Genomic DNA, 144179 nt, shown 5'->3' on the forward strand with positions numbered 1-144179 from the left:
TAAAAAGACTCAGAGCAGAAAAGGAGGACCAAGGAAAGATGGAGACACGAGGAGAAAGAGACAATGAGAGATGGGCTGAGATGGTGAGGTTTGAAAATATGTCGAGAGCAAGCATGGAGCCGGAGAGCAAATGTAATGTTTTTGTTTGCCTTTAAAGCCTTCAGCATTTAGGGAACTGCATTGGTTTGCATTCTAGCCGACAGTTAGTTGAGAAGATCGATACCACTTTAAGGTCTGTTCGGTAAACATGAAGCTGGACTGGAAAGAGCTCGGTTCTGTCAGAAGATAACAAAGTCACCAGCCCACCAGCTCCAAAAAAGAATACAGATCAACATATTAGATGTGGTTTGTTTAATCGTACAAAAAAGGTAGGAGAACCAAGGTGGAGCTAGTGATCAAGATTCCCCAGCATGACCAGTAAGGATGAGGATATTTCTCCTGAAGCACTGGTCTCCATTCAGGAAGCTCCCCCACCTCGGTGCTCATTCCTTGGAGTTTATCCTCACACTATCTCAGCCTCTACCCTTTTTTTCCATGCCTGCAATGAGCTAGTCCCACTGGTGTCTTGTAGCATAACACACTTGTAGCGTAGCATTTCAAAACATTTCCCTGCCAATGAAAAAAACGGTTTCGACATTTCCGTTCATTGCCCATGGACCAATCCCATGACAGACAAGATTGACTGATTGAATGAAAGATTGCAAACTCTAATTGCTGCTGAAGTGTGTGAGAGTCCCAAGAGGTTGGCCAGTGTGATGGCTTAAGGGAATACTGAAGTCCCACAGCTATGTGAGCTGAGGGTAAAATTGAATTTCTGATATGATGAGAAGACTCCTTCCTGGTAGAGGTTGGTACATCCCGCCCATCAGTGTGGGAAGAGGAACTATTTTACCGTGGTGTCTATCTATCTATCTATCTATCTATCTATCTATCTATCTATCTATCTATCTATCTATCTATCTATCTAAAGTCATGAATCGAAAATGTAAGTGTACAAAAGTATTAGCATCAAGTGCTAACTTTGCAGAATAGCCGATTTCAGATATTGTCTATCACAATATTGCATTATGATTATTGATATATAACATCGCTCTGAAATTGCAGAATTTTAATTTATGTCAAATTATGTCAAGGGGTAAGAAGTATGATATTTACCTCTGAAGTGTGGTGTAGTGAAATAGGAGTATAGCAGAAAATGGAAATACTCAAGTAGAGCACAGGTACCTCAGATTTGTACTTAGGTACAGTACTTCAGTAAGTGTACTGCTGTCCACGGAGAAGAGCTTTCAGTCCTCTCTGCTGCTGACAGCTCTAATAACAGCCTGTGGACCTGTGGGCAAAGCAGACAGGAGCTACATGGCCAGGAGAGTGTGGCTCACACCGTATTTGTTGCACTTGGCCGAAATAAATGTAGTGTGAATTAGTGTAAAATCCATATCATTATTGTATCAACACAAAATTTGCCTCAGGTTCCCAAGGGATCAATGCTAGTTTGATAAAGATAGGATTGGAGACAGATGTGTAATTGGGTGTTATTATCTGGAGACTAAGATTAACAGTCTGTTAAAATCATGCAAATTTTCTCTGCCCTACCAGCTATATTTCAGATTAAGGAGAGTCACAATGTCAGTTTTCTTTTTCTGAAGATAATTATCTCACATCATTGGCTGCAAAAATAATAATAATAATAATAATAATAATAATAACTGTAGCTGTATTCCAGCCGTGATGTTTTCCAATTTGGGGAATACAAGGGCAGCCGGCTAAAGACAGAAAATAAGATGTTAACATCAAGGGAGTAAGCAGCTTATTTCTCACTGGATTATTCTATTTTCCACTCCCTCTGGGCTGAGGTCCAAATCCGAGAGTCCTGAAGGGAAATCAGGGAAGCAGCTGCTCTTCTAATGAATCCAAATAACTGTGGTGTGGCTGACTGCTAAAAAAGTTCTCTCAAATGGGATGTTTTTTTTGTTTTTTTTTTTTACTTATCTTTATATCTTCGGCCCTACTTAGCAGACTCTTTGGTGCAGGCCCTGCACTGGTAGTAATACAGTTTATAATTCATTGTGCACGCAGGATTTACGAGAGAAAACATCAGGTAGCTTTTCATTAATTGATTCAGAATTTTCCTCAGCTATGGTATTTGTTCTTTCTAGGTCACAGGTAGAATTTTTATTTTCAACAACACACTGAAATATTCTTCTTCTTCAGGTGGTGAGTCTAGTCTTTATTCATACTGATGGTGTTTAGTAGAATGAACAGTTTGATTATTTTTTTTGTACCACTGCTGCTCGTAGCAACTTCCATTCAGGTTGGTTTGGGAGGAAAACCACCAAATTACAGCTGCTAACGAACATATAGAACCTTTATTTCACCAGGTAATCATATATAACGGCTTCCTATCACAAACCATTCACAGTTCATATGGCACACATATTGAATACTTGCTGAGTCATTGTAATTACTATCATTCGATTGTTACATGCATTGATTCATGCATTGATTTATGTGCAAAACTGCATACAAATGTTAACATAAGAGCTAGTTTGAATGTTTTTTTTTCTATTGGCATTGAAGGTTATCTAGAAAAACAGGCACCTACCATTACTTTGTTGTGTTGTTTCTAATTCTCTGAGGATTTATGCTTTTAATAAGATGTTTTTCCGATGCACCGAATGCAGCTGTGGTTAATAGTCCTGAAGGTTGGTTTCTGCTTCCAGTCCCAAACAGAATGCCGTGCCATGCTCTATGAACATCGTCTTCAAAATAATTATGCTTTTGTGGCTTTACTGTTCTTGCGGGACCAGGCAGCTAATGTCACACTTGTGATTATATAACAGGGGATAAAAACACTTTACCAAAACTTTGACAGCAGTAAGATGAATGGAGGAATGGAAGACTGTCTTTATGAGATTTCTAGCTCTGACGGGCACCTCTTTATTTAAGCAAACTGTGAGAAAGAATGGAGCCAGGATTGAAACAGATTGATACTTCCTCTAAGTCAACAAGTGCAAAACAAAAAAACTGAGAAATTGCACAAAGTGTTGCAAAAGAAGAAGTGCCTTAAGCTCTGCCATAGATAGGGCATGAGCCAACAGAGCCTGAATGAGTAGGCCTTCTGATAAAGACTCGAGAGGAATGCTAAGGTACAATTTCATGTTCATGCATCTGAAGAAAGTTAACAAAGGACACTTTATCAACAGCAAGTAGACACAGAAATCATGGGGAGACATGACAGCTGGCTCAGAGCAGAGGCGAGCGCACAGGGCTCAGAGCTTACGCCAAATTAATTCATACGTGTTCCTCCTGGACATGGCAGCCGTCACGGTCATTTAGAAGAGATTTATCTCCATTCCTCTCATGGGCAGTGCTGCGACATTTCCATTTGTCACATGACAGCAAATCACCAGGGCCAGTGTGCAGGCTGTGATGTTTCTATTTTCTAGTGCCTCTGTGGATATGAGGAGAAGAACAACACCTGAAACACTGTGTCATAAAAATGCTTATTTATACTGAGACACAGAGAGAGAAAGACAGAGAAATAGAAACTGAGCTAAAGACAGAGAGCAAAAAGAGATTCAGATAAAGGTGATTATGCAGTAAGGGATTGATTGGGAAGAAACCAGCATTAACAGTGCAGCATTAAGAGCTGACCGTGATAATAAAGTGATTAGATATGGGAGGAACAGAATAGAGCGAGATGAGTGACACACAATTAAAGGAAGGTTGCAGGCGGTGTGTATGTAGCAGCGGGATGCTGATAGGCAAGGAAAACTGATTGCATTTAAAATGAGAAATCAACTACAGGAGTGGTCAAAAGGGACCAGTTAGTGATATGAGGCTGAGACTGGAAGTCTCTTGTCCCACAGTGTGGCACTAAACACATCATGCCCACTAACACCCCTAATACAACCCCTGCATTGGATGCAGAAATGTGCATCCGAGACACTGTGAGGATGATAATGATTATAGCTTGTTTGTTTAATCCACACAATAACTGAGGAATAAAAAGGACAATTTGCTGTTTCACAGGAGGATTACGCAGCAGCCAGCCTGGCTGTAAGCTTATATTCAATGGACAGATCATGAGGGAGTGGCATTGATCTTCTTCTCATTTAACTCTCCTCTATAGTAACTCTCTAAGCATACTGACGAAAAGGTGAAACTATTATTTAACCGCCAGCCCTTTTTAAACGCAGGTATTACTTTGCTTTGTGATATGCATGAATGGGGATGTGTGTTTCAGACTCAGCCATAGCATTCATGCAGTTCAGAATGGAAATGTCTGGTCATGCTAACTAACCAATCCACATTATTTTGTTATCCAGGCGTCATTGGCATAACATTTTCAAATTCTTGATGCATATTGTGTTATTTTCTTGCAACGTGACTGAAAAACCTGTTGATCTGTCAACACTCTGTTTTACTCCTTGCTCTAAACTTTGATATCAGCATGCTAATGTTAGCTTTGTGAGTTTTCAAATAGTAAACATTACACCTGAAATTACTGATGCATACATCTCTACATAGTAAACACTTGCAACTGAGCTAAGTTTGAACTCAAGAACAGCTGGTCCAGATCCATCCAGACCAGCTGGCTCCTGGTCCAGAAGGCTATTTGTTCGGCTTTGAGGAACCAACCGGTGCCAGTTCAGTCTTGGCGAGGCTCAGGCCTCATCAGCTTTTGGCACATTTCTAAAGACACTAGGGCTTAACTGCAGCCACAACCAAACTTTTATAATGTGAAGCAACTGTGATTTATTCAAGACATTCAAGTTGATTTGGCCTAGAAACACAGTCATAAAAGAATATGAAACTGGGAGACAAATAGTCAGAGGATGGGAGACAGGTAAAAACAAGAGCAGCAAATAAGAAAATAAGAGTTAGACTGAAGCAGTTAGAGAAACGGACAGGTGTGCGGATACTGATAAAGATGGAGTTTGCAGGCGTGCGTGGTGAGAGAAAGAAAAAGGAAAACACACTCAATCACAGGCAGACGTGAAGAGAAATGAATATGCAGACAGGTAGGCAGAGGCGGTCAGGTAGACGCTGACTAACACTGACTGTCTGCCACTCTGCCACTGCTGTACTGACCATAATTATTCATTAGCCCCTAAATCACAGATCAAATATTTACATCCTCCCCCTCAGGTGCTTCACAGATGTCTTCATTTGTCTCTTTCACTGTCAGGGACAGTGTGTGTGTGTGTGTGTGTGTGTGTGGGTACATATGATTCTCTGCGTGGATGTAAGTCAGATTACATTATATTAATTTCACAGCATTCTTCACTGTTCTTATTAACAGTAAAAAGACTGTTTATTCAAGGAGCCAGACCTCAGAGCAAATTAGGAATAAAAGATCTTTGTGACTGCAGTGGCTTGATGCACTAAATAACCTGGGGTAGCAACATATCAGCTTGTTAACGATCCATTTACATCTGTAGTCAATACTGGGGAATGCAGGCTGGGAAAGCAAAAGGCTGCAGCAGGTTGAGTAACTGCACTAGAATGTCATAAAGCATTATTAGGCTCTATCCCCTCAAGGCTTTCTCACATATACTGGAACTCCTACCAGTGGGCTCTCTGAGGTCAGGCTATATAATTAGAGTTGAAGCTCTGCTGTAGTAGCTAATAGAGATTAATTACAACGTCATGGCTGCTGGAACAAAAAGATTGACCGTTTAGCACAAAAACTGCTTTGGTCTCTGGGCTGTGGTTGACAGCTGTGTGTGGATAAGTCAGCCATCATCATCATCATCATCACCAAAACCGATACCAGGATTCTTCTTCTGGTTATTATTTGCAGTAATCACCAGCATCAATATCGAGAACCTTAACACATTTTCAAAGGGCAAAATGTGGACAGCAGCATTGTAAGCCGCGGTGGAAAGGGCAAGAATATCATCTTCAATAAGGTTTTATGAGAGACAGATAGAGAAAAGTGGCCTTTTTGTCTTATACTGGATCTAGGTATTTTATGGGAGTGAGGGTGAAGATAGCAGACAGAGCTGAGGGGAAGCTAATTCAGATGATGACATTAATGCAAGGGAACGGAGTTCGAGGTGAAGGGGGAGAGTGCATAAGGGAATGAGACAGAGCTTCGAAGCCCAGAGGGAGGTGTGATGGTAAATTGGAGGAGAGGGATAGATAGAGATTAAGGGCCAAAAGAATAGTGTGGGAGGAGGAGAACGAGACGAGAAAAAAAAAAAAGTGATCTGGGGGATCAAACTGGATGTTAATGTGTGTGCATATGGAGGTGGGGGGCAGTGAGAAAAAGAAGGGAGACGTGCAGCGCAAGTGAGAGCTTGAGTGGCATAAACAGAGAGGAAGAGAGAGGGAGGGGGTGCACAGAGGCTCTGTGGGGAGATGAATACAGCTGTGCAGAGAGACACAGGGAGATGCACAAACAGTAAAACAACCAACAGTAGCCCACACACCAGGACCACATCACAGAAGCAACCCTGCTTTTATTGGTGTATGGAAGAAACACTGGGATATAATCACATAACCGAGGAAGGAGCGCACCCTCAGCCACTCACAACATCTGGCCCAGAGAGAGGAGGAAGAGTGGAGGAGGAAACAAAGGAAAGAGTGGAAAGAGAAGAGGAGTGACCTGAGGTGGAGAAAGAAGCAGGAGGCTGAAACAGGTAGGAGAGGGAGATAAGGATGATGAGACAAACCCGAGGATGAGGAAACTGTGTGTGTGTGTGTAAAAATGTAAATCTAGAGAGAAATCTTTCTAGTATAAAATGATGAAATGCAGTTTAGAAGTGAATATTTGTGTGGATGTGCATGCTCAGACAATTCAAGAAGGAAGGGAGCATGCATAAACCAACACAACTGAGACCTCAGATGAAGCAACAAAACTGTAAACAAGTATGAATGAAAACAGGAAAATATGTCGGCATGAATTAATCTAATCATCAGCGAGCCTAAAAACAAGCACAGCAAAGGAAATCAGCTGTGTTCGTGTGCATCATCATTTAGAATGGCAGCGCTGTGTAAATAATACATAGCATTTTTAATGGAAATGCTTCGCTGAGGTTCTGACATGTCAATGTAATGTTTGCTTTGGGAATAGCTGGAAACACAAACACAGGCGTGATGCAGTCAGATAGTTTGGGTGAAAATGAACAGGCGAGGAGGGCTGAAGTCTATTACTGACAGTGAGATTTATCTGCAAGGGGACAAGGGAGGGAAGTGACGGTGAGCATCGACCAGACAACAGGGAATTCTTGATGAGTTGGAGACGTGGTTATCAGAGAGGATTTGTGAATAAACCATGAGGAAGTGGTCCCATAAATCAGCAGGCGACAAGCTAAACAGCACACAAGGCAGAACAACAAGCGTGTAAATACCAAGGTGCACTCTCGACTTAACTAGTCACTGTCTTTATCTCGTTCAGTGTTCTTAAGTGTGTGTCCATGTGTGTGTGTGTGTGTGTGTGAGAGAGAGAGAGAGAGAGAGAGAGAGGTTAATGGAGCGGCTGCTAATATATTCATGGAACAGCCAGGTGGAGATCAATACTTGTTCTCACTGCATCTCACAAGTTTGAGAGCAGGGAGAAAGCAGTTTTCTAACACCAAAGGGTGAGAGTGACTGCTGTGCTGCTTGTTTCCCCTGAGGTTTGTGATCACGCTCAGTTGGGCGCTGCCACCCATGGCCAAACGGTGCTATCCTGTAAGATGTGAGTGTGCGGGACAATGGCTTGTGGTTTATTTGTTCATGTTTTGGTTTGCTACATCTCCCCCAAGTGCAGCTGCTGACCCCTGCCTGCTGATCCACAATGTCCGCCCTGCTGCACGCGCTGCTGATCCTCTGCCTGAGCTTCACACAGGGGTGAGAGCTGCCCGAGGTTGAAAACACTTGTACAGATTTTTTAAGAATGCATGCTCGTATTGAAACTTATATTGATTGAAAAGGAACTTTTACAGCCCATTTGTCTCATTTCGTCTTCATCTCTCCTCTGTCAGTGGTTGTATGTATTCTAGCCATCACTTTGGAGAGTGGAACGACTCTCAGCTTCTGCCAACAATCCAGAAGCTGATGAAAGGATACAACCGCTACCTCAGGCCGAACTTCAACGGTACGAATGAGCTCGATAATGATCCTTTTGGACCAGAAGAGGCTGCTCTAAATGTGTGCTTGTAATTGAAAGTGGACTTAGATCCAAACCTTTCTGTGTCTCTGTCTGTGATAGAGGGACCTGTTGAAATTGGGATGAGTCTTGATATCGCCAGCATCGACGCCATCTCCGAAATCAACATGGTATACCACTCTTCCCACTATTCTTTTGTCCCAGTATTCGAATGATTGGAGAAATGAATGGATGCACGAGAGCTTTACGTCTTCTTTCCATCAACTTTCTAGGACTACACTGCAACCATCTTCCTCCGTCAGCGGTGGCGCGATTCCAGGCTGGTGTTCCCGGGCAATGAGAGCATCAGCGTGGACGGGCGCCTCGTGTCACTGCTCTGGATCCCTGACACCTTCATCCCGGACTCCAAGCGCTCCTTCCTGCATGACGTCACGGTGGAAAACCGCCTCATACGCATCTTCAGCAACGGAACTGTTCTTTACGCCCTCCGGTACATTGACAGATTTAGTGTAGATTGATTTGACATTTACTGACATTTGATATTTGCTTGAGGAAATTGACAGGGGAGAACAGGAAATGAAAGGGAAGCGTAGGAAGATTAAGAGAGAAAGGAGATGAAGAGAAAAGATTTCCAGATTTTTTTTTTTTTTTCATGATTGTCATGGTAATCAACCGTGAATTGGCCCTGGGTTGTATCACATAAAGAAAAAGGAACACTTATGTATCATCAATCAGTCATGTAACTTGAGGGAATGCCATATTTCTCATGCCCTTCAAATGGTTCAAATTGTGTTAGCGAGGATTGGCAGAGTCCCCTGCAGCCACAGTAAAAAAAAATGTGTCGTCAGACTGTTACAGACCTTTATTATGACAAGACGGGTTTATTTAGGACAGAAAGGGCAGCATTGAAGGGTGAAGGGTACTCAGGGTTTTCCTCCTTCGTCTTGAGACATTTTGATTCATTACTGTCTCTGAGTCTGGTTTTATGAAGCTGATTTAAATAGTAACATTAAACAATAGATCCCACGTTCACTGGTACGATATCCAGAAAGAAGACACTATGATGTCCTTAGTGGTATTGTTGGACCTAATACATCATTCCAATGCTCAGACACTGTCACTGAATTCCAGCTACTTCTACATAATTAATGCTTCAGATACAGAAATGACTGATGTTGACACTTCAGACATGAGTCTTTGTTCTTGTAATTGTTGCTCAGGGAAGCTACAGTAATTATTAACTGCCCTGTCCTACATCACAACAGTAACAATGTTTTTCCTGATGAACTTGTTATAAACACACAACAGCATCACGGCGACGATTGCCTGCAACATGGACCTGACCAAGTACCCCATGGACAGACAGGTGTGCACCCTGCAGCTGGAGAGCTGTGAGTACCTGTGACCTCCGTCAGCCATCCGTCAAATGTGTAGATGGACATAAATCACCATCATCTCATCTTCACCATCATCATTGTCATCATCCGTGTAGTGAGTATTAAACTGAAGGGGCAATGTTATCTTAAGCAGGTCAGATTAATCAAACCTTCATTATCACACCTTTGTGTCTGTGTGTGTGTGTGTGTGTGGTCAGGGGGCTACAACCTGCAGGATGTGGTGTTCTACTGGACCAGAGGGAATGACTCAGTGAGGGGTCTTAACACACTGCGGCTGGCTCAGTACAGTGTAGAGAGCTACTACACTACAGTGTCAGAGGCTGTGTATGAGACAGGTAGGACACTTCACTTCCCAGAATGCCCCTCACAAGTGGAGTTAAAGAACATCTTTAAAATCATTTTCTTTTAAAGAGGCCTTGACCTTCTGTGTCTCTTCACAGGACAATACCCCAAGCTGGTGTTACACTTTGCGCTGCGCAGGAATGTGCTGTTCTTCATCCTGGAGACGTACGTTCCCTCCATTCTGCTGGTGGTTCTCTCCTGGGTCTCTTTCTGGATCAGCCAGTCCTCTGTCCCAGCCAGGACCTGCATTGGTCAGTGCCAGATCTCTTCCAAGTATTGTGATATTGGTACATTTGAGCGCATGCATTTGAACTGCCATCATAAAAAATCCTCATAATATATTGATTCAGTGTATGACCTTATAGCCTCTTACATATTATCTCACCAACTTTATATGGTCAGACAGATATGCCACCTATTCCATATTTTTAGTGTCTACATTGAAAAAAAAATCTACTATAGCTTAACTACTACCATAATTTTAATACTATGTAAATACATTCATGGTGGTTTAAAGTGGACAATAGGAAGACCCTTACCTTAGTCATTCAATAACACCTGAAGTCTACTAATTATAAACTGATGTGGTCAGTTCAACACATTTCTACATTTGAACTGATTACCAACACATAGATGAGAGATTCGACCACTATCTTCCATTACAAAAACATCAACGCCGTGACATATCTTCCAGGCGTGACAACAGTCCTGACAATGACGACACTGATGATGGGCGCTCGCACTTCCCTGCCCAATGCCAACTGCTTCATCAAGGCCATCGACGTGTACCTGGGAATCTGCTTCACCTTCATCTTTGGCGCCCTGCTGGAGTACGCCTGTGCTCATTTCTGCACCATGCAGCACCAGACCATAGAGGATCTCCACAGGGTGAGGAAGCTGTCCACATTTACACATGAAAAACTTTATTCAATAATAAAAACACTGTTTTCTGTCTGTCTACCAGGATCTTCTGAGGGAGCTCAATGAATCGAGTGGAAACGGCTCCATCCCCGTCGTCACCAGCACCCAGCCAAACCAGTCCACGGAGGTCGGCTCCACCGCAGAGGAGCCCACAAAGCAGCCGGTGACCTGTGACTCTAGGAACAATGGTGGATCAAAAGAGAAGATGGCAGGACAGGGCTGCGGTCGTAAGGCAGTATCCGTCTTCACTGTGGAAAATCCACACAATATTGATCGCCACGCTCGCACTCTTTTCCCCACGGCGTTCCTCTTTGTCAATATCCTCTACTGGCTTTACTATCTCTTCCTCTGAGCACTGCCTCCAAGCTGCTGCATTGTTAATTTCACCACCCTGAAGCTGCTCTACCTCCTCATTTGGGACCCAATACCAGTTGCCACTGCCTGGATCTGAGCTGATGCTGATAAGCATTTTGTATAACATATAGAACACCTTTTTGTCCCACAGACAGGCCTACAATGTGACGGAAAGCATTTCTTCATTGTGTCAAACTCTGTATCATGTGTGAATGGATTGTTATCAACATGTAAAAGTGACACCGCAATGCTTGTATCTATCTATTTACTGACAACTCCATTGACAAAAATGAGGATGAGTCAACTAGCTATTAACAATAGGCTGCCTGAACTGCATCATGCTATACTGCGCTGCATTGAATTCATTGAATTTGCCTTCATTAACTGATATAGATGTGTTTTGTTTTGGTTTTTTTTTTCTTGTTTTGGCATTCATACCTTGTTTGTATGAAACAATACTGACCTCACAGCATTTCATGTGGAAATAAAAGAATAAATCGGTGACTGGGAACATGGTGGTGTATTTTAATGAAGAAGTTCAGTGTCTGTATGATAACAGATGGCTAGAGATCAAATTTTGAGAATAAGACACACATATATTATTCCCTCATCCATGTGGGAGAACAGTAAAGTGCAAATGTCAACCACGGGTTCAGCAGAAACGTTGTTAAAAGTGGAGACTTTCCCATCACTGAATAGCACCACTTCGTTAGTCCCTCAATTATCTCGAGCAGAAGTGTTTAACTCTTTTTGAATGTGTGCCAAAAAGGGTTGAGGGGGGTGTTGCATTTGTCGTGCTGTTGAGCACAGCTTCAACCTGAGAGGGGAAGCTAATAAGTGCAGTCAGATAATACACTCCTACCTCTGACAGGCAAGTGTTCTGATGAGAAAAGAAACCCAGAACGGTATAAAAGTATAAAACATACAAAACAGTAGTCATGGCTCACTCTGTACGGCCAGAAAATACGACATTATATAGCAGACGAGTCACGGCTTAAACCGCCTCCATCCTCACATTTCCCACACGGCCACATTTCACCGTATGCAACACAAAGCTGCACACTATGCACTCACTTTGCTTTTCAATACACTTTTCTTGCATCTTTCTTTGACAAACCCTGCTTTCTCTCTCTTCTCTTTGCCACATTGGAATCACCAAAGACAATGAAAATACTTGAGCACAGACCGTGAGCAGTCTTTGACTCCCTCACATTTGGAAAAGTCCTTTTCAGATGACAGAGGAGGAAATATTCAGTGAGATGTACCTCCACCTGGTGGCTAATTTCTTTCATTACACTTTTTTTTCTCTGTGATCCAAAATGAAACATGTCTGTGCTTTGGGGTGCAGATGGAAGATGATCCTCGGTGGGATTGAACGTCACAAGAGTCAGATCCTGAAATCCAAGTCCTCAAGTCTTTTCCATAATTCTACGCTTAGGTTCCTTTCTTCGACTCCCATTCCTACAGCAGCAGAAAGCACAGTAACATTAAAATAAGGTCATTGTGATTATCAGAGCAAGGCAATTAAGCCTTAAAGAAATTAAATTTTCATAATGAGAGCAATAAGTTAAGACTATCCTTTGTAAAAAAAATGCTTAATTTAGATTTTATACATTCATTTTCATACACAATTAAACAGAAATGCAAATTTAAGAGGCTGGTACAATCATTATTGTAGATAGACTGTGAATCTTATTGTGAAAGCAGGAGCCAGTGAACAGGTTCTTAATTGTAACTCTTGTAAGTGCCTGCACCAACACACACAGACCGTCTATCTAGTAATGTGTGAACTGTGAAACCCCATTAGATGATGACACGTGCTGCTGTGGTTCCATTAACCCCCTGTGAGTCCTGACACAGAAATCTGTCCATGACGACAGGCTGAGGGACTGATCAGACAGTGGCTGAGAGCGGAGGACACAGCCTGAGTTACCTTTGCCTTCTGCATGACAGTTCCTGTCGAAGCATAAACAGATGGAGGTCTACGGCGCATTTCTAAGGCACAGTTTACTGGTAATGAGTCACTGTAGATGTTCTGTGTCTTCTTGCTGGAGGCCTATCCAGAGAGGAAATGCAAAAAAGTAAATAAAAAATGTGCATGCAGGCAGGTATGAACATGTATTTCAGCAACGAATGTACCTTAAGGGGGGGTTTGGCCTCAACAGGCACACCCAGCACTCCACTGGCCAGGCTCTTCTTCAGGTTTTCCTGGACCTGAGTCAGCCGGAGCTCCAGGTCCACCCTCTCTGCCTCTTTAGCTCGACAGGCGTCGTCCAGCTGAGACACACGCTTGTTCAGAGAGGACTTCCTCCTGTCTGCTCCACAGAAACACAGGGAGACAGACAGACAGACAGACAGACAGACAGACAGAAGTAATGTACTCAATGTAAGTACAGTTTTGCAGTACTTTTACTTGAGTGTTTCCATCCTACATTTCAGGGACAGTAATTGTACTTTCTGCTACTTTCTACACATACTTCTCCAATTAATAGTTTTCATAAAAAAGCTGTGATGTATGATGGATTGTTCTAGATTAAACTACCCCAACAATACAGTACTGTAACAGTGGCAGGAGTCATTCTATTGACTAATGGGTTCTTTTACTTGTGGATTAATTCTGTTGTCGATACTTCTGTCTTTAAATCTGATGTGCAGTTTTTACTTAAAAAGAATATCACTAAGTTGTAGCTATGCTGTAGCAATGGCTGAGAAGAGTTTGTGTATCACATGCTCCATGTTATGCTTCATATCTCCTTACCAGAGGCCGTCTTCAGCTCTTCCCTCAGCTCTGTCTTCTCCTGTCTGAGGGTCACAAGTGCATTTCGTATCCCATCCCTCTCTCTTTCCAGCTCCTCTTTCTCTTTTAGGTAACGCTTGGCATCCTCTTCAGCTCGTGTTTTCCCATACCTTCCATACTGGTTGGCGTCTGGGTGGAGATGTCATAGGAGAACAAAGGTGAAGGGTCGAATGTGCAGGGGTTATGGGAAGAAGACAAAACATCTCATGGTGATGTCTCTGCCTGTCTTTGTTAATGTCCTCCTCTTCACCTGATCAGTGTGACGCCACCTCTACTAACTTACACAAAAATGTAGTACGCAAATTTGACCTTGTTCATGATTCAAACAAAGAATTTTGGGAGATACCAATGATACGATGAATTAATAAAAGATAAACACATGCACACTCCTGCAGAGGGAGAGGTCAGGAGGCAAGGCAGCGAATCTAATGTGGGTGTCCAATAAATCTCAGGTTACTTTCTGCAAGCTCTCAGCTCTAGAGAGCACTGGCTCTTTGATGTGTCAGAACGTCACTGTGAAGGCCTGTGACCCAGCACTGAGGAGCACCGAGACATCCGACCACACCAATATCACTTTCCTAAACACAGGACGCTCATCTCTGCAGAGACCAACCGACACAACGCAGCAAATGGGAGAGGCCAGTGAAGAGGGATGAGATTATGGATGGAAAGTGAGAAGATGATTGAGAGGAGAGGGGAAAATGGGATACAGCAATGTTACTTTGGAAGACCAACTAAACGCACTTACTTGAGCCTGTTCGTTTGAGGGAGACTAATGGCTTGGTTCTGTCAGAGTCGCTGCTGGAGAAACTTGAGCGCCGCTTCCCCTGATTCCCAGACTGCTGCCTGTGGTTCTCCCTTGGCTGGGTGGAGTAGAGAGGGGGTGGGGGACATGACAGATGTGGGAGGATGCAAAACAGACAGGCAGATGAAAAAAAGGCAAAGTTTGTATATTAGGCTTAGCAATAAACAAATCTTCTGATTTATTGGTTTGAGACCTCTGAAAGCGTGTGTGTTTGTGGCTGTAAGGTGGTGAGAAGTATATGTTTAAGTGCATGTCAGTGGGGTTTAGAAAGGGGTTTACTGGCTGTAAAACTGCAATGACCTCTTGCCTTCCTGTCACCAGTTTGACGACTTTTTCTTTTTTCTTTTCGTCTTTTTTTCCATGCCCACACACTGCTTTTTCCCTGGCCTACAAAAAGCCGTCATTGATAGGCGTGTAACAGAGTACTGTCTGTCTGTGCGGGTGACTGAAATGGGGCATCATATTCAGACAGTGACAGTCCCCAACAGCTGCACACACACAGACATGCAGCTTCCAATCTTGTCACATCAAAGTAAAGCATTACATATAAGGTTTGAGTGAGCTTGAAAATGTGTCTGAGTGCATGTGACCCACCTGCTCGCTCTCATTAGGGACCTCATCATATGTTCTGGAGTCTGTGGAGGTACTGCTGGAGGATGTGGCCCACCTAGGGTCAGGGAATAAAGGGAAATGAAATCTGCGTGAGGTCTAAACATCACTGCTTTGGTCAATGGCCTAGCGTTGACCTCGTCCAAATATTCCAGCTCTCCCCTCTGGGTCTCACTCACAGGAAGGAATGCCGTGCAGCGTCGCGAATGTTAGCAATGGTATCCACGTCAACGTAGTCGTAATGCAGTGACTCTGGATCTGTCGCAGAGCCTGTCTCTGCCAAGAGGACACCGAGCCACCTTCCAAGTTCCTCAGAGCTGCTTGCCTTTAAAGAGACAGGACAAATCACAACTGAACTCCTGTTAATGTTACTCTTGCAGCTTTAAAATAAAGAATAAATGTACAGTTACCTCCAAAGCAGCAACCTCTGTGCTGTTCCGCAGGATTCGGAAGGCAAAGGGATGTTTGGGTCCCAGCCCTGGGACTACCTCGCAGCCGTGTAGAGGAAGTGAAGGCAGGGAGGTCCGAGGGTCTCCTTTGTCGTGGTAGAAGCGCAGGGAGCCTCTGCACACACAACACCACTGCTCCCGCCACACCTGATTCACCAGCAATGACAGGTAACCTACATGGTGAGAAGGGAAAGAAAAATGAAGCGTGTGCAAGCTTAGAGGCAGACAGAGCGACAGTGAAGCAGGGTCTGACCTTGTCGAGGGTCGCTGTAGGATATCTGCGGATCTCCTGCCCGAGGGGGCTTCTTCTTGGAGAAGCTGATGATGCGTGTGATTTTACGGCCCGCAGCGAAAGCCCCCCGTTTCACCTTGCCTACATGGAAGAAGAATCAAACAGTTGCTTTCTGTTCATGTGTGGAAACTAAAGGCCCACTTAGCTCAGAAAGCTCAGCTGTCCTCATGAAAACTGAACTCTGGTGTGACCTCATGCAGCATTTGATGTTTGTGACTTGTAAAAAGTCTTCACGTCAACGTCCAAGTTGTAATTATGAAAGTCTGGAAAGTCAGATGTTTAAGATGCTGCGATATATCCAACTTGGCACTTAATTATACAGAAGTGTTTGAGAACCAAACAAATCAACACATCAACATTTCAAAGTAATTAAATCCACATATTCCATAAACATTAAGTCTCTCCCACCTCCACAGTCCAACCCACAGAACGTGAATGCAGCAGTACGGAAAATAAGTCATGCAATGAAAACTGAGCCAAGACCGTGAGACAAATGCAATCGAAACAAAGCTAGTAAGTGAACCCCGAGTTAAAATTTCTCACCGTTCTCTCCAGTCGACACACCCACGCTGTCGGAATCTGATGTGTTCCTCTCAGCAGATAACCTCTGAGGAAGAAGCACAGGTTTAGACCGAAGCGCCCAAATTCCTACTGAGCTAGACTAGACTAATGAAGGGCTTAATAACTATACTTGAGACAGTTACTGACAAGCATCTGCCTCTTTTCATTCTCTCATGGTCTGTCTCATAAACATGAACACATAGCACAAACAGACTTGTCCTCTGTTTTTTCCACCTATCAGCTCGATGGAGGCTCCTCTCTCCTCATTCTGTGCCTTCATTCATGAGATGCCTGTTGCGGTTTTATGTTCTGACAGGTTGGTAAACTTTAAAGAGGATGTGCCTGTTCCAACACTGACTCACTACCACCCCTATCATTGCTGCCTTAACACCTTACATATCTCCTCTTTGTTCTGCAAGCCAACTACAGGTAACACCTTGTTCTGTATTGAGCCAAGCAATTGTTCAGGAAAATTGATGGTGACAACACAATTGCTGCTTGCCACCGACTTTTCCTCACCTCAGCTGTGAATATAAATGATGTCTTCGGGGTAAACTCCACAGGGACGTGCTGGGACACTTACCTTGTCAAGGTCAGTTTTTCTTGGAATGACAGGAGACGCAGTTTCCTCAGGTCCGGCGCTCTGACCGCTCACCTCTCTAACGACCTGTGGGGATATTTTACGTGTGTCACTCTGGACTGTACGCTTCCCTTTGAGGTTTGTTTTTCCACACTGTCAAACCCGCTTCCTGTGACTGTCGACGAGATTGGTGGCTGCGTTGCCAGTCTGGATTCTCGCATGCATACATAACATTTTGAAGTGTAGCTTACCCTGAGCCATCTGTGGGCCTGCTCCTTGCTTTGTACGGCCAGCACCAGTGCATCTCCGTTGGGCAAGGTGAACCGGAGTTCATGGTGCTTCCTCTTGGTGTCTTTGGGTGCATAGACCACAGTGCACTGGGGCAGCAGCAGGTCCACATAGGGGCACGTGTCCTTGGAACTCTTATAGCACTGCAGAAAAGAGGACACATAGGGTACTGTAAGTTGAGGAAGAGAAGAAGAGGCTGTGTCTGCATCCTGAATGCACGCCGTCCTGAAGGCGGCTCACCTGTAGTCTGTTCTCCCGTATGACAGTGAGCTGCTTCGCCCATTGGCCGAAACGTTTCTTGCGCAGCAGGAAGGCACAGATGCGACAGTCCCTGGCAGGTGGCATGGAGCTCTCATCTGAGGGCCACTGATGAGTGAGCCGGACGCCAGGGCTTCTGTCTTCCTCATCCTCTTCGTAGGACTCGTAGGAACTGCTCAGAGCATCAGAGTCATTGTCTAAGCAAGCAACGACAGAGAAGGTAAAGTGGATTTTATTTTATGTTAAAAAAGGCAGTTTTGGGATGTCATCTTGAAACTTTTAGAGGGTAACTCAACTCACAGGAGTTTTTGCGGTGTGTGTTTATGCAGGTAGTGGGGTAGTTGTTTTCAGCATCTTCATACCCATCCTCAATAGAGTTGGGAGGGCTAGGCCTGACTGAAAACGGAAGACATGAAAAAAACCCTAATTAGTAATTATGTTCCAACATCAAACTTGCACTTTGTAATTATGTTTGTAAAAGTGCTATATGAGTTCAGCACAGGTGGGGAAGATGCTGACCTCGTGCAATGATGTACTCTGGCATCTTGCCAGGACTGAGGGGCACTGCCTCCTCATAGTACTCCTCAGGAGGAGGCGTGGTGGGCAGAGGCGGAGGGGAGTCAGCTGAGTGTGGGGCTGGTGAGTCTGCACAGCTCTGCGAAGGGAGGCACACAAAAACAACTCTCAAATTTCCTCCGAAACCATGAAAGAATTTGATTCACAGGCTAAGACCTACATCATCAAAGAGATAGAGTATAACCCTCAAAATGATATCCATAAATTAGACACATGGGCTCTGGGCGGGTCCCTAAATCTTAACTCTTTCAACAGCTTGCAGAGTGATGAGCATGTGTGCATGGGAAACCCCCACAACTTGGAATACAATCTCTGTTTTTCTTAGCTTTTTCTCCACAGGTCATTGAGAGGTGTAACAGTCATTTGCAAAGTAGCATTTGGATAGTGAGTGCTGAAAAAAATGGACAGCATACAACATCTTACAACAACATACTTCCCTCATTCGACGTCCTAAGTTGAGAATTTATATTGGCCACTTGCCTGTTTTAAAGCGTCAGCTTGTGTGTTCTTGTCTTCTTTCAGCTCATCTGTAACATCCTTTAGGTCACCCAGCTCGCAATCTATAAAACAACACACAACATACATTTAACCTCACAGTATGTATTTAACAGCACCATTTTGGAACTGAAACTCACCAAATGTCTCAAAGAGGGACTCTACAAAGCTGGTGCCATTTCTGAACACTGCGGAGTTCATGTAGATGAAGTCTGTTCCTGAAACCGAAGGACAGGAAAGAGCAAACATACATATTTACTGTTTGTTAAAAAACAGACAAAGGTCATTTCATCTGTCCTTCCTCCTCTCACTAACCTGATGGCTGTATCTGCTGCAGGAGATTCCACACGGAGGTCTTCTTCTCCTGTGTGGAGGAGCTGAGGTTCTCCTGGTCCAGCATCTGCAGCAGTACACCAACCTCACTCACCAACACCTCCATTGCTGCACAGACAAGGGGCAAAGGTCAGGGGGGCATGGGTTCAGTATATCAGCAGAGAGGGCAAAGGTCAGACTGACAAGTCTAAACAAACCTCAGGGTGTACGTCAGAAAGCCTCTTTCTGCCCTGCTCTCCCCGTGTCTTTCTTTCATGTTCTGTCAATAACAATCCTCCACCCCATCACACAGTCTCGCTCCTCTCCTCCTGTCTGTTAGCAGCCAGATTAAACAATGACAAGGCTGGACCAACAGGAAACGTGTTTGCTAATTGCTCATTAACCCAGAAGAGAAGTGGAACTGAGGCTCCCAAAATAACAACTCTGACACAACCCTGCACAAGGAGCAAAGAAACCCAGTGATGTCTTTCTGCAGCAGCTGTGAAATGTTGCTGGCTCACAGACTGATGGGCACCCGCCCAAATCTCAATCAACTGTCACTCTCAATGATGGCAAATTATCTGCGCCGCAAAGACTTCTGACAAGATTAACTGAAGGACCACTCTACAGAGCGCGGGGAGCAAGCCAAATATAACAGCCAGCAGGGACCTGATCTTTATCTAACAGTTGGGAGATTTAAGTCATGTACTCACAAAAGCACGAGCTGGCTCAGACAGGCAGACCTGCTGCAGTGCACACTCTTCACAAGGCTCTCAAGGTCCTGTAACACTGTGAGCACTCAGCTTATAGGAATCTATGCCTCACATCACATGTTGATCTGAGAGCTGGGACTGGGCCACTCCCTGTTTTCAGAAGAGAACTTAAACCGTCTCACTCCCCCAGTTGCTGGACATCCTGAGAGCAGGTCTGTAACCTGTTTGGATTCCTCCTTCATGTCATTTTAGCATCTTTTGTATTCTCTCCCTCTGCATTGTTGTATCCTAATACGCATTCCTGTACCTCTATAATCCTAAAATCCTCACTGAAACCTGACAACTGGCTGAATCACTGCTGGCACACTTGTCTGCGCCCCCCCCCCCCCCCCCCCAACCTCTCCTTCCCTCCATCTCTTTCTCTCACTCACTCCCCCATTTTCACAGTCCAACCACATTAGACCTGCTGAACCGTGCATCTTGCTGGGGTCAGCCACAGGACAGCTGCTGAGCCAGAAAAGTCTTTGTTTGGTGGGCGGTCATATGGCAACAAGACCTGTTGCACGAAACAAATGCGAGATACACGCAAACACAGACACACATGCACACAAAAACGCACACACGCACAAACAATGTAAAACACACAAGAATACTTCTGTGTTGTGTATTTAGTGAGCTGCGTCAAAAGTGAACTTTGGTGTACCTGTCTAGAAAAGGCACACAAGCCAGCCTAGCGTGTGTGTGTGTCAGTTTGAGGAGCAACTAAACAAGTCTTGGCAGAATGTTGGACTCGTAGATGCATTATTCTGACACAGCAATCACCACTGACAAGCAGAAAGTCTTGATGAGCTGGAAGCTATATCTGGTGTTTGTCAGCGGTGCGCGTTCTACATTTCAGACCGCTCCCACTCCTTAAAGACAGGCATACTTTCCTGAGGTGGGTCTTCCTATGGGCTTCACAATGCCTTGCCAAGGCTACAGTTAACAGCAACAAGAGCTACCCTAGGTGTGTGTTTGCCTGTGTCGGTTTAACCACTTTGTCGTCTTTACTATTTCCTTCTATTGTAATAAAAGCCTGCTCACACCGAGAAATTGGCATGAGGAATTAATTCGTGGAGGGACCTGGAATGTTTCCTCATTAAGATTGGATTCACTCAAGGGAAATAAGGACCGGGAAGGGGAAGAAACTCATGAGAGTGGGATGTCTTGGCCTGTTGAGTGTTGTCTCTCTGCCAGAGGTTCCAGCTGTTTAGATTCTGGCTCTAATGCGCCACTGGGCTTCCCCTAACCGAGTGGAAGACAGAAACTTATCCACAGCATGACTCATTCACGGCAGAGAGGAACTGAAAGTCACAACAGTCAGCATTAAATCGAATATAATGCAAGAAATCAAGGCACTGCTTTCAAGGAGTCGGCATGAAGTAGGTCAAAACCTTCATAAAACGATTTCACCATTTCACTTGGACCAGAGCTGATGATCCAATCTGCCGATTACAGTGTTACTCAGCATGTGCCAAAATGAGCAAAGAGGAATTACTGTGTAGTATCTGGCATGTGAGGCAAATAAGACCACCCTTAAGCCCCCAGTCATGCCTTTATAATCAACACCACTGTACACACACATCTAAAACAGCACATGATCCCTTAAATCTGTGCTGTAACCGTTAATCTGTGTGAGAGTGTGATGTGTGTCTTTGATGTCAGACTCTGAGCCAAGCACCTGAGGGAACCTACACACAAGCTTGCAAAAGATAATAATGCTACATAAAAACAGGCTGGATATGGTTTGATTAAAGCCAGACCAGGGTGAAACTGGAATATGCACAAGGACAGACCATAACTTAAATCTATACACTGATTACTTTTCAATCCTAGAGAGAAACTGTCATGAAGGATTATTACAACTTTAGACTGCACAAAAGGTAGGTGCAGGCAGTGCACCATGCCTGCAGGAATGTGAAGAGTCATTCAGCGCTCAAACATTTACCTCCTCACACCAATTTGACAATTGCTCTTAAACACTAAACACATTCCTCACTTTGTTAATAGTGCAAGACTCTGCAGAGTGCATTTGTGTGGGTGGGTGTGCATGTGAGGCAAAACAAGGAGTCTGTTAAACAGTGCAGACTCAGACCTTTTAAGAGAGCCTTGCATTAGCAGACTTTCTGTCTAAGCTCTTTGATGGAGTGAGAGAGAAGGGGGGTGGGGGGTGGAGGGTGGAGGGGGTGAATAATGTCAGCAAGTTGAGCACCTGTGCTAACACGTCCAACAAACCCTGATATGAAGAATAATGTGACCTCATTCGAGTGCACAGGTTTATTTCTTTACTCCCTCTTTTTAGTACCAGAGGCTTTGTTCATACTGAACTTACTTATCTTGCCACACATGACACACAAATAACTTCACAGTATGTCGAAAGCAACAAAATTCAGCCATTCGGCGGCAACTAAGTTTCACAATGTTGTTGCAGGCAGACATTCCAGCCAATCACACGAAATTTCATCCCACAGAGAGTCTCTAGTGGCTTAACTATTGAGTCTGGGTGGCAAACTATTGCTTTCTCAACAGTTCAACGTTACTGCCTTTCTTGGTATTTCAGCAAAATGGTTCTTAAGGGATGAAGTCAACCTCACCTGATGTCTCACATTCAGTGTTTACAACACCTTGACGCCTTCATATTGTCCCCTTTATTTACATATCTTAACAAATCCTTGCACCTTCTTTAGCTTTAGATACCTGCTGTGCAAATTAAGACTTCCCTTTACAGTAACACTTACCCTCGACAGCAGTGGATGAGAGTCCCACCATTTTCGAAGACGAACAAGAGGACAAACCGGTTCATTCATACACAAACAGGTACTGAAGGAGGTCTTCTGCAGTCAAAAGCCTCCCTGTGTGCTCTGCCTTGTGAAGTCTTTGTAGTGGAGGTGAGCTAAAGTCTGCCCACTGCTGCATTCACACTTCCTTTACCTCTCCCTTCCTCCCTCTGATCTGTTATCTCCCTATCCCTCCCACCATGCTCCCCTCCTCTCTTTTCTTTTTGGGGGGTGGGGTGTAGGGAGATGTTGGTAGTGGTGCTGTGTGTGTGTGTGTGTGTACAACCCTTTCGGATCCCCCTCTGCTGTAATCCTAGGGATCGTATGGCACCTGGGAAAGGCTTGCTGTGTAAACATACACACACACACACACACACACACACACACACACACACGTCGGCTTACAGCTAACTCACATTCTTTATTCTTGCACATTCTTTCCCTCAACACATCACTAACCATTAACTAGTTGCACATAAAAGCTGCCATGCACAAGATGCCAGTGAACCCATTGACATATGAGATACAGTAAAGCATTGTATTCATGAAAGCATCTTCAGTGTGGTTACTTACTGATAAAGACACCAGTAAAATGCTTCCAGTGAACCTGATACTGCAAGTGGTACTCTCTACATTGTAAATGCATTTATCTGAAAAACCAAAATGAAAGATAGCGGAGAGATTGAGTAAAGGCTGTGGTGGGGAGGCAGAGGCAAGTTGAGACTCTTCAGAGTTACACGTGGATGACTTGTTGCCTTGAGGCAGACTCATGCGTCCCAACACGATGCGACATGCTGCCTTCAATCACACGGGCACTAACGCTGCACAAACAAACCCAAAAGCACACACAGACAAACACACGGCTACATGCACAACAATGCAGAAACTCACACAGACAAAACACAGTGCTGCTAAGTGCAGGTTTTAACTGGATATCAGTAGTAGAATGAAACCTTGTTAGCTGGCTGTAGAGCTGCACAAGACTGCATATTACCAATCACTAGGAAGGTACTGTACAGATTTCATGTGGAGCATGTGAAATACAAGATCACCTGCTGTTTTGAATTGTGGTTTGACCCCTTTGACCATTTACCACCTACGTTTGGACATCATCTGAGTCTAGTGTCAATATGATGAATATTTTGGTACCAAAATGATCGTTTTCTGAGTTACATTATCGTGGAAAAACAAGAAGTCAACGTTCTGATAAACGATTAATTCTGACAGAACACAAGCAGACATATAAGAACTCTGCCTAATAAATAGTCTACCTGGCAAAATCTTGGATTAAACAAAAGAAAAAACGAACAAAAAGGTAAAATTCGTAGAAACACCATAGCTATACGGTAATGACAAAAAAATAAAGAGATAAAGGTGATCTTGGGGAAGAACACTGTAGAATCACCACTAGACAATGAGTGACAGACAAACAGGTCATAATGTGCATATACACAGAAGATTTTAAAATACACACTCCCAAGGCTGTCGGTGAAGACAAATGGAAAATGAATGGCCTAATAATGTGGACAGGAAGCCTTTTTACCATCTGTTGATACAGGAAAAGTGAGCTTCCTTGAGGCATTTCTCGTGTTTCAAAACTTTTCCCAAAATCTTGCTGTGACAAATGCCACAGACACGCCTTGCTAGACTTTGTTATGGCCTGACAAACCACTCCTCACTGGTGCTAAATGTGACCTCTGACCTCTTCGGTGAACTCACACAGGACCGTGGATGCCAGAGGAGGGACAGGAGAGCACATCATGTAAAAACCACATCACTTTTTTGTACAACAGCTCTCATGTGTTGGAGTCAAACTGACACATTCAGGTAATGGATGCGATACAGATTAACAGTGAGAGCCAATCAAATCAACAAAACAAAACAAAACAGAGTTACAACCACAAGGGTTACAACTCCTGCTAGACAAAGCTGCTGTGAGAAACACAAACGACTGTACCATCTGTGACTCCACAAGAGATCAGTATCTAATGAAAACTGCTGGGTTTTTCTTGGAAGTATCCCCTTCCTTATTGTCTTTGGACATGTTGGATATACAGCCATTCCCCAACCTGATCTGACATGAAAGAGCACTGCAGGTTGAAGACTTTGAGGTGTCCAGAAACACAGTGTGGGAGTCCGTCTTCGTCTCATCGCAAAGCGCAGCTGAACAATATGACCCAGCAGCTTTTTTTTTTCTTTTTGTGAAGAAAAGCATAATCTTATCTCATGTTAAGTGAGTCACAGTGAAGAGACAGCAGGGTTTGAGTGTTATCTTCATGCCGTGTGAGGGTTATCGACATACCACCATCCAACTCAGTCATCAAAGCTAAGGCATGCATGTTTAAAGAAAATAGCTGAATCATAAAACAGACAAAATCGATGTCACATCTGTAGTTAAAAAAAAAAACAAAAAAAAAAACACCAACATATCACACCTGTTTGTGGGATATATATCACTGAGGTGTGTGTAGCCAGCACATGCAAACAAAGGTGAGGTAAACCCGACGGCCAGATGTGCTTGAGATTTTTAATTGCATTAAGAGCTGTGCCAACAAAGCCTTCTCTCACCAGCCTGTGCCCTATCATGATGAAATCTCCTCCCACTCTACTCCTCAGATTCCAGGCATTTCCCAAGTCTGACGGTTCTCCTCTCCCCAGCACTAAACATGTCTGGGCATTCACAAACTGATACCTCCGGAGCCCACAGTACGTAAACAGAGACAGTACTGGTTCATTGGGAAGATGATACAAATCAGTATGATGACTGTAACTGTGACCTAACAGTCTTTTTGTTACTGTTTGCCCTGTGTATTTGTCATTTAAGGTATAATTTGAGGTGGGTGAACACAGCTTGACTCAGAGATCCAATTTTAATTAAGATGCAGGAATGTTGCAGATTTATAAAGATTGCTAAAATTAATATTTTAATAATAACAGTGGATCAAAGTACTGTACATAAAAGGGCTCACTCATATTATGACCCTGTGGTTCCCATCAGCTCTACGGAGCATTTTAATGTCTTTCAAATTATTGAATGCTTCTGAAACCACAATCTTGTCCCTTGCCTACATATTCTCCATTCATACAGATATCTGTTTATAGACATCACTCTAACCACTGTGATCAGTGTTGTTTCCAGATCCAGCAAGCAGACATTTTCTGCAAAAACCCACTATATGTTAACTCTTCAGTACCCAACAACCAACAGACAAAGTCAGCAAGTATAGCTGGTGAACATTGTGGAGCATTTAGCGGCTAAAGATCCAGAGAGTTCCATCAGGAGTTGGTGGAGAGCAAGAAGAGAGCTCAGAGGACAGTGAACACTGGACTCAATTATGTGGCCAGAAACACAACTCCAACTGTTTATTTCATTTAAAGATCATCTGATAAACTAACTACTGAAGAAGACCCTTAGAGACCGATTTTGAGCTTATTCCACATACTGCCAACAAACCACTTTTCCTGTCCCACATTAGTTAATGGACTGACCAACTGTATGGGGATGCCCCATATGCCCCCTATAGAGATCGACTTCCTCCTCCTACTGATGACATCACTTATCACTGCCAGCCTTCTGTTTCCTCTTCCTGTCACCTGACTCATTCCCACTTTTACCGTACTGTCTCTGGTGACCCCATTCTCAATGCACTGTCTAGATCCTATGCTAGATAGAATTGAATGTGTCTGCTTTTACAACTATATTTCAAAGGGATGACAATATAATGGAGCTCTTAAATTTGCCTTTATTACAAACCTCTTTTTAGCTGCTGCAGATAGTCCCCTTGAGAGTCAGCATTCCTTTCTCATGGCTTTGACATGAACATTGATTATGTGGATGGACATTTTAAACAAACACATATCAGAAATAACACAACGTAAGTGTACTGTATGTCATACATGGCACCCTATAAAACATGCTGGAGTTGACCAGCAGGTGAGGGGAGCATGTGGAAAAATTTATTTGGTTTGGAGGAGTCGTAAAGGTACACAAATTAAGGGAGAAGAGGGGAAAAAACATGTTCTCCCCACTGTTTTTATTATACGCAGGAAGATGCTTCAGGTTATCATAAAATACAGCAAGACTCCCACACTCCATGACACTCACAAGCGTACTCACAAGTACAGTAAATACGCAAAAGATGGACAGAGCGCAGGGAAACAGATTCTTTGAATGTCTTTCTTGAAAGAGGAGGTATTATTCTGTCCTACTTGAAATAATTCCTTTTTACACTGACTTACAGACTGACACTTGAGCTGGATTCGTCCTTGAAAACACTATTTCATAATGTCAAATCAGGCAAAACAAAGTATTTGGAGGACACACTCAACAGCACAATTACTTTCCAGCCTTACATCTTAGTTTAAATCTCCCTAAAGTAGCACACGGATTAGGTGTAATTCCCCCCATCTCTGTCAATAATTCTAGACATTATTTAAGTGGGGTGTGTATGTATCCTGCAGTCAACGTCTAGAACTAATTTCTAGTTTGAACGTGCATCCCCACTCCTTCTAATTAGGCCACTCTAATGAGCCTGTCACAAAGAGAAATCTACTCCAAGTCATCAGGCCTCTTGAGGGGCCGGGACATTTCCATGGCGATAAGAGTGGGAGAATTATGGGTTTGTGCACTCCCGCTCACCTGTTTAAGCATTAACTGGCTTTTTGAAGGGCAGCAATGGAGCACTGAAGCTTTTGATGTTCACACACACGCCTCCACTAACGCGCACACACAGAGCTACCCATGGCTTCACTGCAGTTGAGTAATCTGGGAAGCGGTGGTGAAAGCAGGGAGCTGCTCTCTTTGCAGTGAGAGCGAGCCAAGGGCCACTGTTACAGGTCAGGTTAGTAAAGCAACGCTGCTCATTTTCCCATCTGACGTTCACTATGGCTGTTCGCTGTGTTCTGCTATAGTTTTAGGAAGATTAAACCTGGGATCAGATTACATGTCATCAACCCAGTAATGACAAAATGTGACAGATGTAGGGCATCATGAACAAACATGTGTGCCAGAGCAGTGATTTCAGTGTGGGCGGTGTGACATTGACAGACAAAACGAAGAAGCAGTCTTTCATGGGTCAGAATGCACGGACCATTGTTTTTCTTCATTTCACAGCGTTCCCTTCTCTCTTGCCCCAAAGAGCTGTTCATTTCAAATTAATCTCTCCTGTAATCCTTTACTTACTTACCTTATGATGTTAAATCTATTGCATCTGCCAATACACATCAATAGCTGATCATTAAATGCGCTTGTTTAGCTCTGTGATAAACTCTCAAGGGGATTTCCCCTGTCTTTCCCCAGTGCATTATGGGATTGATTTTCCTAGTGACCCTGAACAGAAAGAAGCAGGTTTAGAAAATGGAGAGATGGGTGGAAGCTGTCTGGTCATGGAACTGTCGCACTTGCCAGGTGGCGACTGTTATATCAGAGTACTTCTGTATGAAGTCAGGTCAAAGGTCAAAGGTCACAGAGCTGACCATGATGTAGGGGATGTCTGTCTGCTAAACCTCTTCCCCCTCTTTCTCATTTTTCATCTTCTGCCCCCTGATTTATTCAGGTCTGAGATGGCACAGAGGGCTTGACTCAGCCTGCTGTGAGACAAAGGCCCTACAGTGCAGTCAGTATTATTCAGATCCCGTATCTGCCCAGAGTCCTATGAGATCACCACAATGCTATGTCTCCCTCACAGAAAAGTATTCACATACTGAGAAAGATGCTATTCTGCAAGGGAAGCCACTGCTTTACTGATGTTGCACAGACAAGGGTAATATACACAGAACACACATGCATGCCTGCAAACACACGGATGCACACGCGCACACACACACACACACACACAAAGGGGAGAAGGAGCTGCTTTGTCTCCATTTGGGATTTTTCGTGTAATTGGTTGGGATTTTGACCGGAGCAATTGCCCACCAGAAAACTTGAACACACTCTGTGTCTTCTTGCTGTTGACTGATTCTAACCATTATGTTGCCCATTAGCTCTTCAAGTGGATGATCTGTGGTGCCTTTTGCAGTCTCTCTGTGTTAAGAAGTTTAACGTTAAATACATACTGTAGTTTATCATTCATTAAACATAACGTGTGCATTTTATATCTGACTAAACAGCCTTTACAATCATTTCTAAATCACCGTTGAATGATCACTGTTAATGTAGCTGCTTTATGCCTGGATCAGATCACACAAATCTAGCTCGATTTTGAGATGATTTTGTTGAGGCCGACCAATGACCAGCATCATGGCTGATCGTGAGCGACAGTCAGGGTCTGTACTTGTGTCATGTGACATGCTAAACGACCTGTCCTGCAGTGTCTGGGATGCCCCACAACACCCTGACAAAAAGACTGTCAGACTTTTTTTGTCTTGACATGCTTTGTGTGACATCTCCCATGACATGTTCCGGAGCACTGACCAATCAGGTGCTCTCTCCACGGCGCAGTCGGGTAACCATGGCGAAGAGGAGGAGGAGGAGGAATGCTGAGGTTGCTGCTGTCAGGTGGGACAATGAAAGAGAAAAAGTTTGTTGAGCTATGGAAGCAATACCCCTGCATGACCAAGTCAAAGAAGACAAATGTTGGTGAGAAATAGCAGAAGCGCTTCATCAGCCCGGCGAGGAGCTGCTATGCTGTCATAACATTATCCCCGGTCCTAATTGCGCTAATATGTTTATCATTACTAACTCCAGATCTGACATTAAAGTTGCCTGTTTGATGCGGCCAACAACAGAATGTTAATGTTATAGCGCATCGACGGCCATTTTTTCTTTCTTTTCTTTTGTCGGTATATAGACGGCCAGCAACTGTCAGTTTGATTGACAGTTGCTTTACCCGCCTCCCTGATGACACCTGAACTTCTGCATGATCGTGAGATAAGACGTGCTGTGATTAGTCGGGGTCATACGTGTAGTCTTGCCAGTCACCTGACCAAGACACGGCAAGAGTTTCTAACACTGTGATCACTAGGTCTGACACGGTGACATCGTCACACACAAAAAAAATGTGTAGTCTGATCCAGGCATTGGCATACGTAATTTTTTGGCATTTACAATTTTTTGTTTCTGGATTAACAGGTGAATGATATCTTGATGCAATTTCTAAATTTCCAGAATCAGTCATCACATACACAGTCAGTTTTCAAAGCCACCAGTATTGACAAAGGGATAAAGAAGCCTAAAATAATGATGCGTCAGTTTGATGAGTAAAAAAGGGCAGCAAGTCTGCAGTTTCACAAGTCTTAAATATCATTACACCATAGGGCAAATAAGAAACAGCTATGAACAAGTTGCATTTTTTCCATTATAAAAACAAATGTTGGGCCATTAACAAAAATCACTAAATTACAACCTAAAAATGATTCAGTCAACAGTTTCAAAATGTTGCATTACTTGATTGCCCCGGGCTCATCAGTGACAGAAAAGCCATCTTGTCTGATGAGGTGTCTTTCACCATTTTTTTCAAGATGCATCAGTATTTGGTCAAAAAAGCTGTCCAACACTGTCTGTTGCCAACGGTTAAGCACGTAGGCAGACCTGTAATCATATGGCTAAACATTTCAGGGCGTTGTTATGTTGGGTGATGCCCTTCATCAGAGGAATATGAACCACATCTTTCCCATATATGTAATCTGTTTTTTCAGTTAAACGCTGTATAAAATGATTACATTTTAAAATAACATCTTGTTAACATGTACCGATTCTGATGTTCCGATGGGATAAAATGATGGCACTCAGTATAGTTTTCCAGGAATTTGAACTCTTCTGTGTGTGTACCAGAACCACATTTGTCAAACTATCTGTACACTGTGAACTGCTAACCTGGATTCATCCCTAAGGCTCCAAAAAAATTTGAATTTCTATACCTGTATATTAGCATGAATCGTATCCCAATGCTTAATAATGGCTGCTGACATGACAGCATATTAACATATAGTAAAACTGACAGCAGGTTAGGTAAGTCCTACTCTAGCTAAGACTGCCACACCTCTCTAATAAATCTGAAATGTCCATGTGAGTTTATTACTTGTACCTGTATGCATGCACACCCCAGGCAGAGTCACTTTTCACCCTCTGCAACAGGAGAAAACACCATATTTCTAAGTGTCACACACACTCTATAGTTCCCTGCTGTAAAGTTGTGCAGCAGATCTCCATGGAAACCATTTATAGACAGCTGTGCAGAGAATGACCATTGTGTGACCATACACACAATGCACATGTGCACGCCCACACATGTGCATACACACAAATGCCCAGCATGTATCTCAGCCATATGAATCATCATGATCTCCTCATCTCACAAGGGTTAAAGAGGGGAATTCCACTTCTTATAGGGTTGGTCCAAAATCATCCATCATTTATGGGCCATACACGGGTAAGTGTCAGCATGTCTGCACACTAAATTTATGTCTAAAAATTCTTCATAAAGACTGACAGGGCAAACAAAACGAAAGACCTCATGAACCTTTCATGCATAAATAAAAATTATATGGGTAGGAGATTCCTTCTCCATATATGTTTTGTTATTATAGCTGGTGTTCCAATTGGTTAGAATAACATAACATTTAGCAAGCACTGCAGAGAGAATAGACAGGAGTGCTCCACGGGAAACACTTTACAACAGAGTCTTTTGAGACCAAGGAATCCACAGAGAGCTGTTTAACAGACCAATCACAGTCCGATTAAAAGTTGGTATTTGAATGTTTACATGAAGGTGAAGGATGAAATTTGGTGCCCAAACAATCTGTAACAACTGTAAAAGCAGCACTGACACTGCACTGAACTGCAGGATTTTATTTGTTATTGTGAAGGCTGCTGTTTCCTTGGCCCCATCAGATTCTGTTGGAAAGGTGCACCCACCTGACCGTTGGCATTAAAAATCTGGACCATGGCAGGTTACATTTTAGTTACATTTGCTAAAACTAGGACAGGTTGGAAAACACTGGAATAGTCCTGTAAGAGTGATAGAAACTTTGGAGTAAAGTTCGATCCACAAACACTGCTTTTGCCATGTGAAAATGTAGATTACAGCATATATAATGAGAGATATGACATGAATACACGCACAGACCGCTGGCCAGATGACGACAACAGACTGCATTTCAATTGTGCTCTTCTGCCCTGCTAACCCTGCTAACTGACATGTTTTAATTCAGCTTTAAACAAGTCAAATCATTGTCTGCTCTCAAAGACATTCACTCCACAAGCCCGAAGATGTAATGTAGATTTGTATCATGAAAAAAAAAATAGTTACTCAGAGCATCACTGGTTACTTTTGTACGTGAGTAACAAACTTGACGGAATAAATCAGGCACACACATGCTCAAGGGAAGGCACACTCATGCCAACAAACACACAGCTTCTCTTTTCATTCATTTCTCAGTGGAATGTGGATATGCAGAGCACTCTCATCTCATTAGAGGAAAGACATGGATGGAGTAGTGACTGCGCTTACATCAGCAGTATGTTACATTTACTTATTATTGTCGAAACTACAGCAGATCATTGTTTTGGTCATAAGTTCTGCCTTATGCTCAAAAATATCCTGACAATAGCCACAATTCATCATATCTGTTGGGCAAAATCATAGACAATCCCACCACTGCAATGCATCTCTGTGGAAAGAGCCTCACCCCTCTCACACCCACCTGATGCTCCGCTTCTCACAGTGCAAACAAGCCCTTTATTACACTGCTGCTCCAGCTGGCTTGGATTGTGCATAATAAGAAGCTCCCACCATTCAAGCTCATACCTGCCTCTCATCGACCTTACCAAGCTTGATATCTGAAAACACATGACTGTAAGCAGCAAAAACTTTGACCCTCAAAAAGGGAACAAAAATAGTGTTTGAGACCGGTTTAAAGCTGCACTCATCAATATTTGTAAATGACCATGGATCAAGTGACCCATGACCTGTAATGTGAAAGGCTTGACACCTAATAATACTGATATGTTCACTCTCACTTCTCACATCAACCTCATTTCCAGCAGCGGCAGACAGCTGCTTTCAGCAAAAAATACACCCACTGTACGCTACCTCCCCAGCAACAAACGCCTGTCAGACTAAGTGCAGCATTTAGCCACTCAAGACCAGGTTTCTCCTTCAGTGGATAGCAAAACAGAGGTGCAAGGAGTGTGACATTCATCACGTGGAAACGAGCAGGGCCCCAAATAAATGTTTAAGATGCTAACTGTATGCCAGGTGTGTGAAGAAGCTATGTGTATGGCATATCAATTAATGAGAAGTACTGTTTTAATAATCAATTAATCATTTCAAGTAATATCAAGTTAAAACATGTGTAGCTCCTTAAATATGAGAATTTACAGCTTTCCTCCACCAGCCACCAATCGAATGCCAGTAAACTATGAAAGTGGTTGGTAGATTTCACATTTTTAAAAAGTTTCTTTCCCACAAACTGAACCCCTTTTGGGTTTTTGAAATTGTCTGGAGTAGAAGGGGCCACTTAAGAATCTGGTAGTCCATGAGGGGCATTTGTCCTTATTTTCTGACATGTAAACAACATATTGATAGACTATCAATTGATACATTATCATTACTTCTACCCATTTATAAGACAACTCAGGGAAAAGTAATATTGCAGGAGCCTCTCAGGAGATTCAAAGACCATATAAACAGTAGGGGCTCCCCAGGGATCACCAGTCAACACTGTGCTTTCTCCTGTGGTGTTTACACAAACACAAAGCTTAGACAGAAAGTCAGCCAGGCAAAATTCCTGTGTGTTTGTATGTGTGTGTGTGTGTGTGTGTGTGTGTGTGTTGAGAGAGATGGGAGTGACAGGCGAGGATTTCTCCCAATCTGAACAAGACCTAAAGACAGCTCCTCCTTCAGATACTCTGTGTACACACCAAACACACTGGTGACATCCACACAATCCACATACACTGACGTGATGAGGAAGGACGGAAAAGAAATAACTTGTAAATGGGAAAGGAAGAAGTGACATATTTGACTAAAAAAGGCATCTTTCTTGTTGGCATACGGGCTGTTAAAATGTGCTGGAAAAAAGTTTGTCCCATTTGCTTTCACCTCATATCAGCTGAGAAAAAATGTCCATTAATTGGATGTTACAATCACTATCACATGTTTACCTGCCTGGTGGTTGGCAACAAGTCAATGAAAAACACACACTCTGTCTATACACAGATTCAAAAGCCTGGTACAGCAACATTACCTGAAGCTCAAACACATCACATAGAAACTGAAATCATAACTTCAAGCTCAGAAATGCTGAGCTGGGTCACACCTTGTCCCGGTAAGGCTGTTACTTCTAAACTACTGCCAAGGCCCACGAGGGGGGCAAGTGTATTTATTTTCTGTTACATTGTGGAAAAATGTTGGACAGTGCAGGGGGCCAACTGTACCCCTCCCAGAGAAAACACATGGGGCGGAAACACATTTTGTATTTGTAGCTATTTCAACACAAACGGACCGTCTCTGCTGGTGGTTTCCAGTATCAAACAATGATCAGCAGACCTCCAAATATCTCCTCTCCACATCCACATATTTGACTTGACTGAGGATGACTGAGATTCACTTTCTGCAACAACAATCAAACTTTAGACGAGCACTTGGTTTTCTGCCTCTCCAAGCAGCTGGGGGGGGGCACAGCAATCATTGATATTCTGAGTGCTGCACTGCCATTGTGTCTTCTGAAATGTACAACAGGAGGGAGAATTACAAGGGGGGATTCCTGAATAACATAAGAGCAGATTAAGTGCAACTGTGGCAGAAAAATCTAACTTTCGTTTATGAACGCCCGGCGCAGGTGAGGGTGATGAAGTCCCAGGTGCGACTGTTTTGACAGCCGCGAAAAATCACCAATCAACACATGAACCAACCATGCATATGTGATTCCACCTTAGCAAACTGCACAAAGACACACACACAGCACTCACAGCACCAGTTAAACTCTTTTACGGCAGTGTATCAGGTTGAGAAGTACTTACATTTGCTGCCTTTAGAGTCCATTCCGCCGGTGATGCTGTCAGTTTACTGCAGGCCCATGAGGGAGTGTGTAAAGGTGTGAGGAGTCACTGCTGACAGACACGGTCGCTTCATTACAGATCCGCTGGTCGGAAACTTGAGACGAGCTGCGTCTCTGCTGGGTCCTAGTGTCAGTTGCTGCAATGAACTAACTTCACAGCTCAGAGTTACATTGGCGCAATGACTCCTAAAGGCAGCTGAATAGTTTGACATGTGAACGCTTATTCGCTTTCTTGCCGAGTTCATGTCTGAACGGTATCCGGAAAACATGTAGCTTAGCTAAGTTAGCTAGCAGCTATCTCTTTTCAGAATTAATACAGGAAACGAGGGGTGAACTGCAAGCCTGGCTCCGTCTAGAGGCAGTGAATTCTGCATCCACACCTGCATTGAAGCTCACAAATTAACACTTTAGATCTAAGTATATTGTTTTACAGAAACGTATAAAACCAAATTTGCTGTCTTACGGATATTATAAGCCTCAGACTCGAACATGTCTTGGGCGGAAGTGAAGTGTTCAATGTTTCCCCGGCAACTTCTACAGGCCAAGAAATGGCGGCGATGTTTTATTTAGTTTTTAATACTAACAAGGTAGAAAGTGTCGATAAATTTATCATCACAGTTCCTGGTTAAGTGGATTTTATTACAATAAGTCAAACCCAGGCTAGTGGTTTACCCTTCTTTCCAGTCTTTTTGCCAAGTCTTTAGGCTAACTTAAACTAGCCTTAGTTAACGCTCGCTAACGTGAACTTGCTCATATCGCGACAAGAGCGTGAATGGCAATTTATAGTCATTACCAAAATGCAGATGGTTCCTAACTACAATGAAAAAAAGAGGAGACTGAATTTGTTTCAAGTTTAATTTTTAGTGACAAAATCAAAAATAACAGTATTCAAAGGAAGTAAAGTCTTCAACAACCCTGGATCTTTGTCAGTGTGTTAAATACCTTGCAGAGTTTCATTGTGAGTGAATATAATCTCTGTAGCTACAAAATTATTGGATTATCATTCTAAAAGAATATAAATAATAGTGAATGTAAATGTATGGATGACTTTTGTCCTCATTCTAAAACATTTAGTCATCATTCTATTGCAATGAGCTGGAAAACATGGAGCAGGAGGACTGAATTGGTGTTTATCTATTTAATCTACTGGATTGCACATTCTTTTAGATTACCATACAGCTGCACAGTGAACTGTGTCTATTGGTGACCTTTAACTATTTAACCAGAACATTACATGGAAGTGATCTGCTAATCTGTATATTTGCATTCTCACTTTGGTTTTCATTTGCACACAAATCAATGCAGGTTGCACATACGATTGAAAAAACTTGTGTCCACCACAGATTGTTTCTTGTTTCATTCTATATCAATTAGTGTAAACCAGAGGGGAACAGCATTTCATGTGAAAGAGCAAAAACAGGGACACAGGTAAACAAAATGCATCCTTATAAACCAACTCAAAGTGATGCTGTTTGCTCACTCACTCATTCTTCTCATCTAATCATTCACCCTGATAAAGTGTCATAAATGATATACTGTATCTACATTCTACTCATTTAGATTGCTGGTGCTGCACACTCATAACTAAGAGAGCATAACAAATAAGGCAAAGCCAAAATTCTCCTCTTTATGTTTTAGTACTACGGCTCTGGTCACAGACATCCCCACATGTGGCCTTAACAGGGGCAAAGTCTTCCTCCTCCTCCATCCTTCAGGCTTCAGAAAGGTACAGCACTACTGCGCTGTATTCTCTATTGCTTACACACCACTCCAGCACACAGCCACAGTTGCACTGGCAACCATGCAACAATTTATCAGTCCATCTGTGCATAATGTCTCTGTGGCCTTCCCTCACTATCTCAGTCCACGCTTATGTGACCAGAATTTGGTTCGTCATATGAGGAGATCTAGAACAGGTTCTCAGCCATGGCAGTGAAACTGAGTAGAAGTCTTCCTATCTCTTCCTTCCCCCCATCAACAGTCAGTGAAGTCTCTCACTCAAGTTATGGCAGTATAAATGGACGTCCGCATGTTATTTAAAACAGTCGGGCCTGTTTCTTGAGCTCATTTCTCTTCCACAGAGCCAGTCGGTCAAAATCCTCCATGGTCATGCCAAACACCTGGGCAAATTCCTCTGGGGACAGGTGACGCTGAGAACACAAGGATAAAGAGACAACACACACTTATCACATCATACCTTTAAACAATTTACAGAAGACATAACTGAACAATTCAAAGAATCATTTTCTTTTTAAATACAATTAGAGAACATTTTACAGTGTTTGCTTGGTGGCTTGTCAGAAGTGTCTTAGGTGGGTGGGGTTCTGCTGTGGGTATAGCCACAGCACCAGGAACTTCTTCCCAGCACAGTTTGCCTTATGGCCCATTCAATAATTTACCTCCAACCTGGCTCTGTCTACATCTTTGGGGAGCCTGTTGCGACCTCTGGTGGTGACAATGAGCGCTTCATAGGGGTAAATCTGCAGAAAGCAAGAGGCAGCCATGCTTTATCAAAGCCCTGACACTTAAAGGAACACTGGGATTATTCAACATACAGGCAAACTCACATAGAATGAATTATTCAGGTGATTATTTTAAAACCTTACCGTGTATTCTGCTGGGAGGATAGAGAAAGAGAATTAATGTCAGTACGTTAGAAAAAGCACTGGACTAATTGCTTCATATAAATAGGGTTAACAGTAGGTGTTCTAAATAGATTTTAAATTACCTCTGCTTCCCCAGTTAACCTCGCTGCCACTGTCATACTGGTACTGGTAGCAATCTGCACTCTGAGGCTGCAAGTGTAGAGACGGACAGCAATTTACAAATCTTAATACATAGGTAATAAAACCTGGGCAGTAACAGCCCTAACAAAACTCAAATCTAGTGCCTTGAGGTCAAAGTCAACTTCATATAACACATGCCATTTTAAAGATGTGGGCCCCATCAAAATTAAGCCCCAAGCCTGTACAATAAATACAGCTAATCATGCTGTGTTGTCTCTTGTGCTCTGTTTTCTCACCCTCTGGATGCCATTGCGTCCATATCCTGGTAGCGAAGCAGACTTACAAACGAAATCTAAAATATAGGAAGCAGAAGTACAATATTAACGCTGGCAAGCCGAATTACTTTGGTTATTTTTTGCAGTTTGGCACAATCAAATCATGTAATCATTGGTCAATTCCAGAAGATGGCGCTCATGGCTAATCAAAAGAATTCCTATAGTTCCAGATGTGTGCACACTGCTGGAGATTTCTTGATGTAAGGTCATTGAATCCATCACAAGCACATCATTTATGACAATATACCAACCTCCTTTCAAAAAACACAAATAAAAACAGCTACAATTTAAATAAGACAGACACTCAAAATGAGGTGGTTTGCATTGAGTCGAAATAATTTCATAATATTTATCAAATATAAATGATAAACTCACCACTATCAACACTGTACTGAGATCTGGGAGCTGCGAAATAAAGAGATCATACAGTTACATTATTGCAAAAGACACAAATGCTGCAGCATTTTCATCTGCCTTGCTCTAAATTTGGATTAAATTCCTAAAAGAAATATTCAGGCATAATTGCTGCAGAGATCCGACAGCCACCTGTCTAGTTAGAGATGTAACAAAGAGCAGAAAAGGAGCTTGTTGGGTACCCATGAAGCCCTGGGAGGAACACAAAACATCAAAGGGGCAATAAGGCAGAAAGAGGCCAAGCAGGACTGGTTCAGGGAAGGGGGGGAGAAATCCAAAATATAAATACAACATACAACTACACACTGCACGCTCCACCATCTAACTGCACAACACAGCTTGGTTGGTTACAAGCCTTTGTTGCCTTTCAACCACAGTCAACAGATTCCTGTTCAGTTGTGTCCCCTCCCATCAGAGAAGCAGCTTTAATGAGAGATCTTACTGCTCATAAATAAACCAGGATATGGGACACCAGCTGTGAGAGTGAGAGAGTGAGATACTTACACAGATAGATGGATGGAGTGATGGAGAGTTAACAGAGTAGAATACAGAGAGCGACATCAAGAGAGAGAGGAGGAGAAAAAGGCTGCAATAAGCACGCAAACTGAAGAGGGAGATGGTGAAAGAGATGGAGCCAGGAAGTGAAAGGAAGAGGAAACCATTGGTGTCTGAACACCAGGTGCTAAAATAAAAGTCCCAGTGTCCTGCATGACCAGTTAAGTTTGGTCCTTACAAATAGAAACACTCTGGTAGCTTCAGGTCCAGCTTTATCACATCTGGCACATCTGCACACGTGGCTGAACACTCTTCTTTTGGTGGCTTGAGTCAGAATCAGTGTGATCACATACGCAGACAAGAATGACAGGCCACATCTGCTGCTGCTGCTGGCCTACCACAGGTCCGGCAGCAGCTGTTCAGCTATCTCACCATCTTTCCATCTCAATAAACCACCTTGCCTGCAGCAGCAATGACCCTCCCTGACCTGCATCCGCAAGCTCACTGCCCTCACCCCAAACTCCCCCATATATGGTCGCACTGGAAGGGACAAAGACACGGCTGCACAGGAATACAGTCAGAGGTGCAGGCATTCATGAACTTGCAGAAACAGAGAGAAGAAGAGACAAAGAGGGAGATGCGTAGGGGGCAGGGTGGATCCTTACACCCGTTGACAGTGTTGTTGTACGCTGTGGTGCCGTAGCCTGTAGTGTTGAGTGTTTCCTTGCTCCCACTACGAGAATTCCTCGCGCTGCCCCAGGGGTCGTTGTCATAGGAACCAGATCTGGCTTTCATCTCCTCCTTTAGGATCATCCTCCCGATGCCACTCCCAATCTGAGAGAGAGGGGGAGAAAAAGGAAGGGAAAACTGCTAATTTAATGTACAGCGAATCCAAGATGGAGCAAGAAGCAAATAAAGAAAAGGAAGATCGGTTTGACACCATACCATGAGAAATGCATTATTTATGGATGTTTCTGAGGAGGTGGCTTTCTTCGACCGGATGTTGAAAAGAGAAAGAAAATAATGAAGCTCTTACTCTTTGAAGACTGTGACTCCAACTCTCTTCATCTCCTCCTGTGGAGAAGCGTCTTCTCGGCATCCGATAGGCTGAGAGAAAACAGATAAAAGAGATTCCCTTATATGTATATAGAGCTCAGAGTGGAGTGCAGTAACAGAGAGGGTGAGTGAATAAATATGACAACGCAGAGCTACAAAAAGAACTGTGCTGTGTTTGGTCCACAGTAAAATGATGAAATACAGCTTACTATGCAGCTTGCCATTCTAAACTCAGTGCAATGACACTGCTTCCTACCCTTGGGGGAACTGGTGTATGGGTAGTAGTCAGACTCTGACTGGGTGTATGGCTCAGGAGAGAAGGTGGACAGTCTGGAGGATCTGAGGATGTCCTCGCTGGTCCTGCTTTTGGTGGCTGCATCCACATGATTGTCTGTGAAGAAATGGATGCAGTTAGGACAGAAAAGAAAAACAGACGAAACCAAAGTAACCGGTAATTCTGTTAGAGAAATAGTTTGGGGGAATTTTGGGATATATGCCTGTTCACTTAGATGAGAAGTTTGAAGCTGTGACCAGAAGTTGGTCAGCTTGGCTTAACATAAAGCCTGTTGCTGTCCAAAGGATTAAAAAAATGCCCACCAGCACCTCTAAAGCTCATTCATACATATCTGATTTGTTCCATACAAAAGCATAAAAACAGCAAGTTGAGGTTTAACAGGGGGTTATGTGGCAGACCATCTCTTGCTGTGACTTCCTGGAGTCTCCTCTTGCTACCTGGCAACCTCACGGTGACAACAAGACTCCTGGAAGTAACTGTGCCAATTTTTTTTGATTCCTCAGAAAACCAGATATAACGTGTTAATCCGTGAGCTTCAGAGGGATTGGCTGGCAAATTTGTTTCCTTTGTACGGAGCACTATTTCCCCTTGCCTCAAGTAGTCGATAAGCTAACCGTCTCCTGGCTCCAGCTTCATATTGAATAGGCAGATATGAGAGAGGTGACGATCTCCTCATCTAGCTCTCAGCAAGAAAGCAAATAAGTGTACTTCCCAAAATGACAGTATGAGACAGTGCACTGTGGTGTGCTATAGAGGAGAAAGTGTTAATGAACATCACAAAGATGTACAGCGACAGAGTACATTTACGCTTCATATCCACAGTCATCCTATCCACCATTCCTGTCAGAGGAGATCGATATCTCAGCCAAGAGCACGAGAATAACCAGTATCATCATGAGTTCAGTTACTGCTCAGCCTGAGGCACACAGTCGTTTCATGAGTGGTGTGAGGCGACGATACTGATGCCACTCTGCACTAAAGCACAGTCAATGGAAGTCAATGGGGGTGACATGCAGTGTAATGTCAGATAGATCGCTCCTCACTCTGTTAGCCATTAGCCATGCCAGCCCTAATCCATGATCAATTGAATTCCTATATACATGATGCATGACACCAATGGCAGACATTCTGGTCTTTGGGACACACACTTTCAGCTCTGACAGCAGGGAAAGCCGCTGCCCACGGACACACAGACACACAAACACAGAGTTTGACAGCAGATTGAAGTCAGAGGAAGTATGGGTTTACAATATTGACGTTGGATGATAAACACAGGAAAGGAGACATATACTGTACACACAAACATACACACATAGACATATGAAATATCTGTAGACAGTGACTGAAACAGCGAGAGGAGGGAGATACTTACAGTGGCAAGGTCACCGGGGAAAGTGGAGCAGAAGGTGGAGGGAAGTGAATAAAAGTGATTGGATGCAATAAAAAAGAGGTGAAAAGAAAAGGGAAACATTATTGGAGTGTCCCCTAGGGACATGTGACAGTGTCAGAGCTTTGCTACCCATAAGGAGAGACAAAAACCAGGGGTCTGATACAGCGTCTTTTCTATAAAGGTAGCAAACTTGTTCACTGAATAGTACATAACGGGCCTTTGATGCACACAGCAACACGACTTCACATGTATCTGTTGTGGCTTTGGGTTAACATCAATCCTGCTAATGCTGAAACAAGAGAAAACAATAATCAATAGCTGTTTAGGTAGACATAAAGCACGAGAAGGATCAATATGACTGATGCTGAAGTGAGTGCTGAGTGTCAGTATTCTAACAAGGCAAGCTTAAAGGTTTTTGAACTTGCCACTAACAGTAGACGCTGAAATGTCTTTATTGTCCATAAGAAAAAATGTGTATGTGCATGGAAACGTTATGGCCAGTGATGTACTAATTATAGCTGAGAAACATAGAAGGGTGAACGGGGCGACACAGCTGACTAACTACCCCACAAATACCAACACATTCAGTACACAGATGAACATGCAGGACACCAAGAAAGATAAACTATCCTCCATCAAGAGATCTTGTGACTCTCAGCTGAAAAGCCTTTTCCAATGTGACGTGACAAGGGGATAGTGGATCCCTTTCTTATGAATGTTTATACTGAAGCACGCTATCCAGATGGCTGAAGTGCATTTAAGTTTAATGACTTGTGAACAAGGCAAAAATAGCATCTTGTGTTAACTGAGCGACAACATAAATCCACTCAATTAAGAAATCAGACTTCTCCTCTCACACACTCCTTCTGTTTTCTACAGAAAACCGAGCAGCTGTCTACAGTTTCAAACAATTACAGTTTCAGTTAACAGCTCCTTAAATCACACACTGACCACTGCTTAACTAGGCTAAGCGGAGAATTTAAAGAAGTCTCCAAAGCAAATATAAATTCCAGTTATAATACACTCTTCCACTGTGCTTTGTTCCATTGTTCTGTGTTATTCTGGTGAACTGTGTGTCCTCAGAGTCCCATGTACTCAACACTGGTCAACAATTGCGCTCAGGGAATTGCAACCAAGAAGCAGGCATGCATGTGTGCTTATGGTACGCACATCATACTTTTGCATTCAGCTACATATAAATATCTTATTATCTGTGCTGAAAAGTCTGATCTCCATCTTCAATTACAAGTTGAACTCTATTTCATTTGTGCATTTTACAGCACAGTCATCATTCCATCTATGTGGTTTTGCTATTGATGGCTTCAATTTCGATGATAACTGGAACATCAATACCAATAAATCACAAGGGGGGTTGAAAAACATCAATGGGTCAGTAAAAACATCTACATCAAGCACAGCATGACTAAACTGACAGGAGGACGGGCAGGCTAAGGCGGGGCTAACTGCACTGTACCCGCTCTCTTATAGATGGGAGGCTTCCTGTAGATGTTAGGGTCCCCTGTGGCTGAGGAGAGAAAGAGGAGATGAAGAAGTGAAACGAGGAGGAGTAAAGGATGTGAGTTTCTGTTGGGATGATCGGAGGGGAGGAGGAGGAGGAGGAGGAGGGATGGTTGTAAAGGAAGGCAAAGGGAGGTAAAGGTGCAGTATGAGGGGAAGAATATGCCAGAGCAATTACGTGTGGTATAAAAATACGACTTAGTCACATTTTCACACCCCCTCATTCCCACAGAACTGAAAATGGCCTTTCTGAATGATTTGCATTTGTGAATAATGGCTGATGAAGTCTTCCCCATAGAGTAAAAATTGATGAGGTTATGGGAAGTGCAATGAGGAGATGAGGAGTCCTACCTGGTACATGAAAATGTTTAGGGGGCTGGTTTGTGGTGGGTGTGCTTGACCGCCCCTCTTGGCCGTAATAAGGTGAACTCCTGCCACTCTCAGAGCCTGCAGCCAGCCACAGCCAATCACAGTAAAGGAAACATGAGCATGAAGGAAGGCCTCAACGTAAGTCTAATCCATGCAGATGATAACCAGCCTAAACATTCATTCAAGTTACAAAGTGACAGCGGATAACTTTTCCACTTGTGTGATGACAGAGGTTATTGACTTGTCTTCTTATGACAGTAATTACAGTGTCACTGCACATGTGTAAGAGTTACATGAAATGACAGGCAAGGAGAGACTGCAGCGTATGAGACAGCCAGACAACTATTTCGTGACATGAAATGAAAGACACTCTGCCTTAAGCTATGGTATGCAGTTTATTTTTGGCATCCTTGGGCAAAAATGCCTTGAAAACAAGTGGTTCGATTGTTGCCTACTGCAGTTTTAAGGCAGTGAATTTGTAAATTTTTGTCAACATCGATATTCTATAATGGCATACTTGTTAAAATATAATAGCGATGATATACAAATGAAAATGACATGCAATTTGGTCTCTCTTAAAGCAACAGTTTGATATTTAGGGAAATATGCTTGTTTTCTCCCCGAGAGTTAGATGAGACAAATATCAGATATATTATATAATATCAGAATAACTGACTTACCAATGTCAAGAATTATTGTCTTGACCGACGATATCTGTACACTGAATATGAAGCTACAGCCTGATGTTGGTTAGTTTAGCTTAGCATGAAGACTGGAAACAGGGGGAAACAGCTAGTTGGCTCTGTCCAAAAATGATTAACTCCACGTACCAGCACCTCTAAAGCTTACTAATTAATATGTTTATTTCATGGGGAGTTACATGTGGGATGGTTTCGTAGCCAGGGGCAGTAACTTCATCAAGTTTCCACTGGTTGCCTGACAACTTCACGGTGAAGACTGGAGTTTAGAGGTGCTGGTACAAAAGTGGATTTTTTTTAACCCTCATACAAAGCCAGGCTAAGGCTTCCTCTCTGTTTCAACTTCATACTATGCTAAGCTAAGCTAACCCACTGCTGGCGGTATCTCCACAATGATTTCTCATCTGATTCTCATCTCAACATCAGCAAAAGAGAAAATAAGCATATTCCCCAAAATGCTGAACTATTTTTTTAAATAACCTAAATTCAGTAGAATCATTCACAAAATAATAATAAAAAAAATACTCCATAAGACTTCAACTTTGTTCAAAGTGTAGTTCACATTAAGTGCAATATGACTGACTTCCCTTCATATTTTTTTTCTGAGGAGTGAATGCCACTGGACTTACCAGGATAGCCATAGTGCTGCGGAGAGCGAGGCATGATGGGTGACATGCCCTGACGACTATACGTCGGCGAGTCAATGTAACCTGGACTGGAGCACCGCCTCTGCTTCATATCCAGGCTGTCATAGTCCTGAAAAGACAAATGAGACAAGAGGAGGTGAAAGGTGAAATAGCAGGGGGCAACACATAGTTTAGTGACAGGCCAAAATGACAACAGTTCACTTGTTTAAACTCGTCCTGAGTGCTCTGCTATTTAAAGTGGTGGGAAGAATGCTCACCTGAGAATAGGGAGAGAGTGTCCCAAGTGACTAAAGAATCAATGGAGAGAGAAGAGTTATTATTTATCCTGCAGCACCGTGGCTACACAAACACAATGCATCATGTATTTACAGGAGCACAAATTCAAATTCAGTCTATGCTTTGTTTCATCCTACATGCATGAGTTGTGGGGTTTTCTGTACGGGACAACGTGATGACTAGCAGCTACTTCATTATTTTAATGTCAGAGGGATTTAGAGTCGTCGGTTAAAGCTTATTCACTTTCTTCAAGAGTTAGATGAGAAGGTCAATAGCACTCTCATGTGTGTCTAGCTCACTAACGAACACTTTACTATGCATCTCTTTTGTTGTGGTTTTATATTATGCTTTACAGCTCGGTTAAGGTTTACAGACAGAGAAAAAAAGGGAAGAGCTGCTGATTATGCAAAGGAGTCTGAGAAACAATTAACTTGCTTGCACTGAAAAATTTTCAATTTTCCCTGCAAATCACATTTTACCAAATGATCCATTCAATCAGTTTTTGAAAAATACAAAAATGAAAATAATGAGCCCTATAAATAGTACATGGCTGAGCTGGACTGAAGACACACACTTCTTATCAGCACAGCTCCAATCATAAACTAAACAAGTGTTTTCCTCTGAAAACAGACCAGTGATGAGACCAGTTTGACCTAGAGTGTGTAGCAGAAGTACCTCCCCATAGCTGTAAGTGTCTAGCCTGTCATCAGAGGTGTATCTGTGGTAGGGCTGGTATGAGGAGGATATGAGGTCTGGCTGTTGGACCTCGTATATGGCCTTGACCTTTGGCAGGGCAGCTAGGTCCTTATAATCTAGGATCTCATTCTTCACTCTGGCCTGGAGAGAGGACACACACATACACCCACCAAAGACAACAGCAACAAGACCCAACATCAACCACGTGGATGATGCACAGTAACAAAGTAGGATGGAAACTCCACCAGTGACAGTAAGCAAAATCATGCAGCAGTGAGAGGAAGTGAGAAAGAGCTGATGAAGCACACGCAAGCCTGCATGTGCACATACAGTACGTGTGCGCTCATCAAAAGTACACATGTACGCTGCAGAACCTGACAGCAGTGGAAGTTGTTGACCTTCAGGAGCTCAGCATGTGTGAGAAAGAGAGCAGAGGATGCAAAGACAGCCAGAGAGAGAGGGAGAGCAGAGAGGAGACAGTGTGGACGACAGGCATGCTTACGCTGCATTTCTCGCTCATCCATCACCTTAAACAGAAAGGTCATTGATTATGAGACGAGAGCAGAGCAGGGCAGGGCTGAGCGGAGAGCGGTGACTCCTGCTTCCATGCAGACAACCCCTGACATGCTAATACTGCCGACATGCAGCAACACTCAGCAGACTGGCAAGCAGCACCGTTGGACACTGTTCCATATCTGGCTGAAGCCTCATTTTGAAATGGAACTGGTCCAACTGTTCGATGTATAGATGGGCAACCTTCTCATAAGCCTGTATGTTGTTCAATTAGCCGACATAGTGTTTCTTATATGAACGTATAAAGTATATTTCTTGGGTGTAAATTGTACCGATTTGGTCATTTTAGTGTCAAAACATGTCTAGGTATAAACTGGGATGAATTTGGTTGAAATACGGAAAAGGTTTTTTTTAGATATCAAGGTTATATTTAATTATTTTTCCACATTTTCATTTTCAATGCACCCTTATTTGTTTATTTTTTTTGGGTTTGTTTTTCTGTCTGTCAGCGCAATTATTGAAAAACTACTGTCTGATTACTTTTTTTTATTATTTTCCCTTAACTTTGTGAGATTTGCTGGAATAAATGTCATCCATCTTAAAATCCAGTCGATGGTAGTAAAGTTCAATAGCGACAACAGAATTCTGTAGGTAGCTGACACATGTAGCGGCTCAAACTTCACACAGAAAGCAGTCGATATGGAGCACTGGGGGACAGTGGCTTCATGGGAGAACTGGTACAGTTGTTGTCACAATTGTAGGATACTTCGTCTTGGGCCGTGAATGTCTGTACATTTCATGGCCATCCATCAAACAGCTGTTGAGACTTTCAGTCTGAACCAAAATAGTGCACTGACTTACACTGCTATCCCTGGAGCCATGATGTTAGCTTTGCTGACACTAGCATTTTCATCTGAATTTAGCCCAGTTTTAACTCATCTGGGTGTTTCTCAACATGCAAATCATCACAGGACATTCTGGGTATTGATGACTGAAGGCGGTCATCACTAAATAATAATATATGACTATTGTGCTTTGTTGTAACAGTTGTTCACATTGTGACAACAAGATCCTTCACAATCGTATCACTTCTTTTTGACATCACTAATGACAACAGATGTTAGGACACAGACAAGTGAACAGGCCAAGGGGAGTGAGCAGCCTCTCAGGTTGATGCTTAACCAGTGAGGGCTATGGCTAGCGCTTGTGTTTCTGGTGTAGCAATTGTGCTTTTAGGATAAGCTCAGTGGCAGCTAGAAGTGACAAAAAGCTGCAAAGTTATAGGCTACTCACACATATAACTCTACTAGGAGAGCCTATGGAGGAGCCCGGTGGAGAGATGGAGGCCTCTGACAGGCGTCTGTGCTGTGAGGTGCAAACAGATAAAGGAAAAAAAGAAAAAGGAGATGGGAGAATTCACACAGTGAGGAAATTACAGTTTTGATTTTATTTGAACATCTTCATTTCAAACTCCATCTCACCCTGAGTCTCCTCTCTGCCCTCGCTGCCTGCTTGCATAATGGGTGCCACACCTCACATCCTGAAGAAGAGGGAGAGAAGACAGATTGGCACTGGGATGCTCCCACTTGCCATGCATTCGTCTACATGGACATGCACTCTACAGTGTGTGTATGTGCGCACACGTGTCAGTGTGTGGATGTATTGGCATCGAGTTTCACCTGTCAGGTACATTTCCTCTCCCTCTTTGAACATCATGTTACAGCGCGAGCACCGAGCGCAGGTCGGATGGTAGTGTTTCCCTCCCGCCTGTGAGGAAGGAAGAGAAGAAGAGGTGTGACCGAACATGAATTATCACCAGGAACAGTTTCACAGAATGAGAGCTAATCTACAAATTACACCCCACCTTGAACAGGTCATTATCCCCATATGTTTTCTACTGTGTATCACCTGACCAACAATGGCCTCATAATATACTGAAACCTCATTGCATAGCCTGTAGTTGTTTCATCAGCGTGCAGCAATCACATGATAGCCACCACCCATTCTCCTCCATGCCATAATTAGAGCAAAGATCCCTGTGGGTCAGTCACATGAAGAAAACTGCTGGAGTGTGTGTGCGTGTATGTGTGTGTACGCGACAGAGAGAGAGGGGGAAGTCGGTGGCCATGTAAGTGAAGGACACAAGAGCGCGATCATGTCCTTGGACATTCAGAGCGCCCCGAGGGAGCACATCCAAACACACATGGCGCAGGTGAAAGGGACACATGAAATGATGCAGTATGATGTCATTGGGTCCATTTATCCAGACCAGTTCACGGTCCTGATGTTCCTCCACATGTGTCTCCGCTGGGCCGATGGCTGAGGCGTGGTCCCGTCCCATCACCTCTGCCTGCCTGACACACCATTAGAGAATTTCTATTTATAGAAGCACTGCTGACATGTGGCCTGTGTCAAGGAGACCTGAACTGTTTCATCTCAACACAGCCAGCACACGTGTTCGTGTGTGTGTGTGTGTGTGCGCGTGTGTGTGTGCGTGTGTGTGTATTATGTCATTTTATGCTGCACCGACATTCCCAGATTTTCATAAAACTGATGAACCTTTATATGATCTGCAGGAAATCAGGCCTGTTTAACGAATTTGCTCCAAGAACTGCCAATCAACAGCACGGTTCTTAATCATATCTAAGCTGCATTTGAACCAATCCCTGCTCTGCATGTCTGTCTCAGGTTTCTCTGAAAGGAAAGCCAGGAGAGGATGTGGCATTTCCGTCTTCTGCTTTCCGAGCAGCGGTGCGTTTACTGTCTGTGGTCGTACGGTATCAGTGCAACAACTGCTGTTACCATTTCTAATGAGGCCTCCATCTCTCCGGTGGCATTTAATAGGCTGTTATTTATTGGTGGATTAACTGATGATACTGATGAAGGAAGGAAGTGAAACTAAAGCATTTCAAAGGTTTTTATGCTCCTCTTTCTCCAGCTTCCGGTCTTTACTTCTCCCCTTTTCCATCTGTTCTAAACTACTCATTAAACTAACGACCTTTGGCTCTGGAAAGTTGGACTGAAGAGGGGCCCAGAGGAACATGCCTAATCATCAACACAGATGCAAACATAGACAGATTAGTCTGGGTTTTCACTATGGGAGAGCAGAGAAATCAGCATCGCACAGCAACTCCATCGAAAGTATGATAAATGATAATGATTTCAAACAGGTAAATAGATGACTGGGACAGCATTAGTTTTACTAACATAAACTATAATTAAAAAACTGTTTACTTTTTTAGTTGCTAATAAGACAAACAAATGGACAAATGAAGTGATTATTCCTTCTCAGTCTGAACTTGCATGCATCTGTAGACTCACAGAGCTTTAGCTTTCTGTAGAGGACAGTATCATCACAGTGACAGTCAGCCTCACACATGTAAACAGATGAATATGTAGGGTGATAAGGTCAGCCGGTCCACATGCTGTTGGACAACTTGGCTCTGTGTTTACCTTTGGTCAGGCTCAGAAACAAGCAGACTATTCATGAAAAAAACATGCTACTACAAGCTGTAGGAGACCTGTGCAGTATCTTAGTAGTTAATATTTTAAGTTGTTTTGTGCGAGTCCTCGTGGTGGTGAGTTGAAAGTTAGCTTGACCCAGAGAGTCACAATGGCCTGATTTTTGGGAAATACAACACGTTTCTGTTGACTTAAAGTGGAACCAAAAATCAAATGACTAAAATTTGACTAAAACAAATCAATTTTATTTATAAGGCCAGTGGCACAAATTCCAAATTTCCCTAAAGGGGAACATCTGCACGGCAAAGGCTACCCCCGCCCATCCTCAGACCCGTGATTCAGATAAAGAAAAACTCCCCACAAAAACATTTAATATTGGCAAAAATGGAAGAAACCTTAAGAAGAGCAACAGAGGAGGGATCCCTCTCCCAGGACGGACTGACATGTCCATGCATAGACAATAGACAAGCAGTTAGGATGACAAAATAACAGAATTGGTAGATAAAACTAAATTAAAATCAAGTACCAGATTAAGCTGAATTTATGTTATTCCTATCCTAAATGTATATACTGTATGTTTGGTGAGTTACTGTTCCTGGACTTTTCGTGAGTCAAACAAGTTGCACGCTGCATCTTAAAGAAGCACACGATTATGATATCAAAATGTCAGAGCAGAAAAGAGTGAATGTCATGCATGCAAGCACACACGAATGTTCAGAGAGTGAGAGAAAGAGACACAGAGAGAGGGAGACTCACAGATAAAGGCTGACATGTCCCCATGTCTATAAATAGCCCAGAGAGGCTGATAGTCAGGAACAAAGCACTTTACACCAGCCATTCTGACAAGCAAAGGAGCACAGGGACAACAAGGCACTGCGTGTGTGTGTGTGTATGTGCATGTGTGTGTGTGTGTTTGTGTGTGTGAATGTTTCCATGCATGTGTCTGACAAAGTTTTACTACGTCTGCTCCCTTTCCTCAGGTCTCAACAGACCAGAGACACCCTCCAGAGACTCCCCAAAACATTTAATTAGCATCTGCACTTTATCACTCTCATTATGTTCATCTCTACCCTCTTCATTATTTTCCCTTCACTTCTTCCTTACACCTGTTCTCCTCTGTCTGCCCCAGCTCCACCTCCTCTGCTCTCCCCTCTCTACTGCTGACTCCTTCTTCTATCACTTTTTAAAACCGCTTCAGCGTGAGATCACGCAAAGCATTTCCATCACTGCAGGATTCGCTTGCTGCGACTCTCCTCCTTCCATCTTTTCCTTCCACTCTTTACCCTCTGATCTTTTTATAACTCCCTTTTCCTCTCAACGTCTTACACCTTGTTATGATTCAATCTAGCTTTTTGCTTGCTGCCTGTGTTCTGCTCAACTGTGCGTCTTGAGGAAACCGTGAAGAAGTGGATGTGCACCAATGTTTGACCAGGCTAGCACACAGCAGCTGAATTTGTTTTGGTTTAGTCAAGCGGGACAAAATTCTTATCATTCCCGTCAATCTTAAGTCGCTCACTCCCTCAAGCACAGCAGGACTTACAGGGAGGATAAAATACAACTGCTCAGTTCTGATAACGCTGATTATACTCAGTCAACTCCCAATTTGGATTTCTGTATTGCTGCAGAATTCCGCGCAGCTAAATCTCCATTAACACCGTCTCATGTTGAAATCTGCTCCCATTCTCACCTCCAGAACCCTTCCACTGATGTATCGGCTGCAGGTCTCACATTTCACCCCGTACTGGGCGTGGTAATCTGCCTCACAGTATGGCACTCCATCTCTGCAACATAGAGAATAAAAACATAGCTGCTGTAGCGTGCCAAATGCACAGTTAAGCATATCTGGAAAGTGCAGCATGTGTATTTGTACGTCATTTCTGAGTGAGACACGACAATCAAATGCTTTGAAATGTTGCGTTTCGCCGCGTTTCTTTTCTCTTCACACACTCACTTGCTGATGTACTCTCCTGTGAGGACCATGTTGCAGGTCTGACATCTGAAGCAGCTGACGTGCCACTGCTTCTCCAGCGCCAGGAGAGACTGACCCTGCTTGATCTCGTCTCTACACCCCGCACAGTCTGGAGAAGAATAGTGAGCGAAAGAGACAGAAAGAAGAATTGGAGGAGAGACGGGTAAGAGGGAAAGATGCAGACAGAGACAAGAGGAAATGCGGCGGAGAGGGGAAGGAAGAGACAGAGGAAGACAAAGTGAGCCGAGGTGTAATTGTACATTTTTAACTACCTTCTGTGCTCCTAAGTGTAGTTTTCTACCCTTGCGGCACAGCCGCCTCCTTAATCAATAGCCACACTAATGCGGGATATTGCAGGGCTGTGAGGCTTGTTCTCTCAACTGTAAGCACTGTTAAACATGATTGAATGCAGGCAGGAAGCAAGTATCACTGAAACAGCCTGAAGGCAAAAACAGTTGCATAAAATTCCCCCTCACATGAGACGTATGAGTCTCTCTCTCTGTCTAATTCTCTCTCGCACACACACACACACAAACACACATGGCACACAAGCAGAATGTACAATCCATTTCCCTCTGAAAGACGCCTCAGCAGGCGTTACTGACAACAACTAACAGGGCAAGAAAGACACAGGACAGCACAGAGGCCGCCAATGATGCATGGCTGCAGAGTGTCGAAATGCTGAAAAAAGGTCAACATGCCATTTGTTTCCATTTGGAAGACAGTTGACTTAGTTTAACCTTTTCCGACCTGGTCTACTACCCCAGACAGAAGCCTGGAGTCCCAAGGGACCACTTCACTCCAACCTGTCAGCCAAGACAAACTGTGTTTTGCAGTAAAAAAAAAAAAAACAGCAGTGTATTGAGTCAGGCTTCTGCAGTCCAGATAAATCTTAACTGTCATTTGGTGGTGATAATGCTGAGTACATAGGACCAGGGTTTCAGCCCAAGACTGATTTTCTTCTGAGTCATGATACAGTTCCCATTTTAGCCACTGAGTGAAACAGTTTTTAGATCATCTTAAAACGATGATGAACGTAACAGAGCTTGTGACATGGAATCTTTCAGCATGGTTAGATAAAGACTGACACTGAATGACGGCGGACAGAAAACTGCTTCTGCACTGTTGTTTGTGGCTCTGTGATGTCACAGCAGGTGACTTCATCAGCTGTCAAAAGCCAAAATATGCCATCAATACATCAGTGTAGTAGCAGTAGCTTCCTGCACTCTGTGATTCATCCTTTAAAGGAACAGTTCAACATTTTGGGAAATGTGTTTACATGCTTTCGTGGTGAGAGTTAGATGAGAAGATAAATTCCACTTCCATACCTGTCCATTCAATATGAAGCTACAGTCAACAGGTGGTTAGCTTAGCTTAGCATAAAGACTTGTAACAGGGAGAAGCAGCTAGCCTGGCTTTGTCCACAGGTAACAAAATCTCCCTACCAGCACCTCTAAAGCTCATTAATGAACATATTATATCTCTTTTGTTCAATCCATAAAAAGTGGGCTGTTAAGCAGATTTTACTCCCTTTGGACAGAGGTACCAACTCTGCATCGCTAAGCGAACAGCCTGCTGGCGACAGCTTCATGAGAGGCATAAGCGCTCCCTTCTAACTTGGCAAGAAAGCAAATAAGCGTGTTTCCAAAATGGTGAATTATTGCTTTGAAGAGAGGATGGATTAAAACAGGCAACTAAAACTTTAATTGGGGCTATAAAACTACATTTCTCAGTGTAAAGATTTGGTCATTGATGCATAAACAAGCCAACATCCTCTGATAATACTTTCCACCCTGTCATTATGCCTTTTCCTAGCCCTTTCCCCTACAGTAATCATTTTGTACTGGCTAAATGTATTTCACTCACAGAGCATATATTTGCATTCTTAAACACCAAAATGACAGAGGAACAGTTTGTAAATCCAGTGCATTACATTTACTGTCTGCACTCCATGGCCCATTTCATAGACTGCCTCCTGATAAGACAGAGTGATGAACATGTACCTGGGGAGCCGTTTGGATTTTATTCTCCTGAATGGAGCGATCTGGGGAGGACAGTTTTTCACTGCCTCTCCACCATCTGTTATTACTGCACAGCCAGTGAGCAGCAGCCTGTTGTTTGTATGCCACACTTAACAAATGATTCACTATCAATCACAATTGCTGTGTTGTTGGATCACAATTTGTCATTTTCCTGCTTTATACTGAAAAGGAGAGGGCTATGCACCTATTGACACACAGGATTTGCAGCTCATTATTTACTTGCAGTATGCAGACAACTACATCGCACATGTGTGAAAGATGTACAGTATGTGCTCATGCAGGAATATGTGACCAGATGCACAGTGAAAACGCACCACCCTCCATTCTCTGCGTGTTGACAGTAATGAATGAATGATGTGTCTGTTTGCGTTGCATAACTCTCAGCTGGCGGATCAGCACGACAGGTTGGACCACTGATCTGACAGACACTTGATTAGCTAAATGAGCTAAATGGACCTCACAGACACATCGTATTAGACTAGGCGCACTGTAGCGCCTGGTGGCCCTAAACAGAGTGGACAAAGCATGGCGGATGCTGGACTTACGGCTGGGCCCGTGGATCTTGATCGGTTCATTTGACTTGACGAGTGTGTGAGAGCACTGCTGGCACACGCAGTCCTTTCCACTGAATGTTACTCTGTCTCCAATGGGGAAGGGTTTACTGAGGAGGAAAGAAAAAGATAGAGGGAATTAGACAACGAGCACACAAACAAGCAGATAAAAATGCCTGCAGTGATTCTGTGTGTTTACATTACATCCAAGCATACACATGGAAATAACAAATGGGTGCTGGCAGAAACATGATTGGGTGACAGACAAGCCATAATCCTGCTGACACAAGCTAAATACAGTCTGACATCCTCTGTGAACCTGAAAGTACATTTCCAAACAGTTGGGGCGGCAAGTTAATAGCACGTTGATTGTTGCAGGAGCACCTGGCTGCTCTGTGATTAAAGAGGCGATAATGTGACGCTGCCACGGGCTTCTAAGGGGAAAACTGGCTCTCTCAGTGAGAATGAAAACTTATTATGGAGACTGTGTGGAGTGCATACTGATCTTAACTGCCTCTTTCTCTCTCAGTCTGTCCGCCCAGCTCGCTCTACCCAAGCTGGTGCCACCAGGTCACTGCTCTCGTCGCCGCTTTAAAGCTAAACTAAGATGAAGAAGGGCAAGTGCACACACATGCAGACAAGCGGACTACATGACAGCAAGCCAGCGCCTACGAAATCAAATTTGTCATGATGCACTGTTTCACTGCTTTCCTCGTCTATAGCATTTTCATAGAGACGGATTGATTTCTTTAGGATGTGAGAATGAATGGGGAGCTAAAAGGCTTAGGGAAGGCTGTTTAAAAGACATAGACGGCAGTAATCCTTTTACTCCCCCGCCGAGGCCTGGAGCTGGAGCCAAGACCCAGAGGGAGGCTAGAGTCTCCAGCAGAGCTCACAGTCAGCACACAAGAGCGCAGCACATCCATGCACTGCACTCTTGCGGAGGTCGTGAGCCCTCGAAAGTGTGTTTCTAGGGAGCTCGGAGTATTTTACAGCTGTTTCTGTCAGGGAGCTGGCACATACAGTATTCCAGTTTTGCTCCTTTGTGCTGCTATATTATTCAAAGAAGGACAATGTCCATATACAAAAGAGAACAGACAGACAAGTAAGAGGTACAGATGAGCCAGCAGGGATGTTTCACCACACAAATTATTCAACAAAGGCCCTGGTAAACACTGAAAGAGACACAAGTCAATGAAAACTGATAAAGCCTATTATTCATTTAGGCTGCATTTTAATTTCACCCTTCAGTTGGTCCCAAGGTTATCCATCTGTTCGTACACAATTTGCAATTTCTAATTGAACTGAAAGGCCACACTGAGCAAAATGCTAAACACAGAAAACCAGACAAGACTGTATTCGACATTTTTTGTGTCCACTTCCAAGCATGACAGGCTAAGTCTTTCACATATACTGTTTAAATGCCTGACCGTAGCTATGTCAGTCCATAGTCTAAGCCGTGGTGGTGCAGACGAGTGTGTTAGTCAGTGCTTGACCTTGTCTTTACCTGTGTGTTGCTCTCACTCCCTCAAGACAGTCTTGCCTTGTCAGCCTTTCTCAGCACTTTAAAAATTTACTCTGTTTACATATTTAATGCATGTTTCTTTTTCCTTAAAAAAAAATGGCTACAGAAGTAAAGCTATTTCTGGCTTTCTACGGATATGAACTCTGGCTTTGATCACCGCTGCTCCTCAAAAAAAAAAAAAAAACATCAGCACGGAAAAGTGAAACTCGCAGTCTACCTTCATTAGAGCCAAGAACTGTGATGACAAAGAGAAAAGTGGGACAATGATGAAGACAGAAAGGAAGATGATGTGATGCGGATGATGATTAAGAGCAGGAAGATGATGACAGTAATGATGAGGATGAGGAGACGACAGAGGAGGAGGAGGAGGGGGAAAAATAGAAGAGGTTCAAGAAAAGACTGTGAGCAATGTGACAGAGGGCAGACGGAGCAGGAAAGAAGAGATTCACCCTTCGGCTTCTCGCTGTCTCTTCCAGTTGACTCCACACACACACACACACACACACACACACACCCACACACACACATATACATGGACATCCCTGTCACTGCCAGCACTGCTCCGCTGGCTGTCTCCGGCCAGTTGGTGTCAGTTCAGTTTTTTTGCCCACGGCTGCTGGGTATGGCCGCATTTTTTTCGGCCAATGTCAAGCAGATACGGACAACAGACAAACTCTAGCCTCCTGGAGGAAGGTGAGGAAAGATGGCTGCTATGTAAACCTTATAACACATCAAAACAGGAGGGGGGGAGAGCAAAATAGAGATGGGTGTTGCCACATAGCATGCGTGGAAAGCGAAACAAACGAGGGGCCTTTTTAAGAGGGGGAACATGAAAGGGGGGGGGGGGGGGGGGGGGCATAAAGAGGAAAATGGTGAAATAAAAAGAGGAAAGGAGCCAACAGGGATGCTGACTCTGAGTTTGTTCGAGAGGAGCTTAACGTGAACACTGATGGAGGTCAGAGGAGAGATGGCCTACTTTTACTAAATCTAACAGCATGAAACACTGGGTCAGCTCTCTTTTTTTTGCAATCGTGACTCGACTAAGAAAAGCGACAGCCCGCTTGAGCTTTCCAATCAGATATTTATTGACATTCCGGAGCTGAGATCAGGCTGAATCGTGAGCTCAATCGCTGGCATTGCTAAATGCACTATAAAGAAATGAGTCATCTTTGCATTTGTTATTTTGAAAGATGCAACTTGTGTAGCATCGTTGGAGGAAGGATTGCATGGTCATGCAGAAAACAGTGACTCATGGCAGCGAAAGAGAAAACACTCAAATGTTTCTTACTCAGTCAATCATTACTTACTGATACAGGACAGATGCAGAGGTGATGAAGTCATATGTACAGTACACACACTACTACTGTACAATATGTTGCCTGTTAGTTAGTGTGTACTAAGTGGAGTGGATAACATTCTTTATCACATATTGCAATAGGAATGCATATTGTGATATAATAATTTCTGGAAAACATCCACATGGAAAGAGAAACTGTTTAGGGGTAAAACAACCAGGCTTTTACATTTTAAAGCCGTACTACTAATAATTTTATATTAATGATGGAGGAAATGACAGTATAATAAAAATGATGTTGCTTGTAGAATGGTAGCCAGTTCCTCTAGGCTCAGCAGTGTTTTCTTTGCATTTTTCGGCTCATTGTTTTGATTTTAGAGGCTCTAACTTTACTGTTGTGGCTCATTCTCACTGCTCTCATCAACCCTGTTTCCAGCATAAACCTGCAACAAACCCATGGCACGTTACCTGCCCAGCGCCAAACAACAGACAGACAAAGTTAGTGCCTAGCTGGTGAACATAGCAGAGTATTTAGCAACTAGGAGCTTTTTCATCACTTTGGCAGAGACCAAATCAGAGCTAAAAGGACTGGGTGGCATGAAACATGACTCCACATGTGAAAACATTTTCTTCCAAACTGACAATGTCAATGTTGTGTTTACAGCTTGTTGAACTGCCCCCAAGTGGCCAATAAAATACATTTATGGGGGCTGACAAATCAAGATGCTCGATCACATTGATACAATATTCTTACAGATCAAAGATCAAATTTACCGTAATGCTGTCCTGCTCATAAATTTGTGGCAAAAGAAATATTTGCTGCAAATAATTAAAGGATAGCGAATACAGAATGAACAGTTTATCAAAATCACTTGACAGCTGACACATTTATATTGTTTCGCTAAATACCCTTCAACCAAATGACGAACAGAAACAAGTTTTTAGGAGCTTGAGAGGCTTTTTGTCATGGGTTGGGGGAGACCAAAAAAGAACAAAAAGTATAACGCCAAATCATCATTATTATTGCCCAAACATATGTACTACTGCAGCCTACACAGTAGGAGATAGCGTGTGTGTTGTGTGTATGCATGCGTACCTGCAGACACTACAGACAAAGCACTTGGGGTGGTACGTGCGTCCCAGAGCGGAAACCACTTCTCCTGTGATGAAGCTGTCGCAGCGGTCACAGCGTGTACCGTACAGACGCTGATAGTCTGTCGTGCAGATGTACTCGCCCTTCTTTTGGAAGAAGCCTGATCGAGCCAGATCACAGTTACACACTGTGGAGAGAACAGGTGAGAGAAGGTGAGAAATCAGGACACTGAAAACACTAAAGCATATGTTAGCTATGGCAGAAATGCTCATTTTGGCTTCCCATCCTGAAAAAAAAACAAAAAAAAAAAAACGTGGTTTCCATTTTCTGTCATGTTCTCTTTAATTCAAATGAAATAACATTTGACCTTTTTCAGCCTGAGCTCCTTTCTATCTGTTTATGTGTGCATGTGTGCTTGCTTGTGCTGTGTGTATGTTTGTCTTCACACACGACTGCCAGTGAAGTTATTCAGCTCTAGACAGTGGTGAGTCAATTTGCTCTGATGGGAATATAATGATATAATCAGTGGAAAAGTCATTTTGTGCTAAACAATGTGAAAAAGGAGACAAAACAACGGGCTGCAAGTTCCCTGCATCATCAGAAAATCTACTATTCATTAAACACCGACGGGGGAGACGCTGAAATTGTTTGCTGTGTATGCACAAGGTGAATGCACAGTTAGTGTATGTATGCGTGTGTGTGTCTCTATATTGTGTATTCTAAGCAGACGTTATGCGTTACAGCACTCTGCCATGTAACTGAGAGTTAATTCCAGTGGGTGTAACAATATAGCCAAGAGGTGCTTTCACAGATCGGTGGCCAGGGTGGGTGCTGTCTCTGGTTTCTCGCAGACCATGCGGTTTACCAACACGAAGAGTTGACAGTTATTGTAACCCCCGGCTGGAAAAACTGCATGGCACTGATTAAGGTCACATCCGCATGTTTACATATATCAATGCTTTATTTGAGCCACATAGTCTCCCTTACTAATTATACAACTACAATTATCATATAACGCAATGACAACCATCATGCACCCGCTGACAAGAATGTGGATGTGGGCTGATATTTTGGGATATTTTGCTTGTGTGTTTGATTGGAAACAGGTGGACACAGCTAGCTTGGCTCTGTCAAATGTGCTTCGAACCACAAACTGGAGGAATTAAACAAATGAGATGTATCTTGTTTATCACTGATTTTCAGAGGTGCCAGTGGGTGGATTTTGTTATCTTCATAGAGAACTGAGCGAACTGTCTCGCCTGCTTCTGTTCAAAAGGTAAGAAAATCCACCTACAGCAGTAGCACCTCTGAAGCTCACTAATTAACACATTACACACAGGGTTTTACGTGCCAGACTATTTCTCAGTTAAGGCCAGTTACAGGCAGCCAGCCAGTGTTAATGCTAAACAAAGCTAACTAATTGCTAAATATTTACTGTACTGTGGTATCAATCTCCTCATCCAGCTAAGGGTCAAACTATTTGATGCTACTTCATGTATCTGGATCTACTGCAGGACAATATAAGAAAAAATGCACGCCCTACCACCCTGTCTGCACACCAGAAGGTGGCCCAACACAACACTCTGTAATGAAAACAGAGACTCTAAATGATGATAATATGAATGGACCTCCTAGAAATAAAGAGCAGTCTATATGTGCAGACACTCAGATGACTCCTGATGGGCCTGTAGCTCAGGTGAAACAGGAGACAGAAAGAAGATCAGAGGCTTTAAACACCAGCTGCTAATGAAGTGAACAGGTGCTCGAGACGTTTGAACTACACAGCAGAGAGACGAATAACCTGAGTACAGTTTGAACCATGAGGACAATACAGCTCAATATCATGCACATTCTTGTACCCGGCAACAGTGGAGCATACATTTACTGAAACACTGAAAACACAGACAACCTGAGGGACGTATCTATTTTTGACCAAAGCTGAGTCTGCATGCATTTCAAGATTTCTCAACTGCTTTAATCAAATTCTTTCTGAAATTGGTAATTGATCTGCCTGTAGTACAAATCCGACAGCAATTCCCCGTGAATGTTTCTTCACTGAAGACACACCACTGACCGTTATCACAGCATGAAAAGCTGGAAATATAATCCACATGGAAAAACTACTAATCATGAGGTAAGCAATATCAGGTCCGACTATTGATTCTGAGAACCGCTTGCAACACGTTGCCAGTATATGAAGGCGGATTGTGCAACACAAAATAAAGCAGTAAGCATTTTCAACTTAACAAAGCATCATTTTGTTTGTGGTGAAATGAAACACCTCGAATACCAACAACTGGCTGCTAATAAATGGCTTCATCCTGGCCATGCAGCTGAGACTAATGTTCCTGCTACAGGCTAAATTTGGCTCCCTATAGCCACCAGTTTTCACTGTATGCTGGCAGGCTGAGGGTTCACAGCAACACACACACACGCACACACACACACACACATAAACCCTTCAAAGGGGCTCATTTAATCTCAAGCTGTTTATGAGTGGAGCGTATTGACTTAATGGCGTAATAAAAGATCAATGGGCCCTCACTTAAAAACAAAACAATCTCAGCTCCCAAGGAGGATGGAAACACATAAATCCATCCCCGATGAGATGGCACCGTGCATATGCAGAGACAGGATGATGAAACGGGACAGTGTGTACGGTGAGATACGATGATGGATCTTTATCATTGCGACAGGTCACTGGCATCAAAGCAGAGGAGCGGGGAGGGAAGCAAAGAGTGAAGAAAAGGGGATGCATGAGGAAGACCAGAGCTAAGGTTTAAAATAGCTGGTTTATAAAAATGTGTGTGTGTGTGTGCGCACGCACGTGCATGTGCAAACCACATTTCCAGAACCACTGAACAATGGCACAGAGCTTCAAAAACTGTCCCCGCTGCTTTTTAAACCAGACTAACTAAGACTGTTACCAGAAACCCAAATCACAGGCTATCTGATGCCTTCACAGAAAAGGGGAAAGGGAGAGTAAATATTTCCACTTCAACTCCTCATGCTGGAAAAAATCAATGTGTTTTGAAATGGTCCATTACATTAATTTAATAAAAACATTTTCAATCATCTAAAAATTAACTGGAGGAAAATTCGCCGCTATAATTTTCTTTCATTCTCTTTTTTCTCCTCTCTTACTCCCCCCTCCTTTCTGCCCCCCCCCCCCCCCCCCATAGTGACTTGCTTTTCAATCTGCAGCCAGATTGATTTTCAAATTACTGGAATCTGCTCAATTAGCCTAATGCACTTCATTAGCATACGGACGCCTGACCAAATCACAGCCGGCCGACTGGACCTGCTCAGACCGGATTGGATGGGCTGGCTGGATGGTTCACCTGTTCTGGCTAATCACATTGTTTTCTTCTGACTGGATGATTGGCTGGTTGCATTGCAGAGGACGTCCCCCTTCCTCAGTTGCCATCGGAGACGTAAACCTTCCACAGTTGCCCTAGAGACAGCTAGGTCCCAGTCTGAATGATGTGGTGGTGCTGGTGGCACATTTGGTTTTGCTGTGGTTGAACTGTTGGCTGTAAACACAAAATATCATCCGTGATGACGCTGTAACTTCAAATGGGTTTGAAACTGAAACTGAAACATTACAAACAAGTTTTCACTTAAACCTAAAGCTCAAAGCTGATTAAAAGCACCATCAGTAAATAACTAGATCATGCAAACTCTAAGTATATTCACATGTACTGTACATACGTGAACTGTATTGAGTTATAGATCAGAATTCAAATGGTTGTTCTGTCTGTTTTTCAGCAAATTCAAAAATATAGCACTGATTCAGTGTTTGCAAACATGATTGACAATTTTTAAGATAAAATTAAAGAGCTTTAGTTAGTTTCAACAATTACAACACAACCATAGTCTTTATTACAACAATAACAACACATATATTCACAGACTCAAACACGCACACCATACACACTACATTTCAGGAGAATGTCCAAAGAAAACCTCCACTTCATAAAATAAGTCAGCCATTTAAAAACCCAGTGCTTTAGCAACCCTGAAAGCGCATTCCCACATGTTGGAGAAACATGACTTCACAGGACAGCCATTTGTTTTCCAGTTGTGACTATTGGTTTTGTTCCATGAACCAATGTACCTGCGACTGATGAGGATCAGGAATTTGCCTTTGGAATGCCTGTATTTTGTTGTCAGCAGGTATGATGCCAATAAAGCTGAAATGAATTGAACTGCGCCCGATAGAGCCAAAAGTACATGCAACTTTTTTGAGTTTTGAAACGCATTCCTCAAACCTCCTTAAAAGCCTTCATTTTTTGCAGCCCACATGCAAGCAGGCCTTTTCAAGTTCTCTCATTTTAACCATAACCATTAAGGAGAAGTTTCAAACGTATCCCTCCACATGTCGTAGTTGCCAGCGCAGTGGGTGGAGTTGAGTCAGAGCTTGGTGTCTCTGTTGCTGCAGAGACGTGGCTTAGCTTGGCTCAGAGAAGAAAGGCTTTGGTTACAGCCACACAGCCAGCACCACATGGTGTAGACACCCACCCATAAAAACAACAGCCCAATACAACCTGGGTAGAACCAGTCTGGTTTGTTTCACTGGCCCATGAATGGCCTTTGGACATGTATACTGTAGCTACTCATGGGAAAGTTCAAAATCATAGTCCTATGTGAAAAGTTTTGTTTACATGAGAATTATGTGTTATTTTACGGAGATGAAGTCGGAATTATCATCAGTTAGCTTCCTAAACCAAACACAATCAGCTGCGCAAGACTAAACTACATCAAAGACTTCATTTCATCTATTTGCTCATTTATGATCTTTCACTGAATGATGCTCTAATGAGGGAAACTGAAAGACGCTGCATCCCTTCTTCATACTGCTCGTTTTTGGCAACGCAGGAAGTTAGCATCTAGACATCATAAGTCTGGTGATTAGGGGTTAGCATGTAGGCTGGTGTCTGCAGCTGTGGTCATTAGAACTGCACTGATTAGACACCCACAGGGGGTCCGCATGATTGGCTATTTATCTCTAGCCAACAGACGCAATTAAAATTCTCTTCTCAAAGTCGGCCCGGGCCGGAACCCCAAAATAGTCCAGCGCCCCCCTCCCCTTCTCTTTCTCTGTCTTTCCGTTTCAAGACCGCTTCCAAATCTTTCTCATTACGAGACGGCACCTCCATGCAACCTTCCCTTTCTTTCACACTCCCCTCTCTCGCATTCCCCCTGCAGTCTCTCTCACTGTGACTCTTCCCTGAGATCATTATGCTACTGTTAGTTCTTCATAATGTGCTATGAAGTAAATGGACATGCTTTGTACAGTATGTCAAAGGAGCCCCGCTGCACATTCTAATTGTTTTAGGGCTGCTGTCAGCATTATGTAATTTCTGAGGCTTTTTTCAACATAATAGGGGCAGTATGTAGTGGGGCAGCGACAAGTTTCAGCAGGGGAGGTACTCACCTATTCACCCCCACATCTGTGCTACCAACCCAAGGCCCAGGCTCCTCTGCCCTCCCCCTGTCCCCTGGATCCGAGCCCTCTGACAGGAGGACACACTTCAAGAGTAAATAACGAGTTTTCTCAAGTTGTGCCAAATCACAGTGTGGGAGAAGAGGCCGCCAGACAGGCAGGAAGAGGAGTGAAACAAAAAAAGTCTACAACCACACTAGCAGCTTTGTGAGGCTGTGCTCAGGCATGGTGCTGTCAGCTAACATTTGCCAATTAGCACTCAGCACAAAGCACAGCTGAGGCTAATGGGAGTGCCATTTATTTTGGTCATGAAACGAAGTATTGACACATTTTGACCCGATGATGGCGTCAGATGAAAAGTCAGAGGATCACCAAAGATATTACGATTCATCCTCTGATCATCATGAACATCTCGACTAAAGTTTGCAAAAATCCATTCCTTAGCTGTTGAGCCATTTCACTATGTGCCAAAATATCAACTGCTGGAGAAAAAGTCAGGGGATCACTAAAGTCATCAGGATTTTCATCTGAGAACAATGAACGTCTGTCCAAAGTTTGGTGTCAATCCATCACATAGATATTTTACTGAGTAAGTGAAAACTTTGAGCTTCTGGTGGCACTAAAGGAAATCAACACAGTCCAGTTCATTAACTCATTCAAAATGTCATGGCAGCCCAGTTCGCAGCTCACAAAACTGAACATGTCAACCTCATGGTGGGGCTTGAGGAAAAGTCAGCAGGATTCATCCTCTGGAGATCATGAGCGCCTGTGTGAAATGTAACCATGATCTATCCAAAATTGTTGAGATATTCTGCCAATATTATCCAGGTTTTAGGAGCATTCATTGGACATGTATACAGCACAGGAATGTGCATCTCAGTTGGGGTTTTTACTGCAGTTTGCGACACATGACGTCTTGCCTGTTTATGGTCACCTCTGTTGTCTAGCTAAAAGTTTGCGAGGCTGCGGCACAGATGCATGCACAAAAGAAAAGCAGACACAACTACTTGAAAGACTGGGATATCAACAGGTTTTTGGATATGCACAAACACCACAAAGGGTACATTTTCAAGAAGGTAGCTGAACGAATCAAAGCATGTCATTATTAATGCCATTTTGTTAATCGCAGTAAACATGGCTGCGTGTAAACAGGAAAATTAATTTTCATTAGCCACATAAACAGCTTAATAGGAATATTGTTTTTGTCTGATTAAGGGCAAAAAAACTCAATGTTTTGTGCATGTAAACGAAGTCAGTGCCTTCCCTGGAGCCATGCTGCTAGTGTGGCTATAAAAAGGAAAAGCAGTAACAGAAAACAGAAGGAGATGTAGTCTTACAAAAAGGCAACAGGAGAGGGAGAAAGAGGGAGAGGGGGACGGAGGCAGCTAAAGGCTAGAGCAGAGAGAAGTCGTGCATGACTGACAGGGTTCTCCTAGCATTTGGCTGCAGCAGTTGATGGAGACAGATGGTTGCCCAGTGGAGTCCCTTCATACCAGCAGACCAGCCCCGCTGCCGAGGCCCTCGGCTTTTAACCCTCTGAGGGCTGATAAGACAAGGGAAAATAGGCGTGAATGGGATCACAGGCACACAGACATAATCAAACTGCGAGACATGGGGCCTTGTACTGTAACAGGCAATAAAAATGCTCTCCAGCTCCAGCTATAAGTACAGATGTACTGGTTTAGTGGGTGTATGTGTGTGTTTGTCTAACACAGCAGGGTTTGTGGTTTAACGATCCTCTTTATCATTCAGATATCATTCCTCCACTGAGCCAGACACTTAAGCAGCTCCACCTCACCGTGGCACACACACACGCACACAATTTTACACACACTTAAAGACAATAGACAGGGCGTCAGTGTGTGAAAATCCCTCTGGACGGTGACACTTGAGCGAGACAAGCGGAGGACTAATCCCTGTCATCTATCCCAGATCCCGGAGAGGCGTCGGGGAAAAGCGGCGCCGCCTGCCGCGCTCCCCTCTCTCACCGCCGGAATCTCTCCCTAGCAACCAGGCATTGGCGTGGTGATTGGACCAGCGTGCCAGCGGTTGCTATAGCTACAGGAAGCTCCCCTTCCCTGTAACCCCCCCACTTTTTTCTGTGCTGTGTCTCTTTTTCTGTTTCTTCTCATAACCTCTCTTTGTTTTTCTCTTCACGCCTCTTGTTATTTGTCTTTTCCTCTCCCTCCGTCTCCTCCACTATCTCTCTCTCTCTCTCTCTCCGTCTTTCCCTCGCCATCAGAGAACAGAATGGCAGCACAGGACTGTAGGATGATGTTATTAACACAGAGGCTGAGTGATGGGGGCTAGTGGCATCCAAAGGGAGGCTGAACTGACTGTAACATGTCTGCAGAGAAAAAGACAAAGATGCTGCAATTTTACAAAAGCCCTGGTGAGAATACCGGCTAGAAACTGAGCATTAGCAGAGCAGCCAAGTATTTATCTGACCTGTCTGTGTAAACCTGCTATTCCCCTTAGCGCTGTTTTATGAGAAAAATCAGTTTTGTCTGAGAAAATAAATAACTACAGAGAGGAGCCTGGCAGGTTGTGCGTGAATGTGTCTGTTTGCATCTGTCTCTGTCTGCTTGTGTATTTCTGTGCTCCTGTGTTTTTTGTTAATATGTGAGTTTACTGCAAGGGAAACACGCGCCCCTTTTTGCCTCTGCATGTGATTTATGTGTGTGTTAGCTTTGCACTCGCGCCACTGACAGGCCACGCTGTTTCTGTTGGAACCTAAGAGTGCCAATTATGCTTCGGAGGCAGGGTAAATGTGGTCACTATGTCATTAGGCCAGTATGCACGAGTCAGCCCGTCTGCTGGTAATACAACACCACATCATCCATACAGCACAGCCCGCTGCTACACTGAGAAGTGCCACGGGATCCACATAATCCGCACACACACATACACCCCCACTGCCTTCTCTATGTCTGGACTTGATGCATCAATCTGTGAGCTGGCTTCTGTCTTCAGCATTTTCCACAGACTTCTTTCTTGAGCTGATTGCGTGGCTGCTTGTTCATGCCATAATCAGCCGCTCTATAATGGGTTCAAATGAGAGGTTAAATGCACATGATTAGTGATCTGTTCTTCTTCTGACTAATGCATGAGAGAGGAATTATGATAATGTGGCATCTAGAAGGTAATGTGGTTGTGTGGGCAAAGACAGAGGGAGGATAAAATGACGGACAGGATGGATGTAAGTATTTCTACATGCTAAACAAAGTGTCTCTGACTGTTTAAGACTGGTATGACGCTCTATTCAGTTAGGGCATAGTCAGCCCTTTTGTGGGAAAAAGAGACAGAAATAAAGATAGAAAAGGAAAAGAAGGAGGAAAAATGGGGGGAAATTACAAAGATTTTATGTCATGGCTTTGCACCGGCACTGAGACACACACAACACCATTGGTCAAGGTCAATAAAACCTGGGTACACATGGTGATTGTCTGAGAAGAAATTGCTCAGCAAAGAATGAAATCAAATGTTGAAACACACCCTAGGGTTCATAAACACATCTGACAGATAAGGCAATTGGCTGCTGACAGCGGATTGTCGCGATGGTGTAATACAGTTTAGCCATTAGCCTCCAAATCGCACACCCCGCATGCCAATGTCATCCTGTCCCAAGATGAGAAATTGATTTCATGCTTGGGTGACTGTCATCAGGAAAGAAAGGGAGAAAGCAAGAGAGGGAAACAGAGGGAGAAAAAGAGAGAGAAAAAGCGACACAGCCATGGAAGAGAACGTAGAAATTCGATCTTAAATCCTGCTTCTGCACACACAACCATTGAGCCTTGGAAAATATACAGGGGAGCAAATGAAAAGCAGAGGTGAGACAGACAACAGAGGATAAATGGAGTTTATGAAGTTCAAAAGAACATGCAACATGTTTATACGTGAGGGAGCTTTGACTGTGAGGGGCACACTGAACAATAAAAGCTTTAGAAAACTGCTGGCAAAGCAGGGGCCCATACAGCACAGATATTATGGGCAGGGATATGGCAGAGTCTGGCCACACAATAGTGCCCCATTGCCTCATGGGACGTGGCGAGCTCTCTGGAACATGAGAGGGAAGGGCAGTCCGATAGGTGTATTTAACATCATGCTCAACGGTGACAGTTTTTCATTACTCTGCTGCCGCTATGAGTGAGAGGGAAATGTAGGAAGGAGGAAGAGCAAGTGAGAATCACATTGGTGTTACACTCAAGTGATGATGTAATGTTTAGGTGACACAAACAGCAACCCCATCCCCCTTCTTCTTCTCTTTTCTGCTCGCTTCCTGTGTTCACCCCCCTTTTTCTCTGGGGCACAGAATAGCGCCTTACGATTGGTTAATAGCACCATAGAGATGCTGAGAATATCCACCAACCAGGGCCCGGGTGCCCCTTCACACCGTTACCACAGCAACCCCTCACAACCACAGCGAGCGTGCACACATGTATGGATGTGCACGCTGGTATGCTTGAGTGCATGTGTGTGTATATGTGTACTATGTGTTTTCATGTGTGTGACGGCTACACGTAGGGAACATGTAACCACAGCCCTCCAATGAATAGCCTTCAGTGAGTTTATGTACTGTCGAGCAGCAACAGTGTAGTGCAGCTCACACAGAAACACAACTCAGCTTCTTCTCCTCGACAACAGCCACCCAACACCTGATTTCTATATAAAAAACTGCTTTGGAAGATTGCCCAGCAAAGTTTCTGAAGTAAAATGTCCACCTGAGCTGAGTCATTTTCAGCACAGCCTCTGAAAAGTTTTTCTCATAACAAGCAACAGTCAGCTGAAATGCCAACTAGCTAGCTAATTAAGCTAATGTTAGCTTCGTGATTTGGTTGAAGGTGCTGTCTGCGGCTGACAATTTAATGTTTCAAGTTGTTTTAACACAAATTATCTAAAAAAAATCTAATAAATTATGTAAAATTATCTAAAATGTGCACTTGCTGACCATCATTTTTTTTTAAACTGCAAGAGTCTATAATTGACTAAGATGGACATTTGAATGAAAAGCAATACATGTAGAAGCATAACAATCTTATGAAAAATAAAAGGTGGCTGTGACAGCAGCCAGCAGGAAGAAAATGAACAGATCTATGGAACAAGCAGGAATAATCAGCAATTAACAATTCAACAATTCAATTCAAAAACAGATTGGTTCAAATATTGAATAAATCAGGATACATGAGAACTGATGCCTATTTTGGGAAATTTGCATTAAACTAGAATTATTTGCGAAACTATTCAATTATTAAAACTAGAAAACTGGCAGAGTAAATACATTTGGGTTAAGTGTGACATTTACAGACAGCCTGTGTGACATAAACTCCGACTCACACAAACTCAGCTGAGCCGATGAAAGACTGAAGGCTGATGAACAAAGTGGGAGAGATTTGGCAGAAATTATGTCAGATAAGTTTATAATTATGCAAATGTGGGTGTGATTAGATGACTGTTGAAGGCCATTTCTTCTTAATCTATCTGGTTGCTTTTTCAAAGTCATGTGCAAATGACTGAAAGCAACCCATGACTGACTGTCTTTGCTTTAGAAATGGAATTATTAACATAATGTGCACACTTGCTCCAGGCTGCACCGCAGCTAGACAAATAGCATTCCTCGGTTTTTGATATCTAATTTACACAGACACTTGACTGCCATGAGCCCCTTTCAGCGCTGCACTCAAATCTAAAAATGTTCTGGCAATTTTACATGTCAGCGTCATGTCTGAAAAGAACTCTGAGTCATTTTTCAAGTTGTTTTTGCAATCTTGCAGAGCCAAAGAAAAAGTACCCATCCCATTGACCAGATCACCGGCCTCCTAACTTTTACATTTTCATTCATGTAAACTGCTTGCGGCATTAAACCCCAGCAAAATGTTTTGCCTTGATAGTCTACAACATGTGAGCAAACGTTTGACATATTGTTGGTTTTTACCTGCATTTACCTGTATACCCTATTTCTTGGCTGGTTGCATATTTCCCAAAATGTCTAACTATTCCTTTAAACAGATAATTAGGCAAAGCTTTACAACAGATTCCACATCTTAAAGAGACTATAGAACAAAGGTAAATTCCTTTTAAAACATCACAAAAAGAGAAACGCATGCCGTCCTATTCCTGGTGTAAGAGGATGTGAGATTATGTCACCACTGTATCTTTTGTGGGTCAGCAGTGCTCACCTGTAGCACTGCAAAGCTAGTTGAGTTAGTCTCATTAGACCACAGCGTACAACCGAGGGAAAATCCTCTCCAATAACAAGCTACCTTAGCAGGAGCCTAGGACCCATGCAAGGCCTCTCTGATCCGCTCCAATCCCCACCGTGAGCTAAAAGCAGCACTCAGCATGAACACTAGGAGATGGATGAACGAGGGGATATAGTGTATATCTGTCAGCATGTGTGGGTGTGTGTATGGACGTTAGTGACCAAGGTTGATGTCTTGTTTCTGGTCAACTGGAATCCCATCTTATTTAACGTTAACAACATTTATGATGAGGACCACGCCTGTTTTTGTGCAGTCATCACAGCTGCTGTCTGCTCTAACACTTGCTGTGTTGTGTTGTTATGTGTTATGTTATATTGTGTTGGATCAGTGGCCTGTTGCACCAGATATACCTACGTTCTCTCTTAAGTTAGGGTTCAAATTCCACACTGCATTATACGTTGACACCAATTAGTTTGATACTAAAGCTGTGTCGTATGCAGACATAAGGTTCATCTTAACTACTCAGATGAAGTCCGAACTAACCAAAACGCTCTGAAGATGTTTTCACTTCCTGTGACAAGCACTGTTAGTGGAGTGTTTATTATCATTATGCTGCTGCAACCCACTGCAGGTTCCCATGTCTTACCGGTGCAGGTGAAACACTTGACGTGAAAGTGGGTGTCCTGTACTCGTACCACCTCTCCTTTGCATACTTCCCGACATCGCTGGCAGCGGATTGACCCAGAACTTCGTTCACTGCCTGCAGAGCCTTGATGATAAGCTGCTGAAGACAAAAAGACACAGATTTAATATTCTATTTCTATTGAACTCAACTATTTTACAAGCTGAACTGGCTTGTGCCCTAAGGGTTTATCTGATATCGCCGTGTTTATGTTGTTCCTCCAACATCATAATTAATCAATTTTTTACCGCTAAGCTGTGACATGACAACAATGTGACTGGTCAGTTGCAATGATGGTCCTGCAGCAACATAATTATGATGTTAAAGGAACAATACCAGCACGGCGAGATCAGATCATGCATTGATCAGATCATGCCACTTAGCAACTGCTGCTACGCCTGTCTAGCGTTGCAAAACAACATAATATGAAATGTAGGCCAACCTGTCCTAATGGACATAATAACACTGTATTAATTTGAAATTGTAAAGGATTAGCATTGAGCACAACAAAACTGCTTTACATGTTTTAAAGTTTGTCCAACGCATGCAGCAAACCACCGCCAGAACTGGTGCTCTGACTACACTACAGACTGTACTGTGTGCAGTTCACACAATAAGATCAGTGTGTAGCTCTGTCAACACTTGTTCTGAAGCTGTGAGGTCTGACACCTCTGTAAGGTGGGTAAGCTCCAGGCTTTCTCTCCCACTGTCTTTATTTTTCACACACTCATAGAGGCTGACTGATGCACACACACACACACACACACACACACACACACACACACACACACACACACACACTGCTGCGTCAGGTTAGAAAGTGGACGGATCCCCTTACTTCATTATGCATTAGGTTACAAGTCAGACTCCTGGAAGCCTGATAGCTATTTCACATTGTCAGGAAAGCAAGCTCTTACATACATCCTTAACAGTAATGGAATGAATGCAAGGAAAAGGTCAAAATGATAGATTAATTTGATCTTAAATTAGTTCAGAAAATGATTTTGTCTAAGACCTCTCAGGGTAATAGAGGCCCTTTAAAGGTCCATCTACTCCTCTAGGCTATAAACAGACTCTCTTGCATCCACAAGCAGAGAAAAACCAGCCTCTCACTACTAAGACTGTGCCAGAACAGCTGGGTTCAGAGTGTCTTATTTTGCTCCATATTCCTTAAGGAGCAAGTGAGTGGTCCTACACTGTGTAAGGGGGTATATAATTGCAGGGTAACCAGCTGGCCATACTGCCTACCTGAATCGGTGACTGAAGGACTTTGCTGCTTCAGTCGGAGCAGCACCAGCACATGAGCTGGCGTGACAGAGCTACTGATTCCATTTCACTGGATGATTCCTGAAGGACTCGCAGCACTTAAAAAGTCTAACAGCCTTGCACGCTTCATAGCCAGAGCACTCTTTGCACGCTCCATACATAGTGTAGGCTACAGTATGTGCACTGAGTGTGAGGCCACACATAGATCCATGAGTGCAAGAGAGAGTATATGACTGCAGTTGTTTATTTTCCTGTTCAAGACAGGACTGTGGGCACTGCAAATATGCAAGTATGATTAATTCCCACACCCAGTCTCCCACATTCAAGTCTGTGTTAGTTCATTGTTTCCCTCACAATGTTGGCAGCACCACTGGGGCCCACTACCCTGCCTGTCAAATGGCACTCTTGGAAAAGCATTTGTGTGTGTGTGTGTGTGTGTGTGTGTGTGTGTGTGTGTGTGTGTGTGTGTGTGTGCGTGCGTGCATGTGTGCGTGTGCGTGTGTGTGTGCATGTCTGTGTGTCTGTGTGTGACCAGGTGAGAGAAGCCAATCTTTTTTTGTCGTGAAACCAAATGGCCAACACTGATCCAATCAGGTGTGAATGAGAGATAATGGTAACTAAAGGCAGCACAAGCAATCCTGTGCCAGCACCTACTGGAAAAACACAGGACGTTTATTTAACAATGCTGACCTTCTGAAACTGGGTCAAAACAAACCTCTGGCACAGTCTGACAGCCAGGCAAAGTTGCTAAACAAGGTGTTGAATGAAGATAGTCAACACATACTTAAGCAGTATTCAAGGCAGAGGAAACTGTAAAGATTCCAGCAAATTTTCAACAAATATATTTCAATGAATGTGATGCTTTTTTTAACTTGTTGGGTGTGCGTGATGAAAAGCCACACCTCAGCAGCGAATCCTGGTGCACAATCAGCTCTGGAGCTTATATAACTCAAATTGTGTCATGGCGTTCATTCTCATCGAACACAGCCAAGCTCTCCCTGTCTAAACCCATTACAGAGCTCTAGAACAACCCTCCATATCCTCTCCCATGTTGAGGTGTTGAGTCACTCTTCTAATGATAGTCACCAGACTGCAGGTGTAATCCACTGACTCCAAAGCAGTGGCAAGCGCCCCAGGAGAATACAGCCCCGGGCAGACAGGTGATAAGAACAGGACCAGGGCCAGAGAGGCCGACAGCGTCCCCAGGGACAGAGAGGCTGCTGCTATTTCTGCCCCTGACCTGACAGCCCAGAGTAAGAACATGGTGGGCGCTCAGTCACAAGGGATGCTGGGAGATCAATGGTGACGAGTGAGTGGAGTGAAGACTAGGGCTAAAATCAAAGAGAAGCAATTGGAAGACAATGTGGATTTGAGATGAATTATTCAAGTGAAAATGTGCCGTCTTTCAACACGAGTTTACGAGGGACAACTTTACATGAATGTCTGGTGTGCCCAGACTGCAGTCTAGTCTAAGTCTAATTCAGCCCATTCACACTAAGCCACTTATATTAGTGATACCTACCTGGAGCTTAAATGTTCATAAACCAATGTCTACAACCCAAGCAACAGCATTCTGCTACAGAGGACTATTATCCAGATGTGTCCTACTGTGGTGCTTGCTAAGCTGCTAATCTTCAACTAGTAGCTTACTCTATTGAACAAACCTTCACAAGCCATGCACATCTTGTCCATGACTGCGAGCCAGTGTCACTGAGTGCAAAGAGACAAACGTCAGAAACTCAGCTGAAGAGTTTTTCAAATTAAAGGTTTCAGCATTTTCTGAGCCAAAAGCAAAATCTATCCTATGATCGAAGTTTTCCGTGGTGGCAGACATTCCTACCACACACGTCTTCTGCTGTCACCGTATCCAACCAGCAAGCAGCAATGCTCAATGGCTAATATCACTTATTTGTCTTGGTGGAAAATTTAAAAGAATATTGTTCCACTAAGAGTCTCATCCTAACCTCAGATCCACTGAGGGCCCAGCACTAGACACATTATGTTGTGTAAGTAGTACACCCAGATGCAAGCCTCATAACATCTCTTATTCATTCATGTTTTTCTGCAGGTTAAAATGCTGTGAATCTGCTTTAAGGTCAATCTACGGAACACAACATGTTCTTAATATGGACAATCAGCACTGTATATTACAGAAGCATGTCTTTCTTGTCCATAATCGAATTCAGCCGATGACCAGGTGACGCCCACCCAACCCCCACTTTATCTCCCTTCGTTTCTGTCAGGGCTTTGACCAGAAACATTCATCAGAGCAATGACACTGTCCAGTGGTATCACAGACATCACTCTATGGAGAGAGAGAAGGGTCAGACTGCTACTGACAGTCTGAATGATAACTCAATCCTACCAGAAGCCAAGGTCATGGAGATGGCAACCTTGATGACACAATATAAAGCCACAGCCACAATGGTGTAGCTTTGATCTGAGTAAGCCTTATTTTTATTCTGTTCATTTAAATTATAAAAGATCTTAAGCAAGGGCAACAGCATCTGAATGGTATTTCCATGCAGTCTTCATCGTTTCCTTTCTTTGCACAAAACACACTGAATACCAATTTGGTAACTATAGTAATTGTAGCTGCAAATGAGCAAGAAAAACATGTGCCTAATTTTATATTGGTCTGTAAATACAGGCCAGTCGTACATGACTGTGTACTCTGAATATTCATGTGTGCATCCCAGCATCTGTGTTTGCATCTGTGCATCTTTGTCTCCCACCTTTGTTCTCTGTGTTATTGAACTAAGGTGTCTGGCTGTGCCAGTGATAAATGGTGTTTGGCGCTGGTTTGGACTGCTCACCAGATGAGGCACAAGCGCAGGAATCATATATGATACAGCTCGCCTCCCTGTCGACCCGTGTTCAAACTCATTCCTCTCATAAAACATAAGAAGCACAACTGACACCAAAACAGCACAGAAAATATCCATCATTTCAAATAATGCTGTCCTGTGTATTTATGCATTTATTTATTTTTTCCCTTCTACAAACAGGACCTAAAGACACTCACCGTCCGTGGGTCATCGGATCATTCTGTTCATTCATGCTCTTCAGACAAAGATATTGTACCTTTAAAATCACTTAGCATTAAATTTTCGATGAATATTCATGGTTCCCAAACAAGCAGTCATTATGATTTTGAGGATATGCCCGATTCTACTGTGTTTTAAGATATGGACACATCTCTAGAAAATTCATAAAACAAGTGACGTTACATTTAATTCATTCATATCAACCAAATGATAGAATAACATGCTCTTTTAACTGTTTAAGCTAGATGCTAACATCAGCCAAAATTTGCTAATTAATACTAAACACATAGTGCAGGTGAGGCTGATGGGAATGTCATTCGTTAAACAGGTATGTGATCATTACCAGTCCTGGACAATCATGGTGGAGCAGGATTTAAAGTCAGGTGATGAGCAAAATCCTAGGATTTATTGATTGGTGACCATGAGTGTCCATCTATTACTGAGAGAAAACTTTGAGCAGCTGGTGGCGGTAGATGAGAAGCACAAGAATCACAAAAGTCATTCGGATACATCCTCTGGGTGCAATGAATATCTGTAGCAAATCTAATGGAAATCCATCCAACAGCATTTGAGATACTTCAGTCTGGATCAAAATGGAGACCTGAGCAGTCGAAAGGCTAACATTGTTTTCCACAGCACAACAGCCAGTGTGGCTTAAAAGACAATGGGTGAGACTAAACAGCTGAGCAAAATGCACAATGGAAATTGCGACTCAAAGTGCTGCTCATTTCCATGCTTATCGTGCATTCAAAACATATATCTTAATCATTAGGTTGCATGAGCTGCAGCTTGTCTCTTCAAAGTTAAGACGCCCAAGTGGGAGTGCTTTTTGGATGCATTTTGTATGATGCCTGAGATCTCTCTGGTATATATTGAGAAGGATAGAGGTGGAGAGCTGTCAGTGCTGTCTTTGATGTATGGCTCTGCAGAACCCCTCAGGTCCCTGAGCTCAATGATCAGTATATTGATCAACATGTGTTTTATCACTCCCCTGAAACACTTGACACATACTGTACATACACTGCATCTCAGAAACGGCCCATTACATCAGTTCGGCCCAAGTTTTGCAAAACTGCATCTTTACTCTCAGGTGATTATCAGAAATCAGTATTTCTTTCTCAGTATATGTTCAACCGGGGTCCTTTCCACCAGAAACTAACCTGATAACGCGCACAGCCCTGCCTCGTCTGCCAGCCAGGCAGAAAATAGGAGTCTGAGCGGACACACACAGGCAAAACCCAATGACCATGAGAGATAGAAGGCCCAGAAGATGAAGACAGACAGTCAGAGCGCTGTGTAATTACTCCATGTGTGTCGATGGCCTCTGGGCTATCACACCCAATGCAGCGGAAAACGGTGCGCGCAGCCCAGCCTAACAGGCCCATTCATGTCCAAACCTTGAGAGTGTTGAGAGTGGAGGGGAACATATGTCTGACTGAATGGAGGGATGGGAGTGAGGAGAGCAGAGGAGAGGAGATGTTCTTTCCTCAGCTCTGATGCCTGCTGTGTTTTTATGCCTACAGCTAGACCACAGACACATGTCACACCACCATCTGCCTGCTGTGACACACACACACACACACACACACACACACACGGTTAAATGCAGACATGCTCAACCGGTATAACCACAGGTTGAGGTACTGTCGTGTGTATTTGTATGCATTTCTGCGTGAGCACATGCTTTTTAATCAGGAGAGCCTGTGACAGCTCTCCACATGCTGGCTGCATGTGGCTCCTCCCCCCTCTTGTTGTCAGCTGAGAAAAGCGTTTTGAAGCTTAACAAAAGAATTCTACACATTTCCTCAGCAAGCGAGGAGCTGCGACACCACTCCAGCAGCACGCGCCTCACCGGAGCTGGCAGGCAGGCAAGGCTCGGCACCAGAGGGTTAAGAGCACTGGATGAATAATGTAGTGCCACACAATGACAGGCTAGATTATGAATGATGCAGTAATACCCGGTTCCTCCTGTAGACACAGAGGACAGGAGAGGGAGGACAGAAAGCACATGACGGAGCACCTGGCACACATCAACCTCAACTGGCCTTACTGACAGCAAAGTGACAACTGGGGAATTTTCTTTAAAAAGTCTTCCCTTGGAGATCCAAGAGGTCCGCTTTGCAAATCAACCAGCGAGAACTTGTAAACACAACAGAGTGGAGGCGTGCACACAGGCGTGCACATGCACACACAGCTGACCCGTGAGCCCTGCAGGGAAAGCCCTGATTCAGCTGACAGAGGATCAGGGTCACAGTCAGCTGATACAAGGTCAGCTTAGCATCATGGCAGCCCCTGGGCCAGTCTAGGGTAAGCATGACAGAAGCCCTCAGGCTGTCAGGCTTATTTGTCATGTGCTGCATGACAACTCCATGAGACCAAGCCAGCGGTCAGGTGAGAAACCTCCAGCTTAAGGGTTTCCCGCTCCAGGAACCAATGTGTCAGAAGACAGGTGGACTTCCATGAAGAGGCGACAGCTGACAGCCTGGGTGGTCTCCCAGTGGAGGTCATGTACCACTGGTGGTGCTGGCAAAGAGGATGAGGAAGGAGAGAGGATGAAAGGGAAGTGACAGAGGAGTGAAGCAGAGTATGGGAGGGTCCAAGCAACAGCTGTTGTGTGGATGAAGAATCCTCCTCCTCTGTGGATGAACTATGGGCAAATGCTACTTTGACCTCCAGTTATATTTAGCTCTCTCTCCCCTCTAAACCTGCTGCAAGTCTATTGAAAGCCTGGTTTCACATGATTTTTTTTTTTCCTGGATGTAAATGAAAATCACAATTTAAGTGGGCATTGAAATTGAATATTACATGGTGAAAATTATGGTGAAATTACATGGATTGAACCTTGATTTGCATCTTTTTTTTAAGTTAGCACTTTGTGTAGTCTGTTCCATCACATGCAAGCTACCATTGTTCATAGTTCCCCTCTCATCTGTAGGTATTGTCCTTGCGCTCCAAGTGGAGAGATGGAGCGCGCAAGAATGGACTTACCACTGGAACTCATGATGCCCAGCGTGTTTTTATCCAAAACAAAGCGCCTTCGTCGAGAATAATCCCATAAAGCGAGAGGAGATCTTCACGGAGCAGTTTACTCCTTCCACGGTGTCATTAAAAATGAATATCCAGTGAACGTAAATGATGCTCCTCACTCTCCGCAACACTGCTTCCAGTCAATTTCTGACAAGGTGGACGGAGCCCGAGAGAGAGCTGCAAAAAACGGACAAGAAAAGAAAAATAAAGCGAGGATATTCCCAGTGATAAAATCCAAGTAAAGCTCCTGTTCCTGCTGTGTGGGAATGTCAGCTGTGTGTGTTTTTTGCTGTTGTTTTTTTTCTTTTTTTTTTTGTATTTTTCAGAGGAACAGGCGGCAGTTACAACACAATGCTGCTCAGTCGAATTCCACCTTCACATTTTCGCTCCTGGCTGATTCCAGCTCCGCCGCGCTCTCCCGGCGGTGTTCTGCTGCTGTCACCGCGCGCCGCTCACACCGCCGACACAGACACAGCACACCTGTTCCGGCCGATACTTTCAAAATAAAATCAACAAGTCAACGTCTTCACAGCGGTCTGGGTTCTAAACAGCTTAAGAGAATAGACTACCTTTATCTTATTCTTAACTCTTTATGTTGTACATATTTTGATATCAAGGGGTTGTGTATGTTTGCCAGAGATAACTCCAGTAGTCTGAGCAAGCAAAAACAAAACCCATAAAAGAGCATCACACATAATTCCAGAAGCCCTTGCATTTCAAGCAGTACATGACTCTTTCCTGAATTGACTTTAATTTTATATGCTTGTATGATCTGTTAATATCAGTTTCATATGTTGTTAGGGTAAGGACCCCAAAGACCAAAACTAAACCCTTAAAACTACTTTGATTTCAAAAGCTGTTAAATATAAATGTAAGTAGATTTTAAAGGTTACTTCATTTACACATGAAATCTGGCCAAATGGCATTAATTACAATATTATGGTGTTATTAATAAACCTCTCAAAACACTCCCATTCAGATTAAGCACATTTGAAGGGGCAATCCTAAACTACATTCCTCTAGATAATTTACAATCAGTTTAAAATGTTATTAAGGGATTAAGTGAATGACATAAATGAAACACGATGTTAACGATGTGTGGTCATTTCTTCCCCCTACACACTAAATCTGTGTTGCTACACCAGCTCCATCCATTGGAAAGCAGACAACTCCCTCTATACTTGCACATGCCTAATAGGATGTACTGCAGCTGTCATATTATGTCCTTTAAGCAGCCCGCTTGATGCCACTTGGACCTGGAGGCCAAGTAATCAAATTTGTATGATTTTATTGCGAAAGAAAAATAGCCGTATTTCCGGTATTGCTCTGTCTGTGTGTGGGTGACTTGGCTGCTCTCTCTTTTTGTCCTGGGTTAAGCGACGTCACTCCGGACTGCTGTGGACGCTGTGGGGACGCTGTCCCTACATCACGCTGCAAGAAGTGTTAAGTGCTCCAAAGTCATCAGTCTCAGCTTTAATTCATTTCACACACGAGATGAGGGCTGAGATAGAAAATATCACCGTTTGAAGCATTTGAAATGAATTTAAGAATGAGTCACGTCATTTGAAATTGGGCAGAACTACACGGATCAGTAACCTTTGAAGAGAGCTACAAAGAGTCCTTGAAGCAGATCGATGTAAGGAGTCTGGAGAGCCTTTATCAAACGACTTGTTGGTGTGCTTTGCTGGGCAGGGTTTGTTGCTAAAACTGTTATGACACCGCCCTCTTCTGGAAAGTCTACGTAAGCAAATTAGTAAATTGGATTATTGACGGCGGAGCTGCTTGTTGAGGAGGACAAGTTAATTGGGAAACTGTTGACGCAGATACTCTGATGTGTTTGGTTGTCGAGTCACAGTAATTGCCTTGACAGTCAAGTTAGGCCAGACCACATAGCTCACACCGAGTTTATGCCAACTCTTTGGCTTTGTGTGATTCATAGCAGAACTGTCCTGCATGCTGGCTCAGTGCTGTTTTACACTCAATAGGTTCAGTGATGTCAGTGTGGAAAGACCTCCATCTAAAGGTGAAACACCCATCCTCTGTTTCCCGGGCAGGCTCAGTCAGTCTTCAAGTCAAATCACCTTTACATAAAGTTGAACAACTGCAACAAAAAGTCAGCGACAGAGAAATTAAAGGATTTCTGTTAATCCTGTTAACAATACGCCAACGTATTGGACCTGAAAACAGAAGAAAATTTGTTGAAAAAGCTGTTAAGGTTTGTGAGGTCATACACTCCCACACACACACACACACACACACACACACACAAACACACACACATAATGTAGTGATAATACAGTTTAGCGGCCCTATATCTGAAGTGCAGTATGTCACTGGCTGAGCTCACTTGATAATATTCAAATATCTTATGGTCTGTACCCATTGCAGTATCTGTGTGTGTGTGTGTGTTCTGTTTTTATTGAAGTAACCAACTGCTTTGTCCCATGTCCTGAGGAAGCCCTGGGTCTGAAGCCTGGAGGAAGCTGGACAATGGTGGGATGTGAGGGGTGGCTCTCTCTCTCTCTCTCTCTCTCTCTCTCTCTCTCTCTCTCTCTCTCTCTCTCTCTCAGTCTTACCTCTTGTGTTCTGGAGCTCAGTCTTTGTCTCAGTCTAACTGAAAGGCAAATGGATTGCAAATGACAAAAAACAATAATAAAAATCACCCTCATGAGGTGCCCTGGTAGCAAAGAGAGCAAAAGTTTGTACAATGTAACCTCAGAGTCCTAAATTTGAACAGAAAGCTCTTTGTTTTTCCTTCATTTCACTGTCCAGTACACTTTAATCATAATCTAAGTCAGTGTAATATAGGATAATGATTTACTTAAATGAGCCACCCTCATCAGGGTGTGTGACACTGTGAGGGTGGGTGCCCCGTGGCCCTGACGTATGCAGGGTGCTGATTGTGCTCCTGTGTCACTCCTGCATTGTGTTTTTTTGTCCTCCAAACTGATGGGGCAGAAAAACAGGAAGCTAGCCTTCCTGCACACTGAAGTCAGCAGGGCAGGAGGCCGTCAGGTCAACACACTGTTGTCACTGTCGGCAGAGGCGCCAGTGCCCTCGAATCAACAGTAAAGGCAAACATCCCCTGATATCTGTTATTACTGGAATAAACCTGCACACTGTTGACATCACTCTGCGCCTTGATTAAAACAGTTTCCTTAAGCAGCCCGAGCTGTACAACACAGCAACACTGAGCACAAATTCTGCTTTTATGAGCTGCTGGACACACGAAAGAGACATTATCACGTTTTTGTTGCAGTCCTAATGCCGCATTGTACAGCCCAATCATCCACTCAGTGTTTTCCTATTGGAAGTGAGGCGTCTTTTGTTTGTCAGTCACACTCAGGCCATGTGCCCTCTATCAGTAGCACTGATCAGCAATATACTGCATTCTTCACTAACCCTCACAATCCTTGCCCTTTGTCCAACCACATGGCCAGGGGAAAGTACAGACACACAATCTACCATCCACCCAGAAATGCTACGCTGCTATCTCCACCCATTCCTGCCTATTTCTAATTTATCACCATTCAATATACCCACATTCCCTCTCTTTCTCTGCCTCACACACACACACACACACACACACACACACACACACGCACACACACACACACACACACACACACAGTTTTGCAAACAGAGCAGAATAAATGGCCTGTGTCCTGCAGCCTTGCATAGCCAATTGCATGATCGCATGTGCAGAGCAGGGCTGATATTCTGTGTTCAGGGTGACTTTGTCATAGTGCACTGGGGGCTGGGGATACACAATCAGTTCCAGAGTTTATATTTAACTAAGCAGGCTAAAAAAGCAAAAAGAAACCAAAGCAACGCTGGCCGGGGGATTGTTATCTCACCTCACACAGATAGGGATGGACATGACCTAGAAAGTGAAAGCGAATGATAAGGAGAGGTCATTTTGTATTGTCATGTAACACACGAGGGCAAATACTTCACATTTCCAGGCATGACAGTACACTTAGCAGTGCGTGTGTATTGATGGGCAGGACTGTGAAGGCTCTGCACCTTTGGAATGAAGATGAGTAATGTACCAGGTATGGATTGAACAATTGTACAGACCAGCTGATTGTGCCTTTAATCTTCTGTCATCTTCTCACTGCGGGTGCGTCAAACCAAACTGGTGTGACTGGTGTTGAAGAATGAGGAAATGGACTCTGGACTATAATGCTTTTTTTCTGTGGTAAATGGGAAGAGCAGAGCTAATTGCCAAGGTTTAATAGCTTTGAAGACAGATTAAAATGAAATTAGAACCTGACCTCTTTTCACCAATTCAGTCTTCTTTTAGGCTCACATGTTTTCAAGTTCTGACAGAGAGAAGTGTGTGCGTGTGTGTGTGTGTGTGTGTGTGTGTGTGTGTGTGTGTGTGTGTGTGTGCGCGTGTGTGTGCATGCGCACGTGCACATATTACTCATGTTGTGCAGACTTAAGTTTGTTTACATAGTCACAAGTCCCCAAAATGTAAATTATTAAATTTTAGGGCAAAGACTTGGGTTAGGGTAAGACTAGCAGTTCTTATGGTCAGGGTAAGTCTTCAGGAAATGAATGTAACTCCATGTAATGTCCCCAAAAGTGATGGAAACATGCCTGTGAATGTTTGTGTGTGTGTGTGTGTGTGTGTGTGTGTGTGTGTGTGTGTCTGTATGTCTGCGTGTGTGTGTGTGTATGGTGTCTGTGTGTGGGGATATGGGTGAGTGAGAAAAAGAGAGAGAGAGAGAGAGGAGGGGGGAGGCTATGCCCTTGTCCCAAAGAAATGATGGGAGGAGTTAAAGCTAAAAAAAAAAAAAACTTCCTCAGTCAGTGACAGGCCGTCTGGGATAGCCTCTGTAGCACTCAAAGGCACACACACACACACACACACACACGCACACACACACACACACACACACACTCTCTCTCTCACTGACTTCCACACACTGACTTTCTTTCTCTGATTTTCCTCTCCTGTCCGTTTGGGCTGACAGTGGAGAATGACGGCAGTTTTGGCGGCTGTCATGAAATGCAGTTCACCAGTTAAATGGTGAAACCACACAAACACACAGAGTGTGTGTGTGTGTGCGTGTGTGAGAGAGAGAGAGAGAGAGAGAGAGAGAGAGAGAGAGGGAGAGAGAGAGAGAGAGAGAGAGAGATACACACACATTCTGCCACGCACATGAGGAATGAATTGAGAGGGGAGAGCTGGCAGTAACACAGAGGTAAGAGTTGTTTTTTTTCTGCTTTTAATACGACAAACTGCTCTCATTGTAATGTCTCCTGTTTAGCAGGTTTAACACTGCTGTGCTGCTGTACTTTGTACTTCGTCACATAACCATAAAGTTGCTGTCAGTCCTCAGAGTGTAGGATGGACAGCAGAGCTTTAAATGCGCAGTAGCTGTCATGTAGTGATTATAGTTCCTTATTCTGTTCACTAGTGACTTCACACTGTGTGTAAATGCTTTCAAAGTCTCCTGAAGAGCAGAGGAAAATGACTTATACATGACAGTCTAATTCATGTCTCTTTTCTATTTCCACTAAAAGGAAGAACGTGGAAATCAAACTCATTTATAACGCTTGGTTGAATTTGTAATGATACTACCACAGTGTGTGTTTCAGAGTTGTACAAATGCCGCTATGCAACAGTGTGGGAATCTCCCTGCAGGGAGCTCTGTCCTAGACACACAGGCATGTGAGTGAGCGAACAGGGGGTTAGTCTAAACTTAGAGACCATAACCCCTGTCTCATATTACTGTCCACTAACTTCTGTACCACGTTTTCCAAAATCTATAAACCCAGATTGTACACACACACACACACACACACACACACATACATACACAGTCACAAACAACCCCTGCGTGTCATGCATTAGAACATAGCCAGACACTGCTGACACCATATGTTTCTTATTAGCTTGAATGCTATTGTCATGGACTGCCGAGTGTCACAATTGCAGTCCAGGCCTTTGCTGTGGTTTCAGACTGTGTGGAGATCGTAGGGTCATTTATGGCGTGTGGTCATTGGACTCGTCAACCCCTGTCATTACAGGCAATGGGTACTGTGTTTGTGGCTTAGCGTGTCTTTAATCACACGTTATAGTTTAAGTAGTTTAAGTTTAAGTTCGACTTTAGTGATGCTGTCCACAGCGTGCAGTCATTCAGAAGAAGGGATTTGACGCTCCAGCTGCCAGGAGACAATAGCTAGATGGACAGGTGTTCTGACTTATTCTATAGAGCATCACCACAAAATGACATTACATTGTTTTTATGTGCGATCTCTGTATGTTTTAAAGTGGATGTGGCTGAGACAGCTGCTGCCCCTTGTGCAGCTTTTGGTGCTCTCATGGGCCTAGCATGTGACTGCACATATCAGCCTTGAACAGCCTGTCTTTATTAGATTAGACAGAATCTGTTGCACTATAAGAAACAAACAGGGGAGTCTAAAGAGTGTCAGGATATGCCCTGACACGCCCTCAGCCTGTTTACAGCTTTCTGCTTCACAAGACACACATGCACAGATTCAATCATGACCGTTAAGACGCCACATAAACAAGATGAAGAGACTGGTCTCAGGCAAGGATATCAGCCTCTTTGTCTCCAGCATGTTCAAGCAGAGGAACGATCAGGCCACAAAGAGGGAGGAAACTTGCTATTAAATTATGCATTTGTCGTCCTTGATCAATGATTACATGCAGTTTCAGCAAGCAAAAGTCACATAATGCGTCATGAGAGCATCTCTACATCTGTAATGCAGCGGAAAATTGTTTCTGTCACCACATCAAGCAATTTGCCCTTTTGCTGTGTGTGTACTTAGCAGTGTAGCATTCATCAATTCCTAGAGAAGTTTAAGTGTTTTATTGCGGAATATTTGTAGAAAAGCAGAAGATTAGAGAGTTTTTCCTCACATTGTGAAAGCATACAGTTATATTCTCCTAAAAGTGAACAATCTCTTGTATGGCCTATGTTTGAGAATGGTAGCATATGTTTGCACATTTCAGGTGTGGAATTTGAAAGATTTGGGAATTATTATGCAGGAAGGGTCTAATGAAAGATACTATCAAGTTGCATTATGGGAAATGTAGGTATCCAGGGCTCTGGGGGTGTGACTCATAGTAGAGGCTGCAGTTCAGGACTGCAGCTTCTTTTCCTCAATTAAATGGAAGAGCAACACTAAATTGCTGGAGTACCCCTTCAAAGCTTTTCCATTTAGCTGAGCATACAGCTCCTGAGCAGAAATCTGACATCAGGCTGACATCATCAGAAAAATAGAAAAATAAGGTCTTCCCTACTTTCATTTCTAAAGTGGTTTATTCATGCTAATTCCACTTCCATTTACATATAAATCAATGTGTATGTATGTCAAGAAAAAAATACAGTTTTATTTTACCATCAGCACTCTGTAGACACAGCAGATGAACGACATAACATACTAGTTCAGTTTGATTCAAGCATTATGAGAAATTCCATTAAAAAGTAGTGTAACACTTCAGCACACACATTTTCCCTTCATTGATCATTTCAAACCCAATAATATTCCAATACTGTTCCTATACAGACATAGAACTTAGACAAAGTTAAGTTAAGACATTATTGCCTATCATTCTATCTTAAAATATTTACACACGAAAGGCACAAATGTTACAGTAGAATTTGAACTATTGCTTCTTGTATTTATGGCTTGTGCTTAAATCCAGCTTAATCACTTTCTTTATATAGCAACATACCTGCAGCTACTCATCAGCGCCACACCCAACACATGCTTTCAAAATCCAGCGCTGTCGGGCCAAGGCATTACTGGCCGATTACGGCAGTTTATTTTCTAAATTCACACTTTGTGGAGCCACTGTTGCATCTCCTTCTCAGGTGGTCAAGGGTCACATAAGGTCAATGATTCTGACCTTCTCATAATGGCACAGTTTGTAGTGTGCACATTCTTCTTTATTGCCTACATCATAATGAAGCCTTGGACACGCAGAACCACCATGGACTCTCTCACCGTCCAGTCTCTGTCTTGGTCTTCTTCCTGGTGGCCTTACAGTGTGGGATGATCTTGTCCTGTGTGCTCATGTCATATCATCTGTCTGTTACCCATGTGATGGCTGAGAGCAGAGTTGTGTTGAACTGATGTGGATAAGGTGATCCTTCATCTATGCCACTGGGCAACTCTCACCCCCCTCGCTGTGACCTTGCAGCCCGTCCCTGTGTGGCATTGCCTTACAGTGGCTCAGCAATACATTCTCCCAGCAACAAACACAAAAGACACACACATTGTCTTTGTGACACACATTCTGTGCATTTTTTCACTGACCCGCACACACACACATACTGTAGGGAAACTCTCACTGAGGCCTGCCCCCCACACACTCATACCAATCGCAGAAAGTGCTTTGTGCATTCACTGACTGGGCAGCTACTGAAGGGAGAGAGGGAGAGAGAGAGATGCTGGTGGGAGGAGGGAGATGGAGACAGCAAGAGACAGAGGGATTACAAAGAGAAGCAGACCCAGACAGATAGAGAAAAAGAAGAGATAAGGCTTGCAGAGGGACAGAGGAGACACATCCAGTAAACGGTAACTGGTGGAAAGACAGAGTGAGCAAGGCAGGAAAGGGATTACAGAAATAGGAACGGAGACAGGGCTTGTCCAGGAGAGAGGAAGAGAGGAAGTTGTTATTAAAGAGGCTGGGGGAAACTGATGGGATGGCATTGATCTCTGGGAGCTGCCAGCTCTTGGGCCAGATGGCGTCTTGTTGCTGCAGACCGCTGCTCAACTCCTGCTGTGGACCGCTCATCAAAGTCTGCCTCTCCTCCTTCACAGGTCTGTCCCAGCCCGTTCTCTGTGTTACTACTGTACCGTCATGAGACAGGCCGCTACATTCAGATAGACAGGAGCATAGGTGTATACACAGCATGGGTAACACACTTAGTCATGAAGGTAAACAGGGCATGGTGTGTTTCTGTACTGTAGCAGCATGACTGTGCTTGTGTTGACTCAAGCAGTCCTGTTGGTGCTAACTGTGCTCTGTGCCGTAGGATGGGAGAGAATAGTCTTTTGTCCTCTTCGGCCTAATGTCATGTCGTATTGTGTTGCTAAGTTGTCCACCCCATTGTGTTGTCGTGAATGCTTTGCATCAAGATAATGCTGTTGTGTTTTTGCACTGACAAAGCATGGAAGAAAAGTGGCATTTTAATGAAAACTTACTCTTTTTTGTTACTGTTCAGTTACCGCTGTCTTGATTGTAAATGGCTTCTGACTGTATGTCTGAAAACACATAACTGCGCTGAAATCAACGTGGAGGAGTCAGGGGCAGGGCAGCTGTGTGAGCCTGGAGGTTTTTCTGATCTCAGAGCAGCTGTGTGTGTTCAACGTCATTGTACCCCCCCCCCCCAAAAAAAAAAAAAAAAAAAAAACCCAGATAACTCCTCACACTAACTGATGGCTTGAACTTGACAATTGCAATATACTGCGCCCACCTACCCTGGTGACACTACCTCTCCCACCCCACCTAAGTCTGTTTATATACTTTTTTTTTACTTTCTTGCTGACATGACCCCATGACTGTCACTGACTGACTGACATCATGGTGTTAGCTAATGAGGATCCTAATAACTTGGTAAACTAATAACGAGGACATTGATACCACTGTATACAGCTTGTCTGGCTACAAGCAATACAAGCACCTCCAAAGCTCACTAATTTATACGTTGTATCTTGTTTGGTTAATCCATACAAAAACCTAAGTATTAAAATGGCAGTCACCTTTTTTCAGGGGCTTACAGCGGTACAACTTTGACCCTTTCTTGACCAGGAGCAGCAGCTGCTCCCTGCCAAGTGAATGCAACCAAAGAGTCTGGCAAACAAACCTGGAAAATGGTGACTTGTCATTTTTAGACTTCAGTTTTCGTAGTATAACATGTTCATTTGTGAGATTTAGGGGTGCTGGTTGGCTTGTTTTTTACTTTCGGACATAGCCAGGCAAGCAGGTTTCCCTCATTTCAAGTCTTTATGCTAAGCTAAGCTAAAGGGCCTCCTTCTCCAAGTACATATCTATTGCACAGATGTGAGAGCGGTATCAATCTTCTCATCTAAGTATTGGCGAAAGAGCGAACATGTAAATTCTTTCAAAATGACAAACTGTTCACTTAAGATGCATTGAAAAGCAGTTTGAACTGTATAAAAACATTTGGTTTGTGATGATAACTGTAACTGATTTAAGTGGAGAATAAAGGAGACTAAATGAATTTTTTTTCCACTTCAGGTTCATTCACTAATTTGTTTCCCTGTTTACAGACATCTCTCCTGCTGAGCTGGATGCTCTCTGGAGGGAACCACCATATACTCTTGGGGGAGCAAATGAACACTTCCCAGGAAATGACATCATGACTCAAGGTAGACTATTGTGCACTGAAAATCTTTGGCAATCTGAAATAGTATTATTATAGACCTCTGTTATTTTGGAATACAAACAACATCATGAGGCTCTTTTGAGCTGTGTTGCTGACTGTGCGGTCACAAACTGAGGAAGTGTTTGGGACATCCTCTCTGCACAGTGGAACAAACCAGGGGAAGCCCGTCACCACTACTGCAATAGCCAGCTATTTGCACTCATCTGGCTGATATTTATAGGCTTCGAAACTGTTAAGATCCTGTTTGTGTGCTGAGATAAAGCTAACTTACAAACTACTAAGTCAGTGATTCTTAACCAGGGGTAGGCTCGCTTTTATCCCGGTGGTGCTTCTGCAGTTTCCACGCTGGGTGTGTGGACAGATTTTAGAGAAGCTCAACTGTTTGGAAAAGTAAAGAAAATGATTATAATGTATACATATAAAATACACATCCACATACTGAGTAAGCTGCAATGACTAAACATTGCATGTTGTAATTCGAGAAAAGGAGTTGGATACAGGTTCAAATAGCTTAAAAGTAAAGGATAAATTGTTAAATAGTTCAGGTACGGGGCCGCTAACTGTTCCTGCAGTGCAAACTAAAAATGAAGAAGTAGCATTTTGTGACTGTGTACACCAGAGCTGGAACAAACTCCCAGAAGACAAAAGATTTACAACAGATTTGACCACGTTTAAATTCAGGTTAACAACATATGCTCTGCACTGCCTTTGACTGAACCCTAAATACTCATCATGAACCATCTAACCCTCTTATCCTGTACTGATGTCTCCATTCCAAACGTTTTAATTTCCTTACAAGGTTTCTAATCCGATCTAATGTTTTTATGCTGTTTTTTTTATTTTTTTATGGTTCTAATGCATTGCGTAAAACATGATGAATTGCCTGTGTGTATGGCATCTGCTATACAAATAAGCTTTGCCTGTAAAAGAAGTATTGTAACATTATTCTATACAACATCCGAGCGTGTCCGACATGCAGTTTAGAATGAAATAAAACTAGCAAATCTGGAATATATGACAGGTGGCAACATTGAAGGAATATTTAAGCTCATCTGTCAAGGCTGTTGGGGTGCATCAGGCAAAACAGGCTGGGAACCACCGCTCAGATTCATATGTTCAATCTGTACCATATGAGCACATCCTGACAACACATGTGTTCTCTCGAATGGCAAAACAGTGATTACCATCTTGTCTCAGCTGGTAACATTTCCAGTTCAATCTCCACAACAGTGTGGACTTTCATTGTAATTGCAGTTCACTCTGAACAGTCCTTCTGATGACTCTTTTGATAAAATTGTTTCCACATAACTACACACCTGTCTTTATCACGCAAAAAAACCCTAAATACAATGTGTTATTTAGGAAACACTGACTTAACCAACACTGGATTAAGTTTTCCACCTTAAAACGTCACGTCTGCACTCGTTTTGGCATCAAATCAGAAAAGATAATGATCTAAACTTGATGCAGCTGCTGTTTTACCCTGACTTTCTTCTCTCAGGTGCAGGTGAGGAGGAGGGCGGTCCAATGGTGGAATCAGGTGAAGGAGGGGTGGAGCCTGACAACTACTGGAAGAAGAAAGAGGCCTTCCTTAGAGGAAGTACTTTGTCAGTGGGAGACAAATTCTCCTCAGGTGCAATTACTCATGCTTCTCCATAGTCCACTGACTGACTTGTAGTCTGTTTCTACTGAAAAAAAAAGAAAAAGCTTTTACATTAGCATGCCTAAACTTGTTATCTTTATATGCAGAAGCATTTCCCATGCATTCTATGTATGCATACTGATGAAGCACATTTCCCCTGTCGACTAATGTTTTACTCACTCAGCAGTTTAGCTCCATCCATCACATTCCCCCAGGTTCTTCCTCTCAAATGGATTTAAATGGCCACACTGAGAGTCCAATAAGAGGCTCTAATAGCTGTGTTATTCCTCCAGGGACAAACAGAGCATCTCACTGAAATATGAGCTCCCATAGAAAATCTTTAATGAACTCTTGAAAGTTTTATCTCGCCTGCTTGTAGATTTCATTTCTGTCTCAGTTTTAGTGTGTTTTCCCTTTTCTTCAGTCAGTACAGCCACATATATACAACAACCTATTTGTGTGATGAATTAGCAGAAGGATTATAAATACATTATTTGTGAGCTCCTCGTGGTTAATTCTGGCAGACAATGGGAGATACAGTAATTCCCCTCTCTCGCTCTCTAAGCTAATTTTTCTTCTAAGCATATTTGCACTGGATTTGTTTATATGCCATATTATTGCAATAGGAAAAACAATTGAATCTAGGAGTGATTAATCACAGCGTTCTTCTCATCTTTTTCTAGAAATTGCGTTGCTGTTCACCGGGCGGAGGCGCTCCAGCGTGGATCCTGACCGATCCCTGCAGGAGGCGCTGCGCACCCGGCTCAGAGTGGTGGAGAGCAACAGCCAGGACGTCATCCAGCTCTTTAAGGTGAGTCAGACCTGACAACGCAGACATGACACAGACAGTGCTGCACGACTTTCTGAGACCATAACAAAGAACAAGGTGCATTATGATATGAGTCTGTATGATGCAATATGACATATTATACTGTATATGTATGGTGCACTTAATGGAGATTGAATGATGTTCTGTTAGAGAAACATGAGACTTTGTTTCTGCAGGACTTGTCTGCACGTCTGGTGTCTGTCCACGCTGAGAAGGACCGCTTTGTGCTCACATTCAAGACTGTGGAGGAAATCTGGAAGTTTTCAACTTACCTTGCATTAGGTAAGAAACTGTGGCTGTTTTATATCTTACAGGCCATAAAAACATATTTTGTCATTCAGGTCCTATTTTCTTGAGTCAGTTTTGGTTATTTCACATGAGACATTTGTTTTCTGTCAGTGCTCTTCTCACTGGTTTGAAGTTGGTTGGAAAAAGGTGATGAACTTTTGGCACCATCGGGATTTACCAACCGACCGACATTTGAATCTGAATCGGATGACAGTTGTTTGGTTATGTTTCCAGGCCACTGTCGCTCAAATCTGAAGAAACCACAGCCATACATTCTTAAAGATGAAGACTCCAGGAAAATACCTTTTCTTTCAGCTTTCAACTTCATGTTTGGTTGTTGCCCATTTAGAATATTTGATGTTGTAGAGGAAAAACATAAGGACTGTGACATCACAATCACATGAATGGCTCTTTGCTTTACTCTTTTCCCTATTTCTGCTTGTAATTTACAAGTTTTGTCTCATTATCATAATAGTTGCATAGCAAGATTTAGTGGATGAGGATACGGCAAGATTACCATAAAGACATTTAGTAGTACTTATATCTGAGGTCCATGTGCTCTGTCCCAGGTTATGTGGCTCGCTGCTTGGAGAACTTCCTGTGTGATCAGTCCTTCTGGCTGGATGCAGAGCTGCTCAGTGACCTGGAGATCAATGTAACTGTGGACGAGGAGCATCTGGCCACCCTTTACCTGGGACTTTTACTCCAGGAAGGTCAGTAATCCTGTTACGCTCTGTCGTTCTACAGAGCTTGCAAGAGAAAGTTGATGTTGAGAAAGTGAAAAAGGTCATCTGTCAAATTACAACGTGCTGAGTACCATCAATACCACATTCATATTCTCACATTCTCGTAGTTAAAATATGAGTTTTTGTTCCCTGTGAAAACTCTCAGACTATTTAAAGTGTTTATTGTCTGAAGTGTCTTCAATCTTGTCACTGCAATTATAAAGTAACTGACTGCAGGTGCCATTTGATCCCATTACTTTTAATCCATTTTCACTGACCTCAATTAACACTTTGAAACCCTCAGGAATATATAGCCATACATGACTTTGGACAAATTATAGCAATGGACGCCTTATTTTTATTACAAGAGCTTATGTGCGTCACTGTGCCCAGCCAAAACATAATGGACTTCTAATTATAAGTGAGCATTATGATCTCATTTCTATTCATGGCCATAACTTCCTTTTTATTTGTATTGTTGAAGTGAAATAATTCAAAACTGGACACTGAATTTTAGCAATCTGCTCATATTGCTTAATGCATAATAAAACAAGCAAGTGTTCCACTAAAGTAATACTATTATACTACTTTGCTCCCGAATGTATATTGATTTCCTCTGGCCTAGTCCACACAGACTTTCTCTTGAACATTTCCCCGAGGCAAAAAGCTTCATGGAAATGTATAATAGAACTGCAGTGCAGGCAAATAGTGATGAGAAATACATTAACTTAATGGGGGGGATATAAAACATCCATCATTTACCAGTGACTGAATGAGGGCACACTAGCTGAAGCACTTTTGCTGATCTTTAACTTAAGTGTGGTGACTTTTGTCAAAAAAAAAAACAAAAAAACGTTGTCTGAAAACACTTTGCTTGTCTGGATTCACACATGCTTATTTGTACCGTCCGTACACGTTTGAGTGGAGGTTCGTCGGGCTTGAATCTGTCCACTGATGAACCCGTCTGTCTGCAGGATCCTTCTTTGCTAAGGCACTATTCACAAGAGGTGAGCAGGATGAGGAGGACGAAGAACAGCTGTCGTTCAAGAAGAATGACTTGCTGATGGTAAAGGACACGGGACAGGACAACATGTGGGAGGGCACCATGCTCTCCACAGGAGACCATGGTCAGGTGCCAGTCAACGCCATGCAACCGCTGCCTTACCCCTTCTATCAGTAAGTCACTCAACGTTCCTCACAGTTTCCTGGTTTACACTGTAAATGACAGCATGATAACATGTCCTCTTGTCTAAATGTTTGGCTGAATGAAAAAGACAGACTTCAGATGGTGGACATTGGTACACATGTCTTGGTGTGGTTTTGTTAAACTATACTTCCTGTTTGGTCAGGTGGTTCCTGAGGAAGTACCCAAGCAATGGTGGATGCTCGCCAACAGAAAAGGAAGCATTTGAACATTCTATCGGTAAAGCCATTCTGCATAAACACGTTTGCACATGCAATATCCTGTATAGTCACATATAGCGTAATGAACTCAGGCACAGAGACTTAAAACCAACTCTTGCACTCATTCTTTTCAGTCAAAAAGCTCTAATAAACCCTGTTTACTACCTGTCCAGCACCAAACAGTCAGTATTCAGCAGCTTAATAGTCAGATATTTCCCTCATGAGTTTTTGGAGACCATATCAGAACTTAAATTCATCAAGTGAAATGTGATTCGATGTTTGTCAGATGTGTAAAAACACAAATGGACAGTGGTGGTTACAGCACTGATTGACTGGATTTAACTACACATTGATGTTATTTATGTCTCTGCACACAGTCTGATGGTCCATATATTTTGAATTCATGACTTAACATAGTTTAGTTCCTGCATTTCTAATGTGAAAGGTCGAGTAAAAGTTCCTCACAAAGTCAGTAAATACACCGCGACTAGTCTGAATGTCAGGTGTCGCCACGTGTTGTGTTTGCAAAGACAAAGACAGAGGCGGGTATCAAACTGACCACTTCCTCTTTACTTGAACACACAGCAGTGCACAGCCACAGTGGGTCAATACTAAAATGCTTATGCATATACTAGTAGCTCTAAAAGCCCTTGTGAAAAGCATTTAAACTTTATTTTTTACATCCTGTAAATTCCTTAGCAGAATATTTAAGACAAATCATGATCATAATCAGACAAGTTCTAACACTGACCTCAATACTCTTTTGCTTTTCCTCCTCATCAAACACCTCAGTGACAGGCTCCTGTGTAGCAGTGGTTGACTACAGTCCAGTGGTCCCGGATGAGCTTCAGCTCAGTCAAGGTGACATTGTGCAGATCCAGGGTCTGCTGGTCCGAGGCCTGGGCATTTTCATAGGAACACACACTTCCACAGGTCACACTGGTTTCATACACAAGGCTCACGTCAAGCCTCTGGACACCATACCCCTGTAAGAAATTCCTTTTTTTATTTGTGTAATGCCTTGAGTTTTCTGGTCTGATGCTGTGCGTCATTTCAACTAAAGTACTTAATCTCAATCAAATCCACATTAGCTACCTCTTGTGTATAGTGTTGTGGTACTCTTTTATGAAATCCTATTTAGTGTATCTGCACTCCGGACAGGGTGCATGGGGTGAAGACAGCAAAGGGGATAATGCTGCCTTTGTTTCCCTTGCACAGAGACAGACAATTGGTCTTTCTGACTGAGGAGGAGAGGGCCAGCCTGGCTCAGGTTAACCCGTGTAGCTCCGAGACAAGTGACAGCGGCCTGCTGGAAAGGCTCTTCTCATCTGACATCAGCTCCGTGTACAGACTAGGTAAAGAAACCGCTGGTTTTGATCAGGAGATGTACTTTTTATCAGTCAGGGCGAGGGGGGGCAGCCATGATCAAAATATAGGTCATGTTTTAGTGTGCAGCAGTTTGTTTCCTAAATAGTGGTGCTGCTGGTGATTCATTCCAGGAAAAAATCTTTCCATCTTTATCCCCAGCTGGAAAATTGATGCTTAAATTGATTTACCTTGCGTGTTTCCAGATAGACTGGATGCGAGTGACTTCATGTACATCAAGAACCAGCCAAAACATGGTAATGATTTATAACTTATTGAGGAAAACAGCTGTTTATGAGCTTAGTGCATTCAAGCAGCTTTAAAAGTTTAGTGTGTTTATCGACTGCTCTGCTAAACTTAACTACTGCTTCTTCTTCTTCTTCTTCTTCCCAGATCATAATGTTCCTATGAGCGCCCGTCAGAGCGTCATGTCAGAGAGAAGTGGAGGGACGCCCCCGTATCACTCCTCTCCTCGCTCCTCTCTCTCTCACTCCTATCCCCGTCTGTCCCTCTATCACTCCCACAATCCTCTGCCACAGGAGGGAGAGCGCCTGTCTTTCACCCTGGATGACACGTTCAGAGAGATGGACGAGTTCCAGGAAGACCCTCCTCTTTTCTTGGAGGAGAACAGCTGGGAGGGGGAGGACTCTGAGCACAGTGACCCCACACTGACCCTGCTCAACCATGAACACTTCCAGGTCAGCAGAGTCACTGATTTATTTTTACTGGGCCAAGCACAGAGGCAAAGCAAGATTTTGATTTTTCTTGTTTCTTTCCTGTGTCTATATGTTTATGGAAGCCAGTAGAAGCAATTGGTCATTTCTTATGAGATTTTCTACCTGACGATCTGTTCAGGTCTATAAAATAATCTGATCTTTACCCTTTGATTGCATGATGATTAGACAGTAGTCAATAAAATATCGCTGTGTGCACATTTACCATCATTCTTATTTCACTCACTTATTGTCTAGAAGCTTGTAAATTTTTTCAAGCATCAAAAAATATTTCTTGCCATTATTTTCTGGTCAATTTCACTGGATTCATTTATGACTATTTTTACTTTCAACACACTCCTGATAAACGTATTTGGTTACAATACATAAATGAATTCAGCAGTACAAAGATGGAAAATTGTGAAGTGATCAAAACTTCCCAGCAGATAAAGTTGCGGTTCATCTTTTAAAAACAAACACATTTACTGAATTTCATAGGTCAGTCTAATCCGTTTATGTTGACGTTGTGTCAAACACACACAGCCTGTTGAGAGTTTTCTTACTCCTTTTGTTTGTTGTTTTTTTTTCCAGGAGGACTTCCTGCCCCTGTACGACCTGCAGTACTCCTTCCTGTGGGTGACTTTCAGTGGTAAGACTGAGGACGAGCTATCAGGGCACCTAGAGAGCGTCAGGGAGAGCGCCAAGAGGATGGGCATGCACTGGGCACATCGACGGGCATGCTTCCTCCTGGGAAGACTCTGTGCCAGGAAGTTAAAGTTCTCCCAGGTTTGCACTTCACTGCTAGCATGAATATATGTGTTGTATATATGTTTATATGCCTTACTACTCCCTAAAAAGACAATTGATCAGACAGAACATCATCACTGAAAATTCTCACCTTCTTAAATCTCTGATGAATTGTCATTGCAGTCCACATCTGTTTGAAATCAGCTCCTACATCTATGTTTCCTCAGGCTCGTGTCTACTATGAGGAGGCTCTCAGTGTTCCGGTGGACAGTTTCTCCGACACGCTGCTCCACGTCGCTCTCTTCACAAATCTCACCGCTGTCTACCTGAAGCAGCGCATGACGGACAAACTGCCACAGACTCTGGAGAAGGCCAGTGCCTTGCTCCTCTGTCTCCCCTGCCACACCTTCACCTCCACGGAGGAGGTTGAACTGCTGAAGCTGCTCCTTAGGAGATCAGTGGTGATGGGGGACAAACAACTGGAGGCTCGCATCTGCTACCTCATCTCCAGCCTCTACCTGCATCTCAGGAAGACCGATGACGCCCTTCCCTTTGTTGAACGACTTCAGTTCCTCTCAGTGACTCTCTCTGCTGCCGAGGGTGGCCCCATAGTTCCTGTGGACCTCAACTGGCTCTTGAGCTGGCTTTATCATCGTAAATACATGCCTTACTTGGTACTGGCCTCTCTGAGCCTGGACTCGAGACAAGACCACTCTCTTCACGATGCTTTCCAGAGGATTGCTTTGTTTATCAAGAACTCTGTTCGCCTGAACCCATGCTGGAAGGAAGGAACCTCCTTGCTCCCTGCCCAGATTGTGGTTTACCTTCAGCAGGCCCTGGCTATAGCTGAGCGAGGGGAGGACATGAAGACCCAGAGGGATCTGTGCCAGGGCTTGGCCTCAGTCTATCAGCAGTATGATGCTCTAGATAAGGCCGTGCGCTGTGCTCAACAAGCTGTAGAGACAGGAGGCCACATCAATGAGGAGGAGGGCTTTGAGGCCTCTGTGCTGCTTGGATGGCTGCTGGTGTTGACAGGCCAAGCTGAGAGGGCCCAGAGTGTCCTGCAGCCACTGCTCACATCCCTCCAGGTACAGCAAACAATGATATTCACCTTGATCAAAACACTTCAACTTTTCTCATGTAACAGTTTTAGCTGTCCCTCTATCACAACATCATGTCTAATCTGTGCTTCTGTGTGTGCATCGCTCTGCAGGGCACAGACAGTCCCACACAGCGAGGGGTGATCCACAATCTCTTGGCTCTGTGTCTGAGGCGGCAGGGCCGTGTCCCAGAGGCAGGCTGGCATCTCCACTCTGCTTTGGTAATCTCCAGGGAAAGTGGAAACCAGAGGAACCAGGCCCTGGCACTGGCCAACCTAGGCTGCCTGGCACTGGATGTGGGGGCATCTTTGGTAGCAGAACGCTTCCTGGTCAGGTCAGATATCTGTCTTATCATTAAAAGTTTCCCCCAGGGAAGGTCTAACTCAACAAATGTAGAGAGAGTTTACTCAATGACTTATTGTCTCATTGTGATGATCATTTTATTACCAGATCCCTGCATCTTTTTCTGGAGCTCTGGGAAAGCCCCACAGACGAGGAGCATGTTCAGACCTACCTTTGGCTGGGACGGAGCTACAAAGACAGGGGGAAGACTCACGACGTCCGGGCCTGTTATGAAATGGGGCTACTTATTGCACTACATGCCAGAAACCTGCACAGTGAGTACAAGTTAACACATTAAAAGAATAGTTTTACAAAAGCTAGACCCTATTGTACCACCAGCGGTAAGTTAGCTTAGCTTAGCTCAAGGACTGGAAACAGGGGGAAGCCTGGTTCTGTCAGAAGGATAAAAAATGTAAAGTAACATAAAAGCTACCCAATTTTCTCTCTGTATAGACATTTACTTTAGTGATATTTGTGAGTTAAAAAGACAGACCAATATTTCTGCTTATTTTCAACATTTTTTAACATAAATACAAAAGAGGGTGACATTTTACAGTTGAAAACTAAACTTTTCGCTGCCCCTGCTGGACAAATGATGTAATAGCAACACTATTTGTGCAACATATCAAATGTATTTGGACTGTAATTCTAAACTTCTACACTGATATCAATATATCTGCCAATAGTCTAAAATCGGCTAATAATATCAGCCATGCACATGTACAGTAAAGGTTAGTTCTTATTCAATATCATAAATTCATCACAGTGCATTTGGTCTTTGGAGGTACAGGTAACATATCTGCTGTATTTTCTCATAGGTCAGATGGTGGTGGCTAAGGTCTTGAGTCGGCTGTATGCAGACATGCTGCTGTATGGCCAGAGTATCGTCTATAATGAGCACTGTGTGTCGGTATCCAGAGAGCTGAAGGACAAGAGGCTGGAGGGAGAGTATCTGGAAATCCTCAGCAGCCTCTACCTCTCACTCAACACTGAAAGGTGAGTTTGTGTCTCTCCTTCTTTATTTCATTGTCTATCCAGCTTCTCCATAATATCTTTATATTCTTGAGTGAGACCAGAACAGTCTCAAGTCTGGATTTTGGATTCCAGATCATCTCGCAAATCTCTGGACTACACCAAGCAGAGCCTGAGGATTTCTATTGACCTGGGCAAGAGGGAGGAAGAGTCAGAGACCTGGCTGCAGGTGGGACGCATCTATTACCTGATCCAGGAGGACGAGCTGGCTGATATGTACCTGCAGGTTAGGAGGAGGGAATAGAAGAATCATTTTATTCTCCTTGTTCTGCCCTCTGCTCCTCTGCAAAACTGGTATTCCTTGAATGTAGGCACTCCTCATTCCTGACCTGAGCAGGAAAGGCAGTGGCTTCATCACGTCCTCCCCAGGCAGCCAGCGTTTCAGCTGCATTTTTTTTATCAGCTGATTTATCTGCCAAGTTAAGTTTCACATGCTAATGTTAGACATGTAATCCATATTGACTGACACTTTATTTTGATCGATAGGCAGCGGTGAAGACAGCCCTCAGGATGAATGATCCTCACTTTGCCATGAGCATCTACGAGGAGGCTGGAGACGTCTACTTCAAAGGCCACAGGAACCAGATGGCTTCACTGCCTTTCTACAGGGTAAGAAAAATTAGATACATATGATGCATTTTGCCAGTCTCAAAACTACAATGTCACGATTCAGCATTTCCTATAATAAGCTGTAATAAGTCTTATTTTGATTCCATCAAGATATTTCTTTTAAATTCTTGGCACCACTGATCTCATTCGATTAAATTATTCATATCTGGATTCAGGATGGCAGTCTGCCATTTGCACGGAGCATCAAGGATATCCATTCGGAGTTCCGTTTGTTGAGTAAACTGACAGAGCTGTTAATGAGCCAGGGAGAGCAGGAGGAGGCCCTGCAGTACGCAACACTGGCTGTTCAGATCGCCGGAAAAACAGGTACCAGTGTGAACCATAGTAGAATCAGTGCCTTGGCCTGTTGGTTAATATTTAATGATGATGTGGTGGCAGCTGCAATAACCGTAGCTTGAAAATACTTTGTCAGCAGAGCCGTTGTTTTTCCTCCTCAGGTGTGCATGTGAATGAGAGGACAGCCTACCACCGGCTGGCTACAGTCTACTACAGCCTGCAGCAGTATGAGATGGCAGAAAACTACTACCTCAAGTCCCTGTCGCTCTGTCCACCCGTCATGCAGCATCCAATGGAAGCTCGCTACTACACCAAGATCTACTGCAGACTGGGCAATCTCACTCTACACAAACTGAAGGTGCAGGGGACAAATGTATTTTTGTATTTGTGTGAGCATGCCAAATGTATAAAGTATCTTCCTGTATGTTTTTCACCTCCACTAAGATTCAAAATACAAGATATAAACTTGAAAATTAATAGACAAGTTTTAATACATAGGCTACCTTGAGAAATTAATGAAATGTAATTAATGTTTTGTGACGGGGCGTCCTGGTGGCCTGGTTAAGGTTCTTTGTTGGTAATTTTTGCAATAGCAATCATGTTTGGCAAATGGCTTTTTGCTCTTTTTTGTATTAAAAAAATGCTTTGGATTGTGTCAGAGCAGCACCAACATTGTATTTCCTTTTATCTTGTGGCCAGAAAATGGTGGAAATCAAAATCCAGTCTTCAAATGTAAACATAAAGTGTTTTATTTGATGAGAGCTGTTCTGAACTCTGCTCTGTTCACCCTCACCAGGATGCTTTTGATGCTGTGAGCTACTTCCAGTTGGCTCTGGCAGCGGCCCTGGAGGACCAAGGTAACCCCGAGGCTCTGTACGTGGTGTACATGAAGCTGGCTGAAATCCACGGCAACCAAATGCCCGACGCTCAGCTGTGCCAAGTTTACAGAGACAGAGCCCAGAGCCTGAAGAGGGTTCTGGCCGGAGAGGAAGGTGCTGCTGCTGGAGGGGAAAACATGGACAATGCGGTGACAGAGCCCGGCCACAAGGGAAAAAAGGACTCTGATGCTGCCGTGGAATGTACAGAAAGTTCAGTTAAGAGAACTCCCATGCCTGAAAATGAAAAATGTGAAGAACACTCATTTCCAAGAACTTCCATAATGTATGGAGACACAGAGGATACATGCATAGACACTAATATGGGAGATACTGATAGGAAAGAAGATCACAATATCAGTCTTCCTGATACAGAAGGCACTTTTGTGGACGCCTCTGGGTCTGAGACAGAGACCATCACCAGTCAGTCGTACAGTGACAGTATTTTTACCGAGTCCTTTGATACGGCGAAGGAGCAGATCTCAGACTCCAGCAGCTCCACTGACACTTTACAGACTCACCACAATCAAACCGATGGCAAAGACTGTGACACAGAGCGCGGCACGCCCAGTCCCACAGCTGTTAATCACTCGAGTGACACAACAAGACACACAGACGCTCAAAACACAGATTCTGATATTCAGGACAAGCAGAACCCCCACTAATGAAAAAGATGTTGATCAGTCTGACGTCGACCAAGCAGAGACTGTCTGCATGAACACTGATAGCGCTGTAAGTGCGGACAACACAAGATAAATCTGGTGACACACACACATGGACTTGGATGACGTCTCCCAGTGGCACCTTACGTTCTTCAGTGACATTTCCTTCGCCTGGTCTCATGTTTCTTGACCAGCAAACTGACTTCGACGTTCCAGCCAGATGGCACTTATTGTAGGATAGATGATGTTAATACTGTCTGAGAGATGTAGTGACTTAAAAGCATGTGCCTTTTCTTTTGTATAATATATTCTAAGGTTATTACAGTGCATTTTGCTTGTAAAATATGTTTTTCTAAATGTATTTTTAGTATCTCTGGAAGATATGAGTCAAGCATAAAGAACGTTATTTTGTTTGCTGAGTATTTATTTGTGCTTTTGTCCTTTCAAATATGAGAGAAATACAGTGGCCTTGAGGTGCAAAGCAGAAAAGCATTGGACAGAAGTAATCACAACAACACAATGAATCAGAAAACACAATGGGATTTCAGGAACACATTTGCTTTTAGAGCAAGAAACACACTATCATATATTTTTCATACTGTCAACCAATACAATGAAAAGACCAAAAAAGTTTCAGTCCGTCTCACTCATAAATAATTTAAGAAAAAAATAAAAAGGCAAAGTAATTTCTTAAAACAGCTGTTCACTGTAATTATGCTCTGCTACAAGCAAGGCAAAACCACAACTGTGTGTTTGTTGGAGACTATTTTCTTTTGCAAATGAATACATTTTTTGTGCCTTAGCAAGAATGTATGGCACCATGATGTACGTATATGTGGCTCAAAAAACCCCCCAAAAACCCACAGTGTCCATGTTTATTGAAAGAGTTGAAATACAGTATATTGCCAGCTTCAGCAAAAGAGAAAACACAAAGACAAATGGCAAACTGGGAGATAATTATTAATAATTAATTATTTAATTATTTATTTGTAATGACAAGCTGTTTTTTTTATTAACTAAATGCAACTTAAACATGCTGCTGTGGCGCTGCACCGATAATGCTGCTGCACATGTGGTTTCAAACTTTGGAAAGGTTACATGAAACATTGAAGAGACCTGAAGAGCATCAAGGCACTGACAGCATCAGCCAGGAAGAGGAAACACAGATAGAGCAACAATCCACGAGGGGCTGACTGATTCTGAGTTACCTTCAAATTTGTTTTGCATAAAACACACACACAAAAAAGGAAGGGACTACAATTTCTTCACACAGCACACAGTAAACATAATGTCTCCATCTTTTTCAGTTTGTACTGCCATGTGCCACTGGGAGGAGGTGATTTAAGGTCCAATCTTTCTGAATTTCTTGCCAACATTCTTAGTTCGTCTGTTTTGTTCAGTGCTGAACCAAAGAGCATGGCACCAAATATGACACCACAAGGCACCACAAGAGGGAGCTATTGTGCTGACTTTGTGCTCTGCTGGAAAAGCCACCATGATGGTGTTGTTCCTCAGTTTAGCCAGAGGTGGGCAGTGAAAGACAATTCATTACTGCGGCCTGTGTTGCATCAGCCGCTGCAGCCACTTTCAACAGGTGAGAAAGTCAAGAAGAAAGAGGAAAAGATTTCCATCATCTGCCTGGCAGTGGCAGCAATCCAAGCTGAGCATAATGGAAAGCGTCCTCTCGGTTGGGCTCAAGTTCACCTATAATGATGTCCATTTTTGCAGGAAGGTCCTCCAATGGCACTGAGTAACAAACAGGTGTGGATTTTATATTAAAATCCATTTCCTGACTGGAAATGTTGACAATACAGACAATAATGTCTGGTAATTTGGCCAGTACATAAGGTACTGCTTGAATTTTGCCACACTTTTGGAGGGAAAAGCGTGCCTAATGGCATGTCTTGAATTGCAGTAATAAGATATTAAATAGCGTACGATTTATGGAATGGGCACGATGGAAAATGGCAGAGAAAAGCAAGCGAGCGAGAGTTCAGGCTAGGCCAATAAAGAGGAACTGCTAGACAGTAGGTTGTTGTAGAGCAATGAGCCAAAGGAAGGAATGTTTGCATGCACGGTCTGCATGCTGAATAATGTTGCAGGGCTTCTTCCTTCCCCCACAGGCATGAGTTTAGCACAAGTTCAAAACACGTCCAATTGTGCCAAAACAAGCACTGAATTGTTCTTCCTTTTAAAGTATTCCCAGGATTACTCTCAAATGATCTTTGGGGACTTTGGCTTAACGAGTTTATGCTCTTGACTCCGTTGAATATTTATGTGGTACTGCAGAAGCTAATTAATATCAATAGCAGAAAAAGCACAAGGTTGAATAATTTCATGTTACTCAAAAACTTTCCACCAAACAATATGTGAAACCCTGAGGACATTTAAACATAGAATTATTGTCATTAAATGGATTTGGCATAGGAGGCTGTCAAGATTAAAAAAAAAGAAAAAAAAAAAACCTCAACAAAATCAATCAGTAATTGGTGTCTAACTGCCCCTCTTAGCCTTACACAAGGTAATTTAAGCAGACAGCTTCGAACAGCAAGTGACTTTATGACTTCATTCATCCCTGTCTTCCTTCTAAAGCAAAGGGATTGTTAACGCTCCTTTGTTCTAGATGACATTCTCAGATTGAGAGATAACAGCCTCCAAAAACAGCACGGAAACCCGCGGAGTTAACCAAAGTGTTGCCTCCCCTCCTCAGTAAACATTAGACAACTGGGATCATGAAAGGCCAAGTTTTTTACATCTCCATGAAATAAAATGTAATAACATAAAAGAAAGTAGCTTTCTTTTCATGTCCTTTCTGCACAATGTGATTAAAAGAAAATGCAAAAATGGGTTGAAATGAAACCCCAAGTGCATTGAAAAGTATTAAAACCTCGAAACTATTTGAGCATAGGCATTGCATACATCTGTGTCTAATTTCTGCACATTCATCTCATATCCTGTGGACTCAAGGACCTAAAACAACAGAGGACATAGGGATGGAAAAGCTGTTTTGAGTTCAAGTGAACTGAATTGAGCAGTCAGTGAAATTTTACCTTCAAAACTTCTGTTTGAGCCAATTGTTATTTTGTATATTGAACCAACTGTCTTTGGAAAACACATGCCACTGTACTGTCAACACACCAGAAAGCAGACTGAGTGGGAACGCAGTGTCTTTTCTCCCCTTTGGCTGACATTTATGCATTATCATTGCCCTCTAATGCTTGTACATGACAATAAAACAATATGCTGGCCTACAAAAGATGGCATGAAAGGGGAAAAAGCAAATACATAACAAAACATGTCTAATCCAGTCTTTTCAAAAGATTGTGAGAAAACAAATTTGATAGGCTCAATTAGAGGAAACGGGTTAATTATGTAGCTAACGGACTGACTACTTACATGAAAACAGTGTGAATACATACATATACCCTGTATGCAAACATACAAGTACACATACATGTATAGCAAGTTGAATGCACTTTGATCCACCTGCGTTCAAGAGTAATTTGTGTTGTTCACACAGTGTGACCAGTCTGATCGCAGGACAAATAAAGGAATATTGAATTGAATTGAATTGAATTACAAAGGCTCATTTAGTGATCTTAACAAAAAATAAAACAAAACAAAAACAAGAGTGTTCAATCATTGTCACAACCTCATTTCAGTGCCACGAGTAGAGGAACATGCATGCTTTGCCTTCCAGTTTAGGACACTCAGTTGCACTCTTTTCTATCCTGCCCTGCCCTTCTCCATCACACGACTATCCTTTACTGCTGTAACAGGTGAATAAGTTTATCACATCCACAACCGGCTCTCTCTCTCTCTCTCTCTCTCTCTCTCTCTCTCTCTCTCTCTCTCTCTCACACACACACACACACACACACACACACACACACACACACACGCCATCATGAGTGATTGGGGAGTGTGTGCTCTCCATAATACTAAGGAAGAGTTACTGTCTCAGGGTGACTGCTCCAGTTAAGAAGAATTCATGGCAAAATGAAGCATTTTCCACGCTTGCAGTGCCTTCTTGTAACCTCATTAAGGTCAAGGTGAATAACTACAGAAGCTTGTGATAAAAGTTCAGCCAGCAGGATTAACTCTGCCTGTACGGACTGTCGTCAGAGGGCAGGCACCGTCTCTTCTCACTGGTATGACCTGAATATGGAGTTGTAAATGTCTGGGATGGTATATTGTCTGAAAACATGACTTTCTGGTCCCTTGCATTTGAACATGTTTGAACATAGTTCCCATTCAGGTTACCTTTAATCTTATTTTCTTAGCTCACTATACTGACCTTTAAAAAAGCCCATTCAAAAACATGAGGCCAGATACACTCAGCTAGTCGAGCTTGCTATTCACATATTGAATAAATAGTCATTTTATTACCTGTTGCTTTCTTTTGCTGTGACATTAAGTTGATAGCAAACAGTGTCTCCATTTTCCCGACAAGGCAGCGGCAGCAGACATCATGGATCTATTGAAATACGCTATCTATGCTAAGTATTTACTATTGGCCTGAGAAGTGTTTGAAATTCAATTCATAGCTTCCACTTCACATGCTGCTCTCCTCTGTTGAGTCAGGGTTTACTCTTGAATATTTCTTTGCCGCAGGATATAAACCATAAGCCATAAAACCACACACACACACACACACACACACACACACACACACACACACACACTCACACACGCAGACACACACACACACACACACACACACAGACAAACTTGTTAGTTTCCTCTGTGCTCGGGTATCACACTCCATCAATATCTGCAGCTCCTTATTAGGCATCTGTTTACTCAACTGACAAGTATCTTTGTCTCTCACTTAGTAACCACTGTGAGCATGTCAGGGAATGCTGGGGGAGACGGTTCTGGTGTCAGAGGGATTAAGAGAGTAGTGACAAGGCCTGACAAGTCTGGCTGTGGTGGGTCAGGATGAGGAATTTCCACTCTTGTTAGGACCCTACAAAAATTCATTCCTCCCTGTGCTTGTGTTTTCTTTTGATGGTTTAAAACCTGTGAGGTTTTTCTTTGAAAAAAAAACAAAAAAAACTGAAGGAACATTGCTAAATTATGCACATCCAAGAAGTGACAGTCTGAATTTTGTGAAACTGCTCCCACACATCAGTCTATGAAGGAGCCTTGTGACTTGTGATAACAAGAGGTGCACGATTAATGTAAGATTTCCATTTTAGTAGTCTTGCTGAACGGTGAGGGTGCTGGTTGATGAATATGTTCAAAAGTCATTTTCTGCAGCTTAGAGCACACAATACCATACAAGCTAGTCTTTGTATTTAAGCCAGACAGAAGCTGCTGCATTACATAACACCGGGGTGGCTTTAGAAAGGTGGCAAAAGTGATACTTAACAAAGCCATCAACAAATGTAATTGCTCACCATTAAGAATACAATATGATGGAGCTAGCCGAGAGTCAGATTGATTATTTGGGAACAAATTATGCCCTTTTTGTCAGATAATTGAGCCATTAGGAGAGAAAGAAAGAGATGGAGCTTTGGTACATTTTAAACAGCATTATTATACCGCATCCTCTACGCCCTGTGTCAATGTGCCAATTTATTCAGATTTAAACCAAAAGACATCTAGTATCCGCAGAAGAAAAAGAAGATTAAAAGTAGAAATATGAGGTTGACACTGGAAATTAAGTAACACAAGACAACCTGCTGACTGTAAGCAGCTAAGTTACTGTGTGACGACCTGTACAGTCAGTGAAAAAAAGAAAAAGGAACCTGCTAACCAAAGCCAGAACGCATTTTTCATGACAGAAAACCACAAACAGATGTATGCTTTTTGCAGCCAGTCTGTTCAGACGAGCTGCTCTGTACATGCTGCACACAAGTGCACTGGGCAGCATCTGTGGTATCCTCCTAGCTGGGAGAAAAAAAAAAAAAAAAAATCAGGAACCACTCAAACCTTACAGTCATTTACAGAGAGTAAATCAGTATGCATGAGAAAGCAAGGCAGAAGAAGAAAATAAGAAATAAAACAGAAACCAATAAATAAAAATAGAGAACTACAGATGACAGACACCACAGTGAGAGCAACATTTAATAGTCAAGTCATTTCAATGGAATCACCGCAAACAGTGAATTCATGTGACTTTTTTGACTTTGCCATCAGGAAGCCGTCTTGACAGTGCTGACCTCTGAGGGAACGCAGAGTCAAAAATGAAGGAAGCTATCGTAGCTTACAAGAAGGAAGAAGGCATATTTCATTCATCCGTCTAAGGGAAATTACATTTTTGTTGTGCTGCAACATCCACTTTTATTTAGTGCAGGGGTATAAACTGCTCCACTGTAGAGGTTTGGTTTGCAGACAATTATGAGACAGCAGCTGAAGGTACAAATATGATTTTTTGATCCCACTGTGTGAATGTGTTGTTTGAGAGGCAATGCAGCGAGTGAGATTGCTAACTGTCAGTTAGCTTGCTAACAGTTAGCAAGCTTATTGACTGGCATGTTAAGTGTTAGCTCACCAGCTACAGTTCAGTGAGTCCCTACGTCAATCGCCCTGCTGCCGATGTTGTGAAGGTTCTTTTTGTTGTGCCACTTCCTGATGCGACTGAGCCTGAAGAAGTAGCAGATTAAGATGTAAAATAGCACATGTGGGCTGCTGTACCATAACGTTTATGCTCATGTGTTCCAGAGACCTTTTGAGGGGTCGTTCATTATGAGATTAACCCTTGACTCCTACATCCTATACTGCATTCACTTGATCCCTAATGTCACATCCATCCCATTTATGTCTTGGTATTTTGACAATTTATTTGCAGTGCATGTCAAAGGAACATGGATTTGTTTCTTTAACCATGATCTATTTGGTTGCAAAAGGGACTCAGGGAAAAGAACTGACACTGCACAATCCAGAGTTTCCATCTTCAAGGTTTGAGTCTTACAGAAGAGGGCATGAATCAGCTGTCAAAGGAAACATTCTATTATATTCTGGGCTTACATATGGCTGACAGCACAAAATTAGTTTGATGTGACAAATGAGAACATCTACAGGATACACTGTGGTAGTGACAAGAGAATTGGAGTATAGCGTGTTTGAGAAGTAAAATATTTTTGAAGCCGTGTTTTATTGCGTTTTCTTTGGCCTTGAAAACAGAATGAAGCACATCTTTTGAGATCACATTTGCTTTCATAACCTCAGGTCGGGTGGAGCTAGTTTTTCAGATGTGGACATCTGATTCGAGATGCGCCAATGCCCACGCATACATCCACACGCTGTCAAATACACACACAGACACACAGGCGCACATGCTAGTAGGGCCCTTGGGAACTCAGGGACTGCAGACATTGTGGTGCCTTTGTCCCTGTAGCCACCAAAATGCCAGGGGACTTATCGATCTATCAGAGACAAGGTTTTCACATGCTCACACTCTGCATGCAGTATGTCACTGCCATGAATATCTGAGAAAATAGTCATCCCGTACCAAAACAGACCCTTTCTTTCCAGAAAGTTTCCCTCCCTGTTTTTTTTCCCTACAACAGTGACTCAGACAACATGGTAGGTCTAGATATGGGCAAACTGCCTTTTTATCTTGCTCTTAAGGAGTCCTTGAAGCCTGATGATAGATTTTACCATGCATGGACTGAGCAGACTGTTGGCTAAATACGTTGGATACAAGTTGAAGTTCTTCTTTCTGAAGTATTGAAATTGGGCATCAACCCCCAGAGAGCACGTGCCAGATCCCTCAGATTTATGTCTGCACACATCCCTGTGGATCTCCTTCAGTGCACGTCTACATCCCTGAAAGACACGGAGCATTTGGCATGACTTGAACTGAAATAACAATCTGACACATCTCACACAGAAACATGGATTAGTGAAGAGCTTGTGTGTGTAAAATTGGATGCATTTACATTGAAGATGCCTCGGAAAGGAGGAAGCTGCAGGGGGAATGCAGTAATAATGAGTTGATAAATAGCGTGAAGGCTGTTTAAATAATCATAAGTAGGTCTAGTGTTGATACTTCAAAGTTTATTGTAGTTCATAGCTCACAGTTTACAATGATGAGGGTGCCACATTTTGAAATCCATTGAAGTTCTTTGGATTCCTTTAAACAGTGGGACAAAATCCGATGTCCCATCAGCCAAGCACCACTGATTTTGCTGACTGAAATTACAACTGCTGCTAGCAGGTTTTATCATCTTGTAGCTCGCTAGCCAATTATGCCCTTGGCTTACTTAATGTTTCAAGCTGACTCATTTTTAAATGAGAATCCTGAAAAAGGGTCTTCAATATGGACATGATACATGAGGGTTGAGCTGAAAGTCCCCAGTTGAAAGTCACCAACTTCACCCACTGATGATCCATGTTGAAGGAAATGAAGACGAGTGTGATTTTTGTGTTGCATTGAAGAGCTATCAGTATATGTATGATGAGGAGACATGATCTGATTCTGATTTCATTTTATTCTAACCCTGTTTGACTGCAGCACAGATATAAGATTTTTGCTTTATATTTTCAAGCAGTAAGATTTACTTTTAAAGTGGAAAACAAAGCAAGCTTTTAGGATGATTGCCTACTGTACCGGGGTGTTATACAAACGTTACACTGTCACATATAGACCAATGAGTTTGGCTGGAGTTGCTGGAGTGTTAACTTGCCCACATCCAGTAAACAGCAGGACAGAGCCCTTGAGGTTAGCCTACACTCTAATGTACTAGCATTCAAGACCACTCCCACACAGTGAGGAAATACACACAGTGGACGTTCTGTCATGAGCAGGTTTTTATGTCTTTCCGCTGACGACAGCTGTCACCAAAGGCATTATGTTTTCGGGTCTGTCTGTTCCCTTCTTGCAAAGATGATATCTTAGGAACACGTTGAGGGAATTTCTTCAAATTTGGCACAAAGGTTCACTTGGACTCAAGGATGAACTGGTTAGATTTGGGTGATCAAAGGTCACTGTGACCTTTGCCCTATTCTGTTGAATGTGATATCTCAGGAATGGCTTGAGGGAATTTTTGGACAAAGGTCAAGGTCGCTGTGACCCCAACGGGTGATTTGGCTGGTCGTTAACCAGTAACCTGACAAATTAATGTGCTGTAGTACCTTCAAAGTAACGCTTGGTTATTACTGTAGGTAGTAAACTAGTTAGCTTAGCATTTGCAGCAATTTCTTTTCAAAACCCTGTAAGTGTGCAATGTCTTTATTTGTCATGAAATCTGATTTATAAAACATTAGATATATTTCCTGATTTCCTAACCATGATACAATGCTGGAGGTTTTTAATCTTCATTCAGCAGATGAACATATTTTATGCTTGAAAGAAACATTAAAAATGCTCTCCACTCCGGCTTAGTGCCAAATATCAAGACATATTTATGGCTCGATATATCTCTACAATCCTCCTCCCATGGATTTCTTGGATAGAATTAGGTGCTTTGTATAATCTATGATTAGTTGGAGCATTGAGCAGTTTTAGAAGGAGAATGGAAACATTTTCATAGTATCGCAATCTCCCTCCTGTCCATCATTCAATGTGGATCACTCGTTGATGACTGGTTTTCCCATACTGAAATAGACTGTCAGTGTCTGCTGTCTGCTTGGAGTACTCAGATGGCTCAAACCTTGCTTTTCTTTTGTGTGTGTGTGTGTGTGTATTTTACAGTTAGGATCTACCACTTGCTGGTTTAATGATCATAAAGGACACAGCAATGAGGACATGACATGCAACATGTACATAATTTATTTCAATACAAATGTTACAGCACATACACTTGCTTTTTCATAAATACCAAAGGACACCACATGTTGTAACAGGCTTCATTACTGTGTGACAAAAACTTGTGCGAAAATAGCTTAATAACATTTAGTAAACATTCAGCTGAGTGACAACTTTTTTCACTCTGGCCATGAAAAAAGTTCACATACAATAGGTTTTGTGTTCATGTGACGACTAAAGCAATATTTAAGTTTCATAGAAAATTCACATTCACGTAGGCTACATCAATTTATCAGAATAGTCCACCTTCAACAGAATCTGTGCTGAGATTCTGTAACAATCATTTCTCAGGAGTCTTCAGTCTCTCTTCAGTCTTTTGTCACAAACAGGAAAGAGCACTTCCACAAAAATATTATGGTACAAGAGAACAGGCGTAACTCTCCAGCCATTAATTGTTTATAGTTCATGAACTCAAACATGGATTCAGTTGTTCTACAAGTGTTTCATGAAAGTGCTATAAAGTGCTGCTTTAAGTTCATCATGTGGGGCTAGTCTTGTGGGAGAAAGTGACTTTTATGAAATTGGAACAATGTCAGTGAGGACAGCGTTGGCTTTAGCCTGCCTGAGCCTTGATTAAATAAAATGTGTCAATCCATGACATCCATCATATTCTCTGTAATGGTCCATCTTTTACCTAGAGTCCACTTTCAAAAGAGCCTTTTATGTCTTCAGAGCTGGTATAACCATACCAGTGGATAACGTCAGTGACCTGGGCCAAACTTCGGTGAGAGAACTGAATGTTCATTGTTTGCATCAGTAGACATGGTTTATGGCTCCAGACTATCAGCTGTACTTGGAATGTTTGTAGTGTCAGATAATCATTCAAGATTCACTGAACATGACTGTGTTGTGTCCTCCATCATGAGGAGGTGAAGACATGAATTACATTCCTTATTATACAGGTGTGCCCTGCAATCGGCTGGCGACGGGTTCAGGGTGTACCCCGCCTCTCGCCCATTGACAGCTGGGATAGGCTCCAGCCCCCCGCAACCCCGAAAGGGATAGGCGGGTATAGAAGATGAATTAATTAATTATACAAGTGTATTGACAAAAAAGTAACCATTGATAACTCTGAGACAGCTGAGGTGCAAGGAGAGGCCACTGCCAGGAGGGAGCAGTGTAGATATATAGCTCACAACCTGCTCCACTTGAATAAAAGCACTTTGATCAGATCAGATCACTTTGAAAGGAAATGGCACCACGGTCCACAAACACAACACCACAAATATATAGCAGACATGCGAACGATCACTTGTGAAGTGCTTCAAAACATGACAGATGTGTTGAATACAGACCTTTTTAAATTCAGCCGTGACTCATCAACTTAGCATCAATGTGCCAAATGTGCTAAATGCAAGTGAATAAATACAATAGTCATATATCAAAATTTTGGTCTAGAATCTTTATCTGTTGTGTGCTTTGTGCATGCTGTACAGTGAAAATATTGAAAATATACCCTGGAGAACATTTCTTATGACATTCAACCCCTGCATTTACTTTGCTGTAAATCAATGAAAAAGAAAAACAGAAAAAAGATCAACATCCTGGAGAGCTTGTTTTTCATATGGCAAACACTGACGTATGATGACACCGTAGTTACGTATATTCCTAAGGTCTACAACAACACTGCTGACCAAACCTACCGATACAGTACATAGAGATTCCTCTGAGGGAACAAAGTTCACAGTTTTGACGGTGTCAGCTGACCTTACTCCAGAGGCAACGCAACATGCACTAAAACACAGGTCACTAACACCGATTTAGACTGGCAGAGAATCCCTGCTCCCCCTCCTGCCGTCAGTAGCCACATTTAGCTTGCTGTCACTTTGATCAGAACATAGTAGAGATCGCCAAACAGACTGGGGAAAAGGGGATGCATCTGCAACAACACCTCCATTACTGCTCTTTAGAGTAATGATCATGAAAGCCATGTAGTGTGGGAAATGTGTGTGAATTCCCCAATCCAAGTCCAGCATGCTAAGTGCTCATTTTTTCATAAAGATTTGCCAAAATTAAAAAATGACATTCCCAAGGGCCTGTGATCTTAAGACTAGTGATAAGAAATAGAGTCTCATTTCAGCTTGGCGGTTCAGATCTTGTCACAACCTGCAAATTGGAAACCATATATTCTGTAATCTACTAATCTATGTCAGTGTTGTTTTGAAGATGCAGTTATCTGATGTTCCAACTAAACAGCGGAGATAATGGATTTATTCATGTTTTTTGGGCTGGGCTCAGCTGGATCGGGGCATTTACTGGAGACTGCACACCAAACAGCGTCTAAAGTAAACTGACTGAAACAACTGGAGCAGCTGAGGGACAACTCAGCGGAGAGCTCGATCCAAATGTTAGACTGATTTCATAAAGATCGAGACATCCGTTCACAGTGAGGGGACTCTGGGAAATGTCAGGGAACAGCAGAAAGGTGCACTGCTTAGGACCGTTTTCCCACCTCCGTTCTTTGACCTGACCAGTCCTGGAACTTTGTTATCACTTGGCTATTTCGATGCACTGTTTATTATTGTGTGTGGTTTGTACCCTTGTGCCATGACTAAGGAAACGGCTTCTCTGGTATCAGTAAACACTGTAGATGCTGAAACACAGCAACCACAAAATGTGATAAACAAATATGGCCTCTGTAACAACGGGGACAACTGTTGCTACCGGCACATCGAGAGGACAGGAGAGGAATAGCTTGCCTTAAAGTTACCTAATCGCCATATAATGTACCAAATACTGATTTAAATGTTGCACAAATGAATCCATGGACTGAATGCAAGATATGACTGGTTGGCTGTGCAGCCGCAAACCTTAAAGAAAACTGCGTTTGAATTTATTCAAATATCAGCTGCGAACTTAAAGGTCAGTACCCAGAATTAACCAAATTGACCACAATGTCATCTGCTCTGCAAGGAAACATATTGGATATCTTCAGGGCTGATAATGGAATCACAAACTTGAAGGTTTTACCACATAACTAACAGAGGACAGCCCCAGGCGTTTCTCAACTTGCACCAGTGAGATGTAGATAACTTTATATCTCTGGTGCTATCTGCTGGCAACAGAAACTCCCATGCAACAAGCTGTAAAACACGAGAGCAGGGAACAGGGCCTCATAACATAGCTGAGCAGTGAGGAGAGAGCGAGAGAGAGGCAGGTTCTGCCACACCTGTTGCTGATCATCTTTCACACTGAGACAATCCATCAAACTATATGGAAACGAAGCAAAGCCAAATTGTAATTTTGCTTGATTTGGAATGTATTTCTTCAAACAAAGCACCAGAAAGGCATCAAGTCTGATCCATCCACACTCCTTGTCCATTTTCTGATGGAAATAAGAAGTCACTATCCACGCTGAATTGGCAAGCCCGAATGGAATTTACAGCCTTCAACAACACTGACTTCGAATTTCAAAAGCATTTTTATGCTAGTAAGTTGTGAGATCTTTTGCCAAGAACTCTAAGACAAAAACAACTATGTAGCTATTATACAATGCACAGACCATTTAGTAGCATAAATAAACAGCTAAGATTCTGCCCTAGTTTAACTCCTGTGGACAGTGGACTTCATGTGAAATAGTTTTGATAGTCAGTTAAGAAACAGTTATTGAAAACAATGTGATGAGGTAGATGGAAATTAAACATGATAAATGTAACAAAAGAACAAGTGATCTACCTACAGTATTTATTCACTGTGTTGAAAGAGGAAGAGAAATACTTTCCTCGGCTGAACATGGTTTTAGATCTTTTTTTAAAGCAGTCTCCAGGGACTCACACAGTGCGTGTGACTGGTCTTACCTTCATCAGTCAATGGGATAAAGTTTATGATAGCAGTGTAAACATGTTTGGATCGCCCTGTTGACAGAAGTCTTAGGGATCCCAGTTTAAAGGACCGTCGCTACAGTTGTTATGCCTTTGTTGCAATTCCCGTTGGGGTCCACTGCTCTGTCCACAACACTGCAGACCCCGGCTCCCTTTCCCAGACACCCTTCATTGGCGTCACTGTCCTCCGAGCTGCCCTTACTCCTCCCTTGCTGCTCGCTCTGCCAGCTGTGTCTGCTGTAGATGTATCCATTCACGGGCCCTGGATTGCTGAGGCGGTTCCTCTTCATGCAGAGGATTTCCTTGAAGGCATACCTGAACTCAGGACTCCGGCAGTAAATGAGCGGGTTGAAGGCAGAGTTTGCGTAACCTATCCAGTTGAGTATCCTGAAGGTGAGGTCATTGTGCTGCTCTTTCCATATGGCCACCACCACGTTGAGCAGAAAGAAGGGCAGCCAGCACAGAGTGAAGATCCCCATGATGATGCCTAGTGTCTTTAGGGCTTTGTGTTCCCGCAGGCAAAACTTGGCCTTCTTTTGGCCACGCCCGTTGTTGGCCTCCAGAGATTTGAGGTTGCTGTTGTCGCTGTTATGGAAACGTCCAACACTTTGGTCAATCTTCTTCAGCTGGCGCTTGGCCTCCTGGAAAACGCGGCTGTAGACAAAAACCATGATGACCAAAGGGATGTAGAAGGAGATGATAGAGGAGGTGATGGCATAAGCCATGTTGGTGTAGAACTCACAGCAGTTACTGTCCTCTATGCACCTGATAGCCTCTTCATCATCTGATATCCACCACTTCATGTGGATGGGTAGGAAAGATATCAAGGCGGCGATCACCCACACCAGCACAACCACAATGCGAGCCCTGCACTTAGTCAGCATGGACTGGTAACGGAACGGAGAAGTGATGGCTAAATATCGGTCTATAGCTATGACGCACAGGGTCTCGATGCTCGCTGTCACACAGAGCACATCGGTCGCAGTCCAGAACTCACACCAGAAACTACCAAAGTGCCAAGTCTTAAATATAATGTAACAGGCACCGAAAGGAACCACGATGAGACCCATGACCAGGTCAGCACAGGCTAGGGACGTAATGAAACAGTTGGTGACATTTTGGAGACGCTGGAAGCGGGCGATCGCTGTTATGACCAGGATGTTGCCAAAGACAATGCACAAGACGAGTAAGGACATGATCATGCCCAGCAGGATCATTGTTGCCTCACTGTATCTCTCTTCTGGCTTAGCTGGGTCTGACGTGGTCACCATCTCTGTACTCATATTGAGGTACCCTGGGGTGGTTGTACTTCCCATCTGAAGAGACCATACGTGGATAACACACACACAGAGACACACACACACACACACACACACACACACACACACACAGAGTCAGAATTGAAATCTATAGAAGTTGCCTGAGAGAACAGACGACAAAAACACTTCGTAGCAATGTTATGCATATAAAACCAGCACAAACAAATTTGCCCTTTTGTGTCTGTTGTTGGTTTTATTTTCACAAAAAAGCAGACAGAAATTACAGCACCAACACCACAAAATAAACTCATCACATCCTGTTAGACCTCAACCAGCACAGCTTACAAAACATGTTAAACAAGCCAACCAAACATAAAAGTACAAACCTCCACAGGTAGTTGTCTTGTTCCTGCCTCCCATAAAAAGTAAAAATGTCTGTTCAGGTTGTTCCTGCAAAGTATTCACTGTCCCATGTCCTTCCTTCTACTGTCGGTTTTTCTTAATCTCCGTGTGTCTCACTCACTCAGTCCCTCAGTTGAGCAGTGTTTCTTCTAATGTGTCTCCCGGGCTATTTGTCAGAGCCCTTATAATGTGCAGTGATGACATCATGGTCAGTGCTCAGCCAATCAGAAAGCCAGCCTGTGGAGGGTGCTGAGAGCTCCTGAGAGTTTGAACACATTGCCCCTGCAGCAGCATGAGACAAAAGCTGCAAAGACAAGACAGGACTTTTTCTAACTTTTAACTCCAGCGTCACTTCTCTTAAAAATACGCAGAAATGATCGTAAAAGTCCTGCACACTAATTCACAATGCAAGCGCTGTGTTCAAAGTCGAGATAAAACATTTAGTCCAGCAATACAGCTTTTGCCTTCATCTGGATTAAATTTAAAAACAGGTGACGATTTCTCTGCCTCTTTGTAAAGTAAGGTGAAAAATATACCAAATTCAGTGTATAATTTAGGATTTATTGAGAGGTTTGACTATTGCAGCTCTCCTCTGCGTATTAGTGTGTGTGTGTGTGTGTGTGTGTGTGTGTGTGTGTGTGTGTGTTTTGCTGCCGTGTTGTTTCACAAAAAAATGTGGCGTACGGCGTACACTTAAAATTGCAAGTGGCTGAGTACTTGCAGATCAATGAAATTGTGTTTATGTAATGCTATAAGTTAAATGTCTCAAGGTTAAACTGCAGAAAAAAACACAAATTCCTATTTCTGTTCTAAGAGTGTAAACACAGCCCTGCTATAGTACAGAGTGTTTTTAGAATTCAGGACAAATTTGCATGTCTGACCAGCTTACAAATTCTATGCAAAGATTGTACCATGCAGCGTTCCACTGGAAGAATTTTATTTTTTTTATCTGAAATACTATTTAAATTCTGTGACAGAATGAACAGTGTTATCTGTGTATTAGTTAAACAAACATGGAGGTCTGTGTTGGGACCGAAAAAGCTATCAGTGACAGATAGAAAAAGCAGAGAGATGTGCAGACCAGCCGCTGTGGGGTGTAAACGTCCTTTCTCTGCTCCTGTTTGTGCCTCAGCTGTATGATGCGCTAACACTAAATAACTATCGCTACGTCGTTATCATTACGAGGATAGACAGTTTTAAGTTTTGGTGTGCAAGTATAAACTCAGTGTGTGCTTGAAGAGTTAGCACCATCCTCATACGCAAACAGATTTCTTTCTGTGAAAATTTTTTTTAATAGAAATAAGACACATTAAACAGCAAGTTAAGTCCGACCTGAGTTCTGACACCGTGCGGCTCTGCGATATCTGATGGGCATGTGTTGTAGATGGATAATTTTTCATTCACTATTTACTGGATTTCTGTTGTGCTGAACTATCTTTGCGTTGGTTGGCTCCATTCAGGGCCGAGACCCTGTCACACACTAGATAACAACAGAGAAATGATTAGTGCTATTTCAGACACCCCGCATCAATAGATAAACCCATTTTTTTCCAGGCATTTCTTGTTGCGTAATGATTTTGGTAGAGTTCTCTTTGCGACTAATCACGAGTCAAGGCAGCTCATTTGAAATACAGTGCAGTGGGAGGTCGGGCCAAGGTTTGTGAATAATATAACCATTATGATAGAACATGGATCATGAACAAGCCTTTGAGATAAGTAGGTGTGTTTAGCTCTCTGAGGGTGTTTGCAAGTGTGTGTGTGTGTGTGTGTGTGTGTGTGTGTGTGTGTTCTGACCTTCAATGAATGTACACACCACAGGCGCTGTGCTGCATCCATGTACTGTATGTTACAATGAGCTGTCTTTGAAAAGTCCACATGACTCATGATGCACCAAATGCAACAAATCTGACCAGAAAGGTCACGTTTGGATCTCAGCTCACACCACAATTCATACTTTATGATCTGCTTTTTAACATAAATCAGTAGATGCATTGATTACCTCCTGCTATAATTTGTCATATTGCTTCCGGGCTTTAAATTATTGGAATTTGTGTTGCCAGCCTTGCGGGGTTCCATCCATCTGGCTCTTCAGTCCAGGGCAAAATCTTATTAACTTCAGGGCAGATTATCATACAACGTGCTGTAGATATTCATGGCACCCATACATTTCTACAGATTTTGGCGAGCCTCTGACCTTTTGTCTAGCTAAACACTTTGTTGCGTGACAATATATCTTGGCAGGTTTCCACAAACGTCAATATTCGTGTTCTCAGAATTAATTCAAATTTTTTAGTGACCTGAGCCTTTTTCTGGCCTTATTGTTGGTCTGAAATTTCTACTTGTGCCAAAGAAATATCAAAAGCTTAGGCACACATTGTCCTGAAATTGAGAGCGCACATCTCTTCTCTCTCAGGGATAAATGTTAACACTGCACCTAAGATTAACATGAAATTTGCTGAGCACATGTGTGCTCCCAGCTGAATCGACTCATGTGATTTTAGTGCCCCCCCCCCGGCCTTATCTCTTGCGCAACTTACAGGACGAACCCCATGTTTAGCCTCATGGCTGATAAGCCTCTAAGAATTGAGAAAAGGCCAGTATGTTGTCTCACTTACAGTATGGATTGTAGGGGGTAATGAACACTGCACCCTTTGCACCCTTTGGGCTTAGCTGTGACAAAAACTCTGTTGATTTCTGGCCTAACTTATATGATCACATGATGAATTTACTTTCAGAGTGATGAGTGACTGTGTCATCTGGGAACGTTATGAGCCCCGATCTCCTTGATATTGTGTACTTGGAATAAACCTCAGCACTGCACTTAAACATCACGCTGCTCTGGCTTAGAGCTTTGAATACTAAATGTAATATCAATGTAATTTCTCTTCTTTACCCTGTTTTGGAAAGTGGCAGTCTGCTTGTTCAATTAATCATGTCGAGGTTCCTCAGTCTGTGATATTTGTCTCTCTGCATCCTGTCACTTCCAGACACAGCCAGCTCACGTTTAGATAAACCTCTGACTGTCTTGGATCTTTCCCCCTGTTAGATATTTTACACTGCTCTGTTTAGACAAACGCTGTTACAAAAAATCCCCCCACATACACCATCTCCTCCTGGATTCTTGCTTTTCTTCAGATGTGATGTTGACCTGATGATCCAAGCTGCACCTCCCCCCATTATGGTTTTCCTGTAATCTGTAAGGAACAATAGTGAAGGCATTGTTCCTCTAGGGAAAGGTTCCAGGGGCATAAGAGGAAATGAGAGAGCCCAAACACTCACTCACACTCACACTCACTCTTACATGTCAAATTACTTTACTGGTATTAAATTAAATTAAATAAATTTGGCATGGTTGCAAAAACAAAAACAAAGAAAACAGTTAGTCTCTGGCTGAGAGTTAGATGAGAATATTGATACCCTTCTCATGCGCTTTTATTATGAAAATAGAGCCAGCAGCTGATTAGCTTAAGTTTAATGAAGACTGGAAGCAGGGGAAGCAGCGAGCCTGACTCTGTAACAAAAACATCTGAGCAGCACCTCTAAATGCTACAGAAGAGACATGTAAGAATGGCAAGTTGTAGTTTTACAGGCACTTATATGCTAGAAGTATTTCTTGGCCAGACACAGCAGGGCTGGCTGTGTCGTCTGCATCCAGTTTGCTAAGTAAAGTAAATCGCCCCCTGGCTACAGCTTCATATTTAGCATTAAAATGGTATCAATCTTCTCATCTAACTCTCAATAAGAAAATGAAGAATATTTCCCAAAATGTTGAACAATGCATTTAAATATCAAATCCTTAAATCTAAAAAGTCATTATAAGTCAGCTTTTTTTTTTTTTTTTTTTGACAATTTAATGGATTCAAAAAAAATATTAAAGCAAAATTGCAGACATATTTGGAAATTTGCAAGGATTAGCAAGACAAGTGCAAAGCATGCAGATCCCTGCCGGTGTGTGTTTCATAAGCCATTGTTTTCTCACTCTAAAATTCATCTACAGGAGACAAATGAGCACAAATGAATGAAAACATCAGAAAATGCATTTCAAATTAAATGATGTGATGTGATAAAAAAAAAAAAAGAAGAAAAAAAAAAAGGATTTCTCTGCTGCTGATTGTCTCGCCATGTCTAATCCATTCAATCTCTGATTCGAGGCATTGTCCAGGCCAGTCACATCCCTATTGAACTCTGGAACAGACATTCCCCTCAGCCTCAGGATTACTCTAGAGCCTTAACCACTAATTGGTTCTATGGTAAAGGTCCCCAGGAGACTGTGGGTGAGGTCCACCCAAAAACAAACAGGTATATGACCATCAGAGACTAAAAATCCTACGCTGTTCGCACTGCCAACTACAAAAGCAGAGCGTGCTCTTGTTGCAAGTGGAAAGCATCCAAGCTGGCATTGTTACGTGTGGTTCGGATAAACAGACAGTGAAACAAAACTATTTTGTATATTTCAAACGGATCAGACCATATATAGACTAGCAGTTATTGACTGGGTGTACAAGTCATTGTGAATTCAGTTTCCCCCTGATGAAGTTCAGACGGAGGAAGGGGTTGTAAAAACACTTTACTGAGCTATTCAACAAATTCTGGGCCGTGGCCTCCAGACAGAGCTCAACATTTATAAAAGATAAACATAAAAATGTCACCATGGGGCTCTGGCCAGTGTAACGCTTACGGTATTTTACACAGGATGCTGACGTGTTTTAAGGTGCAAACATAGCACACTGCACTGTCTCAGGATTTATGTGTTCGGCTCGAGGTTAGTGTCACCCACACTCTCGAGTCATCTCATATTTCTAAGCAGGAATTTTATTCACCAGCAAGCGCATCAACAAACGTTTCTGTAACGGCGAGTTGCCGTTAGTAAAACTCTAGTTACAGTATTTTTTACCAGTAAAGATGTCAATGTGATTGGCATATACATGTGAGCACACAAGAGACAGACACAGGAAATTTTAACAAACGTATTTATTTGTTTTGATGTTGCAGTTGGCTTGTGTCACATGTGCCCAGCTCCCCAGTGAAAGAGGAAATAACGCACGCAGTGTTTGCAGCTGGTGCCATGGTCAAACTTACCCCTGCCTGTCCTCCTTCTCTCAGGGTGTACGAGTGAAAGAGTTCCGGGGGGTCGCGCACAGCTTTTTATCAGTTCTGGGAGGGTGACATCAAGTGGGAAGTGGGTAGAGGGAAGCATTATTTAAATGGATTTGTTTATCTAAGATATTTATTGGTATTTATTAGGTGTATTTGGGTGTATAATTATTAATTACAACAGGTGTATATTTCAGATGATGGGTTTATGGAACTATTTATTGTATATTTATATGCGTAGATATCTTTGTTGCTCTCTGTAAATGGTACGTCCCAGCCAATTAGGTGAACAGACGCTTATTCAAGTGTCTTATTCAAGGGGCAGTCTGTGTGGGGTGAAGGAGTTCTTGAGGTGGTTATTGGGTGCGTTGTTATTGTCGGGCAGAATTGTTGTTCTGAGTAAGATTGAAAGCTTTAGTTCAGATGGAAACCTCACTGCTTTCCTTATTTGCCTCCTTTGATGCTCGGTCAGTCTAACAATTTCCCTGCATGGCATGATATGAAAATAATGTCTACACCAGGGTACAGTAACACTACTGTAATCAGTGAAAGAGGTTGGAATAACTTCCCAAAGCTTTTCTTCACTTGGCAGAAAATTGCTGGTCTCATGGGAGTCACTTTGTTTGTCTGTCTTATTGATCAAGACACACAGGGAAACACTCACGGAGGGTGTTAGACTCATCAGTAGACGTGTTTGAGAAGGTTAAAGGTTGCATTGGTTGAGCGCTGGGATTGACCCATGACCTTTTCGGTTAACCAAAATTTCTTGTTCTTCATACAAAAATTGGCTCCTTTTGAAATGTCAGATTAAGTTTGTGGAGATACATCCGTCTCTGTCGACACACATTTGTTTTGTGTCTGTTTGACTTTTAGATGTCAGCTAACAGTAGATTTTCCATCTCCGCCACAATTTGTCTGCCTGACATTCTGGTGTTGACATGATTCACAATATAAGAAACAATAACGCTTCAGAGAGGAATACATTTACATTTTATAACTCTGGGACTTGAGGCAGGATTTATAGTCTGAATTAGGCAGTCAAGGCCTGGGCTACATTATTGCCTTTGCTTAACCCTATGGGAGGACAAGTAATGCATTACTGTCCTTGTGAGGATTTAATTAGTGCGTACAAATGTGTACCATTCAGCAGAGAAGTCCCCGTGGACCTCCCATCTGCACAGAGGGGAATTATAATTCATCTCTGTTTAAATAAACACCATCGATTCAAGCCTAATCGACTTTAATACAAATAAAAAGAAAAAAAACCCTCCTCTCTCTAATCATGACGGCCGTACAGTAAATAGAGATATAAATAAATGAACAGCTTTCACGTTGTCTCCCAAACTGACTGAACAAAACTGAGGGACTAGAGGCATCTAAGGACCGATTCTGGAGCTGCCAACAAGATTAACCATCTGCATTAATATTTGGGCACTAGTTAGTATTAATGGAATGGAAATAAGCATGCAAGCCATTCTGTCTTCATGCCTAAGTTCGTTTTAAGCCCCCTGACTACACTTCAAGCACACCGAATGCTTTATCCTTCATCATGAAATGGATTTATAATTCCTGACCTGCAGTAACCCATCACTTGTAACTTTTCAATGCAGAATTTGTGTTCATTTGCTCCACTAAATTAAGAACTCTTGTATTTATAAGAGTGTATAAATCTGCATGACTAAGACACCTGGGAGTACAGCTGACCCATGGAATTAGAGTCGTTTGTTCTTCCCACTTCTACAATGATTAATGTGAGACTGAATAGGGCGTGGGCTGATTTCATTCTCTTTACCACTTAAGGAAGCAACTCCATCCTCTAACACCTCCAGGTTCATTCTCTGTCACCTCCAAACATCTGTTACATTGATTAATTGCAGAAAAAAGTCAACTTTTGACCCGTTCCACGCCGAGTGAGTAAGAGATGTGAAACCAGCGACTATCTCTGGTATTGTTGTCCGTCATAACTTTGGCAGACATCCAGCTTGTATAAATAGCTGCAGTCTTGAATGGTTTCTGTCCGCTGAAGCCATGAGTTGGAATGAGACTCGTGTTCATGAGAAGCATTTTGAAAGACACAGGGACAGAGCGTAGTGTGATAGGATCTTTAGATTTCAATGATGCTACTTAAGAGGAGGACTTCCCATTCCTTTGGCAGTGTGTAAACACATTCACTCAGTCATTTAACACTTATTTATCACTCTCCTAGTATGTATCGCCCTTCCACACACACATATGGATGTATATGCAAAGTTGATAGCAACTATCAAAGATGCCAGCCACCCTCTCCCTCCCGTCATAAGACCTCTTCACATGACCCTGCGTTATCTTCACATGCTGCTTTTGCTCTGTGTATGCATGTGTGTCCTGCTGCAAACATTAAATTGCATTGGTGTTTTGCCTTGCAAGTTTCATGCTAACGAGTTGCACACTCACATACCTACAGAGACATTTACAACATTAACAGTAACTTTGCAGGGGTTGTCTGCAACCAGAGTTCACCTTGCAGCCAAATGTGAGACAGCAACACAAACTAGAAAATATTTCACAGAGCTTCTCCTTAAAACAAGACATTTTAAAAGACAACCTTTCACAATAGGCCAGACCGGCTATCAGCCCCAAAATGATTTATCTTCACTCTGCCATTCTGTATGTTTTTATGTTATCCACAGTAACTTGCATTTTATCGTACTGTTCTCCTTTTCTGGACATAATTACAGTCAAGTGGAGGCACATATTTGCTTTGATACAAACACCAGATGGACTCTGGGTCGAAGTTATGCATAACAAAAGAGTTCCAGTCTTCCAGAACTGTAGTCTAGATGTTTAAGATTAGTAGTCCGACAAGGAATTTGGAGGGGTATCCTTGACTAATGTGCTTTGAAAACAGCGTTGATGACCTTGACTTTAAGCAAACATTTCTCACTAAAGAAAGATCATAATTATACAATAATAATGATCAGAGTTTTTATACAAAAAAAATGTTCCCTCACTTGTTATATTATAAAGAAATTCTGCATGGTAAAAAAAAAAAAAATCCTGCTTGCACTGTTGGACATTCTGTTGGTCATATGACAACGCTAATGCAGGGCATCATAATTGCTTTTTTTCCGGGAGCTCTTTTTTTTTTTTTTTTTTTTTTTTTTTTTTTTGCAGTGAGGGTAGCCTCTGTGACTTTGCTTGTCCGGCCAGTCAAGCATGAAATTGGTGCAGGCAATCTAGTCTTTTTTTTTTTTTTTAAGTGAAGAGTAATGTCATTCATTAAAAAGAGAGTATATGTTGACTCTGATACTATGTTACTCTTACTGATCTCCGGGGATTTTAATCATGCCTCTCTGTCCTCTGGAATTTCCCCTCGCGGGACAAATAAAGGAATATTGAAGAGGAATATTGAAGTTACGTACTGTGAGGAGTCTGGCTGAATCATTGAATTGTTTTTTACCATTCAAAGAGGCTAATGTGAAACTAAAGGTGATGTCAACTGTCTCTGTACTGTCGAGCATATCATTTGATCAATGATTATTTTTGGATGCATCAACAGTTTACTCCCTGCTACTTTCACTGTTTGCATTTATTACATAAAGCCGACTGATTGCAGCAGCTGTAGTGATGACTTTTAACATACTAACACAGCTGGTGGATCAGCATGTCGCAACGTATACTGCACATTCAAGAACATCCATCAAATCCAAACATGATTTGATAATCAGATTTAAGCAAATGTACTAAATAGTTTGTACTTGATGAGGATAAGTTTGTTCTTTTCTCTCAAAGCTCCTTAAAGACAGCGACAAAATATTTGTTTTTCAGTCTCTGTCTGCTCTGCTGGTAATCAGACGAACATAATCTCTGAAAAAGGAGGAGAGAGCAATGATATACATGCATTCCTCTCTGAAGGGTTATTGTTTCTTAAATTTCATATATTGTGAATCATGTCAACACTAGAATATCTGACGGAGATGGAAAATCTACCGTTAGCTGCTTTGGAGGCAGCTGAAAGCTAAAAGTCAAACAGGTACACACAAATGTGTGTCGACAGAGACTCCACAAACTTTATCTGACATTTCAAAGGGATGCTGTATTTCTTTCTCTACAGAAGAACAAGTCTAAACTTTCATCTTAAGGTTAGTAGGAAAACAAAATTTATATGCAGAGGAATATAACCACAGTGTCCTCTGAGGTGGTCCAGTCTGATCTGTTGTCATTACTGACAATTTTGCCAGTGGAGGACTGTTTGCACTCAATGTCTTTACACAATGAGCCTCACTCAGTGAGTGAGTCACGCTCCTGTCTGGCATTCAGATCAAAATGAATAAGCAGCTCCTAACATCCAAAAATATATACATACTCAATAGGTGTGCAACTTGAAAAACACAAATATGGTTGTTTTTCTGTAGGCTGTGTACAATAAAGCCTGAGGGCAAAAACCTGTGGGTTTAATGCGTCATTGTAGATTAAAATCAGACCAACAGCTTCCAGTTTGCCTTTCAGGGGATTTCCTGAGGATGACTGAGTATATCAGTGTGACTGAACTTCTCTGTCCGACCAGGAAGTTGTGGAAGGTCAAAGAGAGGATGTGTGCAGGGTAAAGGAACTTCACCAAACGTTTCTGTCCAGGTTAGAGACAGAAGGTGATGGGGTGGCAAAGGGGGCTGAACTTTATGTTTCACTTTCTAGAGCATGTCCCTCTCAAGCATTTAATCACTTTTCTTTGGATCCTCCCCTTGATTAAGAGGAAAACTGCAATAAAGTGCATTTAGAATTTAGAATTCATAAGCAATAAAATGTACCATTTCTCTGTCCGAAACATTCAGGGCTTGTTTTTCTGGCTTATGGTGGCTAATGGTAGCTTAGCAAACTTCAGATAGATATTGCTGTTTAACACACATTACAGAGTCATTTCATTGACTGTATGACTCTGTGCTTGTGTTAGTGTTACACTATGCTTCAGCATTTCCAAATATTCCACACTATCACTTGTTGGATGACTGTGGTAAAAGCAGCTAGTAAAAGGTATATTGTTTCACTTTAACATGTTAATGACACCATTATCTTAACATGCCCACCAGTTGCCAAAATTGTGAGAGAATTTTTGTTCTTTGCATGTGGCCATTTAAAGCCATTCATGGCCTGTGGCACACACGAAACACATTTTTAATGCAACATTTTGTACCAAATCTGAATAAAATGTTAATCTGGGATGAAATTTTTGCTGTAAAAAAATTTAGACCACCTCCCCTCAGCAAAAAGAAAAAATTACCTTCTCCCTCTCTTGACCCTCCACCACCAATTAATTTTCACACAGTCCCTTACAGATGTCTCTGGACAGCATTAGGGCTTTGGTTAGGCATCAGGGTGTGCGTGTGCTGCATGAGCAGCTCATCTCGATCCCCATCATCATCATGACGCAGGACTGATGTTTTTAAACTTAAACTGACTTTGGACATGGTCACAGGGTAGGAAGGTCCTCTTTGCTGTGGGAAGGGGATGAGCAGAGGTTAGCACTGGCAACAAAGTGTGAAATTAACATTACTGCCACAGTTTGTCACTGGATTTTTCCATGCATGGTTATAGACACTAAGTATAGTAACTGGTCAGCTGTGCCAAATCCAATTTCTGAGAAAAGCCAAAATAATCACCCTAAAATATCATTTAAAAGAAATGGCGTCTATAATGACTGTAAAACTAGCTGCGTGACCGGAATATTTGATTATTTTTAAACATGCATTCTCTTGTTGGGATGCAAGACAAAAGTGCTGTCGTCACAAACCATCTGCCGTCTGTGTTTGTGCATCTTGCTGTGCTTATACTGCAGATGTGAGCGACAATTAATTCACATTTCGCTATTGTGTCTGCGGAGTTGATTGTTTGTGCTTTGCTGACTACAAATTAGGTGCTCATCTGCACCAGGTCAACAGCAACTGTGTGTTCATGCTTAAAGCAGCCATGAGGGAGGGTCAGACATGACTGAGCAGTTAACATGCATGGGCACACATCCTGACCCTTACTTTGCAGGTCAACAACTTCACACTGCCTTTGAGCATAATGTGGAGCAGCCAATGAAAGGCATCTCACTTCACTGACCCTGTCTATGTCATGTAATGGACATAAATCTAACGTAGCTGTTCTCCCAGTGATGTACCTCTGCAATTGTGGCATGAGAAGGATGGGACAAGCCTGCAGGATGAGGCTAATTAGAGGTCATTATCAACTAATGACTTTATGGCACAGTAACACAGCTTTACAATCGTACAGAAATCACACATTAAACAAGACAGGGCTTGACTTCTTTGTTATTTCTTTACACAGCTGAGTGCAGATGCCAGTTCTGGTAAATGTATGTTATGTTTCCTGTCTGAAAAAGGCATTGCTTTTTATATCCATGTCAGGTTAAACCTCAGAGTTGTCTTTCTCATCATACATATCATCGATTAATCTTTCACCCATTTTTCACACATGGCTCAAAAACTGATTTTCCAAACATTACATAGACTTGGATTCATTTTTTAGGGACTTACCCTGATCATAACTATTACCACTACTTTCCTAACCCTAACCCTTAGCCTAAACTTAACCTAACCCTAACCTTAATCCAAATCTTTACCCTAAAATTTCCGAAAATGCAAGTCCCCATAAGGAAGACAAGTCCCCACAATATGACTGTGTAAACAGATTTATGTCCAGACAACATGAGTAATATATGGCTACACACACACACACACACATACGCTCACAGATGAAAAAGTGGGACAAAAAGACAGTCAGTCACAATGAAAGAATAAAAAACATGGCTTAAAAAGTGATGTTACACAACCAGCCAGCATAACAGCTCTGCAGGCCCATAGACAGATTAAAAAGGATTTATTTACCATGTATATAGCTGACGGCCACCGATGTAGAAATATTCTTGTCAGACCACCTTTCACTGAGCTTTTATTCCAGATTAATAGTGGAGCTTTTGATTTTTCTGTAAATTTTCTGCTGAACCAAAGACAAGGACGGTAAACCATCTAAGTCAGCTGTGACCAAACTCATGACAGAAAAGCCGGAGATAAAAGTGATGGGCACCCTAAGTGTAAAATAAATTCAACATAAACCACTTCCTGTGTGTTCTGTCTGTGCTGGTTCCCATCACCGGTGCTCACAACACATAAATACCACGATGCAACAAAATTTCAACAAAGTTAAGCTACAAGAAAGGTGCATAAACTCAGTATGGTGAAAAGATTCTAAATGTTTAGTTTTATGAAATAAGCAAATATCTGGTATTAGTAATATTTTAAAGACACCAGTTGTTTTGTGGAAATGAATAGATTCTATGACATCCTCAAACATTTGCAAGTGGATTGAGGGTGCCTTGAAATAATTGACTGGCTAACAATAAGAGGAAATGGAAATGACAGTAACTGTCATTTAACATCAGATTACAAAAGACTATTGTATTACTGAGACAGAACAATTGTTTGCTTCTTACTCATCAAGAACATGTGGCACTAGTTTCTTCTGTTACAGCTCTGTAGTGTCTGAAAAATTTGATGGTGAACCCTAAGGAAAAGTCAGGGTCAATAAGATTCACGCCCATTGAATGTCTGTACAAAATTTCACAACGATCCGTGTGACAGTTCAGATGTTTCAGTCTGGAGCAAAGTGGTGAACTGACAGGCTGACACTGCCATCCCTACTTTATGAAAACAGACATAATACACTGTAGGCTCATGAAAAAAGAGGGGAAAGTCATAAAAACTGGAGAGCACATAGTGTGTGTGTGTGTGTGTGTGTGTGTGTGTGTGTGTGTGTGTGTGTGAACAGTCTGTCATATAGGACCTTATACAGGTTTGATGGTGTATATTTCACATTTCTCACACCCATAGATTTAGGGTTCAGTGCCGTGCAGTCTGATCGTAAATCATATGATATTACACTCACTTTCTTGCAGCAAATTCTCTGACAAATGTGATATACGTGACTAGAAAAATGGTGTGATAAAAATTCCTTTTTTTCCTCTTGAAAAGTGCACTCCGGAAGGGTTGATTGCTAATCTTAGGCTGCTAAACTGTGCAACAGGGAGGCGTTCTTTATTTTTTCTGCTTCGCCCTCACTTCTAGTTCCTCTTTTCTGCTGCCAGGGGACACACTGTTCAGCACTTATCAGATGCCACCCAGAGGAAGAAGCAAATTGGGGTTGCGTAAGTACTTAGGAGCCGTGGATGAGGTCAGTGACTCGCTGCTCTTGGCTAGTGTCAGTCACCCATGTTTTGTTGAGCATTTGATCTAAGTCCTTCATGAAATGATGAAGGATAACAGACGGGTCAGTGCATCAAAAATGTTCCAGACATATTGGGAATGCACACTTTGTTGCACATAATGGGCCTTTCCCATCAGCACGAGAACATCAGATGTGTATTTAGGTAAGTCTGAGTGTTTGAAGTCTGACACACACAACCTCTGGACTATGTGCTCTTCACCCAAAATAAACATGTCAACTCAGTGGCAGGTTACTGCTTTGTAAAGAACAAAACGTGACATACAACAGTAATACACTGACCTCACGAGTAAAACTCCAACTGTCTCTAAAGTCTCTCATTTGTAGAGCATCAAAGACTTGTAGCAGTTGACCTTTCTTACCTGGATTCAGTCTTTTATCAGAAACCTACCACAGCACAGATCCCAAAGTCCACAGTTTCTGTTTAATCAATGGGATTGGTCAAGCTGATTCCCTTCTTGCATCAGTAATGTTACTGAATGTGCTCTAACTTGCAGTAATGCCACCACCTCCCCATATTAGTCTTCCCTAACATTTAAACATCTTGTTACACTTGTTACACCAGGGTCAGAGAGGAAGCTGTGTCCGCATAGATGATGACGATTTAATGTGTTTCTCAAGGACACTTAAGGAGGGTGAAATTTATGCACGAAAGCACAAGGGCAGATTGGTCCATGTTTTTTGTTTTATTCTTTTTTTATTTTACCATACTCACATTTTATCAATCAAATAGCCACAAGTGATGTGCTATGTCTATTCATATACACAAGAAGGACAAAGTTCTTAAAGGAAGTTGTTAAGATGAAGATGAGTGATTGCCTGAGAACTCTTGAACACATTGTTCACATTGCTAATGGTATAGAGGGCAACAAGTATGTCTGACACAACCTCTAATACAATAAGACTACGTGTCTATAGCAGCTCTTTGAGGCTGTACGTAGGCACAAAGGCGCTTTGAGCTAAGTGCTAAGATCAGCATATGAACATGCTCACAGTGGCACTGCTAACATGTAAATGCTTAGCAGCTAGTTTAGGTGTTAGTATGATAACAATTTAGAATTTGAACTTAACTCAAACTATGGCTGAGGCTCATGGGAATGATCAGAAATTTGTCCTGATCATGGCACAAGATGAAAAGCCACTGAGGAGATCACATTTCATCCTGGGGGGGGGGGGGCATGAATGTGTGTGACAAATTTCATGTGAAGCCCTTCAATACTGTTTCAGAAATTTCTCGAAGGACCAAAGAGGACAAGCAATGACATTTTAGCTTGTTTTTTTCATTGTTCTCGTGTCCCCGATGACATGGCATTTTCCACCCAAACAGTTTCCACACCAACGTAAAGCAAGAGTGAACAGACAAAGATAATATCTCAGAAGTTTACTTGGCAACAAGGAAGCACCATGCTGTGACATGACAGGTGAGAACCACTTGTAAATAATACTTTTTCAAGAGAACAATGAAACACATTTTAATTGAACTGAGCCAAACAGGATGTACAGGGCCAACTGGAAATTGTTTGGAAAATGAGTTTCCGAGCGCTCATCATGTGTTTTTCATAACTTCAGACAGCAGTCTCACACAACTTTTGAGTAACACAAAGAGAATCGTAAACTTTGTGCTCTTGAATTTGGTAATCACACCAACAGCAGTGTAATCAAACAACTTTACTCCTGTCACAACCTCTTCTTCAGCTCCTTCCTATATCGAAGGCAGACCATCGACACATCAGTACATATCGACACAGTTTGTGTCATTTGATTCCTGTTTGTAAGCTTCTCGTTTCCTTGTTTTCGCACTATTGCTTCTACAATTTTGCAGGACTATTCATTCTCTGGTCTGTGAGCCAGCCAGAGGAATGTTGCCTGGTGTCGGAAAAAACAGAACTGAGAGTCCTGGAAACTCTTGACTTTGGGGTGCATGGCTATAGTGTATGCGTGCAAGTGTGTGTAAAAAAACAGAAACAGAAACAGTTGGTAAGAGCACAAAACAAAAAAGAAAAGAATGGCGGAGTCATAGGTAGGTTTCAGCACACCAACACATGCTAATATTTGTTCCTGCATCCTTGGGGAAGGGGGTGAATTACTTGCTGTCCATATAGTGATGGTTTGCTGAACATTGGTGCAACATCAGTCTGTATTTCACCCTCTTTTTGTGTCCCTCTGTCTTCTGGTTTGTACACTGACCACAGCATTGACTGGTCTCCTTGTTTGGAGAGAGATAGGGTACAGCCAGAGCTACACATTAAACTTTGACAGTAGCCAACAGCCTGGGTAATTGGAAACCTCACTTAGCAGAATGGTGACATGCAACTCTGACGTGCCTAGGAGTTGGAAATATTCACACATGAGCACCCATCTGCCAACACACACACATAGTTGTAAATCCTCCCCCCAAGGATCACAGTTGTTTTAATGTTAGGTTTGGTGAGGAGAGTGGCTGTGGAGAAGTGCATAAACCAGGACCCTAGACAATGTGATAAAGGCTAACTTCCCCTCAGACAGTCTTATTCTGTGCACATAAAGCAAGCAATTACATTTGTGATAATGTATGCTCCGCTCCCTGTGAGAAAGCCAGAAAGGAAAACTTTTGTGTTGCATTCTTCATCGTAATGGAAATACACGGTTCTTCACAGAATTTACTTCAAAGAAGGGCAAAGTGGTTTGAAAAGATCTGTTGGTTATGTTGTACATCAAACAGCTAGCATTATGTTAACACTGTCTACAGCATGTCATAGTACCATCCAAACATATTGATTTCAAATGGGGCTATCTCTTGTCAGAGTCCCTCATTTTGGCTTGAGTGTCTGAAGTGAGTTCTGAATTGGAACTGGCTGTAGACACTCAACCTTTTCATTTTTGACAAATGATTGTTTACGTAAGCCTAAATCTCCTGACTCATAAAAATGCCACCGCACAGTCTAAATAATGGAAGCCAGGCATAAACTCTAATGTTTTACAATCCATGGCATGTTGGTCGTTAAGAGTCGATTGCAGAAATTATGACTTGAGAAATGGAAGTTAACTTGGTATACTATTGACCAATTGTCCGTCACGTGTTGAGGGGAAACATTACAATTATTACTGTTAACTCAGGTACTAAGTAACTTGCCACTGGTACCTCTAGTATCTACCTGGTAAGTGTGATCTTGATCTTGAGTTGCCTTTATAGCAACCAAACGAGCACTTCTCTCTGAAAGATTTCCTTTTCTTCCAGACCTCAGCTTAACCTGCTATCTGACTTTTCTTAATAAATTACAGACTGAGGAAATGGCGACATGTATACCCTTTGCTGTCTTTTTCTAGCCTTCTCCTGCTTTGTGGGCATCAATTATTTTAATCTTCAGATTGCCAGGCAGCTGTTTAGAGGAGCCCATGCCTGCTTATTGTTGGGACAAGGCTTGAGAAGTCAGAGTACCTGTAAAGCTTTGAAATTTGCATCACCTGGCCTTTCCTAATGATGATTGTGAGCAAGCCATAGCACTGGGAGGCCAATTAAGGTCAGAGACCTTGGTAAAAGTTATCTAGGAGCTCAGATGTCAGTGCTACTTTCCTTTTTTCCCCTCTTTAAAGCACACTAATCCTACTCAAAATGTTAAATATTTTTCATCTTGGTGAGGTGGTGTACCACTTTGACATGCTCTTCTTGTTAAGGAAATGTGGTTTTCAGAGCTTTACCTGTTCTACCTCAGACACCGAATTGACACCCCTGAGTACAAAGCTGCTGTTAAAAAGCACACATTCACACATATGTTACATACACTTGGATGAAGCAAGTTATTCTCCACATCCCCTCTCTAAACAAACAGCACTCATCGTGAGGGATGCTGTAGATTAAATGCTCACCTTAGCTCATCCTGCTGACCTCAGAGAAAAATGTCCTCTATGATTTGGTTTTACAATAAGAAGTTAATTTACACAAAGAGGAATCCCTCTGCAGCCACTGTGGACAAGGCCAAACAAACTGAGTGTCAAACTAATTACAAGCAACCCTGCTGTGACCTTCTCTATGCTGTGCTTGCTCCCTCTGACCTTCATTAGCACAGGTTGAGATTGGCCGGATGGAAGATTAGTCCAGCCTTGTCTTGCAAGGAACACTGGAGCCCTTTCATCTTACCCACTGAGAGAAAGACTATTATTCCTTACACCATGGGGATCAATACTGCTCTATGAGACAGAGCTTTAATAAACTCCTAACCGCGCATCAGATACTGTGGCCTTTCATCCTCCCCTCTCCTATTACAAAACTCATCTTTCCTCATCACAGGCAGCTCCTGCAAGAGTTTGGACCTTCCAGTGATTGGTTAAAGCATTGATCTTAATCATAAATGACCCCACACAGTTTTCTAAATTTTCAGCTAGTATTCTGTATGATTTCTGAACATCAAAAGCCAAATGGGTTTGTATTAACATATGTTGATTTTGGATGATGCACAAATATATCAATATTTTAGCGATAGAGACATGAGGATTGCCAAAATCGGTGCTTCTTGCAGGAACTTTACGTGGATGAATGGCACCCAAAACAGTCCATACCCGTCAGAATTTGATCAAAACACGAGAAAATAACTGCATGTAGCCAATCAGTAAAGTATGAATTCAATGCTCAGCTTTTTCTACTTCTTACCCATAGATACTTTAAATATAGATACTGCCAAAGGTAATGCTGCGAAGTGAGTATTGTATGACAGTTACACAACTTGGATTTGAGAGGATGAATAGTTCATTGAAGCTGGTTCTTCAAGTGCATGTGTTCACAGAAGAACACACAGTCCAAGCATGCCATCTTGAACATAACTGTCATCCACTGACTGTGTAAGACAAAATGACAGTAGCAGCTACATGTCTTATCTTTATTTATGGGTGTGTGTCTTACTGACAGGTTAACTATGCCCTGTAGTTTTGTATGTATTGCTTTGGACAAAAGAGGACATGTCTGCAAGGGGAAGAAGGTGGAAACTTAACCAGCTGCTGCATCCAATACTAACATTTTAAGACCACTTCAACACGTAACAGATAAATCTGCACAAATCCTATAGAAGCTGTAATTATAGATGCACAAAATAAGCTAACAGTGACAACATAGTTGTGTTAGAATTACATTAAAGATGTGTTTATCTTGTGTTATTAGTTTATCTAAATACTTAGAAATATAGCTTTCCTACGGTGAACTTTGTGTTGAGCAAATTGAGCTAGTTCCTACTCGTCAGAGACCACAATGACTTCACAGTTCATGTTATTAAGTCTGGCTCACAGACTTAATCAGAGGCTGTGGCTGCTGTTAACTTGCTGCTGCACTTTTACATGCATTTCATTCTGCTAGATCTGCTTGTCTGGCACACACACTTCTATTGTCAAGGCACATGTCAACACTTGGAAATAAACTACTACATACCCATCAGTCAGTGCTGAATAGTTTACATGTCAAGGTTGCCAGTATCAGCCAAGGTTAGTGTTAACCGCCTGTCTCGCACTGAAATTTTCAAATAAATTAGATTTTTAAATAAATGGACGTGCTTTGCATGGATACAAAAAATAAATACACACATTTGGAGATGCTTCAACTAAAGTTAGACTAAACTCATTCACCAAAACTGACATTTATCACAACAATGTTGTGGGTATAAACCTGCGAATCAGCTAATAGCGATAGCATCTAGTATCTCTTCCAAATCATATATATATACACCGAGGTTATGAACAGGTCAGCATTGTTTGTTGTATGTGCTAAGACTGTGTAAATGGTATTCACCCCATTGTTGACCCTATCATTTTCTAATCAATTTTTCCATAACCTTATTTCCGTCAGGCCGCAGTCAGTTCCTCGGTCCACCCTCTTCTCTTGTTTTCTGGCCTTCCTCATTCACACCCCCCAGCCAGGTCACAGTTCCTGTCTGGTCAGACACTGAATGGGAAATACAATATGAGCCTCGACTCACTGTGAATTACACATCGCGGGGTCAAAAAGTAAGAGATGAACGGGGCAGATAATGCTGTATCATGGGACAGTTATTTTATGTTAAAATAATCTACTCTGGTTTCAGCGCTTGCTTGGTTTGATTCATCCAAGCCCAAAAGCTAGGTTTGCTACATCCAAAGCATGGAGTGTTTTCTCCTTTAGTTCAAATTGGGAGGTTTCATTGCTGCGGCACACATCATAGGCCCTGAGTAACTAATTAGCAATTCAAGATGCGTGAACATGATGTACTCATGCTGCTTGAAAACATGACAATTAGGAGCTGTTACAAACTGTACTTTCTCCAGAGCTGGTCACATCATTGTGAGTAAAATGACAATAAAGCATGTAATGTTAGGACTTGCAGTTTCCCCCTTTTTTCCCTTTGTGTCTTGTGTTTCCCCTCTCCCTCTGTCTCTTCTGTGTCTCTCCTGTGTCTGTCTAGTGTTCGTGTGTCTCCCTGTAGGTGCATGGCTGACAGGTCGGGCTCGACCCCCCCCCCCCCCCCAATCATTCAATCAAGGCTCACCTGCCGTCACAGTCTCCACTCAGTATTTGTCTGTTCATCCTTGCAGTAAAGACAGAGACCCGGCAGAATCTGCAAAGTACCTTTTGATCAGTCTCCCTTCCTTCCGTCCTTCCTTCCTTCCTTCCTTCCTTGCCAGCCTTCCTGACTCTGCTTTTTTGTATGTGCTCCAGCGCCTTGCCCTCACCTGTCCTTGTCCCTGCCCTGTCAGTTCGCGTCCTGGAAGGAAACTGGATCAACACCATCTAGCCTCCTCCTCTTCAAGATCAACCCAAACTCTGAAATCTCTTGTCTGCCTTAGTCTGTTTTTGACAATGAGGAAGATTAAAAGACATTGAACCTTCCCCGGTCTCTGTCCTCTCTGCTTTAAGTGTGGCATATGGGTCCTGTCTTCAGTTAAACTTCACATGTAATCAATTTCTCACAGTTACTATGTCTCACACATTGTGAAGCACTGCACAGTGGAAAGCAAAGCTCAAAATTAGCTCATCATAATTATCCACGATATGTAACATTACTTCAGACATATTGAATTACAAGGTGCAGTTATTTTATAGACAATTTCACACTTCAGAAGAAGCCTGTACCAAAGAAACTAAATGAAAATTAAACCACCATTACTGTCAAGCGAAAGTAACCTCTCTTTATTTATGGTGGGAGAAAACAGACTGCATATCTCCTAACAATGTGATAAGCATCTCACTTATTTGGCATTAGAGTACTTCAGGGATTGTATTTCTCTGATAGTTACAGGCTTTCATCTTATCTTAACTGTGACTAAGAATTACATTTCTTTATCTTGTGCCCATATGAATCAGACATATTATCTTCAGCTAAATCTTATGAATCAGAAAGGCTAATTGTTTCGGGGGATCAAGAAGACAAATGATCAAATGACCTCGCCTCTTCATGTACGGTACAATTTGTTTCATATATCGTTAACCTTTTCACTTGTTTCACAGCAAATGTCACACTGTGGCGATTGACAACGATGCAGGAAACACTTGGTCAATACCTGTGAAGACTGATGACGTCTGAACTGTCTTCCATAAGAAGTTATGTGTAGGAATTTACCAGAGTCCTTAAAACAAATTGTTAAATATAGTGAGTTATGCTAACAATTTCTGTTGTACGATATAGGAATATAAAAAAATATGGATTTGACAGGTTTAATCAATTTACTTATTTAATTTTCAGTTGATTAAGGATAATACTTGGCTGATAGTGTGGTCATTTGGTTATGCATTTTGTTGAGGCCATGCAACATATCAACATATGCAACATATGACTGATTTGACAGATCTCTCTGATCTGATTGATCCATTTGACTGCTCATGTCATCGTTCCATTTAAACCCCATGGTGACATTATGGTTTACATCAAATTTATAAATAAATAAATCACTACTAAGCCCCCTGAGTAACTGTTACGACACGTCAAATCTGCATTCTGGTGTAGCACGATATGCCATTTACAATGCCCCTCAAAATTGTCGAAAGAGTAGATAATTGATATAAGACAGGGAGACAAAAGCAGGCTTCTTGTGAGTGGTTTTGGACATTCTGGTATTTTCTTGTGTACTGTGGTCCCTGTGTGTCTTTTCTTGGCAGAGGCTGGGTGTGGTTCTCCAGGTGGCTCGGGAGCTGGCTCCAACACAGCTGGGACTCATCACAATCAAGCATAAAGACCGTGGACTGCAGAAGACTCATTGCCAGATTGTTTCTGGTGCCTAGTGGTAGAGTTGGCTGCTTTACTCGTGCTACCTGCCAGTAGAAGTTTACATTTCATCTTTGATTCTCTCGTGTTGATTTCCAGTGATTGATCTTTTGTGTCTTAGTGCTCAGTGAGTTCCCCTTCACCAATATCCAGCTCAAGCGTTTTTGTACACACCCAAATAAAATTAAAAGAATTAAATCAAAATTCGTCAAAGATAATGATACCTACAACGACAGAGAAGCAGTCTGTCACTCAACATCTTTGCTACCCTAGTTATGGAGACTAAGACTCATGTTTTTTTAAAAAGCACAAGCTCAAGTCCACCAGTTGAAAGAAAGAGGCTGTCTGAATCAAAATATGAATGGTAGAGTTCATCAGTCCTGTCAACAGGAATGACTACAAGGCCATAGAGTATTTTCTGTAGCCTGTACCTGAAGCATCATGTGGGGCCACCAAGTCCGAGTAGCTCAAGGGCAGAGGAGCCAGAGTGGAGTCACTCAATTCATGAGACCCAAGAGTTCCCAAGAGGTGGATACAGAAAATCCCTGTTGGCTAATGTGTGTGTGGTTGTTGTTAGATCACACTGTGTTTCAAGTCATCATGTGATATTTAGCCATGCCATGCTTTTATCCCATATACACAAGTTGACAGTTCTCTGAGGATGTAAGCAGAACACCCATTTCATCCATACATGTAAGCGTGTGTATGTATGTATGAGAGAGAAATTTAACCAGTGGAAATCTTCCAAAGGCAAGGTACAGTATCCTTCATGAAAGGTGTTGGACTGAAGGTTGAAAAGAAATTTATTTTTAATGGCTACATATACTCTTATTTCCTCTTTATTTCCTTTATATTCATGTTGAGAATAGCAGAAGATTTTGAAATTGCTGCATGAAAAGCACAAATTGGTGGATAGAAATTCACCAGAAAGCAGGAAATAAAGGTTCTGACACTCTCATGGGGGAAAGCCCCCAGACCACGTGTGCCTTATTTTCAACCCTGGAGGTGGCAACCCCATTAGTGGCTTGCATTCAAACACACAGTTTGATCGATTTGAATGAATGGCTTTGAGTGCAATGTTTAAACTGGAGCCAGATTCCTTGTATGTGCACACATACTTGGTCAGTAAAGCCAAATCTAATTCTACTCTGATTTTGACCTGCTCTGCCTAGCTGAGGTTCGTACCATTCGTGTTGCTTTTGGAGGAAGGGGTTTAGCATGCACTCCATTCTAAGAAAGGTAGGCAATAACTAGTGAAAGTGGACACATAAGAAGCAGATTAAGGGATAAGTGGTCCATCAATTGAGTAAATAAAATGCTTATTATATCATAAAATAACTCCTGCAACACATTGAACATCACAAACTGATGATACCTAACAGCGTAGGAGTATGTGACTGTAGAATCCGTCTGTAAGCCGGCCCCCTCCGTCACTCTCTCTTCCCCTATCCTTTTTTTTTCCCATGAGGGCCAAGAGGAAACACGCCCACAAGCCTTTCAGCAGATGGAAATAACCTTTCCAGATTGTCCCTGCTGGAGATATAATTATCACAACAGCCCTGGCTGTGAGTGGAAGTGCTCAACTGGCCCCTGAATACCTTGCCAGGTCCCTCTGTGACGCTGGTTTCCCTTGGCCGACCATCACTGCCGGAAAATACAGACCTTGAACGGGAAAGAAAAAAAATATGGCTTCTGCTCACATACATACGGTGAGAGAGTGAGGATCATAATAGTCAACCTCCACAATGGCAAAAGCACGATATCTGTGACTGATTAGGTTCTGGATAAAGTAGTGAATCACTCTACTCACTTATTTTGATTGCTAATGCTGATTCACTGCGATGACCCTGAATCACACTGGGCTTTTACTTTTGCAGGGAGAGGTTGGCAGAGCAAGAAAGAAAGTCTACAGATAGCAACATGCAAGATGTACAGTGTTGTGCCATTGCACCATGGACCATGGAGATGAACTTTTAGCGACAGCAATGTGCCAAGCAGCTGGTTTGGAGCATGGCAAGCATTCACAAAGACTCAGGCAGATGGATGGGCAGCTTTTAATGAACTTGCTGGTCACAAATGAGCTTTGTTAAGGGAATTCATGGATAGTGAGTGTGAGTGAGGGGCAAGGGGTCTGTTTTAGTGTGAGAAAGGTTCTTTAGCTGTGGAGAGAAAGAGGCACTGTTAAGTGAGAAAAACAGCAAGAGAGTGAGAGACTGAGAGAGATGCAGGGGGCAAATGCTCGGCATTGATTTCCTGGAGGCAGAGTGAATGTGATGTGCCAGCCTGCTGGTTAAAGGGAATGGGAACTTCTTGTGTTGGGGAATTCATGGGGAAAGTGAATTCAGCTGAACTCTTTGCTAAAGTGAGGTGGGTTGATGCATGAGCAAGGCGAGGTAACTTTATTTTGTATAGCAAATTTCAACATTGTGCAGTACAGGCAAGCGAAGAGAAAGTAAAGATTAAAGAAGTCTGTGTTGCATGATAAGAAAATGCTGCTTCACGTTGTTTTGGTCTAACTCTCTGGACAACCAATGAACTAGTACCAGATGTCCAAAGGGTTCTTGGAGATTCATATGGCACAAACATATCAGGGATGTATTTGGTTCCAGGGCCACAGAGTGATGTGATTTGTAGATGAGCGGCAGGGTTTTATGAAGTCAGTTCTCTGACTGATTGGTAGCCAGTGTGAGGATTTTAGAACTGGTGTAATGTGGTCATATTTCCCAGTTTTGGTCAGGACCTGGCAGCTGCTGTCTTAATAAGTTGGACATTACTTTTCTGACTCTTGCGATATTTGTTGCATGGCAGTAAGCAGATGAATTGACCAATTTGATGTGAAAAGTACAAAGCACTTTCTGTCATGGAGAAAAGACCTGATCACTTAAGGCAGCTGAAATTTATCAACATAACTGTTCAGCGGTAAAAAAATGACGCATGTTCTTCTTCAGTGAAGTTCATAGGACCTATGAATAAGATTCATTTTACTTGTGTTCTCCACCTCCCCAAAGGGAAAGTGATTCTTTGTAATCTACATGACGAGACACAACACCAGCGGTGTTTCACAGAAACAGATCACTGTACAGTCAACATAAAGACACTTTTCATTTCTGTCATAAAGAAAGCCTTATACTTGTGTACACTCAGTACAAGCTTTTATGTAACCTGGCAGATACTGATACCATATGACTTATCCAAGTGACTTATGATAGTGTGTGTCCAACTTTTGCTGTCACATGGTGTCGCAGGGAAATTTGGGGCCAGGCTAATGACACCTGCTGTATGTGAAGCTAGCAGAGCCATGGGAACGTTTCGTTTAAATTCACAAAAACAGAGGTGCGTGTGTGTGTGTGTGTGTGTGTGTGTGTGTGTGTGTGTGTGTGTGTGCCAGCTAATGCAAATACAGTACACTGGCTTTGGTCCTGTTTGGGTGTTGGTATGTCTATGTCTCTGCATGCCTGCGTTTGAGTGGTGTATAGCACTTTATCTCCCGGTTCCTGGCCACACTATGCCAGTTTGCCACCAGCAGACAACATATGCATTTCGATGAAATGAAACCTTGCACCCCTGAGTGTTCTTGATAGTTGGCAGTTCAGACCAGGACAGCACGGGGCCAAAATTACTTCCAGACAGACAGACTATTTATACCGTATGCTACTTCCCTCCTTATCACATGACGGTAACTAAGAAATTACAATCATTGAGTTTAAAATGTGGACACACAGTACTCTGGACATTTATGCTATTTGACAGTGTCTTTGTGATTTTTGCACTTTGAAGAGCAAATGCAATGATCATTCAGTACAGTTAAGTTTAACATGGTTTGATATTCTTCACATTTTTTCCTTGAACCCAAACTGATAAAATTAGAACAATTACGTAAAATAAAGTATGATAGATATGTAATAATAGAGAATTACAAAAGGTTTCAGGTTATCAGGTTTCAGTCTACAACTGTGCTGAAAAAACAGAGAACAGCTAGACCCTCAGTGAGTGAAAGGCATTTCATCCTCTCTGAATACATTTCTGAAAGCCGGTCAGTGGTTCAGGGTTGTTATTCATCAACTGTCAGAAAAGCCAGAAAAAAACTGGTCAAAAAAATGCAAACAAAATGTCCCCAAAAATACAAGAAAGAAAAAGAGCAGCAACATAACGTCAGCTCACGGTCATTGGAAAGGCTTCCAATATGCTGCACCCTGATGTTCTAAAAGTAACTTGAAACAAAGGCAAAACCTTTAGCTGTGTGCCAGACACCTACAATAACCAACCTCCAGCATGATTTGCCTTGGTATGCTTTTCTACAACACAAATGGTCTGACTCCAGTGGTCTTTCGTCACTGTTTTATTGATAAAAATACATCTGTCAGTCACCACCTCTGTCTGGCTCCACTCCAGTTTTTATGACCTAGAACACTATGTGAGTAGTCAACAGGCAGGAATAGAAAGGTGTGAACAGGTCTGGCTGGTCTGCTGAGTTCCCGCTGTCTGAAAACCAAACTGTGAACAACTACAACAAAGCTTTCAGGTAACTTACACCTCTGAAACATTCAGCTCTGTGCACATGTGACAGCTGTATGTAGGCCATTTCTAGGGGCTTGAGTACACATGTACTGTAGCATGTGCTGTATACAGACATGTAAAAATTCAAGATATTTCAAACCCAGCACCGCTCTGAAATACACAAACATCTGCAGCTCCTTCGAGTTTAAAGAAAAGCTGCATTAGAAAGCTGGATTTAATGAAGACAGCTATGAACATATGCCTGAGTGAAGCTTGCAGAATTGGAGAGTGCTCTGGTAATTGCGTTAGAGAGATGCTCTTTTACCAAACGCTATCTTACTTCCTGCAGGTGTCGAGCAAGGCGGCCTTAAATTGCTCACATTCCTATTCAACATAAATTTTCTTTCAATAACAAGCAGAGCCAAGTTCACTGAATGAGAGCTAGAAAAACAGTGTCAACCTCAAAACTTAGTGCAAGAAAGTTACTCTAACAGATGTGTTCATCTTTACAGATATGAGTCATAAAAAGAAAGTTTGTTTAATGTGGGTGTTTTATTCCTTAACACCCCAGCGTGCTCCCTGGTGTTTCAAACAAATGTTTAATGAGAGGAACCAGCCTATGGCTATTGTGTTTGTCTGCCATCATTATTATTGACACAGTACAGCAGTGTAGTAATGAGTGCAAACACCGATAACCTAATAAAATAAAGTGTGCACGCAGTGTGAGGTGAAAACCAGACATAAAGGTTTCAATTCTGCTATTTTTCAACTCATACGTGGGAGAGGTCGGAGTTAAAATACAGCACACTGATGCTCTGATTAGCAAAATCATCATACGATAGTATACTGTCATATATTGTTACATATGGAAAGTGTCCTAAATATGTATGTTTAGACTGGTGTTAAGATGTATGTGTGTGAAGGCTGTGATGGGGGAAAAAAACTACACGCTATTTCTTTAAATTGATTTAGACATTCGGTTATGGATGAGGATGACTCACTCTTTTCTTTTTCACTCACCTTTATTGCAGCTCTGCCTGGTTGCCATGCCCACATAGATGCACACAGAGAGCAGAGGGTTAAAAAAAGACAAGATCTGGCCTTGTTGTCCTCCACTTAGGGGGGAACTAAAAAGCTACATGACAAAAGAGCAACAATTAGACTCCCTAGGCAGCGCAGATGTTCAGGGAAAGGTTTGGAAAAAGTGCTGCCTTTCCTTCAAAGGAAAGGTAATATTCTTTTAAAATGCTACCATTAGTCGGAGCACAACATGATTCCCCTTCTGCTCACTGACTGCCTCCAAAATGTTTGGATGCGCAGAAGGGTTCACTGCGCTTGAAACAAGTCGACGACGACGTGCAAGCTGCAAAACCAGTTAATGGCCAAGATAACTACGAAGACCTGACCAAAGCCAAGCATGCTTGTCATTTAAATTATGGTACAAGTTAGTAACAATTAACAGATCTCCCACTTTGTAGACAACTGTAGAGCATCTGCGCTGTTATGGTCCTCCTCATTATGACTCAAAACAGTCAGAACCATGGAGAGCAAAGGGAGTATGAACAGGGTATGAGGTGAGACTTAGAAATGAGAACATCAAACCACCCTCACAGCACTCTGCTAATGATGTACTGAACTACTAATAATGGTTAGTGATTTAAAGACTTGTATAACTGTATAAATCTTACATATTTTGGTATTATTATCCTAATAAAACCACCAAACACATCTAGCATGCCAGGGATATGAGTTACAGATGTTTTACTGTTTCAGGCCTTAACGTGTAACATTTTTTTAGTTTCTATTTTAATGATGCTCATAAAACATTTAATAAGAAAAAATCCTGGCATTCGTAGAGCATGTGTAACTGCAGACTTGTTACTCTTCATGTAAACATCTCAAAATCAATATTATCTTGTATATTGACCACAACACTGCTGTTTGCAGCTTCACTCAATCCAATGCAAAGCGGGTTATCTAATCAAATCTCTCTGTAGTAACGGCAAAGACTAGCTCAGGTGTGGCACATCTTAGTTTGTCAAGAAAGACAGACAATATGCAAAGTCCAATCCCTGAAAAAATGTCCACTAACCATGGTTGACTGTACAAATCACAACAACACACACAAACACAGTTCCAGCACAACCTCTGCAGAGTGTGGGGAGCC

General features: G+C 42.6%; 5 protein-coding genes across 13 annotated transcripts; 2 read left to right on the top strand and 3 right to left on the bottom strand.

Moving 5' to 3' along the window:
- The first annotated feature begins 6294 nt into the window (after positions 1-6294).
- On the top strand, positions 6295-11611 carry gabrp (gamma-aminobutyric acid type A receptor subunit pi). Of its 2 annotated transcripts, none has more exons than XM_076739607.1 (10): positions 6295-6647; positions 7755-7839; positions 7974-8086; positions 8201-8268; positions 8371-8588; positions 9407-9489; positions 9693-9830; positions 9936-10088; positions 10532-10725; positions 10802-11611. In XM_076739607.1, the coding sequence occupies exons 2-10, from the start codon at positions 7787-7789 to the stop codon at positions 11108-11110; spliced, it is 1329 nt and encodes a 442-aa protein (XP_076595722.1). In that variant the 5' UTR covers positions 6295-6647; positions 7755-7786; the 3' UTR covers positions 11111-11611. The 2 variants fall into 2 exon arrangements, with proteins under 2 accessions (XP_076595722.1, XP_076595723.1); XM_076739608.1 differs by having other exon boundaries at positions 7760-7839.
- afap1l1a (actin filament associated protein 1-like 1a) lies at positions 11554-34764 on the bottom strand. 2 transcript variants are annotated; one of them, XM_076739606.1, is made up of 19 exons: positions 34629-34764; positions 19138-19263; positions 18963-19040; positions 18808-18887; positions 18271-18406; positions 18052-18147; positions 17734-17948; positions 17457-17636; positions 17209-17292; positions 16608-16671; positions 16026-16145; positions 15734-15945; positions 15503-15648; positions 15309-15381; positions 14658-14772; positions 13871-14038; positions 13252-13427; positions 13046-13168; positions 11554-12573 (listed from the first exon to the last, which is right to left on the bottom strand). In XM_076739606.1, exons 1-19 carry the CDS (start codon positions 34648-34650, stop codon positions 12547-12549), a joined length of 2241 nt encoding a protein of 746 aa, XP_076595721.1. In that variant the 5' UTR covers positions 34651-34764; the 3' UTR covers positions 11554-12546. The 2 variants fall into 2 exon arrangements, with proteins under 2 accessions (XP_076595721.1, XP_076595720.1); XM_076739605.1 differs by lacking the exon at positions 34629-34764 and adding an exon at positions 22625-22732.
- Positions 34765-35507: 743 nt separating this feature from the next.
- ablim3 (actin binding LIM protein family, member 3) lies at positions 35508-78176 on the bottom strand. Of its 7 annotated transcripts, none has more exons than XM_076738706.1 (23): positions 77660-78176; positions 70323-70460; positions 58034-58217; positions 54113-54228; positions 51508-51634; positions 51244-51337; positions 47774-47861; positions 47576-47634; positions 47388-47459; positions 45561-45722; positions 44867-44896; positions 44592-44718; positions 43247-43342; positions 42852-42902; positions 39949-40065; positions 39673-39743; positions 39302-39470; positions 38103-38132; positions 37689-37744; positions 37395-37461; positions 37273-37283; positions 37066-37146; positions 35508-36816 (listed from the first exon to the last, which is right to left on the bottom strand). In XM_076738706.1, exons 1-23 carry the CDS (start codon positions 77670-77672, stop codon positions 36703-36705), a joined length of 2073 nt encoding a protein of 690 aa, XP_076594821.1. In that variant the 5' UTR covers positions 77673-78176; the 3' UTR covers positions 35508-36702. The 7 variants fall into 7 exon arrangements, 3 of the variants coding, with proteins under 3 accessions (XP_076594821.1, XP_076594822.1, XP_076594823.1); XM_076738707.1 differs by having other exon boundaries at positions 70323-70457; positions 77660-78154; XR_013077550.1 differs by lacking the exon at positions 37273-37283.
- Positions 78177-86115: 7939 nt separating this feature from the next.
- Positions 86116-101146, top strand: sh3tc2 (SH3 domain and tetratricopeptide repeats 2). The gene is made up of 22 exons (XM_076739798.1): positions 86116-86506; positions 87980-88078; positions 89597-89728; positions 90421-90548; positions 90743-90848; positions 91424-91567; positions 92554-92755; positions 92929-93002; positions 93776-93971; positions 94202-94338; positions 94555-94605; positions 94742-95046; positions 95653-95847; positions 96036-96896; positions 97022-97242; positions 97359-97525; positions 98069-98246; positions 98358-98508; positions 98769-98891; positions 99068-99218; positions 99350-99546; positions 99985-101146. The coding sequence occupies exons 1-22, from the start codon at positions 86389-86391 to the stop codon at positions 100726-100728; spliced, it is 4680 nt and encodes a 1559-aa protein (XP_076595913.1). The 5' UTR covers positions 86116-86388; the 3' UTR covers positions 100729-101146.
- Positions 101147-110430: 9284 nt separating this feature from the next.
- adrb2a (adrenoceptor beta 2, surface a) lies at positions 110431-116110 on the bottom strand. Its single transcript, XM_076739694.1, has 2 exons — positions 115949-116110; positions 110431-115619 (listed from the first exon to the last, which is right to left on the bottom strand). The coding sequence occupies exon 2, from the start codon at positions 115617-115619 to the stop codon at positions 114366-114368; it is 1254 nt and encodes a 417-aa protein (XP_076595809.1). The 5' UTR covers positions 115949-116110; the 3' UTR covers positions 110431-114365.
- Positions 116111-144179: the final 28069 nt, after the last annotated feature.

The sequence above is a fragment of the Chaetodon auriga genome, chromosome 9 (assembly GCF_051107435.1).
Source record: "Chaetodon auriga isolate fChaAug3 chromosome 9, fChaAug3.hap1, whole genome shotgun sequence".
In the NCBI taxonomy this organism is placed as follows: domain Eukaryota; kingdom Metazoa; phylum Chordata; class Actinopteri; order Chaetodontiformes; family Chaetodontidae; genus Chaetodon; species Chaetodon auriga.

Excerpts from the sequence above, each read along its gene's own strand:
- gabrp (XM_076739607.1), top strand. The coding sequence starts at position 7,787 with ATGTCCGCCCTGCTGCACGCGCTGCTGATCCTCTGCCTGAGCTTCACA. Across the intron at positions 10,089-10,531 it reads CCCAGCCAGGACCTGCATTG|GCGTGACAACAGTCCTGACA; the intron begins GTCAGTGCCAGA and ends CATATCTTCCAG. Across the intron at positions 10,726-10,801 it reads CCATAGAGGATCTCCACAGG|GATCTTCTGAGGGAGCTCAA; the intron begins GTGAGGAAGCTG and ends TCTGTCTACCAG.
- afap1l1a (XM_076739605.1), bottom strand. The coding sequence starts at position 22,655 with ATGGTGGGACTCTCATCCACTGCTGTCGAGG. Across the intron at positions 19,264-22,624 it reads CTCATCCACTGCTGTCGAGG|CAATGGAGGTGTTGGTGAGT; the intron begins GTAAGTGTTACT and ends TTGTCTGTGCAG. Across the intron at positions 16,672-17,208 it reads GAAAAACTGACCTTGACAAG|AGGTTATCTGCTGAGAGGAA; the intron begins GTAAGTGTCCCA and ends CTTCTTCCTCAG.
- ablim3 (XM_076738706.1), bottom strand. Across the intron at positions 44,719-44,866 it reads CACTCTCTCCCTATTCTCAG|GACTATGACAGCCTGGATAT; the intron begins GTGAGCATTCTT and ends TTGTCTTTTCAG. Across the intron at positions 37,745-38,102 it reads TCAGTACAGTGTTGATAGTG|ATTTCGTTTGTAAGTCTGCT; the intron begins GTGAGTTTATCA and ends CCTATATTTTAG.
- sh3tc2 (XM_076739798.1), top strand. The coding sequence starts at position 86,389 with ATGGCATTGATCTCTGGGAGCTGCCAGCTCTTGGGCCAGATGGCGTCT. Across the intron at positions 90,849-91,423 it reads TTCAACTTACCTTGCATTAG|GTTATGTGGCTCGCTGCTTG; the intron begins GTAAGAAACTGT and ends GCTCTGTCCCAG. Across the intron at positions 93,972-94,201 it reads CCTCTGGACACCATACCCCT|AGACAGACAATTGGTCTTTC; the intron begins GTAAGAAATTCC and ends TCCCTTGCACAG.
- adrb2a (XM_076739694.1), bottom strand. The coding sequence starts at position 115,619 with ATGGGAAGTACAACCACCCCAGGGTACCTCAATATGAGTACAGAGATG.